Source organism: Saccostrea echinata, unplaced genomic scaffold, assembly GCF_033153115.1.
Source record: "Saccostrea echinata isolate AGI-Se365-2 ecotype Australia unplaced genomic scaffold, CSIRO_AGI_Sech_v1 ptg000041l, whole genome shotgun sequence".
Lineage (NCBI taxonomy): Eukaryota > Metazoa > Mollusca > Bivalvia > Ostreida > Ostreidae > Saccostrea > Saccostrea echinata.
In genome coordinates, this window is record NW_026889790.1 from 5,129,314 (window position 1) to 5,251,209 (window position 121,896).

Consider the following 121,896-nt stretch of genomic DNA (forward strand, 5'->3'; position numbering starts at 1 on the left):
CTTTATTTATGCTTCTCTCAGACAATAAATCAGTTTTATTTCCATGAAAAGCGGATTGGGGCAACCAATTTGACTTTTGACACATTGGATAAAATTCAGAAAATTATGATGACCTGAATTTTATAAAACTCAAGACCACTTACAGAACTCTTTTACCTTCAAAGCTTACAAATTTGTATTCTTGAAGTTGTCTGAAATTGTTATTCAAAGAAACATGACAAACATATGATAAGACACAATCCATATTGTGCATTTTACTTGTATTACCTTTGCTTGGCCTAAGTTCAGAACATTTCTCCCCCATATATTGAGGATCACAATTACAGAACGCTTTCTTTTCACTAATGCTATACTGACAGAATCCATGGGCACAGTCTAAACAACACTGAAACTCACACTTTGTCCCGGTAGCCCCGGGGTCACAAACGCACTTAGCCGTGAGCATTTGTGTACCCCCGATATACTCATAACTCTTATTGCAGAGCCCATAGACACACTCAAAACTGAGGCACGTTCGGTCTGTCTTTGTTCGGTTTACATAATCCACGGAACAAACGTCACGTGAAACATTGGTATCCACTGTAGCTGATGTTACCACAGAAATTGTCGTAGTTGTCATGGTAACACAGGACCAGCTATTATTACTATCTTTTGACTGGGCGCAGGTTTGGTTTTTCAGACACGAAGCACATTCATTGGTGGATCCGTTATTGTAAGTTTGGCATCTTTTTCCCGCGTAACCAGGGTTACATTTACAATCAGCGACGCAGTCTTCCCCCAAGGAACAGGTTCCCCCATTCTCACAAAACTCGCCAAAGTTACATGGATTGATAAAACAACAGTAATTGACACCTACAGTGATATAAAGCACAACCAGACTGTTTGACACCATCATGGCCACTGGTCAGACTTCCTTATTCCGAAAATAATAGTACAAGTAAATATTATTTCATCGCATTTGTGTTCTGCTTTGATTGTTGAATACAGAGTGCAAGGATAGACTCGGTACAGACATGTAATATCTTAATTTACCTTTTCGGCTGGGTGGATATCGTGTAAATATATCGGGATTTTATTGAAAATTGTCATGCTTCACTAGACGGGAGAGATTCAGAGTGACGGGTTATATCGGGTTTCTTTTGTGATGTCATGGGAAAAACTAGGTGGGGGAGTGTATTCATCTTATCGTACCTGATCTAAAAGTTACTAAACGCTTTGTAAAGATATGTGTATTCAATCTAAGCAAATACCAATTGCTCGTTGTGTGTCTAGAACTTTTTAAAACAATTTTAATGTGATTTGAAAGGAAACTTTCAAAAGAAGGAAAATAGTATGGCTTATTTGTACTTTAAATCTACAATGAAATTGTTTTTAGCTGAAAATTTTATTGACACCTATGCTTTTAAGAAATCATTGATTATTGATTTTTGATAAAAAAAAAAAAAAAAACTTTTAAAGGTTTATTGAATTTCTTTTTCTATTGTCCTTTCCTATTTCCTGTTATATGTTTGTTTATCAACTTTTTTTTTTTTACATCAGATTGTGGTTTAAATCATTGGAATATATATATATATATATATATATATATATATATATATATATATATATATATATATATATATATATATATATATATATATATATATATATATATAAAGCACTAAAAACCAACAACACTGTATATCCTAAGTGTCGGATCTACTAAGTAGATACAAGGTCACGGATGGAAATTTATACAAAGCACTAAAAATGACCAACGACACGAACAATAATAATTGTCAAATTTTCGGGACAACCTGTCCCTTCCTCAGGACAAAGAAAAAAGTTAAGAAGTCATAAAAACAAAGGAAATAGAGAAGCAAAAACAACTAGCACTACTACTAAACTACCAAACACTAAATATTTACAAGGTTACATGTTTAATTTGGAGTTTATAAACAGTTGTGAACAAAGAAATCCGGAGCGCTATGAATTGCGTCCGGTCTATCGGGTGTACTCGGTGAAGTGTGATTTACATAATTGAACGAATTAATTATCGCTAATTAATTACGGCCAACAGTAAATCGTACATTGTCTTATTCTCTCAAAATAGCGTAACTCTACATGATAAAAAGAAATTAAAGAAAGATAATATGGAAGGACAATTTTGAAATATGAATTAGGATATATTAATTTGGAAATCGGAAAAAAAGAAATAAACAAAAATGTGAGCTGTAAATATTTGGGTAGGTTGTTCCAGGATTATTAATACGAATTAACGGTAAAGTTTACGCTATATAGAGAGAATGAACTTGTTTGTTACAATTCGGGATTGGGTCTAGTTCACGTTCATCCTGGTGAAGTCATTAAGTTTGTTAATACCATTAGGGCGGAATGACTTCAGCCTGTGCATCCAGAACTTTTCCTTGCCTTTTCTCTGCGCGTCTGTCCATCTTGGATTATGGTCAATAACCACTACTGTCATGTCCTCCCATTTGTGACCTTCAAGGTTGAAATGTTCCCCAACGGGTTCATTGAGTTTTTTGGTCCTAATGGTAGAACGGTGATTATTGACTCTCCTGCGGAGATCTCCTGTTTCACCAACATACTGTTTGGAGCAAACTTTGCAGCTGATGAGATAAATGCAGTTGTCTGTTTGACAGGACAAATTCCCTAGTATTTTGTAGCTGCGGCCTGTAACGGGGCTGTTAAAACTGTCTGTGTCAGAGCTGTACTTACAGAGAAGACATCTTCTGTCAGAGCAAGTTTTAAAGCCCCCGTTAGGTAATGGATTGTCCAATCTGGTTCTTACTACCATGTCCTTCAGGTTCCTCGGGCGCCTGTATGCAGCCAATGGGGGCTCCTTAAAGACCTCTGCCATTCGTTTATTTGAGTGGAGAATTGGCAGATTCTTTTGAAGGATACCGCTGAGGTTCTTAAGGACGGGATGGTATGTAGTAACCAGAGGGACCCTGCCGCTATTGTCTTTTTCCTTGTAGCGTAATAGGTTTTGCCTGTCATTTCCCGCCATCTCATCAATAGCAGTTTGTACGGTGCGGGCATTGTAGCCTCTCTTGCATAAGTGGGACTTAAGGAGACCGCTTTGTTCTTGATATAAGGCAGGGGATGAACAGATGCGCCGAATTCTGGTGGCTAGACCCTTAGGCACACCCTTAAATGTGTGCGGGGGATGACAGCTAGTTGGCATAAGATACAGATGGGAATCTGTGGGTTTCGTGTGGAGACTGAACTCGATTTCACCATCAGTCAGGGTAGATGTAGTATCTAGGAATATGTTTTTCGAATTAGATACGTCTACTGTAAATTTGATAGACTGATGAAAGGTGTTGGCGAACGAAATGAATGCCTCGAGGCTCTCGCGACATTCCACCCACTTCATCTCTATATCGTCAATGAAACGCAACCAGCTAAGGGGCCTAAATGGTGCTTGAAGTAGCAAGTTGCGTTCCAGTCTGCCCATGAAAATATTGGCATTGTACACCAATATTCCGTACGATGAGGGTATCGAAGCCTGTAGAGAAGTCTGGGATAGTAGATCCATACAAATTCCTTCTACCGGGTCCCTTGCCAAGCTCCTTGAACATGTTCTCAAGTATAACAACTTCATGTTTAATGGAGAACATTACCTGCAGGTTAATGGCACTGCTATGGGTACGAAAATGGCACCATCTTATGCCAATATTTTCATGGGCAGACTGGAACGCAACTTGCTACTTCAAGCACCATTTAGGCCCCTTAGCTGGTTGCGTTTCATTGACGATATAGAGATGAAGTGGGTGGAATGTCGCGAGAGCCTCGAGGCATTCATTTCGTTCGCCAACACCTTTCATCAGTCTATCAAATTTACAGTAGACGTATCTAATTCGAAAAACATATTCCTAGATACTACATCTACCCTGACTGATGGTGAAATCGAGTTCAGTCTCCACACGAAACCCACAGATTCCCATCTGTATCTTATGCCAACTAGCTGTCATCCCCCGCACACATTTCAGGGTGTGCCTAAGGGTCTAGCCACCAGAATTCGGCGCATCTGTTCATCCCCTGCCTTATATCAAGAACAAAGCGGTCTCCTTAAGTCCCACTTATGCAAGAGAGGCTACAATGCCCGCACCGTACAAACTGCTATTGATGAGATGGCGGGATATGACAGGCAAAACCTATTACGCTACAAGGAAAAAGACAATAGCGGCAGGGTCCCTCTGGTTACTACATACCATCCCGTCCTTAAGAACCTCAGCGGTATCCTTCAAAAGAATCTGCCAATTCTCCACTCAAATAAACGAATGGCAGAGGTCTTTAAGGAGCCCCCATTGGCTGCATACAGGCGCCCGAGGAACCTGAAGGACATGGTAGTAAGAACCAGATTGGACAATCCATTACCTAACGGGGGCTTTAAAACTTGCTCTGACAGAAGATGTCTTCTCTGTAAGTACAGCTCTGACACAGACAGTTTTAACAGCCCCGTTACAGGCCGCAGCTACAAAATACTAGGGAATTTGTCCTGTCAAACAGACGACTGCATTTATCTCATCAGCTGCAAAGTTTGCTCCAAACAGTATGTTGGTGAAACAGGAGATCTCCGCAGGAGAGTCAATAATCACCGTTCTACCATTAGGACCAAAAAACTCAATGAACCCGTTGGGGAACATTTCAACCTTGAAGGTCACAAATGGGAGGACATGACAGTAGTGGTTATTGACCATAATCCAAGATGGACAGACGCGCAGAGAAAAGGCAAGGAAAAGTTCTGGATGCACAGGCTGAAGTCATTCCGCCCTAATGGTATTAACAAACTTAATGACTTCACCAGGATGAACGTGAACTAGACCCAATCCCGAATTGTAACAAACAAGTTCATTCTCTCTATATAGCGTAAACTTTACCGTTAATTCGTATTAATAATCCTGGAACAACCTACCCAAATATTTACAGCTCACATTTTTGTTTATTTCTTTTTTTCCGATTTCCAAATTAATATATCCTAATTCATATTTCAAAATTGTCCTTCCATATTATCTTTCTTTAATTTCTTTTTATCATGTAGAGTTACGCTATTTTGAGAGAATAAGACAATGTACGATTTACTGTTGGCCGTAATTAATTAGCGATAATTAATTCGTTCAATTATGTAAATCACACTTCACCGAGTACACCCGATAGACCGGACGCAATTCATAGCGCTCCGGATTTCTTTGTTCACAACTGTTTATAAACTCCAAATTAAACATGTAACCTTGTAAATATTTAGTGTTTGGTAGTTTAGTAGTAGTGCTAGTTGTTTTTGCTTCTCTATTTCCTTTGTTTTTATGACTTCTTAACTTTTTTCTTTGTCCTGAGGAAGGGACAGGTTGTCCCGAAAATTTGACAATTATTATTGTTCGTGTCGTTGGTCATTTTTAGTGCTTTGTATATATATATATATATATATATATATATATATATATATATATATATATATATATATATATATATATATATATATATATATATATATATATATATATATATATATATATATAATCAATTTTATCAATATAATATATCAATTTTATCTGGCTGTATATTTTTAATTTTTTTTCCTTCCATATTCTTTTCATGTTTTGAGCTTTTATTCCTTTTTTATTGGCCGTCTATAGCTGACTGACATCTGACCTCCGGCATCAGTATTCTCTTGTTTAAATAATCCTTTTCAGTTCCCCTTTCAACACAATTTTTTGGTCTCCAGAACTGGCTCTTGGTTGAAATGTCTCTTTAGCGTACCTTGAGTTGTAAAGTCATCCCTTTCTCCCTGGTCCTAAATATCGGGAATACTGCTGTATCCGTCACCTACATTTCAACGTTTGCCAGTATCCATATTTGTTATTTATTATACAATTCCTCATCTTCCACTTCATAAACAGGCCTGTAGCCTGGTTTAATCTCGTTTATCACATCTTTTCCCCCCAATCCGCAAGCATTCTTCTTACATTACATTAAGAACTGCTTCTTGAATTGTCCAGGGTCTGGCCCTTTTTACTGCAAGTTGAAATTCCTCAGATTGTCCACACTATTGTCAATCAGAAATCAAGCATCTTTTTAATATCAACCTCAGAGTACTTGAGTGTAGAATCAGAATGTTTTTTAACGAAATAATTGTATGATGTGTATGATGTCAAAAAGCCGGGATTTTTATTCAAGGTGGGGAATAATTGTATAAAGTGTTGTAAAGTCGTACGTTTTGATGTTATTGATTTTGGTAAAATTTTGTGATTTCAAATTTTATCGATATAAATTTTTCACTCATATAGAGAGACGTCACCATATACCGGTAAAGGGCTTCAGACCTTTACTCGGCACTCAGGGCCATTAGACAGTGAGGGATCTTTATCGTGCCAACGCCTGCCGTGACACAGGGCTTCGGTTTTTAAGGTTTTATCCGAAAGACCTCCAACTTTCATCTAAAAGTGCCGAGCGCTTGGCGAAGGAACAGTCGCTTCCTATTTTTTACCGACAGGTCAGTTGGTTGATTAAACGTCGTCGATATATCTTAATGTGAATTGAAGGCCAAAGCAAGAGAGAGATTTCTTCTTTTCATGAGAAGTTTTTTTTAATAAATCCTGCTTTATATGCATACAAAACAGGTCTACTAATAACGGGGCACAGTTACCACTCACGAGAGTTCCAACAGATTGTGGAAGACCTGGTCTCCGAAAAACATGTAGATATTGTCATCGTTTTGATATCAGCCTCGTAGTACTTGTTTGTAGAATCAGAATGTTTTACAAAATATGTTTGTAGATGACCAATGATAAGGCATGCAAATTAACGAGTTAATTAACGAGATTTTTTAATTGAAGAACCAGTTGTTAATGATGTTAAAAAGGCTTAAATTTATCCTGAGGAATGGTTGTATAAAGTGTTGAAAAATTGTACGTTTTGATGCTTTTGATTTTTAGTAAAATTTTGTGATTTCAAATTTTCTAAATTTGGAGTTTTTAAGTATCCACATTCATTGTTAAGTAACTAAGAATAAAAAACAAAGTATTATCTTTTTTATTTAACAAATAGTGACATATTTTAAACACTTTTTTTTCATTTCTTAATATGATAGAAATATACACATGTATGTGGAGATAAGATCTGTGTAAAAGTTTCGTAATCAGATATAATGTAAAGAAAAGCATTTACATTATGGCCCTCATAAAACTTAACTTTGACTGTTGTTGTGCATTGGTTTGTGCTAATGTTATTTTATTTTATTTTATTTTTTATTTATTTTTTTTTATTTTTTTTTTTTTTATTTTTTTTTTTTTGGTCTTATTTTGTGATTTTATTGCTGTTGTTGACTGTAACTATTGTTTGTGTTATTACAGATACCTTTTAATAATATGTGAAAAGAAATAATGTTACTAACAAATTTTAATTTGTACGATTGCCTCTTACCAACAATGGTGTAAGTTATCTGCCCCTGGATATAACTTTTTACGATGTATGTACGTGCACATTTTCATGTTTTAAATTTGTATTTCAGTTTTGGGAAATCCTCAAACATTTTCATTAAACAGGCCAACGAAAGGTTAGCAGCAACTAGGAGCCAGATTTCTATACAATTACTTGAAAATTTTCCCTAAATATTTAGAATTTAGTGATGTTTAATGATATGTTCTTTTGTTTAAACAAGTTTCAAGGGGTAGTCCTTCCTATTGGAATAATTTCCCTTTCAATCTTTAAAAATGTCTTTAAATAATATGCTTAATACAAACCAACCCATTTAATATTTAGTGTTGACATTAAGATAGCTTTTCTTTTAATAGGAAATGATTCTTGTCTATTTCATAGTACTGTTGCATGCAAAAGGTATTAGTACACAATCTGAATAATTTTTCTTATTTTGTTTATTTTGTTTTTAATGATAAAAATGTGTATGATATGTGAATAATACTTTAATATTGTTTATAATAATTCAAACTTAAATAAGTTGTTTTTTATGTTAGTTGATGCACTTTGATTTGAGTGGCTATAGAAATTGAGCTAAACTTTAGTTTTATTGTATGATAAAGAGTTACAAACTTTGTGTTATAATTATTTATTTTTATTGGCTTGTACTAGAGACTAATGTTTTGTGCCAATCAAGTCACCTTCTATGAGAAGGGGAAATATAACGAACAGTGATCAAACAAATAAATTCTTTAAGCAATACATATTAAGAACAGATCAGATCAAAGTCTCCTGAAAACCTAAGAGGTGGGATCAGATGCCTAGCAGAAGTAGGATTCCCCTGTTGATCATCGCACCCGTCCTGATCTCTCTGTAATGATCAGGTAAATGAGTACCCGTCCTGATCTCTCTGTAATGATCAGGTAAATGAGTACCCGTCCTGATCTCTTTGTAATGATCAGGTAAATGAGCACCCGTCCTGATCTCTCTGTAATGATCAGGTAAATGAGTACCCGTCCTGATCTCTCTGTAATGATCAGGTAAATGAGCACCCGTCCTGAGCTCTCTGTAATGACCAGGTAAATGAGAACCCGTCCTGAGCTCTCTGTAATGACCAGGTAAATGTGCATCCGTCCTGAGCTCTCTGTAATGATCAGGTAAATGAGTACCCGTCCTGATCTCTCTGTAATGATCAGGTAAATGAGCACCCGTCCTGAGCTCTCTGTAATGACCAGGTGAATGAGGACCCGTCCTGAGCTCTCTGTAATGACCAGGTAAATGAGGACCCGTCCTGAGCTCTCTGTAATGATCAGGTAAATGAGTACCCGTCCTGATCTCTCTGTAATGATCAGGTAAATGAGGACCCGTCCTGATCTCTCTGTAATAATCAGGTAAATGAGGACCCGTCCTGATCTCTCTGTTATGATCAGGTAAATGAGGACCCGTCCTGATCTCTCTGTAATGATCAGGTAAATGAGCACCCGTCCTGAGCTCTCTGTAATGACCAGGTAAATGAGAACCCGTCCTGAGCTCTCTGTAATGACCAGGTAAATGAGGACCCGTCCTGAGCTCTGTAATGATCAGGTAAATGAGCACCCGTCCTGAGCTCTCTGTAATGACCAGGTAAATGAGTACCCGTTCTGATCTCTCTGTAATTGCCAGGTAAATGAGCACCCGTCCTGAGCTCTCTGTAATGATCAGGTAAATGAGTACCCGTCCTGATCTCTGTGTAATGATCAGGTAAATGAGCACCCGTCCTGATCTCTCTGTAATGACCAGGTAAATGAGCATCCGTCCTGAGCTCTCTGTAATGACCAGGTAAATGAGGACCCGTCCTGAGCTCTCTGTAATGATCAGGTAAATGAGGACCCGTCCTGAGCTCTCTGTATTGATCAGGTAAAAGAGGACCCGTCCTGATCTCTCTGTAATGATCAAGTAAATGAGTACCGGTCCTGATCTCTCTGTAATGATCAGGTAAATGAGTACCCGATCTGATCTCTCTGTAATGATCAGGTAAATGAGTACCCGTCCTGATCTCTCTGTAATGATCAGGTAAATGAGTACCCGTCCTGATCTCTCTGTAATGACCAGGTAAATGAGGACCCGTCCTGATCTCTCTGTAATGATCAGGTAAATGAGGACCCGTCCTGATCTCTCTGTAATGATCAGGTAAATGAGTACCCGTCCTGATCTCTCTGTAATAATCAGGTAAATGAGGACCCGTCCTGATCTCTCTGTAATGACCAGGTAAATGAGCATCCGTCCTGAGCTCTCTGTAATGACCAGGTAAATGAGTACCCGTCCTGAGCTCTCTGTAATGATCAGGTAAATGAGGACCCGTCCTGAGCTCTCTGTATTGATCAGGTAAATGAGTAATCCGTAATCTTACAAAGTCTGAACACTTAGCCTTACAACTATAGGTCACAATTTAGAAAAAACAGAGACAATATATGAAAAGTATTTAAGTCCGTATAGAAGAAAGTTAGTTGAGGTACATAAATATCCATAGAGGAAGCAATATTGTTATGTATTAACTACTAAATATCAAAATTGTCTCATTTATTAAGGAGCACACGGCGGGTGTGACCGGTCCGCAGGGGATGCTCACTCCTCCATGGCACCTGATCCCACATATGGTCTTTTTAGAGGTCCTTGTTGCTCTGCTCCAGATTTGTATTGTTCGATCAATGGACTTTTGAGCTTGACTTTTCATTATCTCCATATTTCATTATTAAAGTGGAAAAAAATCTTGTAAAGAAATTGAAATAATGTTTATAAAAGGAAAAAAGAACATTCTCATAATAATTTTACCAGTTTCTTGCAATGCGTTGTAAAACGAAGTTTATTGTATGTTGTGGTACAAATAAAAATTCTGATAAATTGTATTATCGTTCATATTTTTTTTGTAAATGATATTCTTCTAGATCCCTGTATTTGTTGACAAAAATTTATGGAGTTATTGCTCTTTACTTACTAGTGAATGCTCTTTACTTACTAGTGTAGCGAGATGTTCTCAGAATGCATCCTGTATTTATCCATTGTCTAACTAAGGTCTTTTGTCGAATGAAGGTCTACAATAATTTATTTTTAATTTTCTATCACTCAAAAAAAAAAACAAGCTTTCAATTCGAAGTATGATTGATTGCAGTTATTTTTTTTTAATTTTATCCATCTGATTTAAAAGAGGCACAACTGAACTAACACGATTATCAAGTTTTTCCCTCTCGAAAATGATAACAGTATGTATTTCAAATAAAATATCTTAAGTATCAATTCTTAGCCACACTTTAATAATATTGGGACCAAGAGGAACGTTTTAATGCAATGCAATTTTCGACGAATTGTTCTCGCATTAAATAAAGGAAGTCTTGTTTCTTTTGTTATGACATATTACTTCTATCGCAAAGGGCAATGTGAAATAAAAGTCTTGCAATACCGCCGATTAATCAAGTCAACTTGTTCAACAATCAAGTCATAGTCTGTGCGGAGACCTTTTTCATAATTTACAAAAATGCTCAGATTATACCTTCGTTTTTCTATACCAGTAGGTTATAACTTCTTTGTTATTCTATACCACAGTAAGATATTATTAATTTATACATTTCTTGACTTGATATTGCCTATAATTCTGCAAAATGTGAACGTTCCTTTCAAGAAAATGATTTTACAATCATAAAATTTATCGAAGGTTTTGCAGGAACTGGACCAACCCTAACAAAAATTCACTATAGTTTACTACAGTAAATACTATGATTTACTGTGAAATTTTACACAAGAACTTTTTTTTGAGATTTTGAGCCCGAATATCTCTGAAATAACATATCGATGACGTAAATTTTGCGTGATATTTTTATTATTAATTAATTGATGAATGTCGAAAAAGTTTCTAAAACATAAAATTTGACTATTTTTATAAACGTTTAAGCTTCTCTATAAGTACTCCAGGGCTCATATATTCAAAGGTCTTAATAAATTCAATAATGTTTTACCATATCATTGGGTCGTATTATGGCTGACGTGTTTCATACTAATTGTTAGGCCTTCTTTTTTATTCTAAATTTGACTGCAGAATGTCCCGTCTACTTGATCAATACATAGGGCTCACGGCGGATGTGACCGGGGGTCAACAGGGGATGCTTCTCCTCCTTGGCACCTGATCCCACCTCTGATGTTTTAGAGGTCCGTGTTTGCTCTGCTCCTATTTTGTAATGTTTAATGGACTTTTGAGCTTGAATACTGTGATTATAACGCCACATTTGAAAGTAAAAATTTAAATTTGAATTATTTTATAAAAAAAATTCAGTGCAACGAAAAACACAGTAAAATCTACGTTCATAATTTATGGTTTTTGTGAAAAGAGGAAGTCTGTGCCAGAAGAAAGTATCAAAGTTCATTGCCACATAGATGTACATGTTATGTTAGAGTGATAATATGGCAAATGATGAATGTCCATACAGACAAGTCTAGAGAATGAAAGAGTACATTTCCTCAATATCGTTTTCCTTAACTACGTTTATGATTTCAATCTCAATTTAATGTTCAATCATTTAGACACATTTAGATAGAAAAGAAATAATTAAAATTAAAACAAATTTTTGTTTGCCTATATATCGCTAAAATTTGACCCAGGTTTGTAATCAATGTGTTATATCCTGTTTATTTTTCCACGGGAAAGAATCAAAATTCCACAGCTTTTTTTCTCGTTTTTCAACAAAGAGAAATTACCCCCTGCATTCCTCTCAGGTGCCATGGTTTTAAAGGTTTCTTCCGTTTGACCTTTAACCTTTATAGCTAATACAGAGACTGGTAAATGACGTCAGCCCGGATATGTTAATCCTCTAAAAACAGGGTTTAAATTAATTTCGAGGTTTGATTTTTTGCACCTAATTTATTAATTTGAAGTACATATAATTCAAAGAATTTCCTTCGATGACCTTAAGGGCTACCGGTTGTCAAACGTTACAGGATCCCACCCTTGTCTTTAGATATCTGTCATTTAGCATTGAGATTCTAGACTTTTAAAACTTCTGATAAATTACTTAACTATAATAAATGCCTTGTTTGTTAAATTGTTCAGAAATATCCAATCTTAACTATTATTTATTCTTTGAGATATGAATAGAATATGGTAAAAAAAAAAAGTTTTAAAAATCCTCAGAAGAATTTTTAGAACAAAGAATTAGATACTAAAATAAGGAAATTAAAACAAATGGCTTTATACATTACAGAATTTTGTAAGTCATGTAATCCATTTAAAACCAGTAGCCATTTTAAACGTCTCGTGTCTGTGATGTCAGGTATTCTTTACATTTCCTCTACTCCGTTTGTACAGATATCAGAAATAAAAGAGTTTAAATAAAACAAAATATTCTGCAATTCTGAACAACCTGGGTTTTATTTGTTGTTTTCTTTCTTACTCTAATCTTTGGCAAAACAAGTGTCAAAGTCTTCGGTAATTGACATAGGTCTTTTTATTCATCGCCTTGAAGAACCACAGGTATTTAAGTAGTATATATGTTGACCGCTAACATGTCGCGGTATCAAATTTACACAGTTCATTTGTAATCCATTCATCCAAAAAAGGCGCTTAGAAATATATCATAACTCTCATTTAAATATTTTTTTATTTAATTGTTTGAAATTATAAAAAGAGGCTACTTTGCATGACATGAAATATTCAAGCGAAATTTTATACAAAAATATGTGTTATTTTTACACACAGTATTTGGTTTACTTGTAAGATCAGAAACAAAAAAAATAGAAATTATACATAAAAACAAATTAAATCTGGCATCTCGAACGTCGATACCTCAAAACCATGGATATGTCGAAGTGAGTTGAAAGTCTCTTCCACTTTTTTACTCACCTGATCCGAAGGCTCAGGTGAGATTCTCTGATCAAAATTTGTCCGTTGTCTGTCGTCGTTGTCGTCGTTGTTGTCGTCGTTAACTTTTCACAATTTCATCTTCTTCTCCAGAACTAGTGGGCCAATTTTGACCAAACTTGCCACAAAGCATCCTTGGGTGAGGGGAATTTAAGTTTGTTCAAATGAAGTGCCACGCAATCGTTCAAGGGGAGATAATTAAGAAATAGTGAAAATTTGGTGGCATGATTTAAAAATCTTCTCAGGAACCACTGGGCCAGGAGAGATGAAACTTATATTGAAACATCCTTAGGTACTGTAGATTCAAGTTCTAATCAGGACCCCTGGGGGTAGGGCGGGGCCACAATGAATGATCAAAGTTTTACATAGGAATACATAAAGGAAGAATCTTTAAAAATCTTCTTCAGAACCACTGGGCCAGGAAAGATGAAACTTGTCTGGAAAATTCTCATGTGGTATAGATTCAAGTTTGTTCAAACCATGACCCACGGGGATGGGGGTGGGGCCACAATGGATGATCAAAGTTTTACATAGGAATACATTGGAAAAATCTTTAAATATCTTCAGAACCACTGGGCCAGAAAAGATAAAACTTATGTGGAAACATCCTCAGGTAATGTAGATTCAAGTTTGTTCAAATCATGACACCCGTGAGTAGGGTGGGGCCATAATGGACGATATGAAAAACATCTTCATGAACTTTAAAACTGAAAAAAAAAATAGTTTTCACATTCCAACTATTCCTGTATTTTATTGAAACACAGAAATTGACTACTCTGTCCAGGGTTTATAGCCTCCTATTAGATCTGAGTAGTTTTATGTGATAGTGAGGTCACTCCTGTTAGATGTGAGTAGTTCTCTGTGATAGTAAGGTCACACCTGTTAGATCGCAGTAGTTCTTTGTGATAGTAAGGTCACTACTGTTAGATCTGACTAGTGCTCTGTGCTAGTATGGTCACTCCTGTTAGATCGGAGTAGTGCTTTGTGATAGTAAGGTCACTCCTGTTAGATGTGAGTAGTGATCTGTGATAGTAAAGTCACTCCTGTTAGATCTTAGTAGTGTTCTGTGTTAGCAAAGTCACTCCTGTTAGATGACTTAGTGTCCTGTGATAGTAAGGTTATTCCTTATCGGTTTGAGTAGATGAAATATATGGAGATAACGAACAGTATTCAAGCTCAAAAGTCCATTAAACATTACAAATAGGTCCAGAGCAAACACGGACCTTCAAAACAGAGGTGGGATCAGGTGCCATGGAGGAGTGAGCATCCCCTGCCGACCGGTCACTTGATGAAGACGAGCTTTTTTTTCAAATAACGCCCAATAATTAATATCAACATACTTTAATCTTTTCACATTTGTTTAAGCATTTCAAATTAAAAATACACCAAGTACATTTCGAACATGTATTTGTGTCTTGTCTAGAAGTTTTTAAAAGTTATGGGGCTTACTAGAAAGCTTTTGTTCATATCCAGAGAGTGATAGCATTATAATCAGCGGCTTTTGTGTTCTGTAGTTGTTCAGGTCTGCAACATACGGGTCATGTCGAGTCCCTTATGTTACAAACCTAGAACAAACCAGAATTCAGTCGGACATTGACATCTAGATACTTTATAATTTAAATTCATAACACTTGAATGGTTCTGGTTGGCGTAAATAAAGTTCACTTTTTGTTTATCTTTGGATACTTTTTTGGCTATTCATAGTGCAGAACTTCCATATGATGATGTAATCCTTTAATGTTCAACAGAGAAATGTGCACAAATTTGGTGTCTGTGAGCGATGAATTCTACTCCATAACAGACAAGGACAATAGTTAATTTGTCATTAATGCCAAATAGTCGTACTGACATTCTTGTACAGGTCAAGGATATATTTATTATCTATCAAACAGTTGATAACGGTTATTTTGGTTTCGACATTTATTTGTATATATTTTCCTACTATAGAAATACATGTATTTCATTTATATTATTATGCATTTGCTAAGATAAGAAATTTTAGAACATTCGACGATTTTGTGAAGGTCCTGATTTATTCAAAGTTCTTTAGAATACATGTACCTCAAATTTCAGTTACAGTGTCTGCTTTACCATAGAATACTGGTCTTTTTTTTCTTATACCTTTAAAAATATGTAAAACATACCTGACAATATAACAATATATGGCGGCTTTAATAATATTTCTTAGACCAAATACTTTAAAACTTTGCCTGTTGTCATTTTGACCTAACGAGTATATGAAATTTAGGTCAAACATATACGCCTGAAAACCTTGTTTTAAACAGTCATGAAAAGATCACGTCTAGTCAATTAATTATTAATCCTAAAAATAAGTGAGAGTTCTCATTACATTTTTTCATATTTCCAAAAGCATACCGTATATTGGTATATGCAATGTCCGTCACCTTATAATATAAGCCGTCAACGTTACATGTTTTATTCTCTCTACTTTTATTGGTATGTATTTTCTTTCAATATACTAGTAGTTGATGTCTCTGACAGTCTCTAAGGTGGAAAAGTTAATTTTAATAAATAACAACTTTAATCTTAAAAGTTCATTTAAAAATAATGAAATCAAGGCCGTAACTAGGACCAAATTTTTAGTGAGGCAAGGGGGCCACTGGAAGCCCAAGCTGGCCCAAGATAGAGTTCTGATGGGGGTTCTAGGGGGAGGGAGGGGAGTTCCAGAAACCTGTGTTTTTATCAAATTACAGACTTAATCTTTGAAAGTTTTTATGTTTTGAAATATTTTAAACGCGTTCTAAACTGTAATGAAGCACCTGGTGAAAAGATCGATTTACAGAACTTGAAATAAAATTTAAGTTGAGAGTATTAACTTAGTTCAAAGACATATATAATTAGTTAAATTTCAAAGTAAAACTATTTCACTTTCCAGAAAACTCTAAAATTTTAGTGAGGCATTTGCCTCACTTGCCTCAATGGTAGTTACGGCCTTGGAAATATATATATATTACTGGATAATATTGAAAAAGGTGAAGATAATGAACAGTGGTCGATCTCAAAAAAATCCACAAACAATACTAATCTGCGAACAGGACATAAAACACGGACCCCTGAATTCGAGAGGTGGAATATTTCTAAGGAAATGATTCTATCATTTTTTTCAACTTCTTGTGGCGCATTAATAGTAAATGACACAGTTAGAAAAGAGTACATATTTACTCTTTGGCCAATTTAAACGCTTTTTGAGAAGCAAAGATAATGTGTTATTAAAAATTCTGAACATTAGTGCTATTTATTATTCAATTGCGTAAGCTTTTTTGTAACTTTTCTTGCTACCCAGAATCTCGAAAGAGTGTATGATTCCATAAACACTAAAACTATTAATCTTGTTGCCTTCCCTCTGAATATAAGAGAGCTATTTTTAGATATTGAGTGTTGTGACATCCGTTTTCTATTGGTGAAATTTTGAGTCATTCAAAGATATTGTCACATCATTTGACCATCTCACCTAAAGGAAATAGTTTGAGGTGTAAGTGTCCTTTGTTGCTTTTTTTATTCCGTGAAAGGGTCTGATATTATAAAATGTTTGAAGGTTCACGTTCTATGAAAAATGGATAAAGATAGATAACAAATCAAACAGAATTCCTATAAAAGAAGACTTTGCTTCAATCATTTTAACTTTTTATTATTGACACAAGATGATCTCAAATAACTAATACATGTCAAGAAGTGAATTGTTATATAAGTAAGGAATTCAATGTACCTGTAAGTCACTATGCATCAATACCACTGAAATCAATTTTACTGTAAAAAAAAAAAAAATACATGATGCAAATAATAATGCTGCAAGAGTTCATCCAGATCTTTTTGCTGTCTGTGGATTTAGTATGAAGACAAACAGTAATCAAGCACAAGAGTCCATTGGAACAATACAACTTGGGAGCAGAGCAAACACGGATCTCTAAAAACAACAGAGGTGGGATGCAAAATGTCTGATAACTAATGTAAAAATCACGGTAGTACAATTTATTGTTACTATTTTATGCTGCTACTTGCTTTATCTTTATTATCAACGAAGTTCAACTATTCTAATAGCATAGAAGTTAATCTTCATAAAATATATAATGTATTTAATTGTATTTCAAGGATTTCTTTAAAAATGATATAAAATATATTTCTAGGGATTTTTTTCTCTTTGTTTTTAATTATTATTAGTAGTAGTAGTAGAAGTAGTTGTAGTAGTAGAAGTAGTTGTAGTAGTAGAAGTAGTTGTAGTAGTAGAAGTAGTTGTAGTAGTGTAAATTATTATTTCATGAAATGTGAAGATAACGAACATTAATCAAATCCAAACGTCCATTGAAACATTGATACAAAGAGCTAGGTTCATTTTATGCATAAAATGGCCCTGTCCTTATATCAATTAATTAACTATCACCCCCTGTCCCTTTTCATATATCAAAATAAAGTAGAGACTTAGTGCTTTCATTACCTATAACAAAATTTCTTTTTGAGAATCCAGGTATTGGAAAACAGGCTTTGAGAAAATGCAATGTTCTGGAATTTTGCAGAAAACATGCGTATTTGACTACCTTCAGCAAAGAATTAAAATATGAGCACAGTCCACGATCCAAAAATTAAAACATGTTTTGTGATCTTCAGAAACAGATCTTTCATTATGTAATTGCATATTTTGGATCAGAGGTTGTGCTCTATATGAAATATTGAAAAAATACCTCAACTTTTGGCCATTTTTAAGGGAATTTACAGGATATGGGGAAAATGACGCATTTTATGACGTCATAATGCATTGACTAGAGAGAAAATTACGTCATGTTCAATAGATACACGGTCACCAAGGGTCCAAGTTATAAATACTGCATTTTCAACTAAAACTGAGCAGTTTCGATTTTCCAGAAATTCTCAGGGCCAAAAAAGGCCCTAAGTGGCTCCTGCTCTTTGAAATACATTTCATATATTATCTCATGTATACTCGTGAATTCATTCTACACAATAATGAAAGTTCCAACGTTTCGGCATGAGCATCACTGAAGAGACATAATTTGTCGAAATGCGCATCTGGTGAATCAAAATTGGTACCATATAAGATTTTACATTGTTACAAAACGATCATGCGAAATTTGAAAACCACTATTTTTCAACATTCCTTATTTGCATTCTACTTGCATTTTCGGATTTATAAAAATTTTAAAAAGTAAAATCTATAATGTTATTGAAAGAAGCTAGCAATTACTTCTTTTTTCTTCTTTGCGACCAGCTTCGGTCGATTATAGCTGTATCCACGTGAGGCATACGGCAAATGTATCTATCCGCGTACACATGACGAGACGGACTACTTAGTTTTCATTGCACTGAGAATTTCTTGTACATGTAACATACTGTGTACTGAGCAACTTTCTAAATGTATTGACTTTGAGATGCTAACATGTTTACAGCTACATAGTGAATGAACGTGCATTTTCTTTCTGTGCAAAAATTTTATTCACTTTCGAATCAGGTGGCAGGGGATAGTTTCGTACTAAATCAAATTTCTTAAAAAACTGAGATATCCCTTATTTGATGTGACATTTTACGTAGAAAAATGATTAGAATAATTATGGGATACATTTGCAGTGTAGCAGAGTGCTTGCTGAAAAAAAATGATGTGCAACATGTACGAGGGGTTATCAAAAAGTTCGTGGACTAGCGCCATAAAATTGAAACCGCTTTAGGTACATCTTGAATTTTTACACATTTAGTTAGCATCATCTTTTCTTTATATAGAATAAACCTTAAATCATGAGTTTTATTTTTTAATAATTTGTTAATATTTTTGTAAGCAATGGTATGTCTAGGCGGCGCAACGTCAAATATGACGTATTTTCTACCTGAGTGTAACTGAAAAAAACTCTTGTGATATGAGCATTTGTCATTAAAATAATCCCATAAATTCGGGCATTTGGTACAACACAATTTTTCCGTAAAATTTGCAATTTTACCCCCATTCTGTAAATATTATGAAATTTTATCGTAAATTTTATATAGAGTGTCCAAACAATTAACGGCTTGAAAATGACGTTAGAAAGGGGGAGGCGTTTCTTTTTCCAACATTCTATAAAGTTTCGAACCTGGAAAAACTGGTATAGACCTAGGAGATGTTTGAATGGGCTACAGAAAAATAAAATGCATCCAGAATACTCGTTTTAAATACCCGAAAAAGATTCAGAGAGTTGAAAGATGCATAGTTAACATCGCTTTGTAGTCAGGGTGTCAAAAGCCAGTTATGTCGAAAAGAGACGTTGATCATGTGAGGTAGAAATTGAACTCCAACAAGCTAAGTATTCTGGCATAATCAAGTGAGGATCTTTCCCTGTGTATAGATCCATTTACAATATTATATGCATTGAAAGTAGCTGTTCACGACATTGTAAAGTCATATAAACAAGACGGATTTAAGTCCTTACTTAACTCCAGGTAATCTCGTCAAGATAAGTGTATGAGGTAGAGAAAGCGGACATTGAGAAACAATGACGTCGTCGGACGTCATGAAACTAAACGGCGGCAGCGCCTGGTGATCATATAATGTCTTTTTTATTTTAGAATAATTTGGCAAATAATCAACATATCAAGCTGAAATTTTCAACATTTCATAAACTTTTGATGATTTATGTTCCGTATAAATTTTGTAAGCACAGACTACATAGTTTTAATTTTATCGCATCAGTCCACGAACTTTTTGATAACCCCTCGTATGTGTCACTATGATGCTTGGCATACACAGAGTTGTAAATGCGAAACTAAGACACGTGGTCAGTTGCAGAGGAAATTCAGCTGGAAAGCAGTAGGGCTTAGAAGAAGGTGTGTATCTCAGAGGGAAGGTGAATGGCACCAGATCAATTGGTGAATTTTCATTAGGGCATGCATTGATTAACAGCATACTGGGTGTTTTATCCTCATCGCTCGGGACTGGGGGTGGTCTGTATGGGTGCGACTGAGGCCCAAATCTTGGAAAAAACAAGCCAAAATCTGGGGAGTCACCAAGTGCATTTTCCGTACATGTGCACTCTAATAGGTAGATTGCGTGTGATATATTGACATAATTTTTGAGCTGTGGGCATATGAGTGTAATAATTAGCCCCCAGGAAACTGTCCCCATGTATATATTTTTATTGACCGCATGTATATGTGTACCCTCTTGGCACATGTTTGGCATTAAAAAAAACTATCCCCTGCCACCACAGCCTTTTCATGGAAAAGTTAACTCATTCATTATTTTTTCGAGTGAACTAGCTCTTAGTTTACCTGTACTTTCTAGGGAAAAGTATATTTGTTTATGAGTTTATTCACTGTTTCTGTACAGTTTGTGCTTATACGTCATAAGCTTACATCTGAACACTTCCCGATCATTTCCTTTAAAAGGAATACTTGTCCTTTTTACACCTTAACCCCAGGAAAACCTTACATCCTTTATTGGAAATGTTTACCGCTTTCACTCTTGCCTTTTTGTCAACATTTACGTGAAATAGATGTAAAGTGAGATAACTGATGGTTCATTTTTTTTAAAGATCACTTTCCTTAAAGAGCCGTTTAACAGAAAATAGTTTAGGTTGAAAAGTGCGAAAAAGGAAATTACTTTAATCTAACGTCCAAAACTAAGCATCGTCGAGAAAAATTGCATTTAAACTATAATAACCTATGATATACTTACAAACTGTGTAATACTTCAACAAACAAAGCGGATAAATATCAATCCAGAACCTTCATTAGCTAGTGACAAACGAATAGTTTTCACAGTCAAACTTTCTTTCTGACATGCCGGTGGGTAAGCGATTATTAATTTGTAGAAAGAATTAACTTAGCAAGTAAGATGGACTCCTTATTTGGGTAAGTCCATTTAAATTCAATTATAGTTTATAGCAGGGACAAAAGCATTGGCGAGATGATTATTAGATCACGTTTACGACAGGACTACGCTACTTAATGGACCCCTGATAAGGCAGGCCTTAGGGCAAGTACCCGTTATCAAACCGCCGAAACACTATTAACTATATAACTATATAATGAATTAAGTATCAAACAGGAAAACATATCGCAAAGTCTGGTTTAGAGTGTCAGGTCCTAATATATGTCTTGGTAGAGTTTGGCTGATTGATGTCCTTTTTTCACACCAAACCGGAAATAATTTGATGATGGAACAGTGACCGGGTTGTGTTATATACTCAACCAAAAAGTGAAGATAATGAATAGCGATCGAGCTCATAAGTCCTGTAAAAAATACGAATCGTGAACAGGGTAAAAACAGAAAGGTGGGATCAGGTGTCTAGGAGGAGCAATCATCCCCTGTCGATCGGTCATGCTGGTCGTGAGCCCTCTATATCGATCAGTTTAATAGTAACTAATGGATTAACAGAAAATTGCAATAATTCTTTGTAATGTATCTTAATACGACAGTCTGCATTTTTTCTGTAATTGTCTTCTCTATTCTCCTTTGATCTTCCCTGTCGTCTCTAGTACAGTAATATATTAAAATGTTATTGTGTTGGCTTCTGACCACCTCACCTGAACAAAAAAGGTAAACAGGCCAACGTCTCGACCTCAGGTTTTACATGTGACTCCTCGATTGTCGTCTACATAAACTGAAATGCTCACGTTCTGTGAAAAACGGGTCAAACACTTGAAGCAAAACGAAATCTTAAGTCAAAAGAGAAGTCAGTTATTTCTCATTGACGAAATGCAGTTCAGATCTAAACTTCTTGCATTTTCTTCTTTATAGAATATGGACAATATTTCATCTGAGAGAGAAACTTAATTGTCAATCGATTCTTCTCTGTCCTCAACATGAAGATCAATTCTGACATGAATTGTTAAGCGTTTGTCATGCAAATACTTATGTAATAGAATTAATAAAAAGTGAAAAGCTAGACGAAAAGGTACCTAATATTACATGCAATTATAAGGCATAATTTGCAAGTTATGTAAATGCAAATAACTTTCGATAATATGTCTTTTATAAAATGCACAGGCCCATGTCTTATGGTCTCGATGATTGCTAGTATTCTCTAAAAATGATTCTTTTTTCATTTTTTACCTTGGAGTAAATCTAAGTCCTGAGAATTTTATTTGCTTTAATCATTTACATCTTATTTTTTATATTTAATTACTGATGCTGAAATTTCTTATCATTTAGGTTACTGGGTTTGTTTCTCGTTCCAGGTGCCGCGTCAAACATAAGACGTATACATAGGTAGTGACTGTTTCATCATTAAGCGCCCGACACTTGGAGTGAATGTCATGGGTCTTTCGGATAAGACCTTGAAACCGGGGTTCCGTGTCACGGTAGGCGTTAGCACGATAAAGAACCTCTCTACTTAATGGTCCTGAATGCAGAATAAAGCCCTTCACCAGTATATAGTAAGTCTCAAATGAGTGAAAAATTCTCACAAGCGACGTAAAACAATAAAACAATCAATCAATCAATCAATATCATTAAAGACAGCAACACCGTATTACAGCATACCATGAGCTACACAGATTGCTTTCTTCTGTATGTCAACGTTGAAGTACTGCTTTTAAAAGTAATATCTTATTCATGAATCAATTTTATAGTTACGATTGCCTTAACAGTTTTAGTCGAAAACAAAGATAATGTCTTTTTCTTGGCAATTTTAATACCTTCTGTTTGATCATTCGGATTATTGTACACCAAAAACCAAACAGATTCAAAACGTATCTACTGGGCAATCGTTCTAAAGATCCGCATGACCTGTCAAGACCTTAATCTAAAATGTGCACATCAAAATGTTAATGTTCAACCAAATTATGTTGATAACGCTTCAATCTTTCCAAAACTTCGATTCAGTCTTTATCAATCTTCATTACAATACCTTGCAGTCTATCAATAACCACAAATCTTCAGATTGACTATCAAAAACAAAAAAACCTTCAGTTTTCTGTGTGACAAAAAACCCCGCCTTTTAATTCGTTGAGTTCAATATATAATTTCACATGTTTTGTGATTGGTTTTATCTAACATTTGTTTTCTGTCTCCAAACCGATAGTAAAACATGAAAGATTCTTTTAATATAATGCTTTCCCTACTTTTGATATATTTAACCATCTTTTGCTTTTACGTCGGTTACTTACATTGTGTAATGTTCAACTTCTATCTCTAAATAAATTGTATAATGAAATGAAGACAAATGTCTGTATAAGTAAAGCCTTTGATATCAATCATATTATTAATTGAATTATATGCATTGGGACTTCCATGCTAACAAATGCGTACACCTGGATTTCTTTTTTGTACATGACATCAAGTGGAATACAAAATATGGGATATGAAAAAGGATATCCACAGGAAACAAAACGTGACCATGGGATAATGTAGTATAAAACAAATGAACTTTCTTAACATAAATGAGTGGCTTAAATGCATAACTTAATAATTGGATTCCAAGGATGGATTGAATTCTTTACTGAATATTTTGAAAAATACCATAATGCAAAGTACGTCATTATTTAGAGAAATAAAACCAAGAAAAAATATCACGTCATTTTAAATGTCAACTGATGGTGAATTCCATTTTTTCCTCTTTTTACAGACTCTAATAAACGTTACACTAAAACAAAGTAAAGTTTAAATTTGCGTATAATGAATTAATGGGAAATACTTTGCAGATTGTAAAAGGACGGAATTTTTTGGTTACAAGAACGCAGAAACTTTGTTCAGTGTTTCCAACTTGATTTTTATTACGGAAAAACCAGAGAAATGAAATTATTTGCAATGAAAAAGGTGAAGATAAAGAATAGTGATCGATCAACAAAACTTACAAATATAAATCTGTAAACAGGGCATAAAAACGGACCCCTAAAATTCCAGAGTGGGGATCAGGTGCCTAGGAGGAGTAATCATTTCCTATCGACACCCGCCATGAACACTTCATATCGAACAGGTAGACGGACTAATCAACAATATAATTCGGTATCAAAACAAAGGCCTAACAATTGGTATGAAATATTTCAGTCAAAATACGAATCACTGATAGGTTATATTTGCTATCAAGGTCATTATATCAATAAAATATACGAAATGCTGACTTTAAACGAGGTTATTGAAATTCCTGTAACATCAATTTATCTGTCAGTAGCTTGCCTCCGACTAAAAACTGGGATATATAGAGTTGACATATAACTGGAAGTAGCTATTGTAAATTGATAAAACGTCGTCGATATATCTGAATGTCGAGTTTATGGCCTCAGCAAGTGTTTTCTTCTTCTCATGTAGAAGTTTTTGAATAACGTCTGCTTCATAGGAATATCAAAACAGGTCAGCTAAAAAAAAATCTCGAATGGGACGTAAAAACAACATACAATCAGCTAATAAAGTAGCACAATTAGTGCCCATCGGATTTCCAACAGATTGTTGGAAGACCTGGTCTCCAAAGACTGCATAGATGTTGTCAATGAGGAACACAAGCATCCTTTTTGATATCAACCTTAGAGTATTTCTGAGTATATTCAGAGTGATTTTGAACAAAGTAATTTTGTTGATGACCAATCACAATAATTGAAAATTTCTGAGTTCCATTTTCATTGAAGAAGCAGTTGTCTATTAAATCAAAAAGCGTAGTGTTTTTAATTTTCGTGAGGAATGGTTGTATAAATTGCAGAAAATTCATACGTTTTGATGTTACTAACTTTTGAAAAATTTTGTGAGTTTAAAATTTCTAAAAGTTGTTTGGTTTTTGAGAATCCATTTACACCACTTCTAGAATATGCTGTAGCACAACACTTCTGAAGTTTTTCCTTTACAGGAGTTAATATTTTTGTGAGAAGTAAAGATAGGGGTTTGGTATAGCACTTGCTTGAATCTGCAATATATATAGGAATCTAGTATAGGTAGAATAGATCAAAATCTCTGGAATGTTAAAAGTATTAAAAACGGAAATGTAATTTTGAAGAATTTCATCTTAAAAGGTAAGCTGTGAATGCAATTAGTATTTCCAGCTGTAGAATTAAAACCAATATTGTTGCCTTACCTACTGGAACCATAACATATTGTTAATGTAGTTTTTCTAAAATTAAATATATTAATTTTTAAAATGATTCTCTACATATGTATATTTTTTTAACATATTTTAAATGTTTAAGCTGTTTTATTATAACTGGCCAAAGTGCATTTGATTTAAAGATATTATATATTGTAATCAACGAAATATGAAATAACAGCCATTATACAAATTTTTCATGCTAACTGTTATCACAACAGTTAAGCAATTATAACCAGCTTCTTTTGTTGTCTGAAAAATTATTAACCTATCGTTGGGTCGTATTTTGTCCGACATGTTTCCTTACATTTCTTAGATCATATTTTTATACTAAAATTAACAACGGAGTACTCGTTCTACCTGCTCGATACGTAGTTCTCAAGGAGGATGTGACCGTTAGTCAGGGGATGCTTACTCCTCCTAGGTACCTGATCCCACCTCTGGTGTTTGCAGGGGTCCGTGTTTTCGCCCTGTTCACGATTTGTTTTGAATAATAGATCTATGAGGTTGATTGCTGTTTGTTATTTTCACCTCTTAAATTATAGAAATTCAAATAAGTATCTGAAAATTCATAATAATGATAATGATAATGATCAATATGAATAAAATGTTGCCTTCACTAAGATAGGAATTTTAAAATTATAAATAAATGGCATGAATGTATGAAAAAAAACTTGAAATATTTCTTTGCAAAAAGTAAGAACAAATGATATGCTTTACCCATTGACCTTGTTTACTTGTTTACTTCCTATGTAAATAAACCTAGATTTGTTTTGAATATGTTACTAAGGCAAACAAATGCATGACGTAGACAGCAACAAAGGAGGTACAAATAAATCTGTAAACCGAGATTAAGATTTCAAAAGTGTTTTAATCGCGTTTTGATCAAGTACATGCGTTTGAGCCTTTTGGACTAAATACAACTCTAAACCTTCCATCCCTATATGAGTAAATAACATGCATGAACGTGAATGTCAAAACAATAATAAATCAAACAGTACACATAATTTCAAACTGACACCAATGTTATCCTGTAACAAAAATGACTCATGGTAAAACTTTATTTTCGGTTCGACTGAACTCCTCTGGACAGGGTTCGGTCGTCTTCCTTCTGACTGTCTATCGGCAGTCCGTTGACTTTTCAGTTTCTTTACTTATTTTCAAGACCCACTAGGTCAAGATCATATGGCAATGTCTAAATAAATCTTTTTCCCAATTATCACTGATGTAGGAAAGAAAAAAACAAACGAAAACCTATTTATGGATCAAAATTCACGGGGTAAGGACGAGATAAACAGGGGGACCATAGATTTGCATAGAAATAAAGTTTTCAATTTAAGAAAAATAAAACCTGAATATCGTCTTTTAAAGCATAATAATGATACAACCTTTCCCATATAATGGTGGGGTTAAACCTTTCAATGTATTGGTTACATATTTTTTTTTACACTTCTGAACATAAATTTCCTGCATCAATAAGTCAATAATAACAATGCGTCCCCTTACAGTGTTTATTTTAATTATTAGTATCCCTCCCGACGTGGGGTTGCGAAAGAATATGATTCAAAGTAGTACACTGATAAATACTGATAATTTTTAAAAGTTTTGCAAGGTCTCAATATGCAGGTATTCCAAAGTGTGAAAAAGTTTGTTTAAATGTAGACTTGAAAGGCTTACGGGGAAATTGTGGAATGATCAAAGTTTTACAAAGAATTGATTGATTGAGGTTTTCTGTAAATATTCCCAAGACGGCAGCAGGAACACAGTTAATTTAATGTGCAAGCATCTCTATTTCAAAGAGATTAAAGTATGTAAAAATTATTATTCCTGAATATGATAAGGGTATAAAGACATATCTAAATTTCTCACTAATGAAATATATGGAGATAACAAACAGTATTCAAGCTCAAACGTCCATCAAACAAAACAAATTAAGCATTTTTACTTTCATACTAAAATTTAATGCTGTTTGATATTGTTGAGAGTATGCGAATAGATTCTGATACTATTAAGGGTTTTACATGTGTATCCACTCGTTTGTTTGTCGGGTAAGGAAATATGACCTCAGTGCGTACAACTGTTCATACTTTTTTGAGAGTCAGTGCATGGATTCAATGCTTAAGATTCTTACAAGGATGTGCACCTAATATTGCTTAATGCGAGTAACATTGTGGTTTATTGTGTAATTGACACCCAATTTCATACTTATAATGAATGTTAATGTTAAGAAATGAATGTTAATTCAGTCTTCTCATACTGGTAATATTGGCTCAAGATTTACAAGGTTAGTGGTTTTCTGAATGAAAAGCTTTCCCTACAAAATGTACTATTTCACATAGAAAAAGTGAACTTTTGCATATGAAAGCAAAATATGAGCAAAAGTCAATACTTAACCTTTTTAAAAGAGGAATGTTCGGCTGATGCAGTGGTAGCGCACTAGTAGTGCACTTGCTTCCCACCAAATCGATTGATAAGAGACAAAATACTTTAATGGTATCCTAACAAAGAAAATGAATGATGACGTGATGACTTAAACTTTTCAATCGTCAACTTCCCTTATTTATGTAGCAATATACCCTTATCACCTGCACATGGACTTTATGTCTCCCAGTTGATTCAATATCCAAGGGCATGCTCTACGTACGAACAATTTCTAAAACGAGGCAAGCTTTTGACAAACAAGATGATGAAACAAGAATATCAACAGTCTCGTTTAAAGTCTTCATTTCGCAAGTTCTATGGTCGATACAATGACATTGTCAGCAAATACAATCTTTCACTTAATCGAATGTTGACTGACGTTTTTCATACTAATTGTTAGATCATTATTTAAACACTGAATTGTCTACGGATTTTTTGGTCTTCCCGATCATGACAATGAACACATGGCGGGTGTGACAGGTCGACAGGGGATGCTTACACATCCATGACACCTCTGATTTTTTTGGAAGTCCGTGGTTGCTCTGCTCCCAATTTGTTTCCTCTCAATGGACGTTTGAGATTTAATACTGTTTGTTTTCTCCATATTTCATTACAAAAGGTATACGATTTATAAAGAAATTATTTCTTCTTAACTCATGATATAAGACCATTAATTTGAAATGTACGTCTTGCTTCCTAACGTTCATGTTTAAACCTAGTGGTCACTTGACAGTTATTAGTAAGGAGTTGATCCTTACGTCGCGGGTTCGAATCCCACTGTGGGACGTGGAGACCGGTCCTTCGGATGAGACCGTATAAACCGAGGTCCCGTGCCGCAGTAGGTGCTGGCACGAAAAAGATCCCTCACTGCTCAATGGCCCTGAGTGCCGAGTATAGGTCAAAAATTTGCAGCTCTCCACCGGCAAGTGGTGGCGTCTCCATATGAGTGAAAATTTTTCGAGAGGGACGTTAAACAATAAACAAACTTGGCAGTTATTAACGCTGATAAAGCAAAACCTCGATAAACTGTTTTTCTAATCATCATCTTCATGCTCCAAGACAACAAGTTTGTTCTTGATAGGCTGAAGAAAGGAAATGTGCATTTTTTTTTTTAGAAATAGTAGTTTATTTAAACAATCTTGAGAGCTAATCCTTGCTTATTGATTTTCATTATTGCTCAATTAAATATCATAATTGTTACAGAAAAATATAATGTTAATGCTCGCTCAATGAAAAATGGGGCTGCATTTGCTTTGCTTCTCAAACATACGTTAATGTATGAAAAACCACAAAGTCAACTCTAAAACAACCTTTTTCCATTATCAAGTTTTGTATCTTTATGTTTTACATTTGCAAAATGGTTTATATATGAACAGTTTTGTTCTTTTTATGTTGTTTGTTTTTCATTTATTACTAAAATCCTCAGTGGTGAAATAAAATTATCAAATATTAGAACAAAAATAAACCCCAGGACTCTTTCATTTGTTATGAGACATATTAATTGCGTTTGCTTTTCTTCTTAATAAGATTATATTCTTTCGTCAAAAACAGCTTTGATTTTCCAAGAAAACTACAGAATACTAGCATATGTTAAAATTACATTGGATATAAGGTGTTCTTACAAGCAGTTATACAGCTCAGTTATAAAATATGCCTTCATCACTGAATCCTAGTCGACCTGAATGTCTTTAATATCTACAGTTTATGAAATCAAGTCTTTAATTAAGACCTAATAAAAACCATCTACTATAGACAACTTTTCTAATACTTATACCTGGCATTATGACATAAGACAAAAATAAAAGTCTCATAAACTGCCGCTTGTCTTGTGAATAGTGAAGTTGATGTTCAAAACAGAAACCTGGCTGAACCAAGATGTCTATTTAAATGCAAAACGTGATTTGTACACACATGCAGCAAGATGTGCTGCATTATTCATATCAATGTCTCTTTCCATATAAAACTATAAAACTATTATATATATATATATATATATATATATATATATATATATATATATATATATATATATATATATATATATATATATATATATATATATATATATATATATTAACTTGTTCACATACGTTAACCAAAGTAATTAATAAAATTGATCTTAACTAGAAAACCGCAATCACTGCAATAAATAACAAACAAAAACCACCAATATATCTTCACATTGCCACAGAAAACAGACAAAACAAAAATTCAGTAGTATAAGGGACCTTTCTTCCTTCATATATATGGCGGCTGCATATGGAATGAGATAAAAATATATATATATATATTTCCTAAAATATATCTATAATTGCTGCATTTTCATAGTGTCTGAAATGAAGCTTTATATGCCTCTTCTCCAGCGAGGGTCGGTCCCACCCCCTATTGTTTTGAGCCGGCAGTCGTAAACATGCAGATAGCAGTGTGTCTTGATTTATCACTCCCTGTCATTCATTAGCTGCCGCGGGCATTGAAGAGACACGAAGTCAAAAAGACAGGAGGAAACACAAAAGACTTATCACATAATGTGATTTTCTTATCCTGGATTTACTTTGAAATGTGATCAGTACCTCAATACCTGAAAATTTTGGACTGCTTTGGACTTGTTTAACGTACGCGGAATGGTTTTTATTAGAACTCACCTTCGTCATTAACCTGGTATGTCGGTATGTCTATTTTTGATTGTCCATCATCCGTCTCCATGGTAATGGTCTGATAACCCTCTTTTCTAACACGTGTGTGTGAGGGTGTGTGTGAGGTTGTGTGTATGTTTAATATCATTCCATCTTTTTATAAATATTTTAGTCATTTTTCAAAATCAAATTTGTTTTTGTCGTTAATATGTCTATCTTAGATTTATGGCTATCTTATAAAAACATAGCTTTTATATTTTGATCTTAAACAAAAATGAAATTGAACCAATCTAGGTTTTTTAATGATTTATGTGAACAGATTTTTTCTAACTGTCATTTATTTATACGTATGTTGACGTATGAATGGTTAAAATTCTCGAGTAAATCTACTTTCTAGGCATGTTTTCTGGAATAACAGTTCTTTGATACTTTTTTTTTACACGTTTTTTCCATGCTTAGTCCAGTCTGATTATTATTACCGCTCTCTACGTGACGCCTCATCATTATACTTGTGTTAATTGCGTAATTCTTCAGCCTTTTCTGCTGCTTGAACTATTCCGATGACACCTAGTTGTCGTTACACCACAGCGATTAAACTATTCTCATATCAAGGCATGACTCGCTTTTAAATTATACAACCATTCTGAGTTTGACTATTTGTGATTTCATTTCTGGCTATTGGTATGCATGTTGCAAAAAAAGATAAAAGATTCCAGCGAGACCAGTTCTAACATAATGAATTCATACGTTTCTATTTAGATAAATGAATTGATAAACTGCAATTTAAATAGATTTAATAATTCTTTATTACTTCCCATTGGTCGAATCCATAAAACAATATATTTAAATCACAAATTTATATATTTTAATGGTTGGTCAAAATATGTATGTTTAAGTAATCCATATTAACATTAAAATTGTTTCCAAAATAGCGAGTTCGCTTCTTTGTGAAAAATATCGTTTCAAAGTAAATTTAGTTCTTCGTTAAATTCTTAATTAAAACTTAAATTTAGCTTGTTTACATTTAAAGACAAACAGAGAAGAAACTAAATTGCAAGGCAAAGAACACGATACGGTAAGACCCATAATAAGTAATTGCTGGCTATTAATGCTTGAGCTTCCATTGCTTTCTTCAAATACTTACAGGGAGAATTAGCGAGTACAAAATCTATCATTCCACTGTGCTATTATGCTGAAATTTGTTTATGATGTCACAATCAACCTCATTCCTCATTCTTTAATAAAGGGCAATTCCTATTCTAATATACCTTGTGTAAAATGATAAAGATGATGCACAATATCACATAGTTACCTTGGTATATATCGTCCTGCTTGACGCATTTGTTTTACATTTACTATTCAAGAATCCTTCAAAGGTTTTTTTTTACCTTTTTCAGCTTAAGAAATGCATTTATGGTGACGTCAGAGTAAAATCATGCATTTAATGCAATTTTGCGGAAAACTTCAAGACACCTTGCTACTATTAATTTTCTGATAGTAAATATTTACTTTGTTTCACGTTGTGAGAACGTACTGTTTTTTTTTTTTCAAGTCAGAGGTTGATTTTTTTCAGTTTTAACTTATTAGGTATACAATCTTCTACACTATTTCAAAACTTGATTTATCATCATTTTTATAAAAAAAATATTTTAACACCTTTTATTCAAAAACTAGCTAAGGTTTATCTGGCTCAAACTTCACTTATTCAATTTTCTACAATAATTTGCAACCTTCATTCCATGATTTTACTTCTGAATCTTATTCTTAATTATATTACATACTTCTATCTTGAATTAATGTCATTAATAATTGTCGTCTCTCTTTTTATAGGTTTTCTTTTCTCTCCAATTCACTGATTTGATTTCTTTATTTAGTGTACATAACCTAGATTTCTAAGTTATATAGTGTTAAAATATGACATCCCTAAGGTAATGTGATTTCATGAAGTCTTCGAAAGTCTTAATTATCTTCACATTTTTTTATATTTGAATGGATGAAAAATTATGTCATAAAATGTAAAATAGCATCTAAAACCACGATAGACTGTGGTTTATGTTTTGAAATAGCTGAATTATGATATTTAGTTTTTGGATTGTGGTTAATGTCACTGTGCTGAGTAACTTCTATAAGTAATGAGGATTTCTTTTGTACTCAAGAAGAATTATCATAAAGGTTATCAGTACAGAATGGTTTGAATTGTATTTCAATAAGTGCTCAACAGGTATCAGTGTTCAGCTATACCAAACACTAATCACTGGGATTTCTGAGAAGTCGTACAATAATAATATCTAAGTCGCCATTTTGTGTCACTTGGTCTTGTGGTCAGTCTACAGGAGACTGTGGTTTACATAATATTGTGCATTGATCGATTTTAAGTACATAATAGAAGTGTCTTGGTTGGTGAAAGATGTTATATACACTAGTGTATGTTGAACCAACCTTAATTTGATTGACTTATTGTAACTCATATTCCAAGGTTCACACAGACCACAATTCAGTTACTAACTCCAAGATATACTAGTCACTCACTCAAACTCCTACAGACTATAATCCATTCGCTATAAATGAGTTTACATTAATTCATCATTCACACACGGTTCTCCCACTATAACTCATACTTTGAGTCACTTATTGTCTTTCAGAGAGATCGAGACGCTTTCAATGCTTTAATGTAATATTCGATATGATAGATTTCATTTTTTCAGAAGTCACAAGGATTGGCACATCCACTCACAGTAAAAATGGCAATATCTGTAGAACCCTCTAAATAATGTGTGTAAAGAAATACTAGTACTCTCTGGACGGTGCAAACAAAGAAAAGGTCATGAATATACAATGTACCTCAAACTAAACAATATATCATTATTATCTACATCAATAAAGGATAAATAAGGCTTACAATACAACGTAACTAAAAATAAAGCCTAGCAATACATGCACAATACGTCTTAAGAATAATACTACAATGCATTTTCACTTATAATGCAGACATAGATCTTAGCTAAAAAAAAACACATTCCACATAAAATTTACTTTATAATTGATGTAAATTACTTGCAAATATAACAATGACCCTTTTGAAAAATAGATTACAAAAATAACTTCTAAATAATCATTTCAGAAGTTAAAAAGAATGAATGTCTAAGTGTTAAATTCTTTTTTATGCATTTGTAAGACTGTAAATGCACGAAATACGGAAGCCATTCATTGCTTTAACCTTAAGTAATAGCATTAATAACTTACAATGAGTTTTATCAAACGTAAAACGTAAAACTGAATAACGCAAATAGCATATTCTAAAGTAACAATCAACTTTATTTCGTGAAACAATTCAATACTTGTAGCTTTAATTTTGATTCACAAGATGAAACCAATGCTAAATAAAAACTAGCATAACGTTTCAAATAATAGTATATTTCTTTAATTCAAAAAAAGGGCTTAAAAAGTGGTTGAAAAAAGATCTTGTAAATTTAAAAAAAAACATGGAATAAAAACGATACTCCAATTATGATAATACCTCTTTTCTAACAAAATCTAAGCAAGAAATTTGTAACCATTTACGACGATACTCAATATCATAATGATTTAATCAAAGTTAAAGTAATCAGCAAAATCAGTTTATCGTTAAGGCATAAACATTAGATCATAATTAAAAAAGAACACTTCGACTGATAATTGAAAATAATCTAAAAAGAATGCTTAAAAAATAAAACAAAACAAAACAAAAGGTATCAATAAATCTCAAAGACCATTCATTTTCCAAATATAAAAATATAGACTAACAACGTTTAAACGAAACATTTCCAAGAACACAAAATTAGAGATACAAACAATAGCTGAAAACAAACGTAAACTAAGTATGTGTTTCAAATAACATTTTAATTCGACTTAATTAACCCTTATGAACTATACACTATAAATAACATTATGATACGACTAATTTTAAACCTTACCAAACTATAAATATCAAATAACATTATAATACGACTAATTATAAACCTTACCAAACTATACACATCAAATAACATTTTATTTCAACTAATTTTAAATCCTTACCATTACATATACTAACCATACATCCAGTAACATTGTAATTTGACTAATTATGAAATAAGCATGCTATACACTTCCAAAAACATTGTAATTCGACTAATTATAACCTTTACCAAACTAAAAATATCAAAATAGAATTATCATTCGGCTGATTATAACCCTACCAAACTATGCACATCAAATAACATTATAATTCAAATTATTATAAACTTTACCAAACTATTCATATCAAATCAGACCATAATTTGACTTATATTTACATCCACTGAATATTATCTCCTTTGTATCTTAAGAAAACCATTGTCGTTTATCAGTCAGTAAACAACGTACGCTCTACAGATTTCTTGAGCAGTGGCTCTTCCATCAATAAAACGTACATTGACGTACATATCAATAATACAATATTTAATCTACTTAATCCTACTTTAAATGACTATTTATACAGATATAAACATAAACAATAAAATGTCTTCCTTTGTTTGTTAGTAAGGGAATTAACGTTGCAGCCATTGCAGAAAAAAAGAAATTACATAACCCGCTTACGCGGATCATGCATTTTTTCTACAACGGCTGCAACATTAATTCCCCTATTAACAACCAAAGAAAGCATTTTATTGTTTAAATTATAACCCTTACCAGAATATACACTTCAAATAACATTATTTTGTCCAATTATAAATCTTACCAATTTATACATTTCAATTACATTTATGACTTATACTTATCCTACCATACAATACACTTCATATAATATGATAACTCAACTCCATCCAACAGGGGATGCTTACTCTTCCTAGGCACCTGATCCTACCTTTAGAATTTCCAGGGGTCCGTGTTTTATGCCCTTCTCATGGATTTGTATTGCATGTAGATTTTATTTTCGATAAATGTTCATTATCTTCACCTTTTTCATTACCTTCACAAATTTTACACATCAATGGAAAAGGTGAGGATAACGAATATAGATCGATCCCAAAAATTTCTACAAACGATACAAATCTGTAATGAGGGCATAAAACATGGCACCCCGGGGGTTCCAAAGGTGAGATCAGGTGCCAAGGAGGAGTAAGCATCCCCTGTCGACCGATCACACCCACCGTGAGTCATATGTATTGATCAGGTAGATGGAATATTCCGTAATCAAATCTAGTATAAAACATGTCAGCCAAAATATCCAATGATAGGTTATATTTGCAAGGTTATATCATAACAAGGTCATTATAACGACCATAGAATTTTGCGAACTGCTGACTGTAAACGAGGTTGTTGAAATCCTTGAACATCAACTTATCTGTCAGTAGCCTGTCTTGGTTTAAAAATTTATCATACTCAGAGCATGAATAAGGAAAGCTGACGATGGAAATAATATTACACTTGGACTTGCAATAAATCTATACTAATTATACACATATATACATGAAAGTCTTTCGACTAACATACACCTTTGCACTTGAACAAACGACAAACTTATATCTAATTTTATCAATAAATCTCTAATTTTGACAGATTAAGCTTTACAAATGACAAAATAAACAGAGATCATATGTATTCACCTAGGAAAAATAATAGTTAACAATAATTTTTCAATTACCAAAAGGTTTTATTTGACAATTTCAGTTTTGCACATACGAGAAGAATGCAATAAGCTTACAAATTAATCTGACTTAAAAATAGTGTAGACTTTTTAATATTCAACTTATTCAGTGAATGAAAAAAGGTGAAGATAACGAACAGTGATCGATGAAATATATGAAGATAACGAACAGTATTCAGGCTCAAAAGTCCATCAAACAATACAAAATAGGAGCAGAGCAAACACGGACCTCTAAACATCAGATGTGGGATCAGGTGCCATGGAGGAGTGAGCATCCCCTGCCAACCGGTCACACCCGCCGTGTGCTCCTTGTCATAATCGGGAAATAACGGAAAAAAACCGTCGACAATTCAGTATGTAAATAATGGCCTAACAATCTGTATGAAAAACGTCAGTCAGCATTTGACTCAATGATAAATTGTATTTGCTGACAAGGTCATTGTATCGACCATAGAACTTACGAAATGAAGACTTTAAAAGAGACAGCTGATATTCTTGTTTCTTCAACTTGTTTGTCAATAATCTACCTCGTTTTAGAAATTGTACATACGTAGAGCATGCTCTTGCGTATCGAATCAACTGAGAGATATATACCCCGTATGCAGGTGATGAAGGTATATTGCTGCATAAGTAAGGGAAGCTGACGATTGAAAAGTTAAAGCCATCACGTTTACCATAAGGCTTGGTTGTTAGATTACCATTAACGTCCTTTTCGAGTAAAATATCCAAATATGAAACAAATGTGTCAGACTCTGTGGTATCTTTTATCTCAAGCTCACAAGGATATATCGTATCGACATAAGAATGGAAATAGCCATTGTTAATTGACAATACGTCGTCGATATATCTAAATGTCGAGTTGAAGGCCACAGCAAGTGTTTTCTTCTTTTCACATACAAGATTTTGGACAAATTCTCAAAAAAACTACAATCAATACAAAACTGTGAACAGGGCATAGAACATGTATTATATGCATATTATTGGATTTCTGACTGATCGTTTTCTATGTTGTAATGAAATTTTATTAAATATTTTAGTAGTATAAATGATTTCCTTTAAATGACTCACACTAACAAATCATGCATTGTGTTATTTAGATGTCTCTAATTATTCATTAATATACACGCTCTCCACAAATTTATTCAGATCAATTAAAGTGCTAATGAAGCACTTGTAAAAATGTGCAATGGATTTCTTAGGGATGTCTGTGGGGTGTTTTGAAATCGCCCCCACCCACACATTCCTGTCTCCTACATAGACGCTGTTATAACTTACTAGTACTCATACTTAAACCAGAACTCCAATGCCTTTGCTTGCTTTGAATCTCTTTAAAATATTTCATGTTAATTGTCTTTGCAGATGAATGTTTAAATTTTACAGTATTTGCAAGTTTTGTGATTTTGGTCTTTTGCATTATACTCCAGAGGGAAAAAAATTATTTGTAATAAAAATCTAATGCCTGTTCTGAACATCTATCATCATCTCCAAGAATAGCCATTTGATTTTTGTTCTTTTGAAATAAGATATACATGTAAAAATAACTGGTTCCTTCATAGATAGATGGATTTGTTCTTAAAATGAATCAGCAGTTTCGATGTACTAAATTACATTGGCTGAAGTGATCGAGTGCCATATTCGGTTTATCATTTGCGATACAATCCGTTATTATGCTTCCCCCGTATTGAGAAAAGTGGATAATTTTGTTGCAATACACATAAAGTGAAGCCCTAGGGTTAGTAAATTCTCTATCGCTGCTGTTCATAAGTACAAACAACCTTCTTATTGAATATCGTTTGTATTTTATACGCCTAATCCTCCATTACCAGACGAAATAAATAAAAAAAAATATTGACAGTTTGCAAAAATTAAATATTAAAAATGCTTTAGCTCTAACATAAATGTAAGCTTATCCAATCATATTGTTATTTCTGTTCTAGTTTATTTATTAGATATCTTTGCTTTGCATATATATATATATATATATATATATATATATATATATATATATATATATATATATATATATATATATATATATATATATATATATATATATATATGAAATAATATTTCATCTACAAAATCTTCTGTTAACTGTCGACCTTTTTTATGATATTATCAGTAATTCTATTTAACGAGTACGTTTTCCACAACTGAATGTGTAAAGAGAAATATAAATTTTATTTTTAAAAAGAAATCTATTCTTTTTTCCCCCAAAATTCCATATCTGAATGATTCTCCCGGCATCTCATTTTTTTGTCAACTTTGACAATGATAAATCAAAAAAAAAATTTAATCAATCTTAAAGAGAAAAATCAACTCAAAAATCGTTGGATTTGATGGTTATCGTCAGTTGTGGGAGTTATTACGGATCACTGGAGGACATTAATTGTCAGAATTTGACTTCAGCAGAACGACAAGGATATTCATATTATTTCTATATCTGAATATGAGTCAGAAATCCAAATTATTTAAATTTTCAAGATAACCACAGTTGTGTATTTTAAGTAGGTGGACCATGTTTTTATCAATCTAGAATTCCGTAACAATTATAAACGTATCAGCATACAGTGTGCATACTTTGATAGAATGGTTAAAAAGTACGTTTAATCATGCCTTGTTCTTTATTTCAAAAAAAGTCATTTCATATAAGATTTTTTGTAAATTATTTCCTATACGGAAGGTTCGATCGTTCCTAAGGTTTTATGTCATGTTGAAGCATCGTTTAAGAGAATGAGGAAAAATACTTGGAGGTTTTTTTTATTTTTACTGGCAGTTTGATAGAAATAATTAATGCATCATTAATATCTTAAGACAATGAAGATAACGAACTGTGATCGATACAAAAGTATATAAAATTGTTAAATTTAATGCAACTCTATCATAATTTTAACAAAATGTTATGTAACTAAAAGTACTGATTATTTTAAAAATCTAATTTGGGAGAATAGTCGTACTAAAGTTTTAGACAATGTATTAAATTCTGTTATTTACCTGTTCGTAAATCACTTTTTAGAAACAAATGCTATGACTTTCAATTTTTAACAATTAAGTCAAATTTGCAAGTCCGTGCACGCCTACCACGTTATACTCTGCTCACTGTGAAGACGCACTATAATTCAGTTCCTTGCGATTGCACCTTTTTTTGGGGGGGGGGTCTGTTTTTCTTTTAAAGGGAAAATTGGAAAAATTAAGAAATGTTTCTGGTGTGTATAACACTGCTTTTAAATCTAACCCTAGTCCCCCTGTGTCTGTCCATTCACATCCATCATTAATTACATGGAGTTATTTCCTACACACATTTATCTTCAGTCACATGCACAATATTTCTCTCCCAAATTATAGTTGCTCTTATCCTTGCTATACTTCGCTTATTAATTGATATTTTATTCATAAATGTTACAATTTTGGGGGAAACTCCGTGGTGAAATATCTCTCCTTGTGCTTTTATCCTCATTTGTCCTACTAACCCTTCACACATATTCCTCATGTTCACGGGTTCGTCAAAAACCTTGAAATTTTAGCAATAATATGCTTAAGCTTTGATACTGTACAGTGCTATGTGCTTACTAAGCATCACAGGTGAAATGTCGGCTTCAACGTGAAATCGGATTTTCTCTGAGCTGATGTGACAAGTTTTTTTTTTTCATACTAACAAATAATGGAAATAATTGAAGGTCATATATTTTATCACTATATACAAAAGACAGATATTATACGGATTGAATTACACCTTTCAGGACAGTTTTCATTGTTAATTCTTAATATAAGTTATTGCCTTTTGCAATCATTTAAATTGTAGATTATATTCAATATTTTTCCTCGAGAGAATCTATAAATTAGCTCCGTTGTCAAACCTTGCCAGACAGAAAGTTTGTACATGTGGTGTACAATAGGATCCGTGGCTTATGTCGGAGGCTGATCAGTAAATTATAATCAAATTAACAATAGTGTACCAATTAATTATCATATCTGGAATTAAGCTACAAACTGTGAGTGTTTCATGAGTACTTTTACATATCAAGTAATCACCGGTATCTTCAATTTAACGACTTCTGTGCGGAGATTTAAAAATATGCTATTTTATTCTAATTGTTATGTTAATTTATGGAAAATTAGGCAGCACAGTTGAGGAACGCCCATATTTGTTTTTATTATGTATTGAAATTGCGCGCTATAGACGGTGCTTATGCTCTTTCACAAGAAAGAAAAACAGCGTGCATTGACATACAGACATGATTCCACATTTTTACAATCTCATAAGGGTGAAAGGTCATTAGATTTATCTCAAAGGCTAAATTCTGGATCATTCAGGTTCTTTACAAGCCAAGAGACAGCATTTTTTTCATTTAAAAAAAAAATATTACCAGTCTAGAATTTTTATTGAAAGAATAATTTGTAAATTAACATATTTCAAATATCTTTAAGATATATTCATGTGTATAACTTTTTTGAATACTCTTTCTTTCAATCCAATAAATTTACCGACATTAGCTGTAATCTTCTGTACGTTGTAACATCTGTTAGTCCAAGTTTCTCTCTATTTCCTGGTTCCTTTTAATTAATTAGTTAGTTAATTAATTAATTAATATGTACTGATTGTATGACATCTTCAAGACAACCCAACAAATGCCTTCGTTTACAAAAAAAATTATCCTCGTATAAGATAGGTAATAATTTTTTTTATTATGGCTTAATTTATTTATTTCTATATTTAGAGCATATATTAATAATTGTGGACACTGAAAACTTAAATCATGATTCCGTGTTTTGTACAAGTGCTTTACTTATTTATCACGAGATCTCTATTCACGTACCGGCGCTATCGCACAGGCAATAAATATGATATGCTTGTCAGAATATGATTTCTCGTACTGATGTGCATTCTTGTCTGGAAAATTAAAAATGATCTGCGATATAAATACACAATACATTTTTCTGCCTTCTGGCGCTGCTTATACAGCTATTTTTACAAAGTGTCTCCGTGACGTCACAGTCTGTCACCAATGGCCAGTGTTTACATTTTGCGTCAACTCGATCTGTAGACTGCTTTTATTTGTTACCGTGATGTCTAATCAGCGTCATCCTCTTCTGTAGTGTTGGAAGCCTACATTGCTTTTGTGTCCCGACTTCCATTTCACTACTGTTTCCACACAAATTTTAAATGGTCGATTTTAGCGATCAACAAAATTTGTTTTATATATGTTTTAGGGATGGATCGGAATTAATCAATTACCTATGGTTTTGAAAAAACGTCATAAAATCTAGAAGAGACGTCATCAATTTATGCGCACCCTGACCATCACATTTTTCATTAGTCAAATTCATCCGATTGCTTTACCTGGGAATATTTTTTTTTCTTTACCTTTTTCCCCAAATCAATAGCGACCCGGAGTCCCTAGTAATTGTCTGTGATAGTAAATAACAATCCTGAATAATTATTTTCTGTTAACATATTAATTAGAATTTGTTGTCATCAAGACCCACGTTCATTTAGAGTTTATAAATAAGTAGACTTGTCTCTGTTAGGATAGGTGAACGTTCATTAGTCTCCACGTGTCTTCCCTCAATAAGCATTCCTTTAAAATGACAACTTCAATCTTCGTAAGTAATGATCTCATCCATACATTGTTGTAGTTCGCCAGAGACTGTATATATATTACTTATTAAACAAACTGGAACGTTTAGATTGAAAAAACGCCTTTAAGAAGAATTATATTACACTACTTTTTTTTTTTTTTTTTACAGATTATGATGTTACCACGTGATGGCGTTCTGTACACCATGGAAATAAAACTGATATATTTTGTTATTTTTGGATTATTCCTGGGACTTTGTTTGGCGAATGTATCCAACTCTGACAATCCTTCCACATGCCGTGGATATTGTGAAATATTTAGTGACATCTGTAAAAATGGAGGAACTTGTGTGGAAACCTCTCCGTGCAGTAATACTGGGAGATGCAAATGTCCGCCAAATTATGAAGGAGAGCATTGCCAGAAACTAATCAACCCAGAAGAGGGCAAAGCAAGTCAGTCAGCAAAGAAAAAACCAAGAAGGAAACATAGAAACCTTCTACTTCTTTCATTGTTCAAGAGTTTAGCGTTACCCCGATCTGATTCCAAATTTACCAATAATATCGGGGATGATGGCCCAACTAAAACTCATAAAGATAAGGTTGGAATATCAAATCAAAAACAAGACACAAATGCCGTCAAAACAACCACATCTTCCACTGTCACCACCACAACAAGGCCGACGACGTTATCATTACCATCAACGACAACCACAGCTACCACCACCACTAGTACATCAACTACCACCACTATTACAACAGATGAGACAACAAACACCAAAACAACAACCCCAGACGCTTCTGAAACCCCGGTGACATCTACAGAAAACAGTGACGAGGTGACGACTATTGCTGGTGAGACTTTAGCAAGCAGCGCTGACAGTTACAACGTGATCTCTGAAGAACAAACAACTGAAGCAAAAACAAAAGAATATCAAACGACTACAGAACTCACAAAAGAGCAGGATGTTATGCAGAATATAACTGAGAATGGCGTCAACGTCGATATAAATAAAAACAATTCTCCCATTGCGATTCTTCCCGTTCATTCAACAGCTTCTACTAAACAAAATCTTGAAGAGAGCAGGAATGCAGAATCAACCGATTCTAAATTCATCCAACATGTGACGGGCGATGCTAGATTTAAAATGGACCAAGCCAATCCATCTGTGTTGCCTTCGCTGAGCTCGTCAACAGAGAGTATGCCTACTAAAAAGGAGGGAAAACAAAATAGTATTGAAATTTTACCCTCAAAATCAGAGCCATTAAGTACATTTGACAGCCCGGTCAAAAAAGCAGAATCACATACGACTTTAGGATCTTTGCTCTTTCCGAAGACTATTGGGCAACCTCCTGTTAAGAGTGTGTCAGTGTTGGAACTTCCTCTCATTGACAATAAAAAAGAAAATACAAACTCTGAGAAGTTAGGTAACTCCTTTGCTGTCGCAAACCAACCTCAGTCAACGGAAATTACGAAGCAAGATTTGTCACGAAACAAAGTTACAAAACTGTTTCCGGCAACAGAATCGCAAATTTCAACAACAGCTTCACAGTTGATAAGCAACACTGAACTCAAGCAAGACTCAGAAAAAGTATCAAGTTCTCCATTACCTGAAACAAATATTGTGGATAATGAGGTCAATTTCCGTGAACTGGTAGGTGGTCAACCCGAAATAGCAGGAAGAAAAGATTCTCAAAGTTCTACAGGTGCCCCAGAAACGTCAGACATTCCAGCTTCAACGCAGCGCTCAAAGTCCATTATTAACAATGTTATAAAGGTTGTGGAAAAAGCTTTGGATAAATCTAAAGTATCCTTGATTGATACGCTACCATCAGAGAAGGTAGATAGCGATTCTAAGAGTAACTCCACGTCTGGTACTGCAGAACCTCCTCAAACAGAAAACAAACTTTACGACAAAATCACCACGCTTACCAACAGACTAACAAAGGAGTTCGCTAGCAGTCTGAAGAAAATCATCAAATCTGTTTTCACAGAACCGGAATCATCGAACACAATGACCCCGGATAAGGATTCAAATTTCGATGTCATTATTCCTGACAATGTGAATGACTTAAATCAATTAGACCAACACATGCACAGAATTAAACCAGTGAATAACAAAAAAGACAAACAAATACCAACCAATTCTCATGCTCCAGAGAAAATCACCGACAACCCCGGGATAAAGCCTACAGTGGAAGGGGAGAAGTTACTCGACTCCCAGACGACGGTTGGTTACACTACTTCAACTTCAGATGTTCAGTAGTGAACTATCGGCTCTGGGCTGAACAAGAAATCCCAACAACGCGAGTGTCAAGTCCCGGATAGTGTTGTTAAATAGTGTCAATTCAGTCGGTGAAATATGCTATTGCTTTTTTCGTCGCTTGTCAGTTTCACGTATTGTGCATTTTGTACAATTACTGTTGTGCATTGCACATCCTGTTTAATAAATGCCCAGATTTATTTGGTGTTTGCTTGAGGGATTTATAAGAACAATGCTGTTGTAAACAGCGCATTATATTTCTCTTAAGGTTTCGAAATGGTGACCTTGTTCGATGGAACGTTACAGTGGACGAATGCCGAGAATAGTCGAGTGGATCGTTGAAATCAAGTTATCATCCAGTAGGACTTGTAAGTGGAAGCGATCACGTGATCTGTGATAAGTTTTGTTGAGTTTACGTGCCAAACCCCAGACGAGTACATTACATATCTAGCTGGCCTAGAATCTTGTTGGTATTAGTGTTGTTTTAGTCTGTGTTTTTATTCTAATCAATAAATATTTATTTATTATCTAAACATTCTTATTTACGTTACTCAAAATTTCGCTGTTTTCTTATCGAAAAACTTACTATCTATTACATTTCTTTTGTGCCTGATTGACATTATTCAAAATAGAAGAAAACGTATTCAGTTACACTGTACAGCAAGACAACCATCTTTACATGTTAAGCAATTGTTTAGTAGATTAGTATGTATCGATAAACAAAGTCAGTACCTATAAGTGTGCAACATAAGTGAGAATGCTTCCTTGTTGCTGATATTCTCTACAAGATTGTTTTAATTTCAAATTCATTAACTGAATGTTTGTACGACAAAACACGCAAAAAATAGGGCTTACAAAAAAGACAAGTTATTCAAAGACCACTTATATTTAGTTGAAGTGCTAAGATCTACGAATGTCATGACATTAAGTCCAGTAAATGTGATATATTTATACTACAAGACCAGTGTATGAAAATTTTAGGTCAAACTGCACAAGACTTTATCTGGTCCAGCGTATGTAATAGTAAAATTAAATCATGCAAGCCGTGATATCTGGTCTGTATGCATATGGAATCAAACTTTTGCACAACATTATATCTTGTCTGTGTGTAAATATAATCAAACTTTTACAAAACATGATATCTGGTAAGCAAGTAATTGTCACCAAACTTTTAAACAGCATATCCGATCCGACGTATGCAATAGTGTATACACACATTTTCACAGCATGATATCTGAAGCAGAGTATGTAATAGTGTAATCAAACTTTTAAGTATGCTATCTGAAATAGTATGAAAAGAGTATTCAAAATTTACACGATATGATATCTGATACAGAGTATGTAATAATGCATTCAAACTTTTATATGACACGATATCTAGTTCCATTCCTAAGGTTGAAATTCTTCAAAACAATATATCAGTTTTAAATATTTTTCATTAATATTTCCAACAAAATCAATTTGATTTGAATAGCAATGCCTATACTCGATTCCACAACTACATAGAAATCCTCTCAGAAAAAGATGCATAACTGGTTCTGGTAAATGTTCTACCAAGTCTTTCTTTACTCCTCAAAGAGAATGAGAACCATCAGGAGTACTGTAAAACAACATATTCGAGAAGTGGTGCATACTTCAAAAGTGCGAGGAAATTTTAGGGAATTTGAAATCACAAATTTTACCCAAATCAATAGCATCAAAATGCACGACTTTTCAACACTTTATTCAACCTGTTCAAGATGAAATAAAGTCCACATTTTTTTACATCATACACACATGTCATACATGTCAGCAAATACAATTTATCATTGAGTCAAATGCTGACTGACGATTTTCATACAAATTGTTAGGCCATTATTTACACACTGAATTGTCGACGGATTTTTTCCGTTTTTTCCTGATCATGACAAGGAGCATACAGCGGGTGTGACCGGTCGGCAGGGGATGCTCACTCCTCCATGGCACCTGATCCCACCTCTGATGTTTGGAGGTCCGTGTATTTTGCTCGTATTTTGTATTGTTTGTTGTATTTTTGAGCCTAAATACTGTTCGTTGTCTTCATATATTTCACAACTGTTTTTTAAATTCAAAAAGGAACTCGTAAATTTACATATCATAGAGTATTTGCAAAATTATTTTGTTAAAGACATTCTGATTGTACACACAAGTACTCCAAAGTTGATATTAATTAAAAACATGCTTGAGTTCCTGGATGACAATGAAATATGGAGATAACGAACAGTATTCAAGCTCAAAGTCTATTTAGACAATAAAAATCGGGATCAGAGCGAACACGGACCTCCAAAAACATCAGAGGTGGGATCAGGTGCCATGGAGGAGTGAGGGTTCCCTGCCGAACGGTCACAATCGCCGTGTACTCCTTGTCATGATCGAGAAAACGGAAAAATCCGTAGACAATTCAATGTTTAAATAATGGCCTAACAATTAGTATGAAAAACGTCAGTCAGCATTTGACTTAATGATAGGTTGTATCTGCTGAAGGTCATTGTATCTACCATAAAACTTGCAGAATGATAACTTCAAAGGAGACTGTTGATATCCTTGTTTCATCAACTTGTTTGTTAATAGCTTGCCTCGTCTGAGAAATTGCTCATACGAAGAGTACGTATGCTCTTACGTATCAAATCAACTGGGAGACAAACACCCCATATGCAGGTGATAAGGGTATATTGCTACATAAGTAAGGGAAGTTGAAAACGATTGAAAAATGAAGTCATCACGTTTATCATAAAGGTTTGTTGTTAGATTACTAACGTCTTTTTCTAATAAAATATCCAAATATGAAACAGATGTGTCAGACTCTGCGGTATCTTCTATTTCAAGCTCACTGGGATATATCGAGTCGACATATGAATCATCAATGGAAGTATGCAAAGCTCTCATCCCTCATGCATAGCTCTGATCCTTCGATGTATTTGGCTCCAGTCTTTTGGACCCCTTTTTCAGCTCTTCAAAGTTTTTTTTTTATTCAGATATTTCGGATTTCCAACGTTTCGTCATGAGCATCACTGACGAGACATAATTTGTCGAAATGCGCATCTGGTGCATCAAAATTGTTACCATATATGATTTACATTATGACCCCTTGGTCGAGGCCTTTGCTACTGGACTGTTAGCCCCCGAGGGCCTCTATAGCCCAGTAGCTAAGTACTTCGGTACAAGCTTGAAAATACGGATACATATTTATTTGCTGTGGTAAAATTCAGACATTTATTTCAAAATTAAGGATTATCTCCCTCATTCATAGCTCTGATCCTTCGATGTATTTGGCTTTAGTCTTTAGCACCCCTTTTTTCAGCCCTTCAAAAGTTTTTTTTTTATTTATTCAAATATTTCGGACTTCCAAAATTTCGGCATTAGCATCACTGAAGAGACATAATTTGTCGAAATGCGCATCTGGTGCATCAAAATTGGTACTGTATATGATTTACAAGTAAATGTTAATTGATAATACGTTGTCGATATATCTAAATGTCGAGTTTAAATCTATGTAGTTTTTGGAGATCAAGTATTTCATCAATCTGTTGGAATTCCGTTGGGTACTGATTGCACTACGTTAGTAGCAGACCTATTTTTGTATTCATAAAAAGCCGAATTTATACAAAAACTTCTACATGAAAAAGAAGTCTCTTGCTGTGGCATTCAATTCGACATTAAGATATACCGACAACGTTTTATCAATTAATAATATTCATTTCATTCCCACGTTGATTCGATATATCTCTTTGAACTCGAAATAAAATACACACGTAGTCTGGCACATCCCTTTCATATTTGGATGTTTCATATTTGGATGCTTTACTGACTATAGTCGTTAAGGCCCATCTAACAACTACATTGTATGAGAAACAAGATGACTTCAGCTTTTCCATCGTCAACTTTCCGTATTTGATTAGTAATATTCCGCTTTCACCTACATATGGTGTTTACATCTCACAACTTATTCGATACTCAAGAGCATGCTCCGAGTACGATTAATTTTTAAACCATGCCAGGCTACTGACAGATCAGTTGATGTTGCAGGGATTTCAACAACTTCGTTAAAAGTCAGCATTGCGTACATTCTATGGTCGTTATAATGGATTTTTTAGCAAATATAACCTATGTTTAGGTCGTTTTCGGCAGAGGTATTTCATACCAATTGTTAGGCCTCTGTTCTTATACTAATTTGATTTATATTTCACTATGGAATGTTCCGTGTACCTGATCAATACATAGGGTTTACAGCGGGTGTGACCGGTCAACAGGGGATGCTCACTCCTCCTAAACACCTGATGCCACCTCTGAAATTTCCAGGGGTTCGTGTTTTATGCCCTCTTCACATGTTTGTATTTATGGATTTTTGAGATCGATCACTGTTCGGAGCACACGGAGGGTGTTACCAGTCGCCAGGGGATGCTAACTTCTCCATGGCACCTGATCCCATCTCTGGAATTTCCAGGAGTCCGTGTTTTATGCCCCGTTCACATATTTATATTGTCTATAGACTTCTTGAGATCGATCACTGTTATCGTCAATTTTTTTCATTTAGCAATATAATGAATTACCGGTAGCTTGTATTTTTAAATTTTTTTAATATTTTTTTTATTTCTTTATTATTATTATTATTATTATTTATTTATTTATTTATTTATTTATTTATTTATTTATTTATTTATTTATTTTTGTTTTTTTCTTAATTTTATTTTATTTTATTTTGGTATTTCTTGTACGCAGGTAGTGGCATTGTTGTGTTTTAAGCTCGTCAATTGAAAATCCAAATCATATTAATTCCAATCGATAGAAATTTGTCAGTCCAGGCAGTAACAGAATTTAGAACTAACAATTATCTAGCTTAAAAATCATGTAGCAAACTTTTATAAAACTTTAGGGAAAGGGCACTCTAAGTTTTGGAATTTGTGTCAAACTCCATCTGTTTGTTAAAATAAAATATATTCAATTTAACACTAAAAAGTTCTTTTATCAAGGATGTTTGTGATATTCTTGATTTTTTTTTTTCTTAAACGTAAAATATTTCACAACAAATATTCAACGGATGCATCTTAATGAAAATTCATTTCTACTTGCTTCCGGAGTTTAATGAAACAGTCATGCAATAGATATTTGCAAAATGTTTCAATAAATATGGCCTTATTTGATTAAAAAAATTCATAGAAATGCAATCTATCATTTAAAATCATGCAGGAAAACGTCAAACATTTCTATAATTTCTGTATTTACATGTGTCCATGTTCTAGATCAGGCCTTACCTATTTGATTTATGACCTAGGAAAAAGATTCGACTGAATATAACACAAATGTATTCATACAATTCACTCTTTAAATATTATTTTATTTTCTAGTTAATAAGGTGGCATATTTATTATGAAGGCATGCCACATTTGATTTAATTAACAAGTATGACACAGTCATTATACGTCTATTGCCTAATCATTTTCAAAATATCTATGTTAATCTAAATATAAATTTTTATAACTAAATCACTATGAATGTAGATATTTATTTATCTTCCTTTGGATTGGTTTGGTCCTGAGTTGGGGATAAAAAAATCAAATCTAACAATCCATGGGATATATATATATATATATATATATATATATATATATATATATATATATATATATATATATATATATATATATATATATATATATATATATATATATATATATATATATCAAAGAAAACAAAAGAAAATATCACAGTGTCCGGTAATCAAAAAGGAAAATAAAATAAAAAGGCACAATTTTAATTAAAACGTAAGAGCTTTCAATTGAAGTCTGAAGAAAACAATGAAAGCGGTTACGTTTTATTTTATTTTCATATCTATCTATCTATCTATCTATCTATCTATCTATATATATATATATATATATATATATATATATATATATATATATATATATATATATATATATATATATATATATATATATATATATATATATATATAATTATTTATTTACTTATTCAGCTTTTATTTTCCACAATTAAAGCTGATGAATTCTGGAAAAGGGACAGGGGACTTCCACTTCCCCTTTCAATATTATCCCTTTGCCTCCCTTATTTGAGGTATTTGGGGTAATGCCGAAAAAGCTCGGGAGGAAAAAATATTACTGTTAATTTCTGATGTTTCTCAGGCCAATCATGTGTGCAATGGCGCGCCATCAACTTCAAATTAATTTCTCTTTTAATGTACCTGAACTTGCTGTGATTTTCCGTAATAGACAAATCAGTAAATTCCTATTTTTTCTTTACACAGTTCATTTTTTTATCTCTTTCATTAAGCATAAGTGCGACATATACATAAGCTTAACGTTAAATTGAATTAATTGACTGACATTGGATGTATTCTCACAGAAAACAAAGAACAAATGAATCCATCCTTATCTGAAATGAATTTACAGTGTATTTTCATATCACCTCCTTTTATCTTCATGGGCTTTTAAATTTACAATATTAAATCGGTTTGAAAAATGAATTATTATTTCAAATGTTTCAAGATATTTAATATTTCAATATAAGAGTTCATCCATCTCAATAAATTGACACCTTCAATCCGTTCATCTGTGGTCAATATCAAACCACATTTGTACAAGGGTTGATGATGAAAAGTGACAGAGAATATTCGGGGAGGGGCATAAACTGATGATGACGGAGAAGACACAGGGAGGGGCAAAAACTGATCCATAATGGCCCTCATCCATCACTTATAGACCATAGCATAATTAACGCACGCAGATAAACTTTTCTATCAATTGAAATGCAAACGAATAGAAATTATAGGATAGAGTTTTTATGCGCCTATACGTCAAAATAGAATAAGGAATAGATATTATCTTAAAGAAACCTGACTGTGGCAGAATGTATATTTTTCTCTTTGCAAACTTTTTTGGATAGGAATTTTTTTCTTACAAAATGGGCAGTGTTAATATAGGTATGGATGGAATATTGTTAACATATTTATATAAATCATTTGGAAAACATTTAATGCATCTTGTCAAGATTGGCACATAGAAGACCATGCACTGTCACCACAAAGAACATCACAGGGGTGTCACAAGAATATATAACAAGGGCACCGTAGAACAATTTACTCAGGCGCCACAAAACATTTCACATGGGTGTCACAAAGAATACTAAAATAAGAGCACCACAAACAATAATACATGAGTACCACAAAGAATACTAAAACAAGAGAAATACAAAGAATATCACACAGGTGCATACTAAAAACAAGAGCACCACAATGAATATCACACAGCCACCGCAAAAGAGTACCACAAAAAATACTAAAACAATAGAACCATAAAGAATATCACGCAGGTGCAAACTAAAAGCAATAGCACCATAAAGAATATCACACAGGCGCCTCAAAGAAACAATATCACAAGAGTACTACAAAGAATAAATACACTGACTAAAACAATAGAAATACAGAGAATATCAGACAGGCGCCTCAAGAATACTTGAATAGAATAACACACACACGTAGCAAAGGATACTAAAACAAGAGCACCACAAAAAATATTACACAGGTGCCGCAAATACTAAAATGAGAGCACCACGAAGAATATCACACCGGCGCCGCAAAGAATACTAAAATAAAAGCACACATACACCGCAAAGAGTACAATAACAAGGACACTTTTACTTCCCACTCCTGTATGGTATAACTGTAAAATAATGTTATTTTGCATGTATTTTTCCAATGTAGGTAAACAATAGTGATTTCTGTTCACTAATATTTCATTTTCTTTCAATAATCTTTCTGAAGAGAAATATGGCAGATACCATATGGAGAAAATGAGCTAGATAAACTCAAGATGTACGAGGGTCATTCAATAAGTAATGCAATATACAGTTTATCATAATAAATGTAGATGTATTTAATTTTATTTTTTAAAAGTTGAAAAGTTCAATTATAGAACTCCTAATCACAGAAAACCCCGTGCTTTTTCCTATTGTTGTCGCAAAGGAATTCAATTTTAAAGTAAGCATGGTCACTACACTGAGCTGAAAACTGTTTAAAAATGATCTCTGCCAAGAAGATGAAAATGAGGGCGTATGTGAAAACTTTGCTTCATTAAATAAAAAGCTGAATAACCCGTACTAAAGATATGATTTTGATTAAATGTGCCAATGGTCTATTTAAAAATAAACATTTTGACAAAAAAGATTTGATAAACTTGAGTGATGGATAACGAAACATTTGTGTCCTTTTTATAGCCGAAAAGATCAAGAATAAAATGAGGAATCAATGAGAAAGCTGTCGTCCTATTATTGCAAAGAGAAGCAAGGGTCTTTAGGGTATCCGTAAAGATGAGTATGCTGAGGTTTTCTGATCATGGGTACAAAGACTTTAGACATGTGTAAATGACAACAGGGAATCCTTTGAGGGATTGAAAGTGTTAAGAATCTGCTTTACATGCTTTTCCTATTTGTATAGATGACCTTTTGCATTATTTATTGAACGACCCTCGTACACCTTAAACGAGTCATACAATTCTCTCAAAGTCCAAAAAATCATTTTTCATTAGTTTTTAAAACTTCCTTAAAATACAAGTACTATGTTTTAGTGTTATTTTTGTTTTCCGTACCCCTCCCCCCGTTAAATCTAAATACCTTGTTAGGTAAAAAGTAGATATGAATCGCAGGCAAGTATATCTGTAATAATTTTTAACCCACTATATAATTATCATTATACTATGGCTTAAAAATTTATTACAGAAACAAATGCCAGTGATATGAATACATAAAGTTCTGGCTGTCGTCACTGAGGCTTACTGAGGGAGCTTCATGTTATAAACTTATACACTCACTGCTTTATAAACATATCCCCACAGAATGATCTAATAGCATTTTCCCTGGAAAGCATTACATAATTGTATGTACTATTAAATTAAACAAAGTATTGGTGGCACTTTTTCTCAGATGCTACTTTTAATTTCGAACGTGATTCAAAAAACGATACCAAAATAATTACTAGCTACATGTTACTTCAGCGTTTGTATGTATTATAAATGAAAAAATATTTCCCAAAGATGTGCGCAGAAACATCATTTTGTCCAATATTACTTCGAATTCAAATCTTGTTAACTAATTTTCATCATTGTTAGTACTTCATAATTTATGGTTATCATCAACTTCATGGTTGTATTCGGTGTTCATTTTTTCCAATTATTAATATTTTTTATAAATATGTACAATAGGGAACAAAGTGCATTGGACTCACGACAATGGTTATTTTGCCAGTTCTATATACGTCTCTAATGACTATAGACATTTTTAATTTCAAAACACTCGCTAGAGTATCGTCTACGAGTACATGTATACAAGTCTCCATACATATTTAATTTCATAACACTAGCTAGAATATATATCGGCTGATCACATGTTAAAGGGACCTGGATACAGTTCCATGACCAATTTGTTTACAATTTTAAGTTTCTATTTTTATTTAAAAAAAAAAAATAACCTCAGTTTAATGAATTGAACTTACACGAAAATTCTTAAAATTCAATGACAACGGCATTCTTCACAACATCACGTCAAACAACCGTGTTTGTAAACATGGCCACAAGCTCTGTTATTGTTAATGTTTACGTTTTACCGGGTGTGTTCAGTTTTACTCTGCACACGTAACTGAGCTCGGATTGACAATACTGCTGGTGATTGCTTTGGCTTTTTCACATTTCTTCTCTGAATTTTCTGGATTATAGTTTGAACATTTTTCATTAATATACAACTAATTTTCCACTTTTAAGGATAAAGTTTACTTCGTGAAATTGCAAGGATGTGTGTCAATCAAACGCTTTCCGAAATAGTTTTAAAAATTTCCTGGTAAAAAGAAGTTTCTAGAAAAGCTTTTATAATATTTCGGTGTGAAATGCTCTACCAACATTTATGGCTTGATATTATACTGAAATTTTTAGAAAATCTTAACTTCAAATCCGTGTCCAAACCCTTTAAGATATCTTTGCCTCGCTGTGGTGTAGATGATGTCATACACAAAAGATATGTGTTTTATCAGGTCCACGGGGAAAGTTTTACAAGGATCTCATCATGTTTTAAAACTATTTCTTTATCAAAGTTTTTCGGAAATTTGATGAGTACTTTTAGCAAAATTTTCAACGTTATGACAGGAACATGGACGGTGATTGGTGGAACATCTTTTGTTAAAAAGAAGACAAACGATAATTGAGTGGATGACGTAGGCGATGAACAGAATGACGTGTGATGTCAGTCTGCGGTCAGTTGGCGAGAGTACGTCATGCTGTGCGGTCGTCTGCTTGTTCTCGCAATATTTATTACAGGATCTGAGCAGTTTGACCCGTTAAAAGCTTTCCTGAATTTGGCTGCGATTTCTGGAAAATTAAACGAAACTGACACTACCAATCCCGAAGCTTGGAGCTGTAAAGCCTTCTGTGTAAATGTGACCTGCGCTAATGGCGGGACGTGCAGAGCTCTCGGTGCGTGTCATGGACACTGTATTTGTTCTCAGGGATTCTCAGGCAAATACTGCGACGAGGTGGTGCGATCAGGCACGGATCTACGACATCTGACGGATGTGGCCGACCCTGTACAACAACTTTTTCTGATGAAGCAGTATCTTAGCGTACCAAGTACAGATAATTGACGGGAAATGTTTGATTGATTATGAAATGGGAGCATTCTAGATGTAGTCGAGGCAAATAGGACTACAGGAGCTGGTCGTATTCGAGAAACGGATATTTCAAAGCCGTTTGGGATGGATTTGTATCGGAAAGTGCAGTTTACACACGTTAATGCATTCGCTGCCTACGGCTACGGAACAGCGATACAACACAAGTAGATGTGAACGTCGAAGTAATTGGAACAAATTATGTAATCTGTTTATGACAAATTTTGACAAATTTCGCCTGTAAAGAAATCTGAACACGACAATGAGAGGAGATCATTCCATTGTGATCCAGGGCAGAGGTTTAGTCTGTGTAATTTGATCTTTTAAAGTAAAAATTTGATTCATATCGATTGTTCATTCATGACTTTTTTTTTTCCCGCAATTACAATCACTTCAATCTGTACCCCATCCAAGTAAGTACACTACCAGCATATTTATCATAAAAATATTGGTCACTTACAGGAAAATTTACACTGATATAAATAGTTTATAGTCAGTTACGTGCTATCTAGAATATGGAAGTCGTTTATCTCTACTATAGTGTATTATTAATATGCATGCGCCATTTGGATGCCAATATTCAAGGACGATGATAAAACAAGGAGATTGCAAGAAAAGTCCAGCAGTTCATATTTTTAAACTCAAATGCATTTACACAACACGGAAAAACTACGCGTCAGTAAACTGGACATTGTATGTTCTGAGGAGATGCCCCTATTACCATCCATTCAGGTAACAGTTTATGCAGACGAGCGAACCCCCAACCCCCCTTTTATTCCCTTGGTTGATTCGCTTGACTGGGTAGACATAAAATCTATCCCACTTCAAAGTAACCAAATTCCATTGAAATACTAATGAAATTATCATAATTTATATGAAAAACAAAAAATTTCTCACTGAAGGTTTTCTATTTCTGGCAAGTTGACATGAGAATGATCGAAAAGAAACTGCTCGATATACCCCCACCCTCCTTCGACAATTAATTTGTGTATGCACTAGCTACAACCGAAGATTTGTCTTCCTCCTGAAAAGAAATTATCCAATGACCATTGTCTTTTTGCAAGTAATTTTATAAAACAAGGGTTACTTAAATCTAAGTACATGAAAAATTAAACATCATTTATTAGACCTTTACCATGGCCAGACACCCCCCCCCCCCCCTTTCCAAAGATACAACAACCCCTTAGGCCCTATTCTTGTTTCTGCGAAATTTTTCAACAGTATCAAGATAAGGGACTCCATTGCTCTAGTGTGAAAAGGGAAATAACTCTCCAATATCACCTGACTGGTATAAATATATCTGTTTAATAAACATAACATTACAATAGAACACCACACACTTATCCATTATAAACTTTCTTACTGTATAAGCTATTTAACTACAGAGGTTATCATAGATATGGAAAGCACTAAACATTAAAAAATACAAAGCGCAGGATCATGCTATAGCAAAAACGGCAAAACCAACAAACAAACACACAGACAGACTAACTTGTTCTCTACAATGTAGAATCGTATAATGCATGAACAGTACACACCATGTCACATCATCGACACTTGACTTTCTCTCCTTTTATATTAACAATGTTATTTAATAACAAATAATTATATAAATTGAAACTGGATACAATCTTAAAATAAAACACACAATACCTTTAGATAACTATAACTTCAACTGCATCAATCATATAATACTTACAATAACTTACAATTTAAGGAGTAAAAGTGGAAAGAGAAGAGTTTTAAAATACCTTAATGTTAACTAGTGATCATCTATATAAAAAACACTGATGTTTATTCTTCAATAAACACAACGCAACATAAACATTGTACATTCTGCATACATGTACTTCATAATTATATACCATGAGTTGTATACTACATAAAATCAGCTTTTAAGAGAAATATTTTTTGCTGAAATAATAAAAAAAATTAGGACAAGATTAAAAATATCCTTGAGGATATGAAACAAGTCGGGTAGACATTGTAAAGCCAAAAATTCTCCCTCTTCTATTACTGTGGAATCATTTAATTTGTGGAATTCAATGTTTGTGTATAATCAAAATTTTACTTGTTTGTGTGGACGCTATATTGAGGGTAACTCGTTATATATAGAAGATTAATTGAACCAATACATTGACAATGTTATCGTTTGTGGGGATGTAAATTTGTAAGGATCACCCACAAAATCCAAGAGCATTGATACCCCATCAACAATGATGATTCCACAGTACATACTAACAAATATTGAAACAGTAAGTAAAAGTTAATACTTGTTTCTTTTTGATTCATCATGTAACAAATAATAAGTACAGCACACACTGACATTATGTTCTCATCAGATATTCTCCTGACATTTAAACAATGACCCAGTATATATGTCACTCTCAACAACCTAAAAAAACATCTATTTTTCTTCCATTTTAATTCACTTACACAAATTGAGAATTGAACAGATAGCTTTCTTTCCTGAGACATGCTGATATGTGTATTGACTATTTATTGCTGCTCTCTGAATTTGGCACTTGATTGAGTTATGGGTCGTCATACAGCATTGTCCCTTACCCTCAGGCCCCACAGAGAGGTCATTCTGATCCCCGTGGTGGGCCTCGCAATGTTGGAGAAGGGGTATCGATTCAGTTCCAGGTTCCTCATTTCATGTTTGAGATGTTCCATCGTTCCGTCACGGAACATTCCAAAGACCTCCACTTCAGACAGCCGTGGGTGACACGACAACTCTCTGTATTAGAGATATAACAAATTAGCCATAGTAAAAAGCAAGAAACAATTTACCTAAGCTCTACTTAGTCATTGGATATCAGGGCCCTGTTTCAAAATAGAACTTACGATTATGCCAAAAACTTAGCCAATTTTAAAATATAAATTAATTAGTTATTCTGTCAAAAAGAGCTTGCAAAAAAAAAGATCTTTCAAAATTCTTTTAAAAAAAAAATTACTACCATTTTAAAATTCATGTTAAGAAGAAATTTTATTCACAAAATTAACCCTAAATTATTTTGTAAAACTGGCCTAACCTGTACAGAGATGATCATTTTTTACCTGATGCTGTTACAGGGGAGTGTGAAACACCTGCTGAGAGCCAGGTATTGGAGATTGTTCAGGTGAGACATGATTTTTTTACCTGATGTTGTTACAGGGGAGTCTGTAACACCTGCTGAGAGCCAGGTATTGGAGATTGTTCAGGTGAGACATGATGTACGAGATGGACAGTCCAGTGATGACCGTGGAGTCCGAGAGATCAAGTTCTGTGAGGTCAGGACAGGTTCTAACCAGCTGTAGTACCTCTGTTCAGGAAATACAAACAATTCTACATATATACTCTACACACTACACATAATGCATGTGTAAAAAGCTAAAAACTTTAATGAAAAAAAAATAATCAAAAAAGCTTGACAGAACTTTCCTAGTCATGTTGGCATTGAAACTTGTGCAAGATATACATGTATTAAAAGAATATGTTTTGGAGACTTTAGAATTTTTTTCAGTGTGGAATAAATTTACGCTATGTACGTGGTCACAAAAAAGAGAAATTTGTCACAGTGTACTTACAGTACATATAAGAATATAATGGCTATACAAGAATTCCACGTAATTTTTTAACCTTGGATTGAACAGAAATTGTAATTCCACGGAATTATGACCCATAGAAAAAAAAGTATGTTTACAGTATATTCAGATTTATAAAATCCACCCCAGCAGCCCCTCATTTCTGGGGATGAGAATGTTCTCAAAATCCACTGAGGTTCAGATTTTAATCAGCATACATTTTAGCTTTGGATTATGATGTGTTCATCACGACCACTAAGACTTAGTTTGAGGCTGTTCTGTGTTTATTTTTTCCCTCATTTGTGATGTCTTCTCAAGTATCCAGATTGTTACAGAATATTTACCTTCATCTGTGATGTGTTCTCGACACCCACTTAGGTTCAGTTTTCGTACTGTGGGGGGAAGACATAAGGATAAGTAGGCCACAGTCTGCCTCTTCAGACCAGTCCAAGCTAAATTCAGGGAAGTTAACCTGAAATATAATCAAAGACAAGGGTCACAATAATACAATGATGATTCTGATCAGAATCACAGAGCGAAGGAAAATATTATAGTCTTTACATGTATAAACATCTGCTACTGTACATATCTCACTCAGGTAAAGCAAAGTGTGATGGAGCCATGGATGGAAGGATGGAAAAACAGAAGGATGGAAGGATGGACATGACAAACACTATAAGCCCCGACCATATTAATTGGGGCATAAAAATATTTGATTGACAGACATTTTTGAAAATCCTGACCTACCATAATCAGAAATTTATTTCAGACTTTATTGCCTTAGCAACCAATAAATAATTTCTTCTAAATAAAGTTACTTGCACTTTCTCTGTTATTTGATTACATTGCAACTTGTAATTCTTTCTGGGCATCACCAATAGAATTTTTCTCAAAAAAACAAACCATACATAGAATTTATTTTTTCATACAGGGACCTGGGATTGAAGCTATTTATTATGAAATATTAATACTAGTGATTTTTATGTTCTGTTTTTTCTTTGGTTATATATATCAGATATATATTAGATATATATGTATCTTTAGAAATTCATATTCATAAACCTGTTATAATTTTTTATATTACAAATGAGATATTAAAAGTACAGAGAGTCCTTTGTTGTTCCCATTTGTTTCCTCAGTATGAAAGCTTCAACAATTCACCATCAATGATGTGGGAGCATGAGTGGAAGTGACCGAAACTATAATATTCACTTTATTGCCTGTTCAAAGTTGCTCTGAATTTGTGAATGCTACTGATATTTCCATGAAAATGGCCTGTTTTAAACAGAAAAAAAAATTATAGCCATGTTTATGAACAGTGTTCGAAATTCAGAATTATTTTCTATGGGTCCAAAGGACCCACAGATAAAGGGACTACAGGAGTCTTTTCAGGGCAGCATATGCCCAAAAATAATACCATTAAATATTTTGGGAAAATAAACTTTTACGTATCGATGATCTTGGTAAGTTTATCGCTTCATATGAAATATGTCAATTTAATAAAGGGTATCTATAATTCGCAATTTGAAACGGTAAGATATTAATCGTCACACTGTCTTACTTGGTCATATATAACATTTAATGAGTTTAACATGTGTTATTATTACTGTAAACATACTTTTCCTCGGAATTATAATTTCTGTTTTAAAATCTGCGGGAAAAAAATTATGCAGGTTTCATAGATTGCCACAATATTTTGATAAAATGTAACCGCATACATATAACGTAACTTTATTCCATACAGAAAAAAAAATCAAATCGTGAGTATTTATTTAAAAGTATTTATGAAAAGAAAAATTTATATGATCTTGATAAAAATAACAAGTTTTACCCATCACAAGTCCAATTTGGTTTAAAGACGCTCATTAGATGCTCATTGGTTAATTTGTTTAATATAACCAATTAAAAATGTTAACATGCAGGAAAGATATAAAAGTTAATGTACAGTCCCTGAAACATTCTACTTTCCCACTTGAACGGTGAGCGAACGCTGAACGAACGGTGAACGAATGCAGAGCGAACGGTGAGTGAACGATGTGTGAACGCTGAACGCAACTTGGTGAACGATGTGTGAACGCTGAATGGTGAGTGAACGCAGAACGCGAACGGAGCGCAAACGCGAACGCAAAGTGAACGGTGAACGAATGGTGAACGCAAGATGAACGATTTATTCGGAATGCCTCTGATCTTTTCCTTGCATTGAAACTATTCTATTGTATTCTAATGTCAGGTGCCAAAAAATAAATAAATAAACAAATTAGTGAATAAATAAATAAAATATATAAATGCTACAAAATTGTCCTCAGAAATTAAAGACGATACATGCAAATTAAGTAAAACAAAGTTTGGTTTTTTTTTGTGTATGATGTTTAAATACAACTTTTTAATCACATGGTTTTTATTGCTGTAAAACATTGTAATTGTTACTGAACGCTGTAGTATAAAAGATGAAATTATTTTAGTTTGAAAATAAATATGTTTATTCTTATTTGATATAAAAAAAACATTACAAATAATAGAAAACTTCTGACTTATAGAATGAATTATAACGGTTGTAATATCCATTCATATATATTTCCGTGCCAAGGCCATTCCGTGTAAAATAATGAAAAAAAAAATTAATAAAGGTCTGTGGACATACTGCATAAATACACTCACATTTTAGATTTTTAATGCAATAATATTTTTATGAGTGATTTCTATTTTTTATGATGATTAAGCAAAACTTCTACTTGTACATGTACCTGTAGACATTTCCCCATGATTATACTCGGACAAGATTATACAAAGAGGCATACATATTCATGTTATTTGTTATAGATTAAAATTTCAGAACTTGATATTTAAGCAATTTGCTGTCATAGTTTTTATCAAGCAGACAAGAGAGAGAGAGAGATTCCGTTTTACCCCCCCCCCTTTCAGGCTTCACCAACTGTTGTACCGATATTTAACAAAAATTCTTCATTTTTTTCTAAATATATCAGGCAATGAAAGAAACTTTTTTTTTATCAACAAATCCATTTGTTTGACAGTCATACTCGTTTTTTTTTCCTGCTTCAAGTTCACACGAAGTCCACATGTTTGTCCTGTCAATCAAAATCATTAGATACTGTGCAGGTGTGAAAGTCTCGTCAAACGGAAGACGAAGTGCTAGTATCTCCAGCAAGTTTTAATTTTTTTTAAAAATCATTTCTAGATTTGATTCCAACATTTCTAAATAAATAAATAATTTAAATACATTGAGCATTATCGCTTCAATTTGAAACATACTCACTGCCAATTAAAAATACCACCGCCGACACATGTATATTTTGAACAACTATTGTTTAATGACCTTTTTAGATGCATTCTTTTTTGAGACTGAAATTTTTGTGGTACAAAACACTTTAACTCCTTTTTAAATGTTTATAAAATATACTGGTAATACTGACTAAGTAACCGATTTAGGAGAAGGGGGGGGGGGGGGGCTCTTAAACATATCAAATGGCAAACATATAAAGTTACAGTGAAGGAAGAATTTATTTTCTCTATAACTAGAGACTTTATATTATAATAGTAGAGAAAATCTGTAGTGTATTACATTTAAAATAAAGATTTTTATAACACACTATCAATTTAATTCGCTCCAAAGATATTTAATTAACAAGATATCCGCAGTACTATGTATAATTCTCAGCACTAGTTCTATCATGTATTTCTGTAGTAACTGAAAAAAAAAATGTGTTTAAATAAAAATAAATATTTTCTTAATTTTGCTGCAGTGTTAGAAATAAATATTTTTGTAATTTTGCTGCAGTTTGGATTAATCAACTAGGATGATTATCTCTCTATTAACGATTTGTCGTCTATAACATAACAACAAAATGTTGCAGTACTTGAAGTATCTATATATCGCCCGTAATTTCAATTAAATTTGTCAGCATCGTTCTACATAAATGTAGGAACATACTTATAACAACATTTATTTCCCAGAGTAGATTAATAAATAACCTTACAGCTAAGTTAGAATAATAAAAAAAAGATAATGTTAGAATATTGTGGATATATTTTCCAATGAGATGACTATTCTTTAAACACGATATGTTAATTAATAAATTAAAAATAACCGTAAATCCTTACTTACAAAAAGATAAGTCCTTTCACTTCGGAGTTCCGAATGACCCTGAAGACTGATCGATAAGTGAACGCTGAACGCAAGGTGAACACAAAGTGAACGAACGGAGAGCGAACGCTGAACGCTATGTGAACGGTGAACGCGAGCGCACAGTGAACGCAAAACTGTGAACGGAGAGCGAACGGTGAACGCACGCTGAACGAACGGTGAGCGAACGGAAAAATGGGAAAGTAGAACGTTTCAGGGACTGTAAATACATAAACCAATATACCTTAACATTAATCGCAACTTCTTAAGCCTTTCCAACAAGCGGCAAAGAAAAACAACGTTGTATTTTTCCAAGCTGCCGGAAAGATCTGAGAAGATGTGATTGACGTTAACTTATTTCCCGGCAAATCATCGTCGGCCCAAAATTATTTCAAGGACCCATTTAGTCATACTATTCACGAGTCCTTCAGTTTATACGTCGGCGCAGGACCGACGGGCCGACGCTAATTTCAAACACTGTTTATGAACCCAAACCCATGAATAGATGTAAATTATCCACTTAAACAACCCACCACTGATTTTTTTTCATAAGCACCCCATGGATAAAAGAGAATCTTTTGCCATCCAGGCACTGTATCAGGAAGATGTTTTATTGGAATAGTCCTAATATTTACACGATTTTCATGCATGTTACTTTTTGTCTCCTTCTCATGTTAAGAATTAGAATGATATTTGTACCAGTTTCATACAAAGGTCATACTAGTCACTTTTGCCTGGGTAAGCTAAACCGCTACAGATATGTAACAAAGATATAAATATTTTAATAGATTTTCTAATAAGGTTTTTTTTATGTTGTATTTTTTTTAAGAATTCAACATCTACAAATCCAGTGGGAATGGTCACTAGTTATGAAGTGGTCATTCCTCATACATCATAAAGTTTGTATTGTTCATTGATCTGACTAGTTCATAGAGAATTAAGATCCTTGGTAGAGACTAGTTCATACAGAGAATTAAGATCCTCAGTAGAGATCCCTACCTTCTACATCCAGAGAGGATGGCCGCCAGTCCTGATGTCGTCAGTCCCTCACACATACTAAGATTTAACACCTGTAGATTCTTGTTCTGGCCAAACAAACTTCAAAAACAAAAGAGCATTCATCAGTTTCAACATCATTTATCATATATCACAGATTAAAGCTAAATAACTGAAATATCCCCACCCCCAAGTCTGGGAGATTATGGCCTTGTGACTTACTGGGCGACATTATCATCTATCGTACAGAGCTCCAGACTGAGTTTCCTCAGATTTTGACAGGAGGAGAACAGGTGCCCCATCATAACAGTACTGGCTGATGACAGACTCAAATCAAGGTACTGTAGGGACTGGAACCTGTAAATATAACAGTAATGACTGATGACAGACTCAAATCAAGGTACTGTAGAGACTGGAACCTGTAAATGTAACAGTAATGACTGATGACAGACTCAAATCAAGGTACTGTAGAGACTGGAACCTGTAAATATAACAGTAATGACTGATGACAGACTCAAATCAAGGTACTGTAGAGACTGGAACCTGTAAATATAACAGTACTGACTGATGACAGTCCTGGGGTAAATTATAGTGGCCTTGACCTTTTCCATTAAGTCCTTGAAATGTAATACAGATATTTTTAAAAGTTCAGGATTTAAGGCTACATAAATTTAATTCTCTGGTACTCAGGCCAATTTTCTCCAAAATGGATGTGGGAGGGAGGCTTTTTTTAAAATCATGTTAATGGCGATAAAGTAGATGAGGGAGGTATTTTTTAAATACCCGACTTTTTTATAAAATAATGATAAAAATTCTTTGTTCATAGATATACTTTCCGTACTTTCCATGTCTGATCAATAGGCTTGCATTATCCATTGCTTATCAACGTGTGAACATTGTAGGCATTATCATCGAATTCACTTTGAAACGAAGTAGCCAAGTCTCTGAAAATGGCTACCGGAAACAATATTCGAGTGCTAAACTACGAGAAAATGAGGGCAGAACTTTTTTTTCCAAATTGGTCTCTGCATTTACCACCTTTTTATTTTATCAAAAATACAAAAAAATTTGGAATGCGGCTACCTCAAAACAGATGCAAGTGGGCCTGAGAACCCTACTTTCAATTTTATGTGGCCTAATAAAAAAAAAAACTAAAAAATTTAGTTATCAGGAAATGAATTTCCAATTCATGTCACTGTGTCCTTTTTTTTTAAAGGTTACAAAAATTTGGGTCAATTTATTAGCATCAGAGTTTACCTACAATGTTTAAGTAACAAAAGTAAATACAAGTTTTAAAATACATATACTCTTACCAGTCAGGAGTGTTACTTAAACAAGTAATGAAAAAGATTAGTTCAATGAGTAATCATTTAGAATTGACTAGAGTTACCCCCATTACAATATTTCTAAAATGAGCAATTTTTTGAAATTGGTCAAAATATATATCCAATAATTGCCTTTGGAAAAAATTTCTTACAGTAATTTTTCTAGAAACTTAGTATGGAGCAAGAGGAGCACTCATTTTTCAAATTATTGCCCAAATAAATGTCATACTTGTGGACAAAGCTTCATAGTAACAGGACACAATGTCATACTTAGAAGAAAAAAAAAGGTTCTGAACATGAAATGCACTTCAAAACAAGGTAGAAATGGGTCAGTATCCATCAATTTTCCCTTAACTTTTGAGTGATTTCCGACTGGTTCACTTCCTTGAACCACAACTGTAGTTTCAAACTTAACAGCAGTAAATTCAATCAAATTACTGCTTTAAGTAGTTTTTAATATTACATGTCAAGTAATGCCCCTGACTGCTTACCCGGATTTGTCTCCCTTCCAATATCTGTCAAACCCATCCTCTGTTATCTACAAAGAATAAAAGTCACAGGAATTAAAATTCTAATGCAACTTTTTTTTATGTGCATTTTGATTGGCTAATGCACTGATGTATGAGGCTGCTACACGAGCATTAACAAGAGTGAAAGCCTTCGATTGTGACATCATAATCGAACAATGCCAAAACACAACTTTTAATGACATATATCCTAGAACAAAACTCAATGAAATAACACGTAAACATGGAACAAAATGCATAAATTGCATTTGAATGGAAATAACTATCTTCTAATTTGTAATTTTCAACTGTTAATCTGATTTAAAAGTCACAAATAATTGAAAGATTGAATGTTATGTATGTTGTTAAGATTGCTCATTCACAAAATAAGACAAATTGGGCCTTGTTTCGTGAGTTGTCTAACTTTTCAATTAAATAGTTGAAATTACAGGTAAATTGGGATAGCAGGCAGGTCTGTGGTATCCAACCCTGAATATCCTCAATTACCTGCTTTTGGGGGAATTTGTTGATGTTGATCATATGTAGTACCTACCTCTGTTTTTGTCAGTCTGAGGACATTAACACCTCGGTGTAACAGTAGACCCAGACAGCTGGTATTCACTCTTTTGTTGGCCAGATCAATCCTTTTCCATAAAGATTTATCTCCACTGAAAATCAGGAAAATGTCCAAACAAATCCATTTGTTGTACATATTCAAAACTTCTACAAAAATCTTACTTGTAGTTGATAACTTCAAAATCTGAACCTATAACATTCTTATCAAATAAAACTGACAAATCAGATTTTATACTCTTGTTTTTTATACATATGTGCAAATCAGGAATTTGTCCCTGATAGGTAACAAAGAACTATGTAATATGCTTACAAGTATCCATGTGAAAATAAAATGGTATGGACCCAAATTTCCTCTAATACGAACATGAAGGTATAATTCAATCACTGACACATTTTGAAATAAAAAGTTTCCAGGTATTACTACAGGTGTATCAATCAATACAACAAAATTAATTTGATTTTGAGTCTACACCACAATTGTTTTTGTCATTTGGAAAAGTGGCTGCCTTATAGCTTATAGCATATTTTGAATTGGAAATTAACTTCTACTCTCACTAACATCAGTATTTAAACATATATATAGAAAAAAATGTTTCTGCTTTTCAGGCTGAAAAAAAATTAGGGTAGGTAGGTTGGCATTTTTTTCCTGGTCTTCTTTTAACAAAACATCTAATACTGTTTACAAAAGAAATAATGCTTTAAAATATTTCTGTAACTTAAATTTTTAGAAGAAATTTTTAAACATTGGACTAAGGGTGCAATGATAAACCGTTTGACAGTATATCACGGTATATTTAAGTTAACAAAATTTTATTTTAATTATTATAAAAAAAATATGAACATTTTGTATAACCCTGTCAAGTTTAAAAAAAATATGATGACAAACTTGAAAGACTTTTTAACCTTGTTATGTATCGTGATACGTATCGTATCGTAAACTGAATACTGTGATACGTATCGTATCGTGAGGTTAGTGTATCATTGCACCCCTACATTGGACAAGAACTGACATTTCATATCTTCAATGAAAAAAACATTAAAAAATTTGGGTCAATGCTATAAATTAGGGTTGGTTGGAAAAGCGGTAACAAACATTTTTTATTCCTAGGCCTTAATAATTTATTTCTAAAAAATTCTAATGAATAAAAATTTCCTAATTATTGATCAACAGACAATAAATTCCTTAGTGCAAGGAACCAGACCCTTTTCCCAAAATGGTGTGGAAAATCCTTGGACTTACACAACACGATTCCAGCGGCGACAAACTCGAGCACATTTGGCAAGTGTAAATTTTGGTAACCAGTGAAAAATACGCAGAATCATTTCATCTGACAAGTGACTGACATAATCTGTACGTGAAAAATAAAGAGTGTCAAACATGTCAACATTGGAATTTCTGAAGGAGTTAAGAACAAGTGATAAGTGCACATGGTACACATCTTTTGATCTGTGTTAGCTACACTGCAACTTATGGTATCCATACAGGGTTATCCCTAAGAATTAAAATAGCAGGGGACATTAAAAATGTAGAAGGGGGTCTGGGGTTCCTCCCTAAACAGGGGGATGAGGGGAAAACCAGAGTAACCTGGGGATTACGTCATTAAAGGCGGGAAAATTCCCTGGTCCCTGGTCTCAGGGACAACCCTGCCATACCATTGTTTCAGATTTGCATGATTATTGCATTCAGACTTTTCAAACCTGCATCATCTTTTAGGATTTCCAGATGATTTGTAGGTATATTCTCCTCACACTTCTCCTGTTTTGAAGCTTGTGTTACAGTTCTCGTTAGAGATGGTGTGTTGTCTCTCTGGCTGTTCTGTAGTACTCGAGGGGCCTACAGTTATATGATACAATTATATGATACAGTTAATGATACAGTTATATGATACAACCCTCAAACAGTATATACATTATTAATCCCAGCTATTTATAGAGTATCAAGGCTGAATTTGGATTATTTTTTCTTTGTTTGATCGTTAATTCATAATACACCTCTACTTGAAACAAAAAGCTCTCCCTTACTTCCATTCCTGCAAATGCATACAAGATTGTTATACATGTACAATGTAAAATACTTATTTTATTCCTCAAAGCAATATAAAACCCTCTTCTTTTTTTTAATTTACAATAAAACACAAAATAGTTTGTTTTTTAATTCAACTCTATCTCATAACAAAATTTACAAAAGTAATTTCAATTTAAGTTTTCTTTCCAAAAGTCATTGTAACTAAGCAAATAATTTAAAATCAAAGTTGAAAAAAAAAACACTTCAAAGAAATGGGTAGTACACTCAGTTAGTAAATTATACATGTAATTCCTGAAAAATCATGATTTTTCACAACTACAGGATTTCCTTTACACTTTTCAGGGTTCAACACTAACTTTTTTACCTTGGTGGACCGCAGGTCCACTAGTCAAAAATTATTGGTGGACCTTCACAAATGTTTGAATTAATGAATGAATTCATACACAAGGCATGAAACTAACTTATGTATCCAGTCCAGTCAGACTAATAAAGTATAAGTTTAACGAGTCAACAGAAACAAATCATTTAGTCAGGAGTTTTCAGCAATATTCCGAAACATTTTTTCAATATTTAAAAAGAACACAATCTGCATCTTCAAACAATTTGTTATTTTAATTCAATATTTATTTACAATGGTAAAAACCTGCATTTATTTCGCTTCCAACGGTAGATAAAATTTAAAATCCCAATAATCAGATAATTGAGTTGTTTATATATACAAGTGAATTTTTCTTGTATCTCTAGCTAGAACAATTTTTTACTATGATGCAAAACTGACAAAAGTCTATGCATTTATTAATTAATTTTTTAAAATTATTATTATTCAAATAAACTGTGATCATGATTCTTTTATGTGATAATATGTATAGCAGAAAAAAAACAAGAACTGCTGATAATGTGTTCATAAAATATAAATCGTGCCTGTCTGAACATTTAAAAAAAATAAACAATGCATAAATGCAGCTGTCAATAATTTCTAATTATCGCCAATTCTGTCCATCAGTGTGCGTTCAGGCATGAAGTGATTTCCTGTTACCCAGTGTACATTTTCACACCTTTCTGTGCATTAAACAAACAAAGGACAGACTGACTAATTTGGCACAAATTTTACATGCTTCTTTTTCAAGGTCCGTGTTGAATGTTCTTGCATCTCAACGTTACTGTTATTGTAGTCATCAAAAATTACATGTAAAATATATACTTAGTCGCTAGGTTCCCCTGATTACCTTAAACAAATTTTACCATATTTATTTCTTGTAAAATACAAATATGTTGAATTAATCGTTTGATTTATGGATGTTGATTTATAGAAAAAAAATGGAACTTTATCGCGTTTCTTAAATACAATGTTTAAATTTTTAAGTGGACCGACGGTCCACCTAGTACAGAACATTTGGTGGACCTTCCAATTTTTTGGTGGACTCAGGCCGCCGGTCCACCGTTAGTGTCGAACCCTGCCTTTGGTGACTTTATGTCTTTTCTACTTGTACCTGTAATAACAGTGATTCATTGGCTGTACTGGTGACACTTGGTGTGATTTCCAAGTTCTCGGAGTCTGAACTACCACTCTCCGACAACAAGTCACACCCCAAATCAGCAAATGTGTACTCCTTCTTCGGGCGGATTTTAACATTTGCTCTCCTGCAATATATATATTAAAAAAAAAATTAATGCTTTACTCACTCTAATGGCAGATGATTTGAACAATAAACGTTTAAATTACTTACAACAGTACAAATTTTGCATTGTGAGTTTCACAGTTAAACATGTTTAAACCAATGAAATGAATGAATTCATGAGAACTAAACATATTTGAACATTCATTAAAAAAGTTTTATCGATCTCTTTTTTTTATCTAACTGAATAATATCGGTTAGACAATCAGACAACTTTTTTACGTTGCAGTTCTGCTACTACATTGCCCATAATCCAAACTTAAGGATTTTTTATAGCCTTTTTACGTTGAAAAAAGCTTCACACACTTCTTGCTCTGTGGAATGTTTTCTTTCTCCGATCGAAAATGTCTTGATCTTTTGGTCCCTGAGTTCACCATCTTTCAAGAAATTTGATTTTAGCGCCAATGGTGTTAAAAAGGGCGCTAAGTAACTCGTTCCTGTTTGTGTCTTATTTCAGATCGGGATCGGCATTCACATAGCATGTTTCACAACAGACGTTTGGTTTGACATTGTCAACTCAGTTGAGGCGTTTTTTGAAGAATTTTTTAAATTATTTATTGGCTACAGTAAGTAATTTTATTTTTTTTAATGTTACCAGATTATTTTCTCACTCTCTTTGACGAAAGGAAAGGAAAAGCGATAATTGTTAAATGATTTACGATAAAACTCATTGATCAAGCACAGTTTTGATTGAATATTGAAATATATTGAATCCAATTTTTACTTTTCTGAATTTCATTACTTATAATTGAATAAAATTGTAAATGTTTTACCAAAGTAGATTTGTCTTTCTGTTAAAGTAATATAAAGCCAGTGAGGAAGATGAACATGTTTAACTGTGTAACAGATGTGGCTTTGTTGCACAACACAAAATGTATTGTGTAACATTGAAAAATGCACCAGAGACTTTATAATATAGGTTATTGCAACTTGATAAAAGTAAATACTTAAAATTCTGTCTTGGACACTAAGCTGCCTCACCTATTCAGGACCAAAGGAGTATCCTAGTAAGGTCCAGCACAATCTCTTGATTTAGCTATTTACCTTGAATTAGCTATAGCTTTATTAAGCTATTCAAAATAGCTTGGTAAAGCTATTCAGGGCTCTGGATTCTCTATAATTTGTGCCGTTGAACGGCCCCATTCCCAATGCAAAAAATGTACCTTTTTTCCCAAAAGCAAAGTGTAAATTTCCCAATTTTTTTATGGCAAAATATTTTTTTAAAAGATCTTAATCGATGAAACTTAATCGCCAACAAGTGAGAATGAAACAATCTATAGTTCTGCGTTGAACTGTATAAATTAATGCATGCCACCTACATTCATAAGCTGATACGGCTTCAATAAGGAACCAGATTTTCCCAATTTTCCCCAAAATGACGAAAATTTTCCCAATTTGAACAGCCCTGGCCCCAGTTCCAAAATGTGGTGCGAGAGCCCTGAATAACCACTAATCATGAAAATTTTGTCCCACTTAGTGACTTATAAATACCAAATACCTATCTTGTGAAAATAAGGTGTCACAAAAATTTGACCTGCTAGTCATTGATCATCTAGGCCTAGAAAAAAATATGTTTTCTCCAGGCTGAAAAAAAATTGCAGTTGGTAGGCAGGTAGGCAATTCTTTTTGCATTTTTTTTCTGACTTCTTTAATTAAACAAAACATTTAAGTTACCCTGATTTAAAGAAATAGTGCTTGAAAGCATTTTTGTGACTTAAATTTATACTAGAAATTTTCATACAATGGGATAAAAACTGAAAAATTCAGATACTCATTGAAAAAAGAACTGGGTCAGCACTATGAATTAGGGTTGGTCGGGAAAGCAATAATTTTTTTTTCTAGGCCCAAGGATATTTCCTCATTTGTGGAAACAAACTTTTATTTGTAGAGAACTACTTATAATTTCAAAGAACATGGGTGGTTCACAGTCTATAGAGAAACCTCAGCAAGCCACTTCAGTTAACAACTTACAAGCCCACAACACAAACCAGAATTATCCTAGTGAGTGTCCAATGCATCAACAAACACAGCCACCTCAAAAGAGTTACCCAAGTGAATGTCCGATGCATCAGAAAACTCAACAGTCTTATCCCAGTGGATGTCCAATGCACCAGGGATCAAGCATCACAAACAGTGAAGAAATAGACCCAAGGAATATGGTAAATTGAAGTACAGATGCAGGAATTCTTAGCAAAAATTGACACTGGTTATTAATGCCCAGCCATGAATATTCAAAGAAAGTATTCAAGATATTTTTATGAGAACTTCATATACTGATATATATTGGAAATGCATTAACATTTTTGACCTTAACCTTTCCTATGACCTTGGCCTCACTTTTCTTAAATTTATGTTTAGCTCAGATTCAAGATATTTTTATCAAACTTCATATGCTGATAAATATTAGTGAGAGCTATTGAGCTGAATCAAAATTGGTGAGAGCTATTAAACTTTGTCATGATTTTCTGACTTTAACCTTCCCTGTGACCTTGACCTCACTATTCCTCATATACCCTTATCTTAGCAAGATACATTTCTTTTCATGTTGCATTACTGATGAACCATGGATGGGGCATTTATGTCCTATGGACATATTTCTAGTTTGTTTGTTTTTTTCGGGGGGGGGGGGGGGGGGGGGGGGGTGTTTTTTCTTTTTGTTTTTTTTTTTTTTTGTCTCCTTATTTTCATACAATGCCAGAAAATATCCATTGGGATTATACAAATACAGTGAAAGCTCTAAATTGCTAACATTTTGTCATGAAAATAAATATTTGTTGTATTTTTCTATTGTAAGAATATAATACATTTTATCATTTTTTTTTTTTTTTTTTACACAGCTTCAATAAGTGTGTTTACTAGTGTACGTGTTTACTAGGTACATTTGAGAAGAAAAAAAAAATCACATACAATTTTCAAAAGAAAAAAATTAAATCATCAACAATTTAACACAGAGATATCCTGTCCCAAACAATAATTTTTGACATGAAGACACAAAGCAAACCATTGACAATGAGTGTCAATTCTAATAATATTGTATAGAGCATTGTCTGTAAAAAAAAAAAAATGGGTGGAGAACTTGATCATATCAAAAAAAAAATATTTATATAATGAAATAGGTGAAGATAACAAACAGTGATGGATCTCAAAAAACCAACAAATGATACAAATCTCTGAACAGGGAATAAAACACAGACACCTGGAAATTCCAGAGGTGGGATCAGGTGCCTAAGAGGTACGCATAAACAAGGAAATGAATCATGCTATACATGCTAAAAGATCATATTATCAATAAGTAAATTTTAGTGATTCCTTTTGTTTTAATTCATAGAAAAACGCAGTAATAAAGGAGCACAAAAAGTGGCATCTTTGAAAATAAATTATAAAAGATCTAGAAATAAAATCTTACATAGCCAGATACATTCGATAGATTAATGTTTGAACTTTAATTTAGATGTAGTACTACTCTGGAGTATGCACTTTTCCACTAGAAAAGAGGATAACTATCCCCAGTGCATTGCATATTTCGATAAATTTGGTTGCCATAAGGAATTTTTCTTATCTTCTGAAAACAGAGGCTGCCTAGACCTGTTTAGATGCAAGGTTTGGCTAAGTCTGCTGTAAACAAGTGGGTCTAATAAGAATATTAAAATTGTATGTTTCTAAAGCTAGCTTTAAAGACTAGTCATGTACAATGTACTATAAATAAGTTGAAAAAGTATATTTCATAATTTTAAACCAACTTCGCAGGAGTGCAGTAGAAGAACATAACTAATCCTGTCAGTAAGCCAAATCAGTCATTTGCTGTATACAGGTAGAGTTTCTACAGAGAGTAAATATTGTTAGTACTGAATGTACATGTGTATACAAGTAGAATTTCTACAGAGAGTACAAGTTTCAAAGGTGTGAAAAACTGGGAACCATGCGTTTATATTAAGGTAGAAAGTAGAAGTTGGACATGCATGCCACATGTTGACCATCTAAACATCCATTTTAATGATATATCAAAAGCTGATAATCCTAAAATTACCAAAAAAACTTAAGATTTAAATTTTAAAAAGTGAGAAGTCTTATTTTTTATTTTAATTCATAAAAATTTCTGTCAGCAGTCTTGAAAAGAAAACACTACTATTTAGAAAAAAATAGTTAATTAATGAGCCACTGAAGAATATCAGTGGCCGTGGTATTAAGACAAAGCTTAACTCGGGATTTCTATTGCAATTTTATCCATTACAGAAAAAAAAATAAATTCCTACCTTCCAATGCTATTTTTTAATTTTAACAGTAAACAAGATATTTTTCTTAGGCCTTTTCAAAATCGAGAAGAAAGGGATTTTTGAATATCTTGATAGGGAAATCATTGGGTAGGATGAGTGAAATACCACCAGGTCTGGACAGACGGCATGTATATACTTTCCCTTCAAATTAAGCCAATGTAATTTTTTTTACAGATGCCTCCCCCAAACCAAAGACCCTCCCCTGATCAACCTTTCCCTCTGTCTACAGACAGAGTGGTGTCCAATATCCCCAAAGCTGACAGTGATGAGAATTGGGTATACCCATCCCCACAGATGTTCTGGAATGCAATGCTTAGAAAAGGTCAGTCCTGGCTCTTGAATCAAAAGATAATGATGGATTCTTTCATTTGTTTATTAGTATTGGTAAATTACTTTATTTTTGTCTAAGAATTCTTAAATCAATTTGGAATTTATGGTGGAATCTGCAATAGAAATATCGTGGTGGTTTGGATGAGTAAAACTCTGTAAAAACAAAAAATGGATAATTGAATTAATGTAGATCACCAAGTTTTCACTACAACTTATTTTCACAAGATAGGTATTTGGTATTTATAAGCAAGACAAAATTTTAACAAATTCTGGTCATTTTTGTATATAATCTACCCTGATGGAAATTTACAGGAGAATGAAATTTTCGCGAGCAGACCATAAAGTTAAAAAATAATGACTTCCACGAAAATAAAGTTCTCTTGAATAAAAAGTAATTTACAGTACTTAAAGGAAAATTGCTATCTAACCTAAATGAAACTGACACACACACTTTGTTGACTTTGACAGGCTGGCGCTGGAAGGAGGGTGACATTAGTGATAAAGACATGAACAATATCATCAATATCCACAACGCTAACAATGAACAGGCTTGGAAAGAAGTCCTCAAGTGGGAGGCACTACATGCCAGGTAAATATAAATTGTCAACGTCCACAATGCTAACAATGAACAGGCTTGGAAAGAAGTCCTCAAATGGGAGGCACTACATGCCAGGTAAATATAAATTGTCAATGTCCACAATGATAACAATGAACAGGCTTGGAAAGAAGTCCTCAAATGGGAGGCACTACATGCCAGGTAAATATAAATTGTCAACATCCACAATGATAACAATGAACAGGCTTGGAAAGAAGTCCTCAAATGGGAGGCACTACATGCCAGGTAAATATAAATTGTCAATATCCACAACGCTAACAATGAACAGGCTTGGAAAGAAGTCCTCAAATGGGAGGCACTACATGCCAGGTAAATATAAATTGTCAATGTCCACAATGATAACAATGAACAGGCTTGGAAAGAAGTCCTCAAATGGGAGGCACTACATGCCAGGTAAATATAAATTGTCAATGTCCACAATGATAACAATGAACAGGCTTGGAAAGAAGTCCTCAAATGGGAGGCACTACATGCCAGGTAAATATAAATTGTCAATATCCACAATGATAACAATGAACAGGCTTGGAAAGAAGTCCTCAAATGGGAGGCACTACATGCCAGGTAAATATAAATTGTCAATATCCACAATGATAACAATGAACAGGCTTGGAAAGAAGTCCTCAAATGGGAGGCACTACATGCCAGGTAAATATAAATTGTCAATGTCCACAATGCTAACAATGAACAGGCTTGGAAAGAAGTCCTCAAATGGGAGGCACTACATGCCAGGTAAATATAAATTGTCAATATCCACAATGATAACAATGAACAGGCTTGGAAAGAAGTCCTCAAATGGGAGGCACTACATGCCAGGTAAATATAAATTGTCAATATCCACAATGATAACAATGAACAGGCTTGGAAAGAAGTCCTCAAATGGGAGGCACTACATGCCAGGTAAATATAAATTGTCAATATCCACAATGATAACAATGAACAGGCTTGGAAAGAAGTCCTCAAATGGGAGGCACTACATGCCAGGTAAATATAAATTGTCAATATCCACAATGATAACAATGAACAGGCTTGGAAAGAAGTCCTCAAATGGGAGGCACTACATGCCAGGTAAATATAAATTGTCAATATCCACAACGCTAACAATGAACAGGCTTGGAAAGAAGTCCTCAAATGGGAGGCACTACATGCCAGGTAAATAAAACGGTTACAATATTATCTATGTCTACATCACTGAGATGAACAGCTTGTAAGGGGGATTTAGATTGAAAGCATTGCTCTCCAGGTAAAATAAAGGGGGTAGAAAGTCATGTTTCTACACGTTAACAATGGACAAGCATGCAGATAAATATATTTCCCATATCAATTGGGGACCATGGATGCATGTAAATATATCCTAGATAAAGAACCAGGAATGCAGGTATATACAGTCAAACTTCAATATCTCGAACTCAATGGGCCCAAGAAAAAAACTGAGATGTCTGAGGATTCAAGATATCCTGGGTAAAATACTTAAAGAATAAGGGGTTGGGACTTCCAAATCACTTCTGAATGATACTGATCTAACATGACATTGTATTCTGATATCTATATAAAGCCTAACTTCTGGATGATACTGATCTATCAGTACCTTGCATCTATATGACTGTGTATTCTGGTATGTTTAACTGTAAGCTATATAAAACCTTACTTCTGTTGTAGGGAATGTTCAGAGCCCAGATTAAAGCGATTTGGAGGAAAAGCTAAAGACTATTCTCCTAGAGCCAAAATACGACATTGGCTTGGGTAAAAAAAAAGATACTCTACATATTAAAAAAAAAAGCATTGTATAATCACCAGAATTCATATTGTGTATTAAATAAGTATAACTGCTAAAATGCTAAGCATGTCATACATTAGCAGACTGATATTTAAGGCATAAGTGGTGGTTAGAATTTTGTGTAAAGAAAAAAGCTTTTTTATTAGTCAGCTTTCAAACCATCACTAGTAACTTTTTTTCTGCAGTGCAGAATTTTGTAAGAAAACATAGTTAATACAATGAACATAGGGTTAACAAGCCTTTCAGTTAGTTTGGACACCAAGATTTTCAGTCATTGCGCAGTAGTGAGCTTATATGTATTCTAGATCAAGCAGTGGAAGTCATTCAGAACAAAGTTACTATCATATTACACTGGTTTATTGTTGTAGACTTTACTAAATAGATTACTATTTACAGGTATTCTCTCCCCTTTGACCGCCATGACTGGATTGTAGACCGCTGTGGACGTGAGGTACGTTATATTATTGATTACTATGATGCCGGAGAAGTGGACAAGTCTACTTACGAATTCACAGCAATGGATGTACGACCTGCCTTTGACTCATTTACGGCAGTTAAAGATCGCTCAAAGGTTGCGATGATGAGATGGAGCTTAGAACTAAAGGACAAACTCTCATTTGGTTCTAAATCCAGTGATGCAGAACCAACCAAAACGTGACAGAAAATAGTTCTGGTCCATTACACATTGTTTGTATCATTACACAAAGTTCTGTGTGCAAAGCTAATGTGCTATAGAAGTCAGCATGGTGCGAGTTTTACACACAAGGAAGATCTAATAGCGATTTATTCCGTGTCAGATGTAAGAGTCTCGTTTTTCCAAACATTCTGAGCATGATAGAGAAGGTGTACCGATTTTTATTTTGTTCATCATTTAAAATTTGACATAAGATGCCAGCACTTCTGGTGAACTTAGAGGTTAACAACAAACTCTGACAATGTTTTGGAATGTTTGATTTGCATATTTTCTTGTGTTATCAGTTTACTATTATGAATTATCATAGGATTTACTGGAAGGCTAAACCTTCTTTCTATGTATCAATACCCTTTAAGAGGTCCATTGCATTGTAAATATATTTTCAAAAATATCTGTATAAAATCATTTACATATATAAATAAAAAAAAACTAAGTAAATTGTATTTCAAATACATGTACTTTCATTTTTTATTACAAAAGTAAAAAAAGATATATTATGGTATAATACATACACAGTAACAAGAAATTTTATTCCAAAAAAGCATTGTGTAACCAGAAAAAAAATAAAACTCTTTTAACAGGGTTCAATAGAAAGGCACATCTTCACAAACTGTCCAGTTTGTTTATCAGAGTATCTGATCTTGTTGAATTACATGTAAGCAATTCAGAATATATTTTCAGTTTAGAAAGTACCATAATCCTAAATGTGAAAATTTATCAACTATATATCATCACTTTTCACATATATATCTTTAATGATAGGATTTTTACATTATACTCCTAAACTTTTACATCATTTTCATGAATAGTTACATTTACTGAAAGGAGGAAAAGTTGTAACAACACAGCAACTAATGAGAGACTCTACTGCAGTGAACACTTTAAGAGTAGCTAGTCAATATACATGCATCACAAAGTTTTAAACATCTTGCATCTCATATTTTTTCAGCCAGTTTTAAATTGGCAAAGGAAATGCTGCTTCTTTTCCTCTAATTCATGTAATATAGATTGTATAATAAAAACAAATACACTTGGAAGCTTTGCTATAAATGCGCCCAACTCATGATTAAGCTTGATGAGGAAGACTGTGATTAATTTTGAGTGCTAATTTACATACATTTTACAGCATGTGTGGAACAGTATTTTTGTTAATGCGTAGCAAAATTAAGATCAAATATTTGCATTAAACATATAAATGAAAGCAGGAAAAACTAACATTGTATATTGTTTTATGACACTAACTGGCAAGTATTCTTATATGGAATGGAAGCATTTGAGGAGAGTCAAGTGTACAATTGAAATGGAAGTTCTGCTATAATTCATCTCGGACTGCTCCACTCATTGTGTTTGTCATTGTAAATTTAATACTAGAATCATCATCTTTCTTAGCTTTCTTTTTTGGCTTCTCCATTTCAAACCTTTTACTCTCGATTTTTACAATGTCTGACATTTCGGAAACCTCCTGATCATTTGATTGATTATCCCCTGGTAGAGTGTGTCTATATGAATTATTGACCCCAAACAAAAATCTCAAAATGTTGGGATAGTTTAAGTCTCCCATCCTCTTAGTTTCAAACATCACTGCACTGAAACCCAAATCCTGGGTTTTCTTGGTCCCTTTGTCCTTGACATCAGGTAGAAGGATGAACAAAAGGGGTGTGTCAAAGAAACTGTCCTCCATTCCTAGGGCATTGTAATCGTCCAGAGTTGGTTTCACAACCCGAGCTGCATTAAAGTACCGCTTAAATCTGTAAGATACAGCTTTAAATAGAACAGGGGTCTCAGTCTCCTCTGAAATGGAAAAGTTTTAGTAGAAATTTTATACATACAAGTAGAAACTGAGCTCTCCAATTTACACTTAATGGTTTTATCTGAATAGTATTAAAGGATGCACACGAAACTCAATGAAGTGACATATTATTAATATTTTTAAACTTGAATAAGTTACCAGTGAGGAGCAGGAGTGGGAATCTAGAAGGCTTGGACATAAAACAGTCTACAAGGTATTCCTGGAGGTTCTTCCCCTTGATCCGAAGTGAATTGTCAGGAATTGAATCCACTGCTAACATACGAGCTTCATTTGGGGATTTGGCACTCAGCCAGGACTTCTTTTTTATAGACATTGGTCCGTGAGGATACACTCTAGCCTCTGAGTCATGGTTTACTCTATATTTCTGTTGAAAAAAAGGTTGTCTTGTAAAAATTTGAGCTATAAATACATGTAATATTATATTTTAGTACTTGTCTGATCTTATCAACAGAATATACTATAAATGGGGAATCTAATTATTTACCTTTTTTGTTAAATTGAAAATAACACGCACACACCTTTTATGCTCCCCTTTTAGGAGATACAGGGGCATATAGTTTTTGGTCTGTCTGTTTACCAGTTTGTAAGCAAAAACATTAACCTTGCCCATAACTTTTGAACAGTTGGTGCAACGGTTTTCATATTTAATATGTATACAATTCCTAATGATAAGACCTTTCTTTGAGTACCAACTTTTTTGACCTCATGACCCTGTTAACAGTTTTTAAAAAAGTTAAACCAAGTTAAGCCTTGTGAACAATATTTGTTCTAGGTAGTGATGGGACATCGGTTAATTTTCATAATCGATCCTCGGTCGGAATCGGTTACTGCTTCCGATGCCATTTTACCGATTATAGTCGGATGTCATAGTTTTGTGTATAAAAAGCAGACTATTACAATTATTTCATATTATTTCTTTAACACAAATATATAAAATATTATTTTCTTTGTTATTTTGCTTCTTTTACACTTTCTATTTATGCACCTTTTGGTTCTTAATCACCTTTGCTTCGTGCTAGTTGGCTAGTATCAGATGCAGACGCCATTTTCTTTCATTAAGAAGAAATAAATTTTAAACAAGAAATGAATAATTCTGGAATGTATTGTAGTAAAAGTATGTTTCCGATGATCAATTATGAAAAATTATAGGCGATCAGCGGAATCAGTAGCTTTTTTCATTAACAATTGATGTTTTCTGATTATCGGTACAACACTAGTTCTAGGGCTTCTTATATTTCATGTGTGTATTCCTTGTAGCAAGATATTTTAAGAGTACCAACATCACATTAATAAGTACAATAATCTCATGGAGAGGTCTGCACTTTATCAGAAGAAGAACATTTTTGATTTTCGCCTCATGAAATTGACCTTGGAGTTTGAATTAATTTTGAAAAACTTCAACCTTGGCCATAACTTCTGCACATCCATGCTAAGGCTTTCATATTTGATGTGTATTTCTTGTGACAAAACCTTTGTTTGGGTATCAACATTTTTGACCTCATAACCCTGACCTTGGAGTTTGACTTGCTCTTGGAAAATTTTAACCTCATTTAAGCTGTCATACGGTGGTATCAGTTTTTCACAAACACATCTTGTTTTTAAATAACAGCCAGGAATACTTTAGAGAACTTTAAGCACTGGATTCATTACCACTTGGACACATGGCTAGGAGTAATCTGAAAAATTATATACCATTCTTTCGAGCAGCTCTGCCTGGTAGCGCGTGTCTACCATCCCCACCCACACCACGCCCCTCAGATTGACGGCCATCGACTTCCAACTCCGCTTTAACTGACCAGCATGAAAAATGACAATCCAGGCATCGCTACTTCTCATAACACTGTCAGTGAAATTATCCTCGGTCAGCGGGAATATGTCCAAAAACCGCTCTTCTGGCTCAAAGGCGTATGTCATATCCTCATCCTCTTCCGTGTTTTGACACAAAGTTGGCAATAAAATGAAACTTAAAAGTACAAGCGATGCAATAGCTTGTAATGCCATTTCAAACTTCGCTTCAAAACTGACGTGCCGCGGCGTGGTTGGTTACATGAGACCGGAAGTTCTTATAAAAAATATAAAACAACGTTAGGTCGTTCCATTAGTATTCGATAAGGGTAATTTTTTAAAAAAAAAAAAAATAGATTTTCTTTGCGCATAAATAAGAATATGTGTTTAAAATAATTAATATCTTTGGCTAATTTGGCTTAATTTCACAAGTTTATGAAATGAATATATGAAACTTCATAAAATTTAAAACTCTTCTGCTGAGACGTAACCATGGTAACTGAAATATGAATAAATGGGAGGGTTGAAGTTTAAGTACGAGATATTCCGTTTTATTCTTTCACAACCAGTACGTCTATGTCATTTTTTTTTTACATTTATTTTTTTTCTTTTCATTTTTCTTTTCTGAAAGTTCTATATCACTTTCCTTTTTAGGAAAGTACCGCTGCATCTATGTCTGGTGTCGTCAACAATCAAACCCGGTTTGCTCATTACAGCTGGGTTTCGGGATAATGTAATTTGTATTTTGTGTGTTTAAACTCACTGACTGTAATAAAAAATGAAAATTGATAAAATTCGCAGTTTTTATGCCCCCGGATCGAAAGATCCCGGGGGTATATTGTTTTTGTCCTGTCTGTCTGTTTGTCTGTTTGTTTGTCCGTTTGTCTGTTTGTCTGTTTGTCTGTCTGTCTGTTGTCAACTTTAACCTTGCCCATAACTTTTGATTGGTTGGAGCTATGACTTTCATATTTCACATGTGTATTCCTTGTGACAAGACCTTTCTTTGGGTACCATCATATTTGACCTTTTGACCTTGACCTTGGAGTTTGACCTACTTTTGCAAAATTTTATGAGACTTTAACCTTAGCCATAACTTCTGAACAGTTGGTGCTTGGGGTTTCAAACTTCACATGTGTATTCTTTGTGACAAGGCCTTCCTTTGGATACCAACAACTTTGACCTTTTGACCTTGACCTTTGAGTTTGACCTACTTTTGAAAAACTTTAACCTTGGCCATAACTTTTGAACAGTTGGTGCTTAGGGTTTCAAACTTCACATGAGTATTCCTTGTGACAAGACCTTCCTCTGGATATCAACCACTTTGACCCTTTGACCTTGACCTAGGAGTTTGACTTACTTTTGAAAAACTTTAACCTTGGCCATAACTTTTGAATGGTTGGATCTAGGGCTTTCATACTTCACATATGTAATCCTTGCGACAAGACCTTCCTTTGGATACCAACCACCACTTTGACCTTTTGACCTTGACCTAGGAGTTTGACCTACTTTTGAAAAACATTAACCTTGACCATAACTTTTGAATGGTTGGAGCTAGGGCTTTCATACTTCACATATGTAATCCTTGTGACAAGACCTTCTTTTGGATACCAACCTATTTGACCCTTTGACCTTGACCTAGAAGTTTGACCTACTTTTGAAAAACTTTAACCTTGGCCATAACTTTTGAATGGTTGGTGCTAGGGCTTTCGTACTTCACATATGTAATCCTTGTGACAAGATCTTCCTTTGGATACCAACCACTTTGACCTTGACCTTGACGTTTGACTTTTATTCAAAAAACTTTAACCTTCGCCATAACTTCTGAACAGTTGTATCTAGGTCTTTCAAATTTCATAGGTGTATTCCTCGAGACAAGACCTTTCTTTGGGTATCAACATTTCTTATCTTTTGGCCTGGATTTTGACTTGCATTTGAAGAAACTTTAACCTTCGCCATAAGCTGCCATACGGGGGCATCAGTGTTTCACAAACACATCTTGTTTTTAAACATATTTCAATGTACATTAAAAAGATACAGGGGTTGACACTCGCCATTTTGGATTCCAGGGGTGCCTCGGTTCACACTTGATTTTAATCAATGTCTACACTTTTCCCAGGCTACTGATTTCGGGTGAGATCTAGCTTAAAAAATGATTGAATAACTACGTTAAAATTGTGTCGTCAGCCGATTTACGCATGCTGTATGATTAAACATGCAGTGAACCAAAACTAGCACTGGCGAAAGTGATGATTTTTATGCCCCAGGATCGAAAGATCCCGGGGGTATATTGTTTTTGTCCTGTCTGTCTGTTGTCAACTTTAACCTTGCCCATAACTTTTGATTGGTTGGAGCTATGACTTTCATATTTCACATGTGTATTGTTTTTGTCCTGTCTGCCTGTTTATCTGTCTGTCTGTTGTCAACTTTAACCTTGCTCATAACTTTTGATTGGTTGGAGCTATGAGCCTATGACTTTCATATTTTCATATGTGTATTCCTTGTGACAAGACCTTTCTTTAGGTATCATATATTTGACCTTTTGACCTTGACCTTGGAGTTTGACCCACTTTTGCAAAATTTTATGAGACTTTTACCTTGGCCATAACTTCTGAACAGTTGGTGCTTGGGGTTTCAAACTTCACATGTGTATTCTTTGTGACAAGGCCTTCCTTTGGATACCAACAACTTTGACCTTTTGACCTTGACCTTTGAGTTTGACCTACTTTTGAAAAACTTTAACCTTGGTCATAACTTTTGAACAGTTGGAGCTTGGGGTTTCAAACTTCACATGTGTATTCCTTGTGACAAGACCTTCCTCTGGATATCAACCTCTTTGACCCTTTGACCTTGACCTAGGATTTTGACTTACTCTTGAAAAACTTTAACCTTGGCTATAACTTTTGAATGGTTGGAGCTAGGGCTTTCATACTTCACATATGTAATCCTTGTGACAAGACCTTTTTTTGGATACCAACCACTTTGACCTTTAGACCTTGACCTAGGAGTTTGACCTACTTTTGAAAAACTTTAACCTTGGCCATAACTTTTGAATGGTTGATGCTAGGGCTTTCATACTTCACATATGTAATCCTTGTGACAAGACCTTCCTTTGGATACCAACCACTTTGACCTTTTGACCTTGACATAGGAGTTTGGCCTACTTTTAAAAAACTTTAACCTTGGTCATAAGTTTTGAATGGTTGGTGCTAGGGCTTTCATACTTCACATATGTAATCCTTGTGATAAGACCTTCCTTTGGATACCAGCAACTTTGACCTTGACGTTTTACTTACTTTTAAAAAACTTTAACCTTGGCCATAACTTTTGAACAGTTGCAGCTAGGGCTTTCAAATTTCACAGGTATATTCCTCGAGACAATACCTTTCCTTGGGTACCAACATTTTTTATCTTTTGGCCTGGATTTTGACTTGCATTTGAGAAACTTTAACCTTCGCCATAAGCTGCCATACGGGGGCATCAATGTTTAACAAACACATATCTTGTTAACTATGTAAAGTGTAGAAGCGTCCCGGAATAATGCACGGAGAGTCTAGAGAGGTTAAAAACCGCGCCAAACTTATTCTCACGCCAAAAAAAATAATATAATAAATAAAAATAAATAAATAAATGGCATTAATTACTCCTTCGCTAAATTCTAGAAACATACTTTATCTTATCTTTTAAAAATGTACCAAAAAAAGTCACAATTCATTTTTTGACAAAGGATTAGTTTTTTTTCGGACCAAAACTTATAACACTTTCCTTAAGAAGGAGATGGACGAACATAGCGTGCAGAAAGCCTGTAGCTTCAGATATATAAAAATCATGTTCAATTTGTGAATTTAGTATTTACAGAAAAGTTCTCATTATTGAAATTTATAAAACTATGATAAACAAAACTTTTTTGAGGAAAATTTTCTCGGCAAAATTTATTCTTTTATTAAAAAATGTGGTATTCGTGGGGCTCGAACCCTAGCAATAAAAATCCTGAGGATCATTTTCTTTCAAGACTAGCGCGCTAACCACTAGACTACACACGTCCTGATGAAAAGTGGCATTTAAATCATGTTTGTGATATGACCCTTGACTTAATGGACTTCAAGTATTTCTCGAAAAGGTGCGAATGTTACGTCATAAAAGTATAGGTATAGTGGGTCTTTGCTCCATATTTTTGTTGACCAAAAAATGTTTATCTTTATGCAAACTGTGAAGATTAACTTTCAAAAAAATGGAGCGAAGTCCCACTCATATCGAAAAATAGTGTTATAGTATGAGAAAATTACTCTTTTTGGCCTTTTTAGGGTGTGTATAATATTTCATAAGCACATAATTTCAATCTTTGTGAGATTTTTGCCAATTGTAGAGATTTTACATAAAGTATATTTTAATGTTAGATGAAATATCAAGGAAAAGTTTGTTATTATTGAGATTTAATTTCATCTTTTTTATCTACATAAAACGAATTACTATGTTTATAATACTTTTTAACAACACTAGTTTAAATCAATAGTTCAGACTTTTTTCTACGTGCAAAAGGATAAAGTTTAACTGACTTTCACTAAGACATGCACAAGCTATGTGTCACCCTTGTTTCTCTTTACTATCGTAGTTATCATAGTAGCGATTAGGAATATACTGACTTTACAATACTTTCAGGTGCATTCCTCTTTAATTTCTGTATAAATACACATTCGTCACATGACCACAAAATAAATTCATACATTTAAGGTTTTAAAAAAATCAATCAGTTCATTAGTATAAAACTATACATAATACGCAAAATGTTTGATATAAAGTATAGACACAAATCTAAATACAAGTGAAAAGGTATCATTTTGAACATTTATCAGGATGTAAGGGTTTAGTGATCAAGCCCTTTGAGCTTTATGGGATTTGATCACATGACCCCCCGTATTTTTATCCCGATAAATGTTTAAAAGTTCTTTATTAAAGTTCTGACCAGTGTCTTATATGTAACCCCATATAATAAGGGGGGGGGGGAGGGGGGTTATGAGATTATCGAAATATTTCATCAATTTTTAATACGAAGACCAAAATACTACTTACTTAAATAAATAAACATTGATGGAGCAAGCTCAAACATTTGTGCAAAGATTAGTCCTCAGCGATTAAGTTTTGCAGCAAGGTGTACATAAGAACACGTGCTAAACGCATTAGTGTTAGCCTAAACGCATTAGAGCTAGCCTGGTAATATAAAATGTGACACAGACATTGGGGCCTGATGAAAATTAAACCTTTCGCATATTTACAAAAAAAAAAAAAAAGAATTAGTCGACGAACATGGGAGAAAGTGCATTACCATTAGTGTTTATTTGTGTAGAAAATTCCTAAGTTTGCCATATTTTGTTTAATTTAGTGTTTGTATTGTCTCAACAGTGGCTGAGCATACGTACTATACTTTTACTCGTAAATTTAATTTGGCGGTGAGGAAGCAGCATATCCAGTTGAACACACCGTGACAGAAGCCGGCTATTGCTCTACGAGCAATGAGCCCGGCTAAAACTGAGACAAAAATTAACTAGTAAATGTTCCTTAAAGACCAAGAGAGGTCAATGTGAGAGGTAAATTAAATTATGGAGTAAAAAATAGTACCGAAGTACTCTTGTTTTGTTAATAGTCTGCATTGTAATAGTGATAAATTGGGGCAAGTAGAACTAACTTTATTTGATTTAAATGAGTTATTTCATTGATCCTGATCATCCTACTTCTCTTGCTTTTGGGCAACAAAGCCTCGTGTATCAGTTTATTTTCATACTTCTATGGATCCTCGAAATTGTTGTATTATACTCAGGTGACCGTTAAGGCCCTTGGGCCTCTTGTTAATATATGCATTCATTTGTAACTTAAGCTAGCAACTTTGCTTATCTGGCACCCCCCCCCCCCCTCAAAAAAAAAAAAAAACTCATCTTGCACAAAAAAACGACCTTGGTATTCCTCCATAGAAAAATTATTAAAAATTCTTGATATTCAAAACATTATGAAATATACAAATTTGTAACTTCATTAAAACAATCTCAGATTAAAAATATTTAATGGATAGCAGTACTCAAATGAAAAAACTTAAAGAGGACAAACTTGTCACTTATTTATTAAAAAAAAAAAACAGTTTCAGACAAGAAAAATCTCTAATTTTATTCAAACCTGAATACAGAAAGTCAATCTGTAGACTATGTGTATTATATCAGCACAGAGACTCTTCATAGAATTGGGAAGATAAATTGGTAAATAATAAATTATATTTGTATATTTATATATTTAAAAGGGGGGGGATTAAAAATTCGAATAAAATGTGATCGAATTAGTAATTTACGAGTACATCGTCGCCACATTTTCGTATAATAAACATTTGAAAAACTTACATGATAATTGGAAAAAGTCATTCATGGGTTTTAAAATATTGCATCAAAGAAAGTTAAACAAAGAATACTTTATGGATATGTTGTCTCACTTTTACTTTCACTTCTGAGTGAAATTGCCGCCATTTTGAAGATTGAATGAAAGAAAGAAACGTGAAAGGAACATAGTCAACGTGAGTTCTTGTGTTGTTATGGACGGGTAAGCCTTAGTCAAGCGTGAATACACCATCCCTAATTAGGCTTTAATTTTTTTTATGTCATTTGACCATTCAGTCGTATTAATCCCCTAAACGTAGGTAAACAAACACACATGGTGAAATAGAAAGCTATCACTTCCGTTTTGTTCTTACTTCGGAGATGTTTGTTTAATCTATCTCATCCTGTAATTTCTCATTCAGGAAATCGTTATTGAAGGAAATAATTTTTTCTTTTAAGTCTCATCCTTTTTCAAGAGGCATGGTGTAATCTACTTCCACAAACATGATAAAGGAAAAACAACATACTCCATATTACAGTACTAAAAACACAGAATTACAGTACTATAAAAACACAGTATTTTAATACTTAGAACACAGTATTGTTAGTACTAAGAATAAATGTTTTTTGAGAATCGAATTTTGATGAATAATTTAGATTTTCTGACATCTTGTCAAAACGGAAAAGTCTTTTTTAGTAACAATTTAGAATTTTTAAAATATATTTTACAGCATACCAAATAAACTGTTTGGAGAAAAAAGGGGGAAACTTTTTAGTCTACTCATGAATTCAAAAGTTAACAAGGTGATTTTTATCTGCTTTAGCTCATTTTATAGAATCTTAAGATAAAAATAAAATTCTTAATTCCAATTTTAGTTCCCCTTAATTGAACTTCTCTGGTCAGAATTTGTATGGTGTACGTTGAATGTTTGTATGTCTGCTTGGGTTTAATGTTAATGTTTAGAATTCTTTGTTTAAATGGCTGCAGTACATGTAAATTTATCAGTCTGGTCAATGAATAAATAATAGAAAATGAATAAAAAAGAGTTAGCCAGACAGCATGTCCATACCTTTAGTAAATTTCTTGAAGCATTATCATGCATCGATACATACGCATATGATTCATTTTATGGCCTTGTTGTAGTGTGTATCACCTGAAAGCATTTTTAAACAGATCTACAACTGTACATGGAAAGCATATCTGAATGAAAAGTGTCGTATTTAGAATGTTCTTTTGATTCTTCAGTTCTCTTAGTTGTATAAAATTCTAATACATGTACAGTAAATCTCCTTTAGTACAAACATGTATATATCGAATTTACAGTCAGATATAGCAAAGTTTATTGGGATCCTGGGGAAATAATTAAGAATTCTTTGTAAAATTTTAAAGTTATAATGAACTCTGATATAACAAAATTATGGATACAGTGAACTGATTTGTTTGTCCCGTAGAGGTTAAAAATAATGAAATTTACATCTTTTACAGTAATTTATTTTTAAAAATCTCAAATTTTAGGATAGTAAACTGACAATTTTTTTTTACATTATTTTAAAACGCTATACGTTTTAACGAGTTTGTTATACAGATGTAACAAATTAAGGATATAGCAAAGTAAAATTCACAGTTCCCCATGACTTAGCTATTACTGAGTTTTACTGTATAAGAAAGGACAGATATTTACAAATCACACCGGATTTTCCTTTGAAAGAAAGCAAAAAGTAACAATACGATAATAAATGGATTATGACTGCAAGATACAAATTTTTTATAAAGCTGCTCACAGTTGCACGGGAAACTACCCAGTATGTGCAACCTATTGTATGTGCATTCCTTAAGTGTTATGGAGCTGATATGTGGATTGCTATTTGAAATTTTACTTTCAAACTTGCTACAGGAGTTGCAAATGACTATAAACAATATAAACCTATTTATATGAGGGTCAATAGTTAAATGGTCGATTTTATTAATGTGACATTCAAAAACTAAATGATATTCATTATTATAACCCCCACCCCCCAATTCTTGTTACAGTGATGCATGATGATCAGTGGAAAGGCCAATTGATTTCATTGTCCAAAGGTCAAGGTCAAATCAGTAATAGGTATAAGTTAATTTAAGGACACATCTGGTGTCATTTGACCTCCGTGTTTAAGATTGCTACAGAGGAGGAATCCATTTATGTTAACTGTGCATATTTTTGCCTGGCTGTTCTCATTGTATTTTAAGTATATAAGTAAATTTCACATATTTATAAAGTAATGAGATTATGAGGCCCAGATTATGACAATACTGAGATGGTTATATTGATTTTATGATATTACACTAGTTTGACTTGGGATGAGCAGTGGATTCTGAATTATTTACAGGAATGTGTTCCATATGTACATTTTAACATCTAACCACATTTCTAGTATCAAATGTATTAATGAAATAACAAGTGTAAGAGTGGCCAAATGAGTACATGTACCAACAACTTACAATTCAAAAGGGACCCATACAAAAGTATGATGTCATTTGACTTGAAAACAACTTCCCAAGTGTTGGAGTTTTATCAAATAGAAGTTATGTGTATGAATATGAATGTGTATGTTATGTGTATTGTAATTACGGTTAGAAAACTAGTCAGCTTTTGTAAGTTTGAAGATATTTAGGAAAATAGTATCTGATATAGTGTATCATGACAATACCAATGGTTTAAGGGCTGAGTGATGTACATGTTCTTGAGAACGTTAGTTAACACATATTATTTTATTTTACAGAGATTACCTGATGCCTGGAACAAAGGTGAGAGTTGTCTTTCTTTATTTCCTATAATTAATTATCCATTAATGTCCTAAATTAGAATATGTATTCAAAATTTCTACAGAGAGCCAGCCTCCCACCCTTTCTCACTTTTTCTATTTTGATTGTATCTCCAATAAATAAAAATATATATATATTTACTACAAACTAAGGTAACAGGCAAAATCCTTCATAACCTGTTTATTGTTTAAACAGAAAGACTACGTCTTGTGCAGTATATAGGTTACTGGTATTGTTATGTTTGTTGGCAGTGTGCTGGCAGTGTTGCTGCTGGTAAAGATTGAGGTCTTAGGTCACACTGACCTGTGGTCAGAGAATGAGTGTTAGAGGAGAGAGAGAAAAGAGAGAGAGGAGAGAGAGCCTGATGATACAGTCAGAGTGTCAGTAGATCTGTAGTTTGTTAGCTGTGATGGAGTTAACATGTACATCTACTGCTTCAGAATTACCCATGAGAGAAGAAAGTCATATAATCATTGCTTTGCATGTACCGGATTAAGTTTTAGGAAAAAACTAAATAATGCATTGCTAAGTATACCCCAGGATAGGTGCACATTAAAATTAAAGGTGTTCTTTTTGACTGGATGTGTTAAGAAAACAAATAAACTTGCCAAATTCACAGTTGTTACTATACAGTAGAGGAATTTTATTATTGAAGAAGTTACAGTTTGGACAAACATACTATAATATAGCATAAACAAAGAGGAAAAGCAGGAAAAGAGAAATTGTAGATTGATAGACAACCACAGCTCAGACAATAGGACTGTCAGAGGTTTTAATAAAAACACAGTTTATAGAAAGGTCACTTGTACTTGGCCAAAGCATCAGAGGAGAATTTTTTTAAAATTCCAGATTTTCTGAATTCTGCCTCAGGGAAATTATTTAACAGGATTTAAATTTCTTTGGAAAAGGATGTAAATTGATTTCACAAAATAGAACAATAGAATTAACTATTTTGATAAAATGTGTAGTTAAAGGATGTCTGGATTTCTTTTTGTCATTGTTTGAGTTATCCCCCTTGATACAGATCAATATCTGAGTGACATGTCTATGATAACAAACACACACTGTCATACATGTTACTGCATCAGCTCTAATTAAGTGAAGCTACTAAGTGTAGGCAAGAGAATGCCACAAAAAAATAATGTTGAAATAGGAGAATTATTCCTCAACAATGAGAAGGTGTCACCATGTGTAGTCCTGTGGCATCTTGTATAGGGAGATGATATTTCTAAATAAATGTAACTCATACTCATTATGATATTGCACTCTATATTTATTGGGGGGGGGGGGGGGGGGGGAGGGAGGGGGGTTCTGCAGTTGCAGTGTTTCGCAGTGTTTCACATGGTTGAAACATTTGTAAAATATTGTAATTATTGATTTGGTGTTGTCAATTATTGGTGCATGTGATGTTTGAGGTGGGGGCTGGGAATTCTGTCGGTGGCTGTTTGTTAAGCGACAGCTGGGTGATTAGTCTGACCCTTTCCTGTATTGTTAGCAGTCAGCATCAGAAATTGATTTGTCCCGTTATATTGTTACCTGTCTATTGTTCTCAGGTAAACCATACGTAAATATACCTCTAGCTCTAATTGCAATTTTAATGGGAGGGACTTAGTGCTGACGTACTGCCAGATATTGAAACATTTACCAATATCCATTATTACACATGAAATATTTATACCATATCAAGGTCCATCGCGAGGCATCGCCAAACATCTCATCTATTATTTACCACAGCAATATTATTTCAATTCATGATGAGCTACGCCAATTAATTAAAAGGACTGAGAAGTTATTATCAAGGTTCCTGCCTTATATCAAATGACTTGATTGCGGCCACTGTCATTATTAAGAGCAATTGATCAATGGTACGAAATTATGACATAAAGATTTTCTATTGTCCCAGTAGGCTTTTGTCCCCTAACGCTTCTCTTCTCTCCAATGCTGCTGGAAAATTCTTAACTTTCTGGAAAATATTGAATGTGTATTCCTCTCTCAAACCATCTGGGGGATGAGAGGAGATTGTGTAACAAAGATGTGACATTTCCCCCCTAAATAAAACCCAACAGGACCCTGCTCCAGAATTTCTCATAATTGATTATCCCGGTGCTAAATCTAGTTATTGTTCCTAGCAGCTAAAGAAGCAGTATCTATTTTTTTTTATTCCAACTGGAAATTTCTGCATTGAAATTTAAATTGCAAATTGGGAAAGAAAGTTCATTTCCTTCATGGAAAATTAAGTTAAACTTATAAATGATTTTTTGGAAACATTGAACTGCTTATTTGGGAGGTAAAACACATGGCTCTCTGATGTATAATTAAATTATTTATAGAATTGAGAATGAAATGGTCTCACGAGCACATATATTCTGTATCGGTTATTTAATTTTAATGACTGGATCAGCTCCTGGTGGCATTACCTGGCTCTTTTGTTGACTGATGCTGCTATTCTATTGTTTACTGATGGTCTGCAGTGGATCAATGGCTGATCTGAGATGACAATTAACCCCACACATCTGTTGTATAGGGTCATCTGTAACAGGTGTCCTGTTAAACATCTCATGTTCTGTGTCCTCTCTCAAACAAGCTTCTCAACTCTGAAAAATCAACTATCCTACTCAAAGATGTTATTTTCCATTTATTAAACTCTGGATTCTCTCAAGCTTGTGAACTTTCCCAGATTCTCTCAAGCTTGTGAACTTTCCTAAAGTCTCTCAAGCTTGTGAACTTTCCCAGATTCTCTCAAGCTTGTGAACTTTCCCCGGTTCTCTCAAGCTTGTAAACTTTCCCCAATTCTCTCAAGCTTGTAAACTTTACCAGATTCTCTCAAGTTTGTGAACTTTCCAAGATTCTCTCAAGCTTGTGAACTGTCCTAAATTCTCTCAAGGTTGTAAACTTTCCAAGATTCTTGAGCCAGCCCTCACCAGTCTATGACCTAGGCTAGAATGTACTGTCCGGGATTTTTCCAACTCAAGATTTGACCCAGCTCTGACAGCTCATTGAGCTAACATTGATTTACACAGTATTCCTAGACAGCAGCTCATTGACAACTCTTTACTTCTATCTATCCCAAATCAAACTCAAGGTTGGAAAAAACTTTTTTACTTATTTGTTAGTAAAAAACAAAAACAAACCAGACAAAAACTAGTAAGTTGTCATCTGCCATAGGGCATAGTATACATGTATAATGTATCCATAGCAAGTCTGAGCAGAAATGCAGGTCTGCATGTCCTTTCTATTTGTTCCATTAAACTTGACTGGTATCACCTAATAACTGTCTGTTTCTTGATAGCATTAATTATCCCCAGTCACCTCTGTCACATGACCTCAGGATAACCATGGAAACAGGTGTTTGTGATGTTATTAATAAGTGATTTTGGAAAGTGCTAAAACATTTGCCAAACAATAAATTGCAACAAAATTGTGAGATTGTTCATAGTTAATAAACATTTCAATTCCTGCCTCCTGGGTTTTTCTTTTTGTCTTGGTCAGTGATAACATTGGCCATTGATCACCAGAATGGTCAGGTCTTTAGTCATTGCTATCTATTCCTCTGATCTTCAGATCACTGTTCTATTAGATGTCTATTGGTCTCTTGTCTCCAGACACCAGGACTATCTGTGTATTGTCCTTCAGATCAGGTTTTTGCTAACAATCTTCTGACCAGAGCTATTATCTGTGAGGGAGGCTCTAGCATCAGAGTCAGACACTTATCAATAGAGGCTCACCTCCCCGGGGGGATACAGAGGCTGGCTACAGTGTTTGTGTAAAGAAATCTTTCTGTGATAGGGAATGGGGGGATAAAGAACCGGTGTGTGGCCAGCCTTCTGATGCTATGTTAAAAAAATATTCTGTGTACACAAAGGAGTAGAGATCAGCTTCAAAGGTTTATCAATATATACAGAGGAGATTCAGTTAGAGAGAATGGATTCCGAAGCTTTTTTTTTTCTAACAATGTTTTGGTCACATCAAAATGTCCATACAAGCAGCTAGATTTGATTCTTTTTGAATCATTGTCATTTCTTGCCAAAATCCTTAAAATGAGTTTATAATAATATCATCCGTAAGATACATGTGAAAGTCATTTATCAGGAACAAAATTAGAAAAAAATAAGGCATAGATCTGTCAGAAATCAGGATGAATGGCAAAAATATCCCTAATTCTGACACCCAGCAGTGCCAGTGTTTTACAAGTCTGGACTAATAACAAATCCATTAAGGACTGCTGTCCATTTCATTTTTGACACTTTAAATATAGTCCCAATTAAATTGATCTTCTTTTCCGTTTTGTTTGATCTGTGTTAAGAATAAACACAGCAGCCGGTTGTAATCAGGCGATTGTTTCTCTGTAAAATTCAAACTCGTCATTCTGCTCTAATTTCCACCAGTAGCCTCACAAAGAAAAAAAATCGGGATGAAATTGATCAGCAATCTTTCAAAATTATTTTTTTTAATACAATAGTTATTGAGAAATAAAATGTTGGATTGATTTTTTTTCTAATGACATTTTAATTATTGATTTGAATTTCAAGTAATTGTCCAATTAATATTTTTTTTTAGAACTCTGAACAAGTTGTTACACAACACTTTTTGGCTCTGATGGGCCTGTTTTTTCTTTACAATCAAAAAGAATAACTTGGTATTTATCTGCAAGTTTTGAATAAAAATTGTTATATCTTCAATAGAGAGAGTGGCCTTGCTTTTCTGGAAGGTGGGTTTAACTCGTAACTCAAAACCTGTTCTTAACAAAAAATTAATTGGTCCAGGCAATGTATTTTCTGGAGATTTTTTTTTGGTAAGAGTTGAGGAGATTTAATAATTGGTCGATTGATGGCACCTATAATTTGTAATGAGTGTTGTGCAGTAACCCTACCCTTGTATGTCCCTGTGTGACGGTGTAGATTTATATACTGAGATATAGCCACATACACCAGCTTTCAGTTATTTCCCATTATTGTATAATTACACCAATTTCAGTCTTCACTTTGAGATTGTCAGGTTTTGATTGCAGTGATTGTATCTAAGAGCTACCCCAAGGCCGAATTCCCGTGTCCTAACCTGAAGGGCCTTGTTGAGAGATATATACACTGTTAATTTGATGTTTAGCCAGCAATTCAAAATTCCTATTTATATTGGGGTTTTTCCTTCCTATTGTAATATTTCCCTGTGTAAAAGTTCTACCTTTGTTAATTGACTGAAGCACAGTCTAATTGATTTTTAAATTTTTATTGGAATAATCAATAGTGTTGAGAACAAATAGAATCATAAAAGTGACAGAGAGTAATTATTGATCTGTATAATTAGAAATCCCCCCCCCCCCCCAGATCTCCCCTACCTCCCCCACGGGACAAACACACGCTAATATAGAGGCCTAGTATTGATCCCCTGCTTTATGGAGAATTTGTCATAGAGGAACTCAATGTGTCAATATTTGTTTAAATAGAAAGCCTTCAATGTATAAGTGTGGTATGTAGCATTTGATTGGTTGAGGGAGTGTGTACACAAGCGGTAAGAGCTTTTGGCTATTAGGTTGTCATCAGAGAGGAAGCGTGTAGAGCAGTCAGTGTTACAGACTGAAGGAGAAGAACATAATGTGTGATTAGTGTGCTGCAGCATGTACGTATGCTATTATACCTACCCAGGAGGATCGCACCACAGCCCTGCCACCGTCGCCCCCGCCCTAACCGCTGCACCGCAGGCCGCCACTATCCCTGTCACTGAACCACTGCTTGTGCCCGCCACACAGACAGCTCTACCCCCTCAGACGGGAATCCCTACCCTCACCAGTCAGTTCCCCATCACTGTCTGCAGAAAGGTAAGGGAGGCTGATTTACCTGTGATTTTACCTAGGTGTGATATTTTTAGTGTCAGTGTTAGAGAGTGGGACCCTTCATTAAAATCTGGGCTGCTTTAGGGTGTAAGTCCTATTAACACCTTGTGTACACTCTGTCCTGTTTGTTTGAAGTAGTATTTTATTGTCATGGAAATAGATGGATCTCAGAACAGTACCTGAAGTGAAGTACAAATATTGACCAAGCTGTTTTAATGTGAGTCATTTATACTTTCTAGTAAGCCACCAGGGCCAGCACCATATTTCTATGCTTGTTTTCATTTGGTCTTACACCTTATAATCTTTCCTTTGGTTTTGATTAACTGCAGAACTAGCTACAATGAAAACAAAGTTTTGTTTTTCTAATTTCTTGAGAATTTCTCTGAACTGGTCAGAGCTTGGCCTTATCTCTCCTTCCCTGAAGACTTGGCTAATTGTTGAGGTTTAGCTTTGGCTGAGGTTTGGGAGGTTAGAATTTTGGAGTTTTACAAGTGTCATAAAATATATCTGCTGTGTAATCTTAGGGATAGTAAATCCAGGCTTCTCTACCCGTCCAAACAATTCACTGATAACATAACCAATATATTGATCAGGTCAGAGACATTCAGGGTGAGAAATTGTCTAGGACAGAGGAGGGGGAGGGGGCATACTAAGAGGGAAGGGGCACCTGCTATAATACAGACTTGGGTTGTGTTAGAGCAAGAGAGTGTAAATATATGTGAATAAAAAGGACACAATTGAAACACAGTTTTTTAGAGCAGGGAGGAAGAAAATCACTAATTTTATTTCCTGAAATAGAAATTTCTCTTTCCTTTGTATTTACACATATCTGAATTGAAGATTTGTAAAATTGAAAGGTCTGGAGGTTTATTATGATAAAATTAGAGGAATTTTATCATGACTTAGAGGTTAAGATTTCCAGATTGCAGTAAGCTAAGAATAGGTTATGAACTTTGGTCAGATATTAAGTTAAAACATGTGTGTTGAATACTTTCAATAACATTTTGATGTACATGTAACTTGTCCAGATGATGTGTTGGTGTGTTGAGCGTCAGTGAGGGAGGATACTGTTTTATGCCAAAGCTTGGAGGAGTGTGCCATCAACAGGAATATGGTCATTATTGAGTTAACCTTGTCTGATGTATTAGAAGTGACCAGTCAGCTTGTAGAACAAGTTTGCTGTTTTTTCTTGGTAGGGAGCGATTAGTTGGTATCACTGATTTAGTCAGATAAACTGTTGCAGTGTTCCCAGTACTTATCGTCAGGAAACAGCATCATCAGTCCTTCCTTGTCCCCCAGGAAATCTCACCTCATCTCTGGCCCGCAGGAAGTGTGCGGGCCGGATCCAGGAAACTAGACAATGGCCCTGACTGTGTTACACATACACATACACAAATTCCGTCCTGTTTTCTCCAGATGTACTTAGAAATACTTGATAATCCTGTGATGGGGGTTAATTCTTTGTAAGAGGCCAGATTTATTGTCATGTGTAGACTTCACTCAGTGTAATGTGACAGGTCATTGATGTGATTGTAATAAGTCATGATCTACGATTATTTACATGTCATTGTTTTAATAAGATTAAATGTTGTGATAGATCCTGTTTCTCTATTAGTTTAAGTTACATATCCTTGTTTCCGGACTTCGTAAGACTCGGTTTTTATCCATTGTTAGATCACATGCGTCCATTTCCTGATTAAGGAGATGACATCGTGATCTGATACATTGAGGGTTGAAGGCTGATCTCTGTCTAATAAAAATTACTCTTTTGATATAAACTCATTATATTAATTAACTAAGATGCCATTTTATTCCTATTGAATACAATTTTATAACATGCTCAACTTCAAGGATAAAAGATATATTCTTTATAAGCAAGAATTTAGATTAATTTATTTGATACTGAAACTGTATCTGTTTTGAGGTAAAAGTTGAAATGAAATCCAGTTAAATGAGAATGTCCAAAGATTTGTACACTCTTTAACTGACCACACATCAGGAGGACAAAGGAACTTTTATAGATTTTATTTGAAGTTTGCTTTTGGAGATGAACAAACAAGACTTAAATGAACATTTGTTTGCCATTTTGCTGAACTATTGATGGATAATTGATCTGTGTTTTTAAACAGAGTTAATATTTCAGGGAAATAAGATATCTCTATATTTGGGAAACTCGTATCAAATACCATAAATTAAACAGCAATGTGTATGGGACGAGAGACAGAGTTATTATTTCCTCAGAAAGATAAATGTTGACAAGATGAATTTTTACAAAGGTAGACAGACCCAGCTAGATAATATAGTCCCCCTGGATGTTTTACCAAAACTCCAATATGTTATTAAAATGTCGATATCACACAAAAAAAGATAACAGTCAGGGAGACAAAAAAGGAAATAAATCCATAATCCGGGGACGATTGTGGGTAGTGAAAATAAAATGTGCTCCAAACACACGTCTAAATGAACAATATGGTTCTATTGACAGTTAATACTCGTTCCATACACAAACATGGCCATTATCAGATATGGCTAAATAATAATGAATTTACTCAAGTAAACATATTAACTTAAAATTTTAAAACAGTCTCAGGAAAAGTTCACTTGTCTAAAAGTATTTTCTGGTGAGAATTAAATTTGAAGATTTGAATGAGAGCTTGAGGGGAGAACTTGGTTTGGTGTAACAGAGACAATAGAATTCCCAGGGAGGTATTTATATATGTAGTGTATGTGAGATTTCTTATTTATAAAACTTGTTAACAAGGTGAGAACTTCTGGATCTAGCTGTTGACTTGCTGATTTTTGGGTTGTGGAGTAATCGCTGACTTACGGAAATAAACAGAGACCTGGAAATTAAAACTTCATTTTAGAATAATATCAAAATGCTGGCAATGTGTGATAAAATTCACAGAAAGTTGATCATAAGTGGTAGACCATTTGTACAGCTGATAACAGCTGATAAGGGGCAGCTAATGGATTAGCAGCCTGACCCCAGGGGACAGGTATTGCATCACCTGTCTTTTGTCTCCACATTACACCTGGTGTATAATAAATTAACCTGCAGAATTAATTAAAATTATAATGTAAAGGGCTCAAAAGATGTTTAAACTGGCCAGGACAGAAAACAAAGAGAACTAGCAATGAAGGGCTGAGAAAGTGTGAAATTAAAGTATTAAACTGTGTACCTAGAGGCCAGGTATTAAATGAAAAAAAAAATATAGAACAGGTAGACAGGAAAATAGGAAAGCTTTACACCTAGACAGTTTGTTTTTCTAATGAACAGAAATCTGTATTTGGCTGTAGAAAACTTTCTTCTTTGTTTGAGAGAATTGAAATATTTGGGGATTTTGTTTTGTTGTTGTTGTTGTTTATTAAAGTATTTCTAATTGATTAATAATCTTTGACAAAGAAGAAAGCAAATATGAATTGTTTTTGTTAGATTCTTAATATCTTTAACACATACAATAATATGACTTGATAAAAAATATCTTGGCTTATTCACTGTTTTCTCTAGTGATGTGTCCTGAGTACATGTTGAATCTGTATAAAGCTGTTAGATCCTGTGATAAAACCATCTGGAACATCAGAGAAAAGATATGATAGGTTGTCTTCAGAGAGAGTTGATTTAATGATGAATTGATAACTCCAGCCAATTGTAGACAAGATGACCTGAAGTGAAATGGCCAACAGGTCGGGACATGAGATGTTGGTTCAATGTGAGATGATTGACATGTGTGGGGGTATCAATATTTGTTATATTTTGCAATGATGCTAGGTTGATTTGTGTACTGATGCCATCACAGCTCTTCGCATGTCCTCAAACACTTCATTAACCCATATATTGCATTACACCCCTAGTCTAAATAAGTCCCAATTCTCTTTGAGAGGCGTGAGGCGGTATTTAAATTTTGGAGGATCCTGGGTACACATGATATTGATTGATCGCAGTGAAAATTTATCTTTGTAAAGTAAAAACAGGTCTGTGGGATTATGAGTGTTTGAACAAGGCTGGTCGCCGTGGTATCGAAGAGGTGTTTTGAGGAAATTGGTTTTGTATGGATTTCATGTATTCTACCCCTGGGGCGAGCTGGCATCAGATAGCAGGGGTCAGGGACGACTTCTGATCTCAATCTCACTTTGTCCCTTACTTGAATTAAACCATCCATGTCTGAATGTCTGTCTTGTCATGTAAAAGAAAAATTACCTTGTAAGGGGGGTAACTCTTACTAACTTGCACTTCTCAGATTCTGTTGTTGTTTTTTTTTGTGTCATACATTTGGATGTTAAACCTCTTAAAAAATAGGAATAGAAAACCTGATCATGTTATACATAGACACAATAGTGGGTGTCATTATCACAGTTTTAAAAAAAACACTACACATTTCCTTTTGTGTGTTTAAATATCATATCTGGGTACATGATCCTATTACAGAGTTGAGCAATCGCTATAAATGTAGTGAAATACACACATTCAATGGACAAAGAATTAGGGGTATCAATCAGGTCATAAACGTTGGCCGCTATTGTTGTATAATAAGTAAATATGTAAGAGGGTTTAGTGTGTGTGTAAAGCCATTAGATTAACATAGTGTTATTTGTTGAAGCCAATGCATTAATTAACAAGATCAGCTCAGACACATTATCTATTAAATGCTCCAACATCTCAAGCCTGTCAGAATGATACCCGATCTAATGGCACCCAATTTTTGAAGAGATACAAGTAGATTCGTGCCTTCTGATATTGCGAAACTGAGAGGGAGTGAGGCTTTGTTGGTAACAACGCGACAATATTATTGGATTGGCACGGCTGAGCTGGCAGTGTTATACCTTCCATTATTTGTCAATGGTTGACTGCCTTCCTGTGTGTGTGTATTGAGTGGGCCTTCTCTCTCTCCTGCCTTGTCCTCTCTCTCTGGATCTCTCTGCTTTCTGTCTCTCGGTAAGTAACGGGTGTCAGGGGTGGGAAGGGGCACTAGTTCAGCGAGGGGGGGATTGTGTCAGGGGTGGGGGTAAATGGGAGGATCAGTTCAGTCATGTGACAGTGCCTCCCGTCCACTTTCATTTTTGGTCACACCTCACAAGATCTGTGATCCATTCCTGTTCTAGGTTAGATCCCCATGCTGTACTTCTAAGGTGTGAGAAGCACTTTAAATTGTCATACTATTTTTAAATGTGCGATTTCTGCAGTAATTGTATGAATGTAGAATTCTACAGGGCTTGTGATACAGGTCTATAGAACAACTCTAAATTATAGTGATTAGGGTGGTTAGAGTGAAATGTCAGCACCCATTGCCTGCTATTCTGATAAAGCTTTATTGAAGATGAATTCACCATCAATTGTTTAAGTCAATTACCTCAGATCAATGGCCTGTTTTGTGAAGCAGAATCGATGATGAGTGAATATTGTCACACAAGCTGTGACCGTCCCTTTGTCACATTTGTGAAAAGATAGTTACACAACCGTCCCAACTCCTTGTCTCAGTAACCAAAGACAGTTCTCCAGGAAACTGACCTCACAATACTGTCAAGGACAATCCCCAAGGACATGTAAAGAGCTCAATGTCATCTTCTACAGAAAGTTACTAGAAGTCAAAAGCTGATAAAGGATTATCTTGACATACTGAACTTTAGCTGTGATGGTGTAAATCTTGGAGTTAGTTGCCTGCCATGTATCCATGTGATCTGGATTGTTGCTGGTCTACACCATGTTTCAGTGTGGGAATTTGTGATGACTGTGTGTCAGTAAGGGATTCAGAACTGATGTGTCTTAATTTTACTGATTTATAAACCTGTTACTGAGAGGGTGAGATGCACATTTAAAACTTAAGTGTAGAAAGATCACAGAGAGAGAGAGGGATGGATGTTGAACGAGATAATGTGATATGGGGAGCTTAATCTGTTATACAAAACTTTGTAAAACAATATGATTTTGGGTATTTTTGATTTTATTGAAATTTTGGATTGATCTTTGCCTATTTTTGTCACAGAGACCGTCTGACGACCTGATGTCACAGTCACCCATGGTTACGAATGGGACGAGCCCCCCTCACCTGTCAGGCTCCGACAACGATGCAAAAAAGGTAAGTTATGAAGTCCCCCTCAGCTGTCAGGCTCCGACAACGATGCAAAAAAGGTAAGTTTTCAAGTCCTCCCACCTGTCTGGCTCCGACAACATGCCAAAAAAAGTAAGCAATGTATTATGTATCACTTAATTGGACAAGTTCCCCCCCCCCCCCCCTCTGGCTCCAAGGACGATGCAAAAAAGTAAGCTATGTATCACCTAATCATAAACCTGGTAGATTTTGCTGAATGGAAAACAGGAATCAGGAAGGTTGGATTGTATGCATTTTTGAGACTGTGCTGGAATAGGAAACACTTGGTATTCCAAGGGAATCTTGTTGCCTTTTTAACCAGTAGATATTCCGATTAGTGTGATATTGGATACATGTATAGTAGATGTAATTTTTCTTTGCTGATTGAGCTTAATGTCATTGATTTCATCGTGGCATTGTAATAGCTGATATTGATGAACAGAACACCAAGCTGTATGTGTGTGATCTTCCTTTGAAAAAGAGAATCAAACATTGACAATGTTGATTATTGACTAGCCATAAATGATATCACGTTTGCTGGGACCTGAATGATTTATTGGTGACTTCATTTGTGAATTGAGTGTCACATAGGAAGAAAAATAAGATAAATGATTAAAACATTGATTGTGAAAGATGAGTGAAACAACAGGCAGACGAAAAATCCATAGGAACTAAAGGTGAGGGCCAGGCAGGCGACCAGAGTGACACCTGGATTTTCCTGCATTCCCCAGTCGTGGAGTGAAATATTTATATCAGATGTTAAAGCCAATCGATACTTAGACATGGCTGTGATCAATACTGTCACTTGAAGTCTCGGTTTCTATGACACTGGGATATCTCCAAAACTCCTGGTTCTGGTCATTGCTATGGACACCAGTTCTCTGGGGTCCCAGAAGACCGGTCTGACCATGTCGTCCTTGTAACTTATGTATAATCCGGGTTGATCAACATACGATCATAATAACCCCTTCAGGCATTCGAATAAGAGCATTTAAAGGGAGTGAATTTAAATATTATTGCATTGTAAATGGCACATACACAAAAGGTGGAGGGTTTAGCGCAAATTTTAATTATAAAGTTAGTAGAGAGTCATGGTGACTGTAATAACACTCAACAAGTGACCGAGCCAGTCATCCGAAACTTAAACCCACTGCCAAAATATAATTGCAGTTTTTTTTTTCTATCCATTTAAGACCTGTTTACTTTTCTTTACATTAATGCAGCTGATCTTACTGGGAGTTATTTATGAATGTCCTGGAATAACTTCTTTAAGTGCTATGATGTACTCCTGTTCAATGACTGAACTCAGTTTTAAGGCAAAATAAAAACAGTTTAAGGCTGATTGAATTTGTGAACAGATACAAAGCAGAATTTGATTACATTTTAAATTTTAATTAAAGGTAGTTGTTTATTCTGAGAGAGGGGTAGGCATTAAAAGTAGAAACTGCCACGTAGCATTGATATGGATTACTGAGCATAAATTAATGGTTTGGCTCAATTGCTTCGAAAATGACATTCAATTTCTCTCGTTACTGCTGGATGGGGGTTTCTGTTCTGACATGTATTTAATTGTTGCTTCTGATCTCACTACAGATACATAGTCCTATAATATCAGATTACGCTAATATCTGAAATTGCATATTTAATGTACCATACACACACGGAATTCTACAGATGAGACAGAAATTCATTTAATATCGGCAAAAACTGTTGATTTAATCATTATAATGGTAATTCTTTATTTACGGTAACTTGAAGACTGTGAGTGACTAGTCATCCTTAAGGCCTTCATTGTACAACATTTTGGACACGATTCTCGTTTGATTGAGATAAATAAAGTGTAATGGGAGAGCAGGGCTATTTTAGTGTTTGATTGAGATAAATAAAGTGTAATGGGAGAACAGGGCTATTTTAGTGTTTGATTGAGATAAATAAAGTGTAATGGGAGAGCAGGGTTATTTTAGTGTTTGATTGAGATAAATAAAGTGTAATGGGAGAACAGGGCTATTTTAGTGTTTGATTGAGATAAATAAAGTGTAATGGGAGAACAGGGTTATTTTAGTGTTTGATTGAGATAAATAAAGTGTAATGGGAGAACAGGGCTATTTTAGTGTTTGATTGAGATAAATGAAGTGTAATGGGAGAACAGGGTTATTTTAGTGTTTGATTGAGATAAATAAAGTGTAATGGGAGAACAGGGTTATTTTAGTGTTTGATTGAGATAAATAAAGTGTAATGGGAGAACAGGGTTATTTTAGTGTTTGATTGAGATAAATAAAGTGTAATGGGAGAGCAGGGTTATTTTAGTGTTTGATTGAGATAAATAAAGTGTAATGGGAGAACAGGGCTATTTTAGTGTTTGATTGAGATAAATAAAGTGTAATGGGAGAACAGGGTTATTTTAGTGTTTGATTGAGATAAATAAAGTGTAATGGGAGAGCAGGGTTATTTTAGTGTTTGATTCGTGTGAAAAAAAAGAGGGGCTATAGCTATTCTGTTCATAAAAGCCAAGTTTTTTTTAAACATGTAGGTATCATATATATGGCACTCTAAAGTTGATTCATATGATGCGAAAATGGAATATATCAGAAATCTATGGAAAGTAGGCCAGCAATTAATTATAGCTGTTTACTGATTATTCTCACAATTTATCAAAGCATTACTTAGAAGGAGGAAAAACAGTACATTTAAATCTTCAAGATGTTTAAAAAATCTGTTGTGAAGTTTGTATCATGTATGCTTTCAGTGAAGACCTTGAGTAGTAAATATTGGTAAATGTTTTAACAGGTAAAGCTGGAACAGAATTCTGCCAATGGCCCGTCCCGAGTTGTTCACATTCGGAGTCTGCCACCAGACTGTACAGAAGCTGATGTCGTACAGCTCGGAATGCCGTACGGAAAAATGTCCAATGTCTTACTGCTCAAACAGAAAAACCAGGTAAGATCGACAGAATTTTCGATAGTAAGACCTGTGTTTTAATTATAATAAGGATTTCAGTATAAATTGGTGGTTGTTTAGTACTTAAACATTATCATTTAGTACTTAAACATTATGAATAAAGCTGTAAGACTAGTGCAGTCCATATTTTGATAGTGTACATAGTAAAGTGCCTATTAATCAAGAATTTTTGTAAATTCAAGATCTCCATGTAATTTTATATATGTAAACTAGTATCTAAAGTCTGCTCTGTGAAACATGAGTTAATTCTTGTGCTGTTTGATTGGCCTATATGATGATTTCATGTTTCTTTTTCAGGCTTTCCTGGAGTTTATAGATGAGCAGGCAGCTGTGACAATGGTCAGCTTTCATCAACAGAACCCTGCTCAGATCCGAATGAAACCTGTCTATGTGCAATTTTCCAATCACAAGGAGCTCAAAACAGATCAAGCTCATTCATTTCAAGTTTGTTCACTTTTATTACATTCATTTCAAGTTTGCACACCTCTATTACATTCATTTCAAGTTTGTACACTTCTATTACATTCATTTCAAGTTTGTACACTTCTTTTACATTCATTTCATGTTTGTACACTTCTATTACATTCATTTCAAGTTTGTACACTTCTATTACATTCATTTCAAGTTTGTACACTTCTATTACATTCATTTCAAATTTGTACATTTCTGTTACATTCATTTCAAGTTTATACACACTTCTATTACATTCATTTCAAGTTTGCAACACTCTTATTACATATATTTCAAGTTTGTTTACACCCCTATTACATTCATTTCAGGTATGTACAACTTTTATTTCATTCATTTCAAATTTGTATACATTAATTTTACATTCATTTCAAATTTATACACATTTCTATTACATTCATTTCAAGTTTATACACACTTCTATTACATTCATTTCAAGTTTATACACACTTCTTTTACATTCATTTCTTATGGACGGTTATCTGTTACAACCATTATATACAATGTATATTGTACTATTGTCTGTTACAACCTTATTGTACCATTATCTGTTACAGCTTTGGATATATTGTACTGTGATCTGTTACAGCCATATTCTACCATTATCTGTTATTGTATTGTACTGTGATCTTTTACAGAATGCTACAGCCCAGGCAGCTCTACAGGCGGCGTCCGCGGTGATGGGGGGCCCCGCCGAGGAGGGACAGAAACGCACTACGCTCAGAATCATCGTAGAACACCTTGTATACCCGGTGGGGATAGAGGTTCTATACCAGGTCAGTGTCAAAACATCTACCCACAGGGAGGGAAGGGGAGGGGGATAGAGGTTCTATACCAGGTCAGGGTCAAAACATCCACCCACCCACAGGCAGGGGAGGGGAGGGGGATATAGGTTCTATACCAGGTCAGTGTCAAAGCATCCACCCACAGGGAGGGGAGGGGAGGGGTATATAGGTTCTATACCAGATCAGTGTCAAAACATCCACCCACCCATAGGCAGCGGAGGGGAGGGGGATAGAGGTTCCAGGGCTCGACATTAACGCTTGTCCGCTTGCCCGGTACCAGTGAAAAAAAATTACGGACAAGTGAATATTGCTGGGCACTTGTCCAATTGGACAAGTGCATTTTAATGTAAAGGAGTCTCTAAATAATAATAAGAATGACTGTGAAAGTTAATCAGTAGTTTCAAGATGGAAGCTGTACATAAAAACTGGACTTCAATCCCGATAGGGATCGCTATTAATATTGAGTTCACATTGGATCGGGATTGAAGTTCACTAATTGCATACTAATGAAAAGGCGTGGAACTTACGAACTTAACGAAGTTTGGTTCACTTGTGTACATTTATGTTGTTGTCAGGACAGAAAGCCTAGATAAAATTTCGTTCTATGTGTTTGTTGTAAATATCAATAACATCACTAATCAATCAAGCACATGTCATGTGTAATGGACTTTATTTTAGTTTTCAAGTTAACAGTATTCGATCTTTATCGAAAATTTTTCGGACAAGTGAAGTTGAAGTTCGGATAAGTAAATGTCTTGGTCACTTGTCCGAATGGACAAGTAGGAAAAAAAGTTAATGTTGAGCCCTGGGTTCTATACCAGGTCATCAGTGACAGAACATCTACCCATGGGGAGAGGAGGGGGTGTCAACATCTATTACAAATTTTGCAGGTTTATATAGAAATCTGCACTAAATTAATTTTTTGCGATGCTTTTTCTTTACAATTTTGTAATCTTTTATTGGCAGATCTTCTCAAAGTTTGGCAAGGTTTTAAAGATGATCATATTCACCAAAAACAGTAAGTAGCAGAGAAAAACTCTGAAAATCTCACTTGATATGAACATCAATCAGTTATGGGACATATGATGCATTAATTGATTCTTGATTCTGTGTGACAGATTCATTCCAAGCACTGATTCAGATGTCAGACCCAGTGGCAGCAAATGCAGCAAAGCTGGTAAGTCATACAGTCTAAATTAGAAGTAGATGTCAATTCTGTATGAGACTCCAAGAGTCCTGATGATGTTTTATTCTCTGTTCTCAGTCACTGGACGGACAGAACATTTACAATGGCTGCTGTACATTACGGATTGATTACTCCAAACTTAACAATCTCAACGTCAAATACAACAATGACAAAAGTCGGGATTTCACCAATCCTAACCTTCCAAGTGGGGATCCTGGACTAGATCAGGCTATGCCCTTTGGAGGTAAGTCAGGCCCCCTAACTTTATGTTGCCCTGTGTTTTAGTATAACTGTGTACACATTGTATACAGTATACCACAGTAAGCCACACCCCCTATCTGTAAAGTTACCCTGTGTATAGTATAACTGTGTACACATTGTATAGAATCTTCACATGTTCAGTGTTTGACCCCTAGATGTCAAGGTCACTTCCTCCAAGGAGAAGTGTAAGTAAATTGTTGATCTCTTGATCTTTTAGTTGCCAGTTTGTTGTTACTTTAAGTAATGTAAAATTATCAGTTAGAAACCTTCTTCATGTATTTTGCCTTGACACCGGTTTATTTATTTATACAAAGTTAATATTGTACATATTCAGAATCTTTTGCAATTAACACTGAAGTTGATGCTTATCAGTTTGTGAATTCAATATACTAATTATTATGAACATTGTATATTGGTCTAACATTTAATTTATGTGCATATTTTCACATTCTTTTTTTTTCTCATGGCAAAGTCTGATTTTGTGAATAAAAACAATATTAGAAATTATAAAAATGAGAATGTGATAAGATGCTGCTATATTGTGCAGTGATATTAAGTGATCAGGTTTTCTGTGAAGGTCACCTTGAGGTGAAGGTCACGGAGGGCCTGGAGAAGTAATCTATTTATATTCATTGTATCTGTAGTTCACCACCTGTTCCCCTTCACACCTGTGGCTAGAAAACAAACACCACAACAAAACATCCTCACACTGAAATAAAAAAAATTATCTGGATACAAAATTATCCAGACTTTAAAAATAGCCATGTAAACAAAACATTTCAAGAGAGATTCTAGCAATTTGATTTTTTTTAAAATTCTGAAACCACTGTGTTCTTTTTTGCATAAATTTAAAGTTATGTTTACCATAAAGTTAAAATATGTGAACATATTTCTCATTTAACATGGCACAATCATTTGAATTCAACACATCACTTGTTTTTGGCACTTATATGATTTGCATTGCAAGTTCTCTTAAGTATAATGTACTAGAAATGTAGGATTTAGCACTTTTTAAAACAATAAAGTGTTTTTTGGAATTTATTTATTTTGGATCTTGTGCTGATATTTTTATGAATCCCCGGCCCCCTGTAGACAGAACACCATGTGATTGTGTAGATAGGATCAGCTTTGGTGAATCGCTTTATGCTTTGTCTGTAGCCAGTTATAATGTAGTAATAATGGCATGTGTTTGGAAGGTTCAGGAAGCCTGGTGACGTCGGTGGTTCCGGGGATGGGAGCAGCCCCACTAACGGCGTACGGCGCCGCCAATATGGTGGGCGGGACACCTGTTTATGGTACTAGTCACTTATCACTAACTCTTATCCTCCTACTGTTATCTCCTGTTACCCTACTGTCACGCTGCGCTTTTACACTGTCTGCTGTCTAATCAACAGAAAAACAGACATTGACACTGTCCGCTTTCTAATCAACAGAAAAACAGACATTGACACTGTCCGCTGTCTAATCAACAAAAAACAGACATTGACACTGTCCGCTGTCTAATCAACAAAAAAACAGACATTGACACTGTCCGCTGTTTAATCAATAAAAACAGACATTGACACTGCTGCTGTCTAATCAACAAAAAAACAGACATTGACAATGTCAGCTGTCTCATCAACTAAAAAAACAGACATTGACTCTGTCAGCTGTCTAATCGACATAAACACAGACAATGACACTGTCCGCTGTCTAATCAACAGAAAAAGAGACACTGACACTGTCTGCTGTCTAATCAACAAAAAGACAGACACTGACACTGTCTGCTGTCTAATCAACAAAAAAACAGACATTGACAATGTCAGCTCTCTAATCAACAACAAAAAAAACCAGACTTTGATAATGTCAGCTGTCTTACCAACAAGTAAATTAACATACAGGCAAACAGACAGACATTGACACTGTCAGCTGATTCATTAGACCAACAGACCGAAAGACAAATTCATATATAATCTAATCAGAATTGGTGAACTCTGCAATGTAACAGACATACAGACAGAGAAAATCATACTCAGTATAATCAGAATCTACTCGGGACATACAGCTAGACACACTGTCTACCATCTGATCTATAAGCTGATGTCATAACAGACAGACACATAGACAGGTGTACTGCTTTTTAGTGCTCGGTCAGTGACTTATAAACAGACATAGAAGACTTTGTTTTACACAATCTGGTAACTACGGTAACTTACTGATCATTAACTAAAATAAACAAGCTAATTGATATTCTGTGTTTGTGTTCCTAACTTGTAAAGGACAGAAACTAATTCTCAAGGAAGTGAATTGTCTTAAAAGCAATCAGATAAGAACAAGAGAAGTTAAAATATAAGGGACAAAATAACTGATCAATAGTAAAGTAAAAATTGAAATGTTTTGATTGTTGAGGAGTCTTACTACAAACAAAGAAGTCTATTTATAGACATGTAGACACCTGTGTCATGAAAATTAAAACTAGACCTGGTGCAGTAAAATATAGAATGACCTGATGTGTAACAAGACCTGAGTAACGGACTGAAGCTGCATGTTTTCTGTGTTTATGTAACAGCACGCCAGCACTTAAAACTTCCCTGTCAATCAGTCTTGTATGGGGGCTTTTAATTGGTCAGTTGACATAAAGTGGGTGGAGACTTAGTGCTGATTGACAGGGAGGAGACCTGTATGTCTCTGCTTGGCATGAGAAGTTTTCTGTCATCCTGACTTTCTGCTCTGACTTTCTTTTTCTTTCCTCTTTTAGCAAGTAACTTCAACAGAGACAATTCAGGTGAGTAGCTCTTCTTCAAAGGTCGTGACCCCTGGAATGCTTGAAGGTCATGACTTCTAGATGTGAAAGGTCAGCTGCCATTTTAACAATATGCCTAAATTGTGTTTGTGAATGGTTTAGGGAAATGATAAATTACGTTAACTTAGGTATAAGATTTTGTCTTGAATTGACAACACTGGCTAGCTCATATGTGAATGTCTTCCCTGTGAATTTTATATATGTATGCATAATCCTTGTATCATATTTCATATTTTAGCTTAAAAGTATGTATGCTTTCAGAGTACTGTCAAGAATGCTAGGATAAATACTATAATTTACATGAGAAAGCTGTGTTGTTATCCCTGTTTAATATGAAATCTTAAAGAATATTTACTACAGAAAAAAAAAAGAAAAGAATGCATGCCATTACAGGAAGTTTTTATATTTAGCCATTTAATGAAATTAAAAAAAATCTAGAATTTAGCTTTAAGATTTAAAAAAAAGTTTTATGTGGTAAATAAAGTTTACTATTTTATTTTTATCATGCATATGTTGCCTTCAGATTTAGGATTAAAAGAGAAAAGCTCCAGTTAATTTATAAGACTTTGTGTTTGTGATGGTTGCAGAATACTTTATCTGATGCTTGTTTTGTTTTCACTAATCTTTCCTGTTCAACAATTCTTCCTTCTAATTTTAGCCATTTTTAGAATGAATTCAAAATTCATATGCATAATTAAGTTAATGTTATTTCATTCAGTTGCATGAGTGATTATAGAAGCCTTTGTTGTAATTTATCCCTGATCTTTGCTAACTGCTATTTACAGACAATTTTCTTTTACAGCTCAAGTTCCTCAGATGTCTAATTATGGTGTACCCAGTGCTATGGGGGCTGCTAGGTTGATGACCTTGAATGCTGCAGCAGCAGGAAATGCGGTGCTACTAGTCTCCAATCTGGACGAACAGGTCAGTGATCAATATGTGGCTAGGACCAGCAGCTGACCAGCTAATACCACAGCTGACATTGGCTAACCAATGGCAGTAGAGGTCAGAATGGTGTGACCCAGTAAAGTCAGACTACCATGTGGTTAGCTACTGCTGACTCATCCTGGGGTGGATACCAGTTAATGGTCCACCAGCCAGGCAGGTGTCACTGTAATTTAGCTGGTGAGCTGCTTTAGTTGTCTACATTAGTTCTTTTTTTTTTTTGTAAAGAACTCTGCTAATCATCTATGAGATCCTGCCGAATTTTCTAGTCTGGCGCTAATTGCCTCCCTTGGATTGGTGTATGATTATGGTTACGATGCATTGAGCGTGTTAGCTCAGTAATATGCAAGATTAATTTGCCCACAAAAAGATTTTGAAGCAATTCTACATTAGATGGAAGTGTTGATTAAATGCATTACAACAAAGGAGCAAAAAAAGATGAAAGTTTTATTTAATAAATCAAGAGTTTGATTGTTTGGTGATGTCTATGCCCTGATCCCAAGCTTCGTAATCACCAGTGCTTACCTTCATGTGAGGCATGCTTATTCGGCTCTACAGTCGCTTTCACCATTCTAAGCTATTCAGTCATTATAATCTTTTATTATTTTTTTCTGCTATCTTGGTAGACTTGAGTTAGATTTTATTCAGATCAGTGTATATATTCTTTATTCACTTTTTTTACAGAATTGTACCTCTTGCTTACCACAGCATACTGAACAAAAATCTAACATTTTTTCAGACATTCACAATTGAGTGGGTAGACTTATACTATGGGTAGACTTACATTCTGATAAATTCATTGAATTTCATAAAAAAGAACAGAGAAGAAGAAAAAAATTACATTTACATTTTTCTAATAATTTTAACTGCAAGCAAATAATTGAATTGCATAATAGTTTCACAATATGTCACCAGAATATCAAAAAAAAAAATTTAAATGGGAATTATTTTGCTTTGGGAAAAGTATTGGAGATCTTCCAAATAGCAACAACAAAATCAAACTTAAAAAAATACCCTAAAAAAAGAAAAACATCAAACAAAAAATTAAGAAAAAGAAAAAAGAAGAGAAAAAGATTGGGTCGGGGAGGATTGAGTACTGTAAGAGGACTGAATAGCTTACACTTAGGAATTAATAGCATGAAATAAATGGGCATGTTTATTATATATAGACTAATGTAGCACACGGCTATAGTCGCTAGGAATTAATCACAAACACTAAATTATTGATGTCTTTTTTTTATTCCCATACTCTGCTGGTGTTCTACACGTGGACTTTTTCTCCTCGGATTCTTGGTTTCGCTCTGCTAACTTCCTGTCTCTAGAAGGTTACGCCCGACGCTCTCTTTACCCTTTTTGGTACGTTTGTATTTTAAAGCACTTCTGTTTTATTTAGTCTGTTTCTGTGTATCGTAGTATACCTATATATAGATGGAAATTTTATCAGAAGCACGAGATTCATATTTTATTTCCTGCTGTGATTTTCACCGATGGACATCTTTTCTGTATTGTGTCCTCTGTTGACTTTGTATAGGCGTGTATGGTGATGTGCACAGAGTAAAAATTCTGTTCAACAAGAAAGACAACGCCTTGGTGCAAATGGCAGAGCCTCATCAAGCTCAGCTAGGTAGGTATCAGGGAGGACAAGTGGGGTCTAATGTTTTGGATGCTTCTGAATTTAATTAAGTAAATCATTGCATTCTCTTCATAGATTTTGCTTCCATAAGTATGTGAATTTTTCTTGGTATTTTAACTGGCCTAGTCTATAACTTATCTTTAAAACAAGTCAGTTTAAAATTTATCTATGTCTTAGCATGTTAACATTTGAGCTTTAAAACATGTTCTTTCTCAAAATAACTAATCTACACACAATTATAATGGTATAATTAAAATTAGTGAGAAATAGTTCAAGTTAGAAGGTAAAGACCATGCTTGAATTCCCAAACATCATCCAGTGACCTATGAGGATTAACTTGTCTATTTCAGCGATTGCTCACTTAGATAAAGTCAAGGTATGGGGTAAGAGCATTCGTGTGACACAGTCCAAACACACACTGGTTCAGATGCCCAAGGAAGGACAACCGGTAAGTCCCCACATCGGAAGAGCACTGTAAACGTACTCTCCTTCATCACTCCTTTCTTGTGGGGTTCTCACTGGAAATTATAGCAAACATTTTCTCCAGAAATTTTTCAGTGCCCAATTTTTTTTTCTTTCTCTCAAAGTATTGAGTAATGAAATTGTTCACAGTGACAATCTTTTTACCTTTTCGGTAGGGGTGAAACGACTCACTGCAGTATCGATTTACTGTGGTATTTTTTCTCGGTTTGATACACCATACAAAATCGGCATTTTCGGTTCGGTTCATTTTTTTGGTCGGGATTGTTGTTCATTCAGGTTTGGTATTAGTAAAAACAAGCTACTCGGCATAACTTAATTTTAAAAATGTAAATTTTTTAGGACTGGTAGTTTGTAAGATAGTTTTTAACAGTCAAATTATTCTAATTAATATCTTCTAGTCAATTTGCACGTAGATTCAGTGACAGGATTTAGTGAAACAAATCATAAAAAAACAAATTTGTTTCCTCCTATCAAAATGTATTGTATTGAAAATAAACATACGGAGACAAAATTATACGATACGTATCGAGGCGTATCGTTTCACCCCTACTTTTCTGTGTACTTGGTAACCTTACCAGTGTGTGTCACACACAAGGAAAGTATGTTTACAGTACTTTAAAACAGCAGCTCAGACACAATTGCTGTATATGAACACTAAATTTTGAAATATTATTAAATGATCAAGAATTTGATGCTCTCTGATTGGGTAAGACCCCCTTTCCTGTGGTGTACCTCAGTGAGTTCACCTGAAAATGAAGATCTGGGAGGTTTATTTGAGTTTTCCTTCTTGACCAATCATAGATTTCCTTACACTTTTTTTTATACCAATCAAATTGTGCTTTTTAAAGCATGTGTCATGTGAATTTTAACATGGCAGATACAAGTAGTGAAGAGACTAGACTCCTTTATTAGTGAATAGTTGAGTATTTATTGTTTTATAAGATTGTTTTCCACTTTTAAACAGTTGTTAAAGTGTTGAAATATAATTATAATGTGTTATTACACTATACATTATATTATGAGTGTTTATATATTTGTGGGAGACAAGAACTAAAGTGTCAAAAATGTAAAATTCCTGATTATTTGATAAAACAGTTATTGACTTGAATTTGGTCTACTCATGACTATACAGACTTTCTCAGGTGTTGGTTAACCCCGGCCATGGGCCTCGGTCAACCAATGTCTGACCAGGTCTGTATAGTCAAGAGACGACCTCATCAAAAGTCAATAATTGTATGATGTTCACAATTTGAACTTAACTTTACACTCACAATCAGTTCATATCTAATCATCTATTATACAATGTACAGGATGCAGGTCTTACAAAGGACTTCACCAATTCACCTCTCCATCGCTTCAAACGCCCTGGCTCCAAAAACTGTCAGAATATCTTCCCTCCATCAGCAGTGCTGCATTTATCCAACATTCCGTAAGTACACAATCAATACACCGTTTTTGTAAGTGAAAATGCTGCATTATCCAACATATATCAAAGTATCAACCAAGTTTGCTGCTTTTATTCATATATTTGTGTGTTTATCCATAATCTTAGCATAAAGTTTGGACAAAAATAATCCTATAATCCTTAAATTCTGTAAGCATGATACAAATGCTTTATTTGCAACATTTCATATGCATCAACAGCATTATGCGCTATACCACGTGAAATGACCTTTATTTTGATTGGTTGATATTCTCAGAACTTAATTTTGATTGGTTGATATTCTCAGACCCAACATAGAGGAAGATTTCATCACAGATGCCTTCTCTCAGCACGGCCAAGTCAAGGCATTTAAATTTTTCCCGTAAGTATTGTTAAGATTTTTCAGGAATTTTTGTGCAAGTGCGTTTTTTTTTTTTTTTAAATAAAGGTTAAAGGCTATATTGTTGACTGTTTAATAAGGCATGTATAAAGTGATTACATTGTGATTAGTGATTTAAGTATTACATATTGTGTATGGTGATTTAGTATTACATACTGTATTTTGTGTGATTTTGTAGGAAAGACAGAAAAATGGCACTGATTCAGATGGCATCTGTTGATGAAGCCATCACAGCCCTGATAGTAAGTAACACATTTACAAAAAAAATATAAATAAACCAAATCAGTATTATGACAGACACAGCACTGATAAGTAATCCATCTCCAGACGAAACATATCAATATCACTGACAGACACAACACTGATAATAAGTAACATGTCTAAAGACAAAACATAGACAGACCCACTTAGGATGTTCACTTGCATGAAATTTGCCTAGAACAAACTATGTGCATTAGAAAATAAAATACATATATAAACACAAAGACCAAGAAACTACCCAAAATTCTTTAGAGATAATCGTTATGCTGTTATGTTGGGTTATAGTCTATGTAAATGATTTTTTTTTTTTTACAGGCTATGCACAACTACCCTCTGAGTGACACAAACCACCTCCGAGTCTCATTTTCCAAGTCCACCATTTAGTTTGTGAAGAGTGCAGCAATTCATGACATTATAAAACATTGTTAAGAGTAGCCTCCCCTTATAGGGGGCTCTGGTGGTATATGTGAAGTGCCTTTAAGTGGTAATGGCATTGGAGTTTTTACAGATGCCATGTTGAATGTGCAATGATCTCACATTTACCATATTTGTCCAGTGTGGTATAAGGAAGGTGGTCACTCAGACTGGGGATCGGTCATGCTGACCATTCTGTATACCACACTGGACCCCCAGGGGTCGAATTTTGTTCAGTTTCAATTTTTAATAGTTGATTTATTTTTTATTGTTGAAATTGTTGGTCGACTGTTTGATATGTTTCTGACCAGGCACTTCAGTATTTTTCAATGTCCCACACAAGAAATCCATTTATATATATATATGAAAGCCTGGTTTTCATTGGTGCTGATTTCAGCATTCATATCGACTCTATCATCAGCTTTAACCTACCAAAGGACAGACTGATGTGTCCAAACATTCAGGGGAAACGGATCATTCAATTTAATGTCAGTAACCATAGCAATACAACATGGCGGGGGGGTTAACTGCTGTCACTGACACAAACTGGATCTGAGGGATTGTATGGGAACAAAGTCATTTTTTGTACTATGTTGATGTTTTGTAGCTTTTTTATCAAGAAGGAGATGTTTTTATTTATTTTACTGTTGGTTTCTGATTTTTTGGAGAACCACAGTTCAGAGATGTTACAGATCAACTGTTAAGATATTACGACATTTTTGTAATAAAACGAATCAAAATTAGCCTGTGTTGTCATTGCAGCTAGAATCCTTCTCTGATTTTCTCTGTTTTTGTTTTTCTTTGTCATCACCATAGTACTTTGTATATTTGTGCATTAAACTTGACACTTAACCTTCTATTCTGTCTTTTTCTCTTCTGTTCCTATGTGCACTGCTCTCCAGCTGACCTCTGACCTTTATCTGTGACCTTTTTCTTGTTCTTGACCTCTGACATCTTCTCTTGTACTTGATATGATACATTTCAATGTTTGATAGTGAAAAATTTTAAATGAATCATAGATTCATGATACTCCATTCTGTAGCATGAAATAAAATTAACTAGGTTTAATTAAGAGAGTGATATAAAGGTGATATAATGAGGGATATAAAATATATCATATGTTCGAATTTTATCTCAAATTTCACAATTATTACTGGCCTTTTCCTATACCATTTTCCATAATGCTAGAAAGCTTTTTTCAAACCCCAGAAATTCTTTGAAAGAAATTTCTTTTGATGAAAAAATACAGTAGACTAGTGGACAACAAAATGAAAGTAAATCTTTGTAAGTCATTTAAAAACAAGAATTTATGAAATTAAATACAGTTGAACACGGATATCTTGAATACCATGGATTTGAAGTCCCAACTGCTTATTCCTTAAGTATTTTACCCTGGATACGAAACCTCGGTTATCTCAAAGTTATTCTTGGTCCCTTGGAGTTCGAGATAAAGAGGTTTGACTGTGCTTATGAATTGTCATCTTCAAAATTACTTTGTAAAGAAAAATCACTAATTCTACACGTAAGTAGTCGGAGGTTGAAATTAAAAGGATGCTGGTGTTCCTCATTAACATCAGCATAGTCTTTGTAGACTTTTGGAATTTTGATGGGCACTAATTGTGCTCCTTTATTAGCCGACCTGTTTTTATATTCCTATGAAGCAGAATTTATTTTAAAAAATTCAACCTGAGAAGAAAACACTTGCTTTGGCCTTCAACTCGACATTTAGATATATCAACAACGTTTTATCAATTAAAGACGTTCGCAACATAGTTTTGAATTTTATTTTCTTATTCCCTGTTAAATTGAAGAATTTCAATGACTGAAGGACATTTGTGCAAATTTTATAATGTCTTAATATGCTATACACCTCTTCAAGAAATACAAAGTTTAAACTATATGTCTGGTAATTTTTCTTTGAATAAAACACCAATTGTAAATTTTTAAGCTCACCTCGACAAAGTCGAGATGAGAGCTTATGCCATACCCTGGTTGGTGGTGTTAGCATCCCGATTAAAGTTTTAGGAGCAAGTCCATTCCCAAGTAACTATTAGCCCTACCTGGACCAAACTTGCATGGATGAATCATCTAGGATGGACACTACCAGACTCTTCAGATGCTCGATCTGACCTACATTTTCTAGATGAGTGACCAGGTTAAAGTTTTTGGAGAAGGTCCAATCCCAAGGAACTAAAAGACCTACCTGGACCAAACTTGCATGGATTGATTGTATATTGTTTTATGTCCCATTCAAAAATTTTTCACTCATATAGAGACGTCGCCATATACCGATGAAGGGCTTCAAATTTAGACCTATACTCGGCACTCAGGGCCCTTGAGCAGTGAGGGTTCTTTATCGTGTCAACGCCTACCGTGACACGGGACCTCGGTTTTTAAGGTCTCACCCGAAAGACGTGTGACTTTCACTTCTTATGCCGGGCGCTTGGCGAAGGAACAGTCACTACCTATGTTTACATCTTAGGTCTTGACGTGGTGCGGCAAACAAGAATCGAATCCTGGCCTCCTGACCATGAAGCGAATGCCCTACCACTAAACTACCATGACAGGTAACTTGCATGGATGATTCATCTAAGGATAGCTTGCTTCGGATGCTGGATCTGACCTACATTTTTTAGATGAATGACCAGGTTAAAGGTTTTGCAGCAGGTCCATATCTAAAGAACTACTGTGGAATCATCATTGTTCGTGGGGGGCCAATGTTCGTGGATTTCATGGGTCACCCTTACCAACGAATTTACATCCCCGCGAACGTTTTTTAACATACTGATTCATTGAATCCCCCGTATATACGAATCACCCATGAAATTATGTCCCCTCGAACAAATAAAATTTTGCTTGCCCACGAACACTGACCCCCACGAATTAAAATGATTCCACAGTATAAGACCTACCTTGACCAAACTTGCATGGATAATGCATCTAGGGATGAACACTATCAGACTTGCTTCAGATGCTGGATCTGAAATATATTTTCCTGATGAATGACCAGAATAAAGATTTTCCCAAGTAACTAAGACCTACCTGAATCAATCTTGCATGAATGATGCATCTAGGGATACACACTACCTAATCTGCTTCGGATGCTGGGACTGACCTTTATGTTGAATACTTGCCCTACCTGAACCAAACTAGCATGGATGATTATCTAGGGATGGACACCAGACTTGCTTCAGATGCTGGATCTCATCTATATTTTCCAAATGACTGACCAGGGTTTTTTTTTTTGGAGTAGCTAGCTCTATAACTACATGACCTGTTTTGATGAGACTTGCATGGATGATGCAACAAGGGATGTCTATACCAGACTTGCTTCGGATGTTGGAACTAACGTACATTATATGGATGAGTGAACAGATAATAATTTTTGGAGCAGGTCCATTCCCAAGTAACTATAGGTCGTACTTAAACCAAACTTGCTTGGATGTTGATCTCAGGATGCACACAAACTATAGAAAAAAAATTGGTGTGAGATCTGCCTTACTTATGGATACATTCGTCGAGATGAGCTTTGTAATCTTTGATGACCTATGTCTTTTTAAAACCGCTGGTAATGTATGCTGATTTTTTGTCTATAGTACATTGATTTTAGATTAGAATATCTTGAAACTTCTCAATGGATAAGGTAGATTGTACAGCTTCTGTAAGGTACGTTGCGTATGACCTTAACGATAACCATTCTTATGATGACTCGATATATCCCTGTGAACTTGAAATAAAACACACCACAGAGTCTGTCATTAGTTTTTACTGACTAAGACGATAAGGGCCAACTAACAACAACTAGTAAATCGTATGACAAGCGATGACTTCAGCTTTTCCATCGTCATTTTTACTTTTTTTATGTAGTAAAATTCCACTATTACCTGCATATAGCGGTCAAGTCTCCTAAACTTACCTAAACCCTGCTCTTAGAACGATCACTTTTTATACCGAGACAATCTACTATTAAACAGATAAACTGATGTTAAGGGCAATTCAGCAACCCAGCAAAAGTCTGCATTTCGTAAATTCTGTGGTTGTTATAATGACCTTTTTAGCAAATACAACCTATCTTCGGGTCATATTTTGATTGACGTAGTTTCAAACCAACCGTTAATCCGTTGACTACGGAATATTGAATTCCGTCAATACATGGGGCTCACGGCGGGGTTACCGGTCGACAGGGGATACTTACTCCTCCTAAACACCACCTCTGGAATTTTCAGGGGTCCGTGTTTTATGTCCTGTCATAGATTACTATCGTTAGGTTTTTTAAGATCGATCACTGTTCGTTATCTTCACCTATTTCATAATATTCTTCAGAGAATGGATTTTATAGCTTTGGGCTTTACTAATCGAAAGAAGATGGGCTTATTTGGAGTGTGATCTGCAGGGATAGAGTATACGAAACATCTCTTCATTTGTACGTGTATACTTAATAATCATTATAATAAACACCGAAGATCATAAATAATTTATTTATTATTCTTTACTGTTGCGCTCATTGCTATATGTCAATTGAAAGAATTTAGTCATATGAAATAAATTTTGTAAGCCTAACTTTAATGAAACCAATAATCTAGCTCGAGCATATTTTTGATGTAGCCATCCTTCGCAGACTGATCACCTACCATGTCTTTTAAATAATCTGTCTGATACACCTGAATTTGCATACATTGTGACACCAACCGCTCTTAAACTGTGTAAACCAAATTTTGATATATGGAACAAATGATTGAAAAGCTTCAATAAACAATTCTTGAATAAGATGATAGATTCTGAACTTTCAACAGAATATTCACACCAATCAAAAAACTTTTCCAAATTTTATCAGGACACAGTTCGCTTTGCGTTCTATCAATCACTAGTATCATTTTGAGAGTGCCTTGGGGGGGGGGGGGGGCACCAGGAAAAAATGTCAAGTTACCTGAAAAACTTTGACAAGCATAAAAAAAGGGGGGTAGGTTACAACCTTCTTTCAAAACCTAATTTTTTGATACATTAAATTTTAACCAAAGTTGGTACAAAGCATCCTTGGGTAAAGAGGAATTTAAATTGTTAAAATAGAGGGCCAAGACCCCTTCCAAGGTGAGATAATCAAGAAAAGACAAAAATATGGTGGGGTCTTTAAAACAAGAGGCCCATGGGCCACATCGCTCACCTGAGCACATTGGCAAGGCAAAAGCACAAATCAGTTCAGTATTGAAAAGATTCCGGGAGAGGGGGGGGGGGGGGCTTGAATTTTAAACTACCTGATGATGCTTCCATGTCAATATATAATTTGTTTTAACAAATGGCTTTGTTGTACTTGAGAAGATTTTAAAAAAAAATTCCCATATATTCCTCTGTAAAAATTTGATCCCCCATTGTGGCTCCTCCCTATCCCAGGGGTCATCATTTGAACAAACTTGAATCTACACTACCTGAGGATGCTTCCATATCAATATGACTAAACATAGCTTTTCTGTTCTTGAGAAGAAATTTTTTTCTATATGTTCCTATGTAAAACTTTTGATCCCCTTATTGGGCCCCACCCTACCCTCGGGGGTCATCATTTGAACAAAATTGAATTTACACTACCTGAGGATGCTTCCATATCAAAATGACTAAACATGATTTTCAGTTCTTGAGAAGAATTTTCGATCCCCCATTATGGCCCATCCCTATCCCCTGGGGTCATCATTTTAACAAACTTGAATCTACACTACCTGAGGATGCTTCCATATCAAAATGACTAATCATGGCTTTGCAGTTCTTCATCAGAACATATCTTCCTATATATTTCTATTTCAGACTTTTATCCTCCATTGTGGCCCCACCCTACCCCCGGGGGTCATGATTTGAACAAACTTGAATCTACACTACCTGAGGATGCTTTCATATAAATATGACTAATTAGGGCTTTGCTGTTATTGAGAAGAAGATTTTTAAAGGTTTTTCCTATATATTTCTATGTAAAACTTTGATCCTCCATTGTGGCCCCGCCCTACCCCCGGGGGGTCATGATTTGAACAAACTTGAATCTACACTACCTGAGGATGCTTTCATATAAATATGAAAATTAGGGCTTTGCTGTTATTGAGAAGAAGATTTTTAAAGATTTTTCCTATATATTTCTATGTAAAACTTTGATCCTCCATTGTGGCCCCGCCCTACCCCCGGGGGTCATGATTTGGACAAACTTGAATCTACAC

General features: G+C 34.3%; 6 protein-coding genes across 15 annotated transcripts in view; 3 read left to right on the top strand and 3 right to left on the bottom strand.

The window, feature by feature from the left end:
• Nucleotides 1-914, bottom strand: part of LOC133200975 (uncharacterized) — a 5,637-nt gene extending 4,723 nt beyond the window's left edge. Inside the window, exon 1 of the mRNA XM_061336785.1 lies at nucleotides 268-914. Coding sequence (XP_061192769.1) covers nucleotides 268-895 — 628 coding nt within the window. The 5' untranslated portion in view covers nucleotides 896-914. The remainder of the gene's footprint in view (nucleotides 1-267) is intronic.
• Nucleotides 915-30,166: 29,252 nt separating this feature from the next.
• On the top strand, nucleotides 30,167-44,219 carry LOC133200867 (uncharacterized). Of its 4 annotated transcripts, none has more exons than XM_061336676.1 (3): nucleotides 30,167-30,398; nucleotides 31,396-31,440; nucleotides 41,761-44,219. In XM_061336676.1, the coding sequence occupies exons 1-3, from the start codon at nucleotides 30,393-30,395 to the stop codon at nucleotides 43,852-43,854; spliced, it is 2,145 nt and encodes a 714-aa protein (XP_061192660.1). In that variant the 5' UTR covers nucleotides 30,167-30,392; the 3' UTR covers nucleotides 43,855-44,219. The 4 variants fall into 4 exon arrangements, with proteins under 4 accessions (XP_061192660.1, XP_061192662.1, XP_061192661.1 ...); XM_061336678.1 differs by having other exon boundaries at nucleotides 30,167-30,390; XM_061336677.1 differs by lacking the exon at nucleotides 31,396-31,440.
• A 12,428-nt stretch (nucleotides 44,220-56,647) lies between these two features.
• On the bottom strand, nucleotides 56,648-69,782 carry LOC133200976 (S-phase kinase-associated protein 2-like). 2 transcript variants are annotated; one of them, XM_061336788.1, is made up of 11 exons: nucleotides 69,655-69,782; nucleotides 69,163-69,313; nucleotides 67,345-67,480; nucleotides 66,887-66,995; nucleotides 65,624-65,738; nucleotides 65,056-65,102; nucleotides 63,462-63,596; nucleotides 63,243-63,341; nucleotides 58,447-58,574; nucleotides 57,678-57,840; nucleotides 56,648-57,275 (listed from the first exon to the last, which is right to left on the bottom strand). In XM_061336788.1, the coding sequence occupies exons 1-11, from the start codon at nucleotides 69,723-69,725 to the stop codon at nucleotides 57,080-57,082; spliced, it is 1,350 nt and encodes a 449-aa protein (XP_061192772.1). In that variant the 5' UTR covers nucleotides 69,726-69,782; the 3' UTR covers nucleotides 56,648-57,079. The 2 variants fall into 2 exon arrangements, with proteins under 2 accessions (XP_061192772.1, XP_061192771.1); XM_061336787.1 differs by having other exon boundaries at nucleotides 67,336-67,480.
• Nucleotides 69,783-69,831: 49 nt separating this feature from the next.
• Nucleotides 69,832-77,486, top strand: LOC133200869 (holocytochrome c-type synthase-like). The gene is made up of 6 exons (XM_061336681.1): nucleotides 69,832-69,914; nucleotides 71,237-71,507; nucleotides 73,797-73,944; nucleotides 74,421-74,541; nucleotides 76,225-76,308; nucleotides 76,739-77,486. Exons 2-6 carry the CDS (start codon nucleotides 71,262-71,264, stop codon nucleotides 76,998-77,000), a joined length of 861 nt encoding a protein of 286 aa, XP_061192665.1. The 5' UTR covers nucleotides 69,832-69,914; nucleotides 71,237-71,261; the 3' UTR covers nucleotides 77,001-77,486.
• Nucleotides 77,487-77,541: 55 nt separating this feature from the next.
• On the bottom strand, nucleotides 77,542-80,900 carry LOC133200868 (uncharacterized). The gene is made up of 3 exons (XM_061336680.1): nucleotides 80,539-80,900; nucleotides 78,985-79,210; nucleotides 77,542-78,827 (listed from the first exon to the last, which is right to left on the bottom strand). Exons 1-3 carry the CDS (start codon nucleotides 80,845-80,847, stop codon nucleotides 78,349-78,351), a joined length of 1,014 nt encoding a protein of 337 aa, XP_061192664.1. The 5' UTR covers nucleotides 80,848-80,900; the 3' UTR covers nucleotides 77,542-78,348.
• A 6,177-nt stretch (nucleotides 80,901-87,077) lies between these two features.
• Nucleotides 87,078-116,445, top strand: LOC133200870 (polypyrimidine tract-binding protein 1-like). 6 transcript variants are annotated; one of them, XM_061336685.1, is made up of 18 exons: nucleotides 87,078-87,181; nucleotides 89,745-89,769; nucleotides 101,599-101,691; nucleotides 104,491-104,640; nucleotides 104,959-105,105; nucleotides 105,768-105,905; nucleotides 106,881-106,932; nucleotides 107,033-107,091; nucleotides 107,179-107,344; nucleotides 108,558-108,656; nucleotides 110,946-111,067; nucleotides 112,411-112,444; nucleotides 112,620-112,712; nucleotides 113,072-113,169; nucleotides 114,515-114,633; nucleotides 114,935-115,009; nucleotides 115,206-115,269; nucleotides 115,604-116,445. In XM_061336685.1, the coding sequence occupies exons 2-18, from the start codon at nucleotides 89,755-89,757 to the stop codon at nucleotides 115,670-115,672; spliced, it is 1,593 nt and encodes a 530-aa protein (XP_061192669.1). In that variant the 5' UTR covers nucleotides 87,078-87,181; nucleotides 89,745-89,754; the 3' UTR covers nucleotides 115,673-116,445. The 6 variants fall into 6 exon arrangements, with proteins under 6 accessions (XP_061192669.1, XP_061192668.1, XP_061192666.1 ...); XM_061336684.1 differs by having other exon boundaries at nucleotides 87,079-87,207; XM_061336682.1 differs by lacking the exons at nucleotides 87,078-87,181; nucleotides 89,745-89,769 and adding an exon at nucleotides 95,297-95,599.
• Nucleotides 116,446-121,896: the final 5,451 nt, after the last annotated feature.

Coding starts and splice junctions, on each gene's coding strand:
- LOC133200870 (XM_061336682.1), top strand. CDS start 95,399: ATGTACGTATGCTATTATACCTACCCAGGAGGATCGCACCACAGCCCT. Junction 101,692..104,490: donor CCGACAACGATGCAAAAAAG/GTAAGTTATGAA, acceptor ATGTTTTAACAG/GTAAAGCTGGAACAGAATTC. Junction 115,010..115,205: donor AAGGCATTTAAATTTTTCCC/GTAAGTATTGTT, acceptor GTGATTTTGTAG/GAAAGACAGAAAAATGGCAC.
- LOC133200869 (XM_061336681.1), top strand. CDS start 71,262: ATGGGTGGTTCACAGTCTATAGAGAAACCTCAGCAAGCCACTTCAGTT. Junction 71,508..73,796: donor AAATAGACCCAAGGAATATG/GTAAATTGAAGT, acceptor TTTTTTTTACAG/ATGCCTCCCCCAAACCAAAG. Junction 73,945..74,420: donor GAATGCAATGCTTAGAAAAG/GTCAGTCCTGGC, acceptor TGACTTTGACAG/GCTGGCGCTGGAAGGAGGGT.
- LOC133200976 (XM_061336787.1), bottom strand. CDS start 69,725: ATGGTGAACTCAGGGACCAAAAGATCAAGACATTTTCGATCGGAGAAA. Junction 65,103..65,623: donor TCAGACTGACAAAAACAGAG/GTAGGTACTACA, acceptor TATTCTTTGTAG/ATAACAGAGGATGGGTTTGA. Junction 58,575..63,242: donor ATCCTCTCTGGATGTAGAAG/GTAGGGATCTCT, acceptor ATTATATTTCAG/GTTAACTTCCCTGAATTTAG.
- LOC133200867 (XM_061336676.1), top strand. Junction 31,441..41,760: donor AAGGCAAAGAACACGATACG/GTAAGACCCATA, acceptor TTTTTTTTACAG/ATTATGATGTTACCACGTGA.
- LOC133200868 (XM_061336680.1), bottom strand. CDS start 80,847: ATGGCATTACAAGCTATTGCATCGCTTGTACTTTTAAGTTTCATTTTA. Junction 79,211..80,538: donor CAGAGCTGCTCGAAAGAATG/GTATATAATTTT, acceptor TTTTTTCAACAG/AAATATAGAGTAAACCATGA. Junction 78,828..78,984: donor CCCACTCCTGCTCCTCACTG/GTAACTTATTCA, acceptor TTTCCATTTCAG/AGGAGACTGAGACCCCTGTT.